Below are 144,179 nucleotides of genomic sequence, written 5' to 3'. Positions count from 1 at the left end.
TCTACCTCTCTATTATAAAGTGCCATCATATCTACTATATAGTGTCTTTTGCATCTATCTATTGATTATATAGTGCCTTTATATCTGCCTATCTATCTATCGGTTATAGAGTGCCTTTCATATCTATCTATCCATCTATTTGTCTGTTATATAGTGCCTTTCATATCCCTCTATCTGTCTGCTATATAGTGCCTTTCATATCTATCTGTCTGTTATATAGTACCTTTCATATCTACAGTATATGTCTTTGTTATACAGTATGTCATTTGGTATGGTATTCATAAAAGTAGTTGTAAGGTTTGTGATGCACCGTCTGTTGGAGTGACAAGTGCAATGCATATGTCTCTGTTAAATTCCATTTGGCACAGTATTCGTAAAACCAGTGGTAATATTTGTGATGCGCCATCTGTTGGAAAGGAAAATGCAACGCATATGTCTCTGTTATATGCCATTTGGTATGGTTTTTGTAAAAGCAGTGGTAATATTAGTGATGCTCCATCTGTTAGAATGACATATGCAATGCATATGTCTCTGTTACATACCCTTTAGCATGGTATTCATAAAAGCAGTGGTAATGTTTGTGAGGCACCATTTGTTGGAATGACAAAGTCAAGGCATATGTTGCTGTTATATGCCACTTGGTATGGCATTCTTAAAAGCAATGTTAATGTCTGTGATGCACCATCTGTTGAAATGACAAATGCAATGCATATATCTCTGTTATATGTCATATGCTCTGAGTTCATAAAAGCAATGTAAATGTTTGTCATGCACCATCTGTTGGAATGACAACGGCAAGGCATATGTCTCTGTTATATGCCATTTGCTATGGGTTCATTAAAGCAGTGTTAATGTTTGTTTGGCCCCATCTGTTGGAATGACAGAAACATAGCTACTGGATGGACACACAGATACACAGACACACTGACACTTTTCCTTTTGTTAAAGGGTGGCGCAGTGGTAGCGCTGCAGCCTCACAACAAAGAGACCAGGAGTTTGCAGATTCTCCCCGTGTCTGGGTGGGTTTCCTCTGGGTGCTCCGCTTTTCTCCCCCAGTCTAAAGGCATTCAGGTTAGGTGGGTTAGTGATTCTTTCCCTGGTATGTTTGTGTGTTCACCCTGTGAATGACTTGCACCCTGTCCAGAGTTCGCTCCTGCCTTGTGCCCAGTGGGTTAAGCAGATGTGACAATGCTGTATTTTGTTAGAATGTCTTTTCTTTATTTCTTTCTTTCAGTGCAGTGCTGAAAGAAAGGAAACGCGTTATTTATAAACCTTTACTAAGCTCAGCACGGCAGTCACCTCAGATTAGTCAAGTGGCTGATGACTGGAAAGTCGCCAGTGTGGCTGCAGTTCACCAGAAGGAAGAGAAAACGGACCTGAGGAGTTACGGACTAATAAGCCTCAACTCTGGATAGTGTAAAATTAAAGAAGCGATCATCAGAGATAAATTAGAATAGTAAATATATGACAATAAATATGCTAAATAGCAGCTAGCATAGACGTCTGGGTGGAAGCTCCTGTCAAACCAATCTGTTAGACTTTCAGAAAATAAGAGGAGTAGACAAAGAAAGCACAAAGACATCAAAGATGGCAGTGACTGATTTGGAACCAGGATTCTGGATCTGTGAAGCAGCAGTCATGCCAACCACTGTGCCACCTGAGAAACATATTACTACTGTATGGGTTGCTGTGTATAATGTAACAAAACAGCAGAATGAGATAATTTGCAAATCAGGTAAACCCTGTATTTAATTAAAAAAAACCACACACACAAAGACAAAATACCAAATGTTAAAACTGAGAAATTGTCTTGTTTTTTGAATTTGGCCAAATGCAACACATTTCAAAAAAGTTGCGACAGGACAACAAAAGACTGGAAAAGTTATGTAATGCTTAAAAAAACACCTGGTGGAACATCTGACCACTAATTAGGCTTAATTAGCAACAGGTCAGTAATGTGATTGGCTACAAAAAGAGCCTCCCGGAGAGGCGGAGCCACAGAGAAGTAAAGATGGTGAGGGTCGGGGACACCACTCTGTAAAAGGCAGCACAGGCAAATAGTGCAACAATTTAAGAATAACACCCTCAATGTCATATTGAAAGCAGTTTGGGGATTTCATCATCTACAGTACATAATGCTGTTAATAAGATTTAGAGAATCTGCAGGAATCTCTGTATGCAAGGGATTAATGGACAGCTGTGATCTTTCAAGTCCTCAGACAGTGCTACAGTTCTCTGGTGGAAATCACTACATGGGCTCAGGAGCCCACTTCATCACTACATCCATGAAGGCAAGTTAGCACTCTGCCATGCAAAGAAGAAACCAAATACTGTATACATCCAAATGTGATCCAGAAACACCGCCCCCTTCTCATGGCCTGAGTTCATTTACGAATTTTGGTCTGATGATTCAAAATTTGAAATTCTTTTTAGAACTGATGGATGCCACGTCCTACGGGCTAAAGAGGAGAGGAACCATCCTGCTTGTTATCTGCACACAGTTCAAAAGCCAGCATCCGTGATGGTATGGGGGTGCACATGGCATGGTTGGCTGGCACATTCATGCTGAATGACACAGACAGGTTTTGGAGAGTTTTTTGTTATGTCAGCGCTTGAAGTACTTTTTATTATGTAGAAATGCCAGCAAACTATACTGATGTTAAAATCAAGGTAATTGTTATATAGTGCCTTTCATAGCAACTCTTGATATTAAAGTCAAGTTCATTTTATGTAGTGCCTTTCATAATGATATGCATGGAGCACTTTATATTATGGGCAGCATGGTGGCGCAGTGGTATCTCTGCTGTCTCACAGTAAGGAGACCTGGGTTCATGGTTTTGCATGTTCTCCCCCTGTCTGTGTCGGTTTCCTCTGGGTGCTCCGGTTTCCTCCCACAGTCCAAAGACATGCAGGTTAGGTGCATTGGTGATCCTAAACTGTCTCTAGTGGGTGTGTGTGCCCTGTGGTGGGCTGGGGCCCTGCCCGGGGATTTGTTCCTGCCTTGTGCTCTGTGCTGGCTGGGATTGGCTCCAGCAGACCCCCATGACCCTGTGTTAGGATATAGCAGGTGGAACAATGACTGACTGACTTTATATTATGCAGAAAAGCCAGTAATTTATACTGATATTAAAATCAAGTTAATCTTTATATAGTGCATTAAATAGCAACAAACATGAAGCATTTTTTATTGTGGAGAAATGCCAGCAACCTCTATTGATATTAAAATCAAGTTGATATTTATATAGTGCCTTTCATAATGGGGCAAAGTGGTGGCTCTGAGGCTTGGGATCTGCGCCAGCAATCAGAAGGTTGCCAGTTTGAATGGCCTAAACACCAGAAATGACTCTTCTCCATTGGGCCCTTGAGTAAAGCCCTTAACCTGCAGTTGCTCCATCCTGAGTGTGACGTTAATCTGCAGCCAGCCCTGCAAGCAGGTCCTCCATCTTACAGGGAAAACGTGGAACCTGGTGGCAGGATTTGCACTCCAGCCTCCATTAAAAACCTCACACTGTTCCAATGTGGTGCTGAGGGGTCACCCACTGCTCTCAGGTCCAGGCTCCCAGCCTCTCTCTCTCTCTCATAGTGATATGCATGGAGCACTTTTTATGATGCAAAAATTCAAGTGAGCTATATTGATACTAAAATTCAGCTAATTCTCATAGAGTGCCTTTCATAGCAATAAACATAGCAAACTTTTGATTATGCAGGACACTAGCAAACTATACAGCTATTAAAATCAAGTTAATTTTTATATGGTGCCTTTCACAGCAACACATATGAAACATTTTTTTATTTTGGAGAAATGCTATTGAACTTTACTGATGTTAAAATCAGGCTAATTTCTTATATAGTGCCTTTCATAAGAATAACCAGGTAACATTTTTTTTTATTAAGCAGAAATGCCAGCAGACTGCGCTAATATAAAAATTAGGCGAATTTTTATACAGTACTTTCATGGCAATAAATATGGAGCTCTTTTCATCATGCAGAAATACTAGTGAGCTCTATTTATAGTAAACTTTGGCTAATTCACATATAGTGCCTTTCATAGAAATAAACAGAGAGTTTTCATTATGCAGGAAAATAGCCAAACATATAGATATTAAAATCGGGCTAATTTTCATATAGTGCCTTTCATAGCAATAAACATAGAGCACTTTTTATCATGCAGAAATACTAGTGAGCTAGTACTATTATTATTATTATTATTATTATATTTATACTGATGCTAAAATTCAGCTAATTCTCATATAGTGCCTTTCATAACAATAAACATAGAATATTTTTTATTATTCAGAAATACTAGTGAACTAGTACTATTATTATTATATTTATATTGATACTAAAATTTAGCTAATTCTCATATAGTGCCTTTCATAGGAATAAACATTGAGTACTTTTCATTATGCAGGATACTAGCTAACTATATAGACATTCAAATCAGGCTCATTATCATATACTGCCTTTCCTAGCCATAGAGTGCTTCTGATTTGGCAGACCTGCTAGTGTAACTGTACTGATATTAAAGTCAGTGAAATTTTCATATGGTGCCTTTCATTCCAAGTATTTTTATTATACAGAAATACTAGTGAGCTAGTACTATAATTATTATTATCATTATATTGATGAGCATCATGGTGGCACAGTGGTAGCGCTGCTGCCTCGCAGTTAGGAGACCCGGGTTCATTTCCCAGGTCCTCCCCGCTTGGAGTTTGCTTGTTCTCCCCATGTTTGCGTGGGTTTCCTCCCACAAACTAAATACATGCAGATTAGATGCATTGGTGATCCTAAACTGTCTCTAGTAGATGTGTGTGCCCTGTGGTGGACTGGGACCCTGCCCGGGTTTGTTTCCTGCCTTGCACCCTGTGTTGGCTGGGATTGGCTCCAGCAGACCCCCGTGACCCTGTAGTTAGGATATAGCGGGTTGGATAATGGATGGATGGATGGATGGATGGATATTGATACTAAAATTTAACTAATTCTCATATAGTGCCTTTCATAGCAATAAACATATAGTACTTTTTATTATGCAGGACACTAGCTAACTATATAGACATTAAAATCAGGCTCATTATTATATAGTGCCTTTCCTAGCCATAGAGTGCTTCTGATTTTGCAGAGCTGCTAGTGTAACTGTACTGATATTAAAGTCAGTGACATTTTCATATGGTGCCTTTCATTGCAAGAAACATGGAATGTGGTGAAACAAGCAAACTCTATTCATATGAAAATCATTAATGTTTTATATAGCACCTTTTACTGAGAGACAAATACATTTACATAGAATTACAAGAAAAACTAGGTTGATATTAAAATCCACATTATTACATGTCATATTGAGAAACTTTATAATATGCAGAAACATAAGAAACAGTACTATTATAAAATGTTCTTGAGTATCCACCACTTGCAGGATTTGGAGCACCTTCTTTTAACTTGCACCTGTCTCTGACAAACACCATCCCAAGGTGCCCTCCAGTCCAATGCATTGTGCCCAGCCAGCTGGAGGACTGGCAGGTCAGAGGTGAGGACTGAACCAGCAGCCTCGAGCCTCAGAGTCCTCGGCTTCATCCAACGTGCCACAATGCCGGTTACTCTTATATTACATTCCTGCATAATCAAACCAAAGAAATGGCACTGCAATCCGTGTTTACTCTGCAGAGTGCGCATTATGGTGCCAAGTGTGCATCGGTTAATGCTGCAGAGATGACACTGAGGGCTTTGTAACTTCCTCTCTGTGGCTTTCGCTCCGTCGCCTTACTTACCCTTCAGATTACACTTCCTGCAAGACGAAGTGACAGAAGTCAGCACTGCACTTTAAGCCCAAAAATATGAACAGCGTGAAGATAATAAAAATCTGTGAATGTTCACCTTAAATCACGGTGTCCTGTTGATGAAGCTTAGTGTGCAATAATTGGATTACACCGGCCAGGCTGACCAAACAATAATGAATTTGTATTTGACTCGTTTTTAAATAATCGGATTACGTCGGTTAAGCTCATTTTAAATGAATTAGGGTTTACTGGCTGTGCTGTGTGAACAAAAATCCCTGCTGTCCTCGTGGTCAGGCAACCATTGCTGTGGAGTCCACCTACTGATGATGTTGACCAGCTGGACTTTTACCTTCTCTTTGAATTGTCACATACTGAGCTGTTCTTGTCTTTTCATGATTAATGCTCTTCACAAGGCACTGCTGTCTCTCTATAGTTCATTTAGAAAGTATTCAGACCCTTTCACTTTTTGCACACTTACTTGTGTTTCAGATTTCATTAAAAACAGATACATTTGCCATTCTTGACCATCAGTCTACACTCACTAACCCATAAGGACAGCAACAAAAGATTTTTGGAAAGGTTTTCAAATTTATTAAAAATCAAAAAACTGAAATCTGTCATTCATCTACAGTGCATCCGGAAAGTATTCACAGCGCATCACTTTTTCCACATTTTGTTATGTTACAGCCTTATTCCAAAATGGATTAAATTCATTTTGTTCCTCAGAATTCTGCACACAACACCCCATAATGGCAACGTGAAAAAAGTTTACTTGAGGTTTTTAGCAAATTTATTAAAAATAAAAAAACTGAGAAATCACATGTACATAAGTAATCACAGCCTTTGCTCAATACATTGTCGATGCACCTTTGGCAGCAATTGCAGCCTCAAGTCTTGTTGAATATGATGCCACAAGCTTGGCACACCTATCCTTGGTCAGTTTCGCCCATTCCTCTTTGCAGCACCACTCAAGCTCCATCAGGTTGGATGGGAAGCGTCGGTGCACAGCCATTTTAAGATCTCTCCAGAGATGTTCAATCAGATTCAAGTCTGGGCTCTGGCTGGGCCACTCAAGGACATTAACAGAGTTGTCCTGAAGCCACTCCTTTGATATCTTGGCTGTGTGCTTAGGGTCGTTGTCCTGCTGAAAGATGAACCGTCGCCCCAGTCTGAGGTCAAGAGCGCTCTGGAGCAGGTTTTCATCCAGGATGTCTCTGTACATTGCTGTAATCATCTTTCCCTTTATCCTGACTAGTCTCCCAGTTCCTGCCACTGAAAATCATCCCCACAGCATGATGCTGCCACCACCATGCTTCACTGTAGGGATGGTGCCAGGTTTCCTCTAAACGTGACGCCTGGCATTCACACCAAAGAGTGCCATACGGGCACAGGCTGCCATGTACCTTTTACTAAGGAGTGGCTTCCGTCTGGCCACTCTACCATACAGGCCTGATTTGTGGATTGCTGCAGAGATGGTTGTCCTTCTGGAAGGTTCTCCTCTCTCCACAGAGGACCTCTGGAGCTCTGAAAGAGTGACCATTGGGTTCTTGGTCACCTCCCTGACTAAGGCCCTTCTCCTCCAATCGTTCAGTTTAGATTGCCGGCCAGCTCTAGGAAGAGTCCTGGTGGTTTCGAACTTCTTCCACTTACAGATGATGGAGGCCACTATGCTCATTGGGACCTTCAAAGCAGCAGAAATTTTTTTGTAACCTTCCCCAGATATGTGCCTCGAGACAATCCTGTCTCGGAGGTCTACAGACAATTCCTTTGACTTCATGCTTGGTTTGTGCTCTGACATGAACTGAATTTACCACAGGTGGACTCCAATTAAGCTGCAGAAACATCTCAAGGATGATCAGGGGAAACAGGATGCACCTGAGCTCAATTTCGAGCTTCACGGCAAAGGCTGTGAATACTTATGTACATGGGATTTCTCAATTTTTTTATTTTTAATAAATTTGCAAAAACCTCAAGTAAACTTTTTTCATGTTGTCATTATGGGGTAAAAAAGGAAATTGAGGAAAAAAATGAATTAAATCCATTTTGGAATAAGGCTGTAACATAACAAAATGTGGAAAAAGTGATGCGCTGTGAATACTTTCCGGATGCACTGTAAGTATTCAGACCCTTCATTCAGTACTTTGTACAAGTAGAAGCCTCTTTGGCAGTCAGATCCTATTCTGTTGGGCCCTGGAGCAAGACACTTAACATGTAATTGCTCCAGGGGCTCTGTACAATGGCTGACCCTGAGCTCTGACCCCAAGGGGTATGCGAAAACTAACAAACTCCTAATACAAGAAATTGTATAAGGCGAAATAAAGAACAAAAAAAAAAAATTCCAGCTTTGAGTCATCTTGGGTAAGTCTCTATAATCTTTGCACACCTTGATTTGGGCGGTTTATCCCATTCCGCCTACCAAGCTCTATTAGATTGGATGGGAAGCGTCTGCAAACTGCCATCTTCAGGTCTCTCCGCACAAGTTCTATGGGCTTTCACCTGATCAGGTGGTGTTGGGGGTGCAGATTGCCACCACAGAAAACCGGAAAAAGAACAGCAGAGAAAGTAGGAGTTAGTACGGAGCCATGATAAAAATGATAATTCAATGCATATACAGAATATCAGGGTTACACTAAGATGAAGCTACGAGAAAGCCATGTTAAACTAAGGGGGTTTAATCGGTTGTTTAAAGTGTTCCACTGCATTAGCCTGGCGAATTTCTATCGGTCAGCTATTCCAGATTTGAGGTGCATAACAGCAGAAGGCCGCCTCACCACTTCTTTTAAGTTTCGCTCTTGGAATTCTAAGCAGACCCTCATTTGAAGATCTAAGGTTACGATTTGGAGTGTAAGGTGACAGGCATTCTGAGATAGAAGATGGAGCAGATTATTGAAAGCTTTGTAAACCATAAGCAGGATTTTAAAGTCAATTCTAAATTGCACCGGTAACCAGTGTAATGACATCAGCACTGGGGTGATGTGCTCGGATTTTCTTTTCCTAGTTAAGATTCTGGCAGCTGCATTCTGCAATCATCTCAATCGATTGATGTCTTTTTTTGGATGGTCCTGAGAGGAGAGCATTATAGTAATCTAGTCGACTAAAAACAAAAACGGGAACTCATTTTTTAGCATCTTGCAAAGTTAAAAGGGATCTTACTTTTTCTATATTTCTTAAATAAAATAAATTAAATAAAAAAAAATTAAATTAAATGCCTGATTGATGGAGGGCTGCAAAGGACTTCTGAATCTCTGTTTGAATGACCATTGGATTCTTGATAACCTCCCAGACCAAGACCCTTCTTGATCAGACACTCAGTTTGCCCGGGTGGCCAACTCTAGGAAGACTCCTGGCGTTTCTGGACTTCCTCCATTTCACAACCATTGAGGCCACTGGGTAGCTCAGGGTTTTAGAAATGGTTTTATACCAACATAGTTCACCATAGTCTGATCACCGAGGGAGATCCTTGGACTTAACGGCTTGGTTTTTGTCCTGACTTACAGTATGAATTGTGGGACCCTCTATTCAAAGTAATCTTATCACACATTTACAGAATGTGGTGATGGCAGAGTAACAAAGCCAAACCTGAGTGCTACGACATTGCATTTAGAGTCACATTAATTTCTATTTTATTCAGGCAGACAAAACTTCTTTCCACGTAGATCCTTTGGTGTTTATTAAAAATAAGTAACTCACTCAGAGAGAGAGAGAGAGAAAACTGGGAAAGCTGAGTGTGCAAACTGGCAGCGGAAAAGAGTGCCAGGCCAACAGGAGACATAAAAACTGAAGGCTGACACACCAAATGGCACTCCTTCATCTAAAGTGTCCAACATGAAGATGGAGCAGCGGAAACAGGAAAAGCCACAGCAAGGCAGGTCAGCCCAAAGGGAAGCGATGGGTGACAAATGTACAAATGTCCTCCTCCCCATATCTCATTGGCTGTTCTGACCAGTAAGGCTATACCTGGGAAACAGAAGAAGAAAACGCAGGCCAATGGAGAGGCTAATCCCACTTCTGACACAAGTCATCTTAGTTATACTGGACAGATAGGCCTAAGAAACCCTCCTTCCTGGTATCTTCTCAGCCAGTCTGGCTGGTGCAGCTACTCTGTCTTACCCCTAAATTCCTGTTCAGGTCACTTACTGTACAGTCGAAGTAAAAAGTATGTGAACCCTTTGGAATTATCTGGTTTACTGCATGAATTGGTCATAAAAAGTGATCTGATCTTCATCTAAGTCACAGGTACTGATATACACAAAGAGCTTAAGCCAATGTCACACAAAAAAGTCTACTCTTTCATGTCTTTATTTTACAAACGTATTCAACGTTCACAGTGGTAGTGGAAAAAGTAAGTGAACCTTGGGATTTAATAAGTGGTTGACTCTCCTTTGGCAGCAATGACTGCAGATCAGACCTGCACATCGTGCGGAGGGAATTTTAGCCCATTCTTCCCTGCAGAACTGCCTTAACTCTTCCATAGCCTTTGGTTGTCTTCTGTGTATGGCTCTCTTCAAGTCTTTCCACAGCATCTCAATAGGATTGAGGTCTGGGCTCTGACTGGACCAGGGGTGGGCAAATTCATTCCCGGAGGGCCGCAGTGGCTGAAGGTTTTTGTTCCAACCCAATTGCTTAATAAGAAGCACTTATTGCTCAAGAAACACTTCTGCTTCATTTTAGTTATCTCCCTCGTTAAGATTATGAACCCTTATTGCTTATTTAAGTCTTAAACAGCTGCATTCTTGGTTTTTAATTGCTCCTTATTAGCAATAAGATGCAAATGACAAAAGAGACCAGCAGTTATCCATTTTGCTTGTTACCCTTTACACCTGTGTGTCTTTATCGTGCACTATTTGGTTTAATTAAATACCTGGAAGGAAAGAGAAGAGAAAAAAGTGAAGGATTGAGAATTACCCATCCGTTTTACACTTCGAAGTATTTGGATGATATCCTTAGAATGGAAAAAAAAATCTAGGATATGAGAATGACTTGACATAGCAGAGTTAAAGCACTAACAAGACATGAAATGTAATTATTGGCAAGGATTGTTTTCTAATTAAGCAACTGGGTTGGAACAAAAACCCGCAGCCACTGCGGCCCTCCAGGAATGAATTTGCCCACCCCTGGACTGGACCACTCCAAAAGGCAGAGTTTGTTCTTCTGAAGGCATTGTGCTGTGGATTTGCTGCGATGTTTGGGGTAACATTGTCCTGTTACATCACCCAGCCTCTTCTGAGCTTAAGTTGACGAACAGACACCCTCACATTATCCTGGAGAATTTGTTGATAAATCTGTGAATTCATTTTCTCCTCAATGATGGCAAGCTGTCCAGGCTCTGATGCAGCAAAGCAGGCCCAAATCATGATGTTCCCTCCACTATACTTTACTGTAGGGATGATGTTTTGATGTTGATATGCGGTGCCCTTTTTACGCCAAATGAAGTTCTGCTTGTTCCTCCCAAATACATGGTTCAATTTTGGTTTCATCACTCCACAAAACATTTTCCCAGTACCGTTGTGGAGTGTCCAAGTGCTCTTTCGCAAACTTCAGGCGTTCAGCAATGTTCTTTTATGATAGCAGTGGCTTCCTTCTTGGTGTCCTGCCATGGACTCCTTTCTTGTTTAATGTTTTGCGTATAGTTGACTCATGACCTGAGATGTTAACCAGTTCTAATGACTTCTTCAAGTCCTTAACTGTCACTCTAAGGTTCTTCTGTACCTCATTGCTGACTTTGCGTTGTGCTCTTGGGGTCATCTTGGCAGGGCGCCCACTTCTAGGCAGAGTAGCCACAATACCAAATTGTCTCCATTTATAGACAACTTGCCTAACGACTGATGAATATCTAAAATCTTTGAGATGACTTTGTAACCCTTTCCAGCCTTATGTAGATTCTCGATCGTAGCTCATCAGACAGCTCTTTTGTGTGAGGCATGATTCCCATCTGGATATGCTTCTTGTCAAAAGCTCAAACTCAAACTTTAGTGTTTTTTATCAAAGTAATTCTCGGCCACACCTCTGAACTCGTTTCATTGAATGGACTCCATGTGTGCTAAATTCGGACTGCAGTGAGCTTTTTAAAAAGTCATTAGCTTAGGGTTCACTTACTTTTTCCAACCTTCAGTTTCACAGTTTGAAGATTAATAATTTATTACATTTATATAGCGCTTTTCTCAGTACTCAAAGCACTATCCACACAGGGAAGAACCGGGAAGCGAACCCACAATCTCCTTACTGCAAAGCAGCAGCACTACCACTGTGCCACCTGTTTCTGAAAATATGTGTATCTTTAGTTATAGGAGACTGTGTTTGTTCATTATTGTGACTGACATGAAGATACAACCATGTTTTATATGGGAATCAGACATAAATATAGAGAATTCCTAGGGGTTCACATACTTTTTACTTTGACTGTATATTGGTATACAACTGAAGAACCATCCCAGTCATTCTGACCAGTACGTCATACCGGGAAACACAAGACAGAAGCTTACAAGTCAGTCTACTTATATTGGACAAGCAGTGATGGAGCTTGACATTTACACCTTACTGATAAACACAGGGCAAAATGTCTTCCCCTTATAGTCAGAGTAATAGTTAAGTTCCCCATACTGGACTAGACAAGGCAGGCAACTCCCTCCCCATATCTTCAGATCTAGTATGACTAGTATAACAATATTGGGAAGCCAAAGAGGAAGCGTCTCCCAGTTACACCCAAATTAATAAGTCATTTCAGCTATACTGGTCAAAGAGAGCAGGAAACTCATTCTGGCTATCTTATTTCAGCCATCTTCTCAGTCAATCTCATTAGAAGGGGAATCGCCACCCAACGACACCATAACTAAGTCAGACCATCCACTCTGGACAGAGCAGGGAGCTCCTTCATGTGATCATTAGGTTCTATCTAACCAGTTCGGATATATTAGAAGACTAGCTGAATACACGTGCTTCGCTACGGGATAGCAACAGGAAAAATGAGTGGCAGTATACGTCCTGTAAAGGTCATAAGGCAAGATTTAGCACATAAATGAAACAAAATAGGTTACTAATTATTTCTTGAAATGGTTTACTCAAATATAAGCTGTTTTAAATATAGAAGACTTAAACCAGGGGTGTCCAGCTCCGGTCCTGGTGGGCCGCAGTGGCTGCAGGTTTTCATTCTAACTGTCTTCTTAATTAGTGAGCCGTTTTTGCTGCTGATTAATTTGTTTTGTTTTAATTGACGTGACTCACACCCCTCACACCATCCAACCTCTGCTCCTCAGGGACAAGCTGGCAGAGATGGGAGTAGATTCATACCTGGTGGCATGGATCGTGGACTATCTTACAGACAGACCTCAGTATGTGCGTCTCGGGAACTGCAGGTCTGACATTTTGGTCAGCAGCACAGGAGCGCCGCAGGGGACTGTACTTTCTCCAGTCCTGTTCAGCCTATATACATCAGACTTCCAATACAACTTGGAGTCCTGCCACGTGCAAAAGATCGCTGACGAAACTGCTATCATGGGCTGCATCAGGAGTGGGCAGGAGGAGGAGTATAGGAACCTAATCAAGGACTTTGTTAAATGGTGCGACTCAAACCACCTACACCTGAACACCAGCAAAACCAAGGAGCTGGTGGTGGATTTTAGGAGGACCAGGCCCCTCACGGACCCCGTGATCATCAGAGGTGACTGTGTGCAGAGGGTACAGACCTATAAATACCTGGGAGTGCAGCTGGATGATAAATTGGACTGGACTGCCAATACTGATGCGCTGTGCAAGAGAGGACAGAGCCGACTATACTTCCTTAGAAGGCTGGCATCCTTCAACATCTGCAATAAGATGCTGCAAAAGTTCTATCAGACGGTTGTGGCGAGCGCCCTCTTCTGCGTGGTGGTGTGCTGGGGAGGCAGCATAAAGAAGAGAGATGCCTCACGCCTGGACAAACTGGTGAGGAAGGCAGAAATTTTGCGCTTGGACCACAAACTTTTTCAAGCTGTTTCTTCACGAGCACCTATGGCCTAAGGGTAACCTACATTCCAAATTTCAAGTCCCAAGTCCTCATGGTTCGGGTGATTTTGTGATGAGTGACTCAGTGGTATTTGGCTTTTATATATTATATATAGATGAAAGGAGCAGCACCTACCCATGGTGGCACAGTGGGTAGCGCTGCTACCTTGCAGTTAGGAGACCTGGGTTTGCTTCCCGTGTCCTCCCTGCGTGGAGTTTGCATGTTCTCCTCGTGTCTGTGTGGGTTTCCTTCCACAGTCCAAAGACATGCAGGTTAGGTGCATTGGAAATCCTAAATTGTGGGTGTGTGTGGGTGTGTGCCCTGCGGTGGGCTGGCGCCTTGCCCGGGGTTTGTTTCCTGTCTTGAGCCCTGTGTTGCCTGGGACTGGTTCCAGCAAACCCCTGTGACCCTGTAGTTAGGATATTGCAGGTTGGATAATAGATGGATGGATGGATGGATGGATGGATGGATGGATGGATGGATGGATGGAGCGATTTCCCATCACTCTCAGACTAACAGTGCAGTGCAGTCATACCGGACACATACAGTAGGATGAGGCATCTAATGGGCAAGAAATCCTTTCACTGCTGCTTGGAAAGATGTTTGCTTGCTTTAGCACTTATTAGGAGCTTAGCCACCCAACCCAGGTTAATGTCGCTAGTTAAATATTGGTGGGATCCCGTCAAATAACAGGGAGTAATCCCCATGGAGTTTCATGGTAGTTGGCAGTGCATTGTAGAGAGAGTAACATCAGCAAGGGGGCACTGCTATCTCAAAGATCTGGAGCTGGAAGCCAGATATCAGAGGCTAAAGACCCAGAAGCCCCCAAGCAGCAACGCCACTGTTTTGGACAATCAAACCATCAAGCACTTTATTGCATTGTGTAACACAACAAAAATACTTTTGCAGGTCAGATTCGGGAGCATGCACTGGTACAGAGTGTTGCCGCACCCACATCACGATGACACTGCTTGGGATCTTCCTGGTTGGCAACCCCCCCAGGGCAGGCATGTAGTCCAGTCCCAACCTCTGGAAATGACCCTCTATCACTATCCATAACCAGGTGTTACGTGGGCATCCCCTTGGCCTGGTCCTCAGCAATGACGATCACCCTCAGGGAATCGTACCACATGGCCATAGTGCCGTAACTGACGCTCCCTCACATCGCAGGTCATGTGCAACCCCAAGGTGCATTTAAAAAGCAAAAGGCAAATAAGTATGAAAAATGATCTCAGACTGAGGAGATACCAAAGTTCAACAAGTTTGTGGCAGTTGAGGAAAAGCTATTTTGAGAATTGATCTGAAGTGCCTGCTTGATAGAAGGACCTTAAACAAGTGATGTCCAGGATGAGGTTTCCAGCCCTTCTCATCCAGCGATGTCCAAGTGATGGCAGTTCAGTACCCACAATGACCTGTGCTGTTCTTACAACCCACTGCAGGGCTTTTTTGGTGGCACTGGTGCAGCTGTTGTACCAGGCTGTCACACAGTTAGCCAAGGTGCTCGCTGCAGTGCATCTGTACAAGCTGACCAAGAGCTTCTGTGGGAGTTCCGCTCTCCTTAGCCTCCTCAGAACACAGAAGTGTTGTTGTGCTGTGTCTACTACCACTGAAGTATTGTCAGCCCAGGAGAGGTCCTCTGTGATAGTCCTCCTCACAGCCTCTGCTGTGATAGTTACTGGACTGAGAGTGCTCTTTTTAGTGGTCCACAACAACTTCTTTGGTCTTTTTGGCATTTCAGACCAAGTTGTTGGTGTCACACCACACTCTCAAGTTCTGAACCTCCTCCTTATATGCAGCTTCATTATTATGAGCCCAATGGCAGTCGTATTTGTCCACCAAATTAACAATAATGTTTGATTTATGGGTGGATTGACAGCCCTGGGTAAAAAGAGCGTAGAGCAGGGAGCTTAGCGCACACCTCTGTGGCACACTAATGCTTAGGGTGAGGGTGGAGGACGTGTGCTTGTCCAACCTGACAGACCAGGAGCGATTGGTGACAAAATCCAGTAACCAGTTACACATGGAGGGAGTTAGTCCGAGTGCATAGAGTTTGTTGATCAGCTGGCTATCTGGTGTTAAAGGCCAAGCTGTAGTCAATGAAGGGCATCCTAACGTAGGTGTCGGGCTACTCCAGGTGCAAGAGGGCAGCATGCAGGGCCACACAGGTGGCATCCTCAGTCAGTCTGTTTGCCAGGTAGGCAAAGTGGTGTTGGTCTAGATCAGCTGGGACAAAGGCTTTGATGGGAGTGATTACCAGTCGCTCAAAACACTTTGTGATGACAGAGGAGAGGGCGACTGGTCGGTAGCCACTAAGGCAGGTTATCAGGGGAACAGACATGATGGTCGTGGATTTCAGGCACGTGGGGACTGTACATAAGGAATGAGAGAAGTTGAATATGTGTGCAGATACTTCCGCTGGTTGGTCAGCACTGGCCTGGAGCACACGTTAATACACTCTGGGCAGCAAATATTTAACTGCTGCAATTTGTAGCGTCTACACCTTAGGCAAGTGGTATTCCTCAAGTTTAACTTTATTGTGGAACAAATACAATGCTCTCAGTCAATCCAAAATTTTATTGACATCAAACCTAAATCTCTAACAAAGAAAATGTGAGTTTTGTCTTTCCCAGTAAGAAAATACTGTAGATGTGTGCACAATTATTAGGCAACTAAATTACGAATCATTTTTCCCCACCCACTTGTTTTACAGTAAGTTAAATGACTTAGTAACATAAAGTGCCATATAGAAATGAAAAAGTAACATTTTTTTAGTCTTGTGAAATTTTTCATTGACCCATGTAGCCACCCTTCTTTTGGAAAGACTAAAGCAGTGCATATGTCTGTGTTATACATCTGTTATGCATCATATTTGGTATGTGATTTGTAAAAGCAGTGTTAATGATTGTGATGCACCATCCGTTCGAATGCAAAATGCAATGCATATGTCTCTGCTATATGCCATTTGCTGTGGGTTCTTAAAAGCAGTGTTAATGTTTGAGATGCACCATTTGTTGGAATGAAAAAAGGCAAGGTATATGTTGCTGTTATATGCCACTTGGTATGGGATTCTGTAATAGCAGTGTTAATGTTAGTGATGCACCATCTGTTGGAATGCAAAATACAGTGCATATGTCTCTGTTATATGCCATTTGCTATGGGTTCATTAAAGCAGTGTTAATGTTTGTGATGCCCCATTTGTTGGAATGACAAAGGCAAGGCACATGTCTCTGTTATATGCCACTTGGTATGGGATTCTGTAAAAGCAGTGTTAATGTTAGTGATGCACCATCTGTTGGAATGCAAAATACAATGCATTTGTCTCTGTTATATGCCATTTGCTATGGGTTCATAAAAGCAGTGGTAATGTTTGTGATGCCCCATTTGTTGGAATGACAAAGTGAAGGCATATGTTGCTGTTATATGCCACTTGGTATGGCATTTGTAAAAGCAATGTTAATGTTTGTGATGCACCATCTGTTGAAATGGCAAATGCAATGCATATATCTCTGTTATATGTCATATGCTCTGAGTTCATAAAAGCAATGTAAATGTTTGTCATACACCATCTGTTGGAATGACAAAGGCAAGGCATATGTCTCTGTTATAAGCCACTTAGTATGGGATTCTGTAAAAGCAGTGTTAATGTTAGTGATGCACATCTGCTGGATTGCCAAATGCAATGCATATGTCTCTGTTATATGCCATTTGGTATAAGATGCATAAAAACAGCATTAATGCTAGTGATACACCATCTGTTGGAATGACAAATGCAATGCATATGTCTCATATGCCATTTGGTGTGGGATTTGTAAAACCAGTGCTAATGTTTGTTATGTGCCATCTGTTGGAATGACAGAGACATACTGTAGCAACCAGATGGAAACACCAATACACAGACACACAGACACTTATCTGAGGTGAATTTGTGTCATTTCAGATTTTTATTCTTCTTCATGAACACTTCCAGGTTGTTGATAGCAACTGCGCTGTTAATAAAGCGCACATACAGCCTTGTGTTTAATTTTTGAAACCAAAAAAGGGCTACATTCACACTGCAGCTCCATTATCATTTTTTCACTCATATGTGATACAGATCTGATGTTTTTGGAGAAGCAAGAAAAGATATGGAATCAAAACTTTTCAGAAGGGATTTGCACTGCTCTCAGAACGACTGTTTTGCATCCAAACCTGCACCATGGCGCTCTCACCAGTCCTGCCTCCAGTCCTTTGGTCCACTTGTTTCTACATACAAAACACTCAAACCAACAGCCGTGATCTTTCGTTTCCTGTTTCTCTTCCATCACAAGTGTATAAATTAGCAGACTGAAACAACATAGCGCAGGATCCATCATCTGTCTGACAACTTTGTTTTATTTATTTTGCACATGTGGCGCACGTTCAGGACAAACATCTGCACTCATGTTGGATTTGGATGAGTCACAAAATTCATTTGAGCAGTCAAAAAAAAATAACAATCAGAGGCAAAATCAAGAGAAGTCACTGCAGTGCGGACATAGCCGTAAAGACTTGCGCTTCTTCAGAACTTGGCTGTTTTATGTTCAACAGCAACATCCAGGAAATGATAAATGTGGAAATATTAAATTGGGGGTCCATTGTAAATGCATTTTTTCATCGAGGGGCACCCACCTTCGATGTTGTAGGGGGTCCGAGCCGTGAGCAAACTTTGATTCAAACTAAGGACACTGGGGCCATAAGGCAGCAGCACTAACCACTGTGCCACCTTACAAGGAAGCAGAGAAGGGCCCATTACCCAGTTAGCCAAGGATACTAAACAAGGGAATCTTCACCTGAAATGATGAGAACATCTGTGGTCCGTGCAGCTAGACAGGAATTAGCAGGCGCCTTTCAATAACTTTTTACCAGTTTGAACAGTTTAGTTCCAGGAGGACCAACACGTCTCCGTTTTATGCGCGCCAGTCTTTCCTGTGCAACTCTCCTGGAAAAACAAAGAGGAAATGTCTTCCAGTTACTTCATTTCCAGCCCAGCTTGCTTGGCTTTACTGTACTAGGAAATAAATCTCAGTTCTTTCTTGACCATTCAGTCCATATCTGACCGGGGGTTTGTACTGCTGTTGGTCTCTCCTGGAGTGATGCAGTTTCTGCAGGTGGACTTGTATTTTCTTGATTTTCTTTCTTTCTTTCTTTCCCCTGGGTGTTCTCCCAAGGCCTGTTCCTTCTTATTTATGGGGTGGACGCCCTGTCTGCATATTGAAGAGACCAATGGGGGTCTGTTTTGAGTTCTGCCCGTGATAAAGCCCTGGAGAATGCCCACCATAAATCTGCAGAGGAGGTTGTGTGATTCCTCCTCTATGCAGACACCAGTTCTTACAATGGGAAGCGCTCCGGGGTCACAGCTGCGTCTGTCTAGTGTTCATCTTGGAGGAGTTCTGTCAGGAGGCAGATGACACCACACAGAAGTTCGGCAGGGGGCCTTCTCTTTTGTTTAGGGTCGGATGTTTGGGATTTGCACTTATGAACCTCGCTGACCTGAGAAAGTTCATTCAATGAGCTGACCCAGTAGGTGTGACTAAGGCTCAGTGCAGCTATCTGGGGGCGTGAGGGGACATCTTGACTGGCCTTTTCAATCTGAGGGGGCTGTAACTTTAAGATCCCGCAAACCAATGATGGCATGGACTAGGTGGCATAGGAGGTCATACTGGCTGTAAGAGCCAATCCTAGAAAGTTAATGCTTTAAGTTAAATTCTTATTAGTGTTTGCTTAGTCATAGCCAGAGACAATGGTATAGGCTTCTACCCCCTGTAAGTTTAGAAGAGGTAGAACTTTCTTGATCTAACTAAGATACGGGGTGTTAATTGAGGCAGTTGTTGTTTAGAACAGGTAGGTCCCAGTGCCAGCAGGGACTAATAGACCCATTTACAGCACAGAAATGGGACGGGCATATGGTTTTCTGAATGTTTGGAAGTGATTTTGTAACATTTACAAATGAAACAAGATTTAAAAGCTTTAAACAGAACTTCGCTTAAACAAGAACTTTTCTTTTTTGCTATATCAATTTTCTCATTTTTTTGTGTGAACTGTTTTACTTTGAATTTTTACTTAGTACGGGATTCTGTAAAAGCAGTGTTAATGTTAGTGATGTACCATCTGCTGGAATGCAAAATACAATGCATATGTCTCTGTTATATGCCATTTGCTATGGGTTCATAAAAGTGGTGTTAATGTTTGTGATGCACCATTTGTTGGAATGACAAAGGTAAGGCATATGTTGCTGTTATAGGCCACTTGGTATGGCATTCGTAAAAGCAATGTTAATGTTTGTGATGCACCATCTGTTGAAATGACAAATGCAATGCATATATCTCTGTTATATGTCATATGCTCTGAGTTCATAAAAGCAATGCAAATGTTTGTCATGCACCATCTGTTGGAATGACAAAGGCAAGGCATATGTCTCTGTTATAAGCCACTTGGTATGGCATTTGTAAAAGCAATGTTAATGTTTGTGATGCACCATCTGTTGAAATGACAAATGCAATGCATATATCTCTGTTATATGTCATATGCTCTGAGTTCATAAAAGCAATGTTAATGCTTGTGATTCACCGTCTGTTGGAATGACATATGCAATGCATATGTCTCATATGCCATTTGGTATGGGATTTGTAAAACCAGTGTTAATGTTTGTGATGTGCCTTCTGTTGGAATGACAAATGCAATGCATTTTATTACAACAAATATTTGTTATATGCCATCTGTTGGAATGACAGAGACATAGCAACCAGATGGAAACACCAATACACAGACACTTATCTTTTATTAAGATGAATTTGTGTTATTTCAGATTTGTATTCTTTTTCATGAACACTTCCAGGTTGTTGATAGCAACTGTGCTGTTAATAAAACGCTCATACAGCCTTGTGTTTGATTTTTGAAACCAAAAAAGGGCTACATTCACACTGCAGCTCCATTATTATTTTTTCACTCATATGTGATACAGATCTGATGTTTTTGGAGAAGCAAGAAAAGATATGGAATCAAAACTTTTCAGAAGGGATTTGCATTGCTCTCAGAACGACTGTTTTGCATCCAAACCTGCGCCATGGCGCTCTCACCAGTCCTGTCTCCAGTCCTTTGGGCCACTTGTTTCTACGTACAGAACACTAAAACCAACAGCTGTGAAGCGGGATCCAGCATTTGTCTGAAAACGTCGTTTTATTAATTTTGCACAGGTGGTGCATGTTCATGGGAAAAATAAAAAATCTCATTTTTTGTGTGAACTGATTTACTTTGAATTTTTACTAAAGTTTTTACAAACGAAGATATTTTGTCTGTGGAATCATTTCAATGCGTCAATCTTTTGCTGAATCCCATCTGCAAACTAGAGCTGCTGAACTTTGGTAATTTTGGGTAAACGCAGCTACACTGGGATTTTTGTGGCTTTCTAGAATTAAAAAATTATGCATCTAATCTGGGATTTCTTACCCTGAAGAATCTGATTCTAATGATTATTTCACTCTAAAAGAAGGTTTATGAGAACTTGCCTATAATTTCAGCTTTTGTTTATCATGGGCACCGTCATTTTCTAGTGTCATTTATAGTGATTGCACCCAGAGTGCTCTGGGGTGGTGCGTATGTGACATCATCAGAGCCACAACATAAAATCCAGCACATACATTCCCACATCATCTGAGTATTGGATAAAATTACTAGATGTAGAGCGTATGAAAGCAGCTAAACATAGGGAGTATGTGACGAGTCATGTCACATGGCAAGAAAATATATAATTATATGTAATTATTATAATTATGTATGTACAAGGGGGAGTCAAGCTAAAGTTCAAAAATGAGATTTATCAGAAAATGGAACGAACCTTATAATGTCATTTCTCAATGTCGTCTCCACCCTTCTCAATGCACTTGCGCCACCTGCCCAGCAGAGTGTAAATCGCAGACCGCAGTACCAGTGAGGTCAGTCATTTAATGCCCCAGCATCACGAAACGCCCTCAATGTCAGTCACGAAACACCCATCGCATTAGACTGTGGTGAACATTAGGGCCCCGTCACACTCTGGTTAAGATTAGGGTTGTGACGGATTGTCTGACTCAAAGGGTGTTTCGTGACTGGCATTGTGGGCACACGTTACCTGCCCTACAGTATGTCCCAGGTATTGAAGGCTGCAGTTAGCCCCTTCTCCACCTGCCTAGAAGTGCCAGGATTCCAGCAGAGTAAAAGGTTTTGTCTTGTCATCGCCGTCACTCGCACACTACTTTCTTCTCGTATGTCATCTGTCTTGAATTGACGACCACCCAGATGTTTTTTTAGACGTCCAAAAAAGGTGGAAATCACACAGCACCAAATCTGGCGAATAAGGAGGACGTGGCAATACCTCAAAGTTAATTTTCTCCAGACAAGCCTTGGTGTTCTTAGCAGTGTGTGTGTGTGTCATTGTGATAAAGTCAATTCTCAACGTAGTCTCCATCCTCCTCAATGCACTTGCACCACCTGCCTGGAAGAATAGATTCCAGCCAGATAAAAGGTTTTGTCTTGTCCTCACCACCACTCGGGCACCGCTTTCTTCTCATCATCATCTGTCTTGAATCGATGACCACCCAGATGTTTATTTAGCGGTCCAAAAAAGGTGGAAATCACACAGCACCAAATCTGGCGAATAAGGAGGACATGGCAATACCTCAAAGTTCAGTTTCTCCAGACAAGCCTTGATGTTCTTAGCAGTGTGTCATTGTGTTGAAGCCAAAGGACTCCTTGAGACAGCAGACCCCGCCACTTGGATCGAATAGCAGGCTTCACAGTGGTCTCCAGCAAGTCATGAATGGCTGCGAGGACGAGACCAAACCTTTAATTCTGCTGGCACTTCCTGGCAGGTGGCACGAGTGCATTGTGAAGGGTGGAGACAACATTGAGAAATGACAGCATCAGTTTGTTCCATTTCTAACTTTAGCTTGACTTCCCCTCGTATTATTATTATAATTATTTTATTTATGTTTATTTATACCTCATTACGTTTGTGTAAATAGGAAGTGACAGTGTCACTTACCTTTAGGTAGAGGAGGAGGTGCAGCGACAGGAAGCTTCGGCAAAGCAGCTGCTGAATGCGAGCACCACGGGGTATACAAAGTGTCAGGGGGCTCATATAGCTTAGGGGGCAGTAAAGGGAAAGGGTTCATTAAATTAAAGAGCCGTAAGAGTTTAAGGTCTGAGTGTAGATATAGAAGAGTTTAAGAAAGTTTATCGGAGGTGTAAGGAGAGATAGAGAGAGACGCATGTTCGTTAGGGGTGGGCATGCACGTGTGCGCACAAGTAGGGGTCTGATTGAAGACCTCCAGGAGGAAGCATTGTGATGTGGGATCCAACATCACATCAAGGGCCTTCATTGGAGGGATGGTGAACTGCATTGGACGGGATTGGGCCTGTAGCCATATAAATTGCAGGGGATACTGATGGGTTGTCTTTCTGAATGAGGCTGCTAGCTGGAAAAAACCCGAGCATAGCGTTAATCGCACGCGAGTGGGGAAAGGCTGTGAAGAGGCGGGTTCTGCTGCATTCTCCCATTTGGCTCCTGGGAGCTCTTGAACCCGACACCGTCGGTAATGTAACCGGATGAGCTGGACAGTGAAGACATCAACAACGAAGCAAGGGGATGGTGCAAAAAAGTGCTTTTATTTAAAAGCAAAGTGTTCAAATAAATAGTGCAGTGCATAAAGTTCAATAAATAAATAAATAATAATCCATTAAAAACAAGCGAAAAATGTGGAGGTTAAAATCACATACATAGATCCTTTTAAAACGAGGTTAAAACAATGGCTGGATGCAGTCCTTTTAAAAACAAAGCCCGGTGCCATCTTTCTACTGGTGACTCCCCCGCTTCTCCCATCCAGGCTATGCACCAGGGGAGCCACCCTACCTGCGGCGGACCTTCTCTGCCTTCTGCTGGTCTGGTGACCTCCCGATCCTTGACTTCATTCAGCCCCTCCACCAGACTGTGATTTGGCTTCCACCAACGGCCGGGACGCTCACGCTGTGGTTCCACTCCAAATCTCCGACTCCCGCTGCCTTCTCAGCCAACCTTCTCCCGGTCACACCTGCTCCACACAAGCGACCACCACTGTCGGCCCCCAGGTGCCAGCCAAAACACCCTGCTAGGGCTCGCCTCTCCCAGCTGCCTGCAAACACCAGTGAGTGTGCTCTCGTTTGCTTGCCATCTCTTCCGTCCAGCGTTTCTCTCCCTTAACCTCCGTTCACTTTTTTTTTTTGTCTCTGTCCTCTTTTACCCCCCCCCCCCCCCCCCCCTTATATTACGGGAACGTGGCTCAAGTGTGGCGATTTGCAGCTCCCGGCTTCAATTACGGATGCGGACGATTCCTCACCTGTGCACTAAGCAAGGAAACGCCCACCTCACACAGTGTCCAGGAACCACTCCGGCCACACTATCTCACAATGGCAGCGATTATCTATTTAAAAACTGGCCTTTCATCTGAACCGTGGACCTGCTATACCTTGGGTTGCCAGACGTCCCTTATATACGGGACACGTCCCATATTTGATCGTTTTGTCCCCTGTCCCATACTGACCTTTCAGGGACACCCAAATGTCCCGTATTTAGTTCATTTTAAAATTTTGTAATAAAAATATTTTTTTTTCTACCTTCTTACTGTACTTAGTTGTAACTTTATAAGTAACTAGACAAAGAGCCCGCTTCGACAACGTAAGATGAAACAGGCATGAGTTTGTGTCAGCAGTGTATGAAGAACAAATGATAAGTGACGAAGAAGTTGTTTTGTAATGATTGTAGTCCGCTTTACTCATTACTGTACAGGCTTGTACTGTTAGTTGATGAATTTTCCAGGCCTATAGTATAATATTGAATGATGAATGTTCCAGTACAATATGGAATAGTAATAAGTATAAGCACCACAATCCTGATATAGGTGTATTGAATGAATGGGTAAAAGAATCAGAATGCGTAATTAGGCCTCAAGCTGTAGTCGAAATCGCCTTTCAGGCCTCTAGAGCTTTAATCGAAGTCGCCTTTCTCTTTGAATTTTTGCGGCCGTAAATCCGTCGCCTGCCGCGATGTTGGGGTTGGATGTCGGTCTCGTAAGGTTTTTCGGGCAGCTGTGCAGAAGGCGACTGCACATTCGGCTTCGGACGTGCGTAGAAGGCAACTGCACATTCGGCTTCGGATGGATGTGAATGAGTGAGTGAGTGAGGAGGCAGGCGAATTATGTATTAAGATTATACTTTCTTTTCTCAGATTCACTTGATGAAAATAACCCAAATGTCACAAGGAAATGAGTGTTTGCTGCATGTTTACAGCTTGTTCAGTTGCTGTGGTTGGCTGAGGGCTCTTACCGTTTTGCTCTCCAGCCGCGCTGCTGTGCAGTTCTGGATCAGCATTGCAACATCCAGTGACTGTCAACAAAGTGTGTTCTTACTACTTGCCATGGCCACATTTCTTCTAACTGCCTGTATTAAATAATAATAATATTTCTCTGTTGTCTGTATTAAATAAATATTTTCAAATGATTTCATGGGCGGCACGGTGGTGCAGTGGGTAGCGCTGCTGCCTTGCAGTTAGGAGACCCGGGTTCGCTTCCCAGGTTCTCCCTGCGTGGAGTTTGCATGTTCTCCCCGTGTCTGCGTGGGTTTTCTCCGGGCGCTCTGGTTTCCTCCCACAGTCCAAAGACATGCAGGTTAAGTGGATTGGCGATTCTAAATTGGCCCTAGTGTATGCTTGGTGTGTGTGTGTGTGTCCTGCGGTGGGTTGGCACCCTGCCCGGGATTGGTTCCTGCTTTGTGCCCTGTGTTGGCTGGGATTGGCTCCAGCAGACCCCCGTGACCCTGTGTTCGGATTCAGCGGGTTGGAAAATGGATGGATGATTTCACTTTTACAGATTTTTTTTAGCTTGTATTAAATAATTTTCAAAAAATTTTACTTTTGTTTTCCTCATAACCCATTAAAATCATTGCTTTATGTTTTAACTTAGGTCTCTACTTTTAAATAATACCAGTAACAGCACACTGCACGATAACATGCAGTGAATCCACTTGACTTGAACATTCCTAGTTTTCCTCCTCTTTCTCTGTACGTTTATCATTCATTTGCTCAGCAGTTGATGCGCTTGCTGTTTCCTGAGTAGCTCTTCTTTACTCCACCCTAGCGGCCCGCTTCTTCTCTTCTTTCATCGGCATCTTTTCACGTTAAAACTGATTAAGTTAGTTTTTGTGTTGCAATTACTTAGTACGTTTTCTTTAATTTTTCACTTAATCTGGTACTTAAGTCTTCAATCTGTCTCCAGAATGATTAGCGAAAGTGATAGGGAATGATAACGGTGCCCGTTCGCATGCGCCGCACGGCCGCCCTGCTGTGCGCTGCCGAGAGTTGATTCTACAATAAGATAAAATAAAAATAAAAAGAGTAATAAAATCATCACCCCGAAAGTGGATAGTAGACGTCACGTAGTATATGTGTACCAAATTTCAAGTCAATAGGTGGAACGGTTTGCGAGCTACAGGTGATTTAAAATCCTGGACAGACAAACGAACAGCCATGGTAGCGTATTATATCAGAAGATATTGGTCTGGGTGTGTAGGGGGCATGTAAAAATTTAAATACATAGTAATAAAGAGAGAGATTTTAAGAGTGTCCCGTATTTCTAATTTTCTAATCTAGCAACCAAAGCTATACTACAGGGGTGTAAAACTCCAGTCCTGGAGGGCTGCAGTGGCTGCAGGTTTTCATTCTAACCATCTTCTTAATTAGTGACCAGTTTTCACAGCTGATTTCTTTTGCCTTAGTTTTAATTCATTTGACTCAGGCCCTTTAGTTGTCTCTTTTTCCTTAATTAGCAGCCAAACAATAATGAGACACAAAACAATCCACCACATGAGCAGCTCACCTGTGCCCATCATATAATATAATAATAATAATAATAATAATTCTTTAATAATAATAATTCTTTGCATTTACATAGTGCTTTTCTCACTACTGGAAGTACTCAGCAATTGCAGGTTAAGGGCCCAACAGAGTAGAGTCCCTATTGGCATTTAAGGGATTCGAAATATCTGAAAATAAAGGAAGATTAGGGTCTCAGTAAGGCTGATCTGCTCAGGTCACCAAAACATTTTGATGGTGTTCCTATAAATAAAAACATATAATTAACAGTTTTGCAAATGTCTATTGTGGCAGAATGAGAGCAGCAACAGAGTATGGAATTAAATGTCGGGTTTAATTAACAGCAAGAATCAGCTTCTCATTAAGAAACTGGTTAGAGTGAAATTGGTTGGTGTTTGGAGCCCCAGTTTAGCTGGTCATCTGTCGGCTCTTTTCACGTCTCATTTCTGTTTGGCTGCCATTTAATGAAGAAAAGAATCAATTCAGAGGACTGAATCCTTAAAAACAGGGCGATTAAAATGAAAGGAAAAGAAGTTAATTAGCAGTGAAACCTGATTACCGATTAGGAAAAGGGTTAGAATGAAAACCTGCAGCCACTGCGGCCCTCCAGGCCCGGCGTTAGACACTCCTGCTATACCATAAAGGCCCAAGAGTATTAAAAAAGTGGGGTCACTCAGTACTGTGTGTGTGTAAAAAGTTTAAATTCCCTTATTTGTTTTGATTAGCTTGGAAGGAAGGAATAAGAAAGTTTTTTTTTTGGATGTTTATTTCCCTTTTGGATAACAGAGAGAGTGTCATTGGGAGTTTGATTTTCTTTTTAGGATTATTTTTAATGACGCATCACTGATTTTGTTTTCTCCTTTTTCGCATGGTAAATAAAGAAGTGCCATTTCTGCACTGTTTTTTATTTTTTCTGGCTGTGTCTTGTTACGCATCACCACTGATCTCGGCACCATGATCTACGATGATCTACTACTACTAGGACATGCGGTGCATTGTTAGGCACGGGGTATTATACCATATGAGAGCAACCATTAAGAAAGATATTAGGGAAGCTAAAGGGCAGTTGGAGAGAAATATTTCAGCTAAGGGGAAAGACGACCCAAAGAGATTCTTTCAGTATTTTAGTAGTAAAAGAACAGTCAAGGAGGAGGTGAAGTGCATCAGGAATAGTAAAAGAGAATTTAAAAATACAGACAGTGAAATAGCAGCTGCTCTAAATTCACTTTTGTCTGAGGTCTTCACGAGGGAGGAAGTGGATAACCTCCCACCGGTAATCACTGAGTGATTTGGAAATTGTAGAGGGAGAAGAGCTGCTGAGGTTAAACAGGCTGAAACCAAACAAACCACCAGGGCCAGATCATATTTACTCTCAAGGTCTTAAGGAAGTTAGCGGGTACAGATATAAACCCTTGAAGTGTATTTTTAGGAAGTCACTATGCATCGAGGGAAATTCCAAAGGACTGAAAAATGATAAATATTATTCTGTTATATAAAAAGGGTGACTGGGCACATCCAAGCAACTGTAGGCTAGTAAGCTTAACATGTATCACAGGAAAATTAATGGATGGAATTATGAAGGAAAAGATGGAGCAACACCTTGCAAGAACAGGAGTTTTACTGAACAGTCAGCATGAGGTCAGAAGAGGGAGGTCGTGTTTGACTAACATGGTAGAATTCTATGATGAAGCAACAAAAGGATACAATCACAGTGACGCACATTAGATTATTGACCTTGACTTTCAGAAAGCATCTGATGAGGTGCCATATGAGACGGTGGGCATCAAACTAAAAGAAGTGAAAGGTCAGGGTGTTGTGTGTAGACGGGTGCAGAATTGGCTAAAACATATGAAGCAGAGGGAGATGGTGTGGGGAACCTTAAGAGATTTGGCTGATGTTAAGAGTGGTGACCAGCAGGGGTCAGTGTTGGAGCCACTGCTATTTTTAATATATATAAACCAATAATGGCACACTGCACGATAACGTGCAATGAATCCACTTGACTTGAGCATTCCTAGTTTTCATTCTCTTTCTCTGTACGTTTATCATTCATTTGCTCAGAGGTTGATGCACTTGCTGCTTCTTGAGCAGCTCTTATTCTCCACCCTAATGGCCCGCTTCTTCTTCTCTTTCGTCAGCATCTTTTCGTATTAAAACTGATTAAGTCCATTTTTGTATTGCAATTACTTAGAACGTTTTTTTCTTAATTTTTCACTTAAGCTGCCACTTAAGTCTTCAATCTGCCTCAAAAATTATTTAAGAAATGAAGAAGTAGGGGAGGTGACAGCAAAGGTGGTAGGGATGAGAATGGAACCCATACACATGCACCACATGGCCACCCTGCCGAGAGTTGATTCTACAATAAAACAAAATAAAAATAAAAAGAGGAATAACCTTGGTGGTCAATCATCACCCAGAAAGTTCATAGTTGACGTCACGTAGTATATGTGTACCAAATTTCAGGTCAATAAGTCAAACGGTTTGTAAACTATAGGTGATTTAAAATCCTGGACAGACAAACAGACAGCCACGGTAGCGTATTATATATAAAGATAAGTAACAAGCTGGTTACGTTTGCAGATGATACCAAGCTAGGTGGATTAGGAGATCTCAAATCTGTGGAATCATTACAAAGGGACTCGGACAGCAGGCAGTCTTGGGCAGAGTTAATCCCAAGGGGAAATTCACATACTCCAGCAACAGCATACTGATAAAAACAATATTAATTAAAGAGTGATAAAAACACAGTGCAAGTTAAAAAGTGCAAGGTGGAGAGTGTGCGGCAGGTATGACAGACAATATCTTTGTATAATGTTAACGTTTACCCCCCCCCCGAGTGGAATTGAAGAGTCGCATAGTGTGAGGGAGGAACAATCTCCTCAGTCTGTCAGTGGAGCAGGACGGTGTGTACGGAGAAATGGACCACACCTTCAAGATGTTTACTTCAAAACATAAAATAAATACTGAATGAATATTGATTACCATCATTAATTGCATATCCAGTACAATACATTTCATCGTTAAATGTATTTTGTAATGCATTTTATTTGTGCATTGAATGTTGTTTTGTCTTGGTAGAATAATGTATTACTCTACTTTCTCTTTTTCTATTATTAATATGTAGCCTTTGTCAGAATGCCTCAAATCTCACAGACTTATCACTGTTTATTAGGTATTGTACCATATAACTTCTCCCCACCTTCCCTTCTACATCTATAACCTCAGGCAATTAGGTGTAGTAAAAGACAAGCAGGACTTAAGTTACAATTTAAATAATGTATTATTGATAATATTCATAAATAATAAGCAATATGCAAAGTAGATTGAATATTGGCAACCATACAGCCTGATAAATGGTGATGTGCAGTTTCAGGCGGCACACAGACTTGTTAGTTACTTAAAAATGTCTCCAGTTAAGGCATTAATTTAAGGTTAAGGTTCTTCAGAAGAGGCCGCATGCCTGTCTCAATATGGCTGCTGAGTTGTGCTCTTCATTGTGTTGTCGTTTTCAGTTCATGATGTGTGATGGTCTTTCATCAGTTTGGTAAGAGAGAGAGGGTGAGGTAAAGCAAGCAAATTTATAAGTTTTCTGTCCAACCCCTAGAGCCAATAGGGTGTCATGGTACTTAAAGGTTTCTAACACAAGCCAATTCCAAACAGCCATACTTCAGACCAATGGGGCACAGAATACCTTCACACCTGCCCTCCAAACCATTAAGGTAAAGTTTGTCAGTTAGGCAGCCTGGCTTTCCTGTGGGGGTTGACTGAGAGACTTCAGCAGAGAAATATTAGCCAAACTTGTTTGAGGCACTTCTCCCATCCCTGTCATAAAGTTACAAAGAGACTCATTCCTAAAAGGGGGAAAGGGGTCCTTAAACCATCAAACCATTGCTGTTATCATCAATAATGTAACACTAATATTACATTGCTTTGTCTAAGTTACAAATAAAGACATCCATCCATCCATTTTCCAACCCGCTGAATCTGAACACAGGGTCACGGGGGTCTGCTGGAGCCAATCCCAGCCAACACAGGGCACAAGGCAGGAACCAATCCTGGGCAGGGTGCCAACCCACCGCAGAACACACACAAACACACCAAGCACACACTAGGGCCAATTTAGAATCGCCAATCCACCTAACCTGCATGTCTTTGGACTGTGGGAGGAAACCGGAGCGCCCGGAGGAAACCCACGCAAACACGGGGAGAACATGCAAACTCCACACAGGGAGGACCCGGGAAGCGAACCCAGGTCCCCAGGTCACCCAACTGCGAGGCAGCAGCGCTACCCACTTTGCCACCGTGCCGCCCCCAAATAAAGAGATACAATATATTTATCAACTTGTATGCAAAATTTCACATCACAACAAACCAACTGAAAATTTCCCGTTTCCCTGCACCACCCTGTATTACCAATTCCCTTTTTATTTTAATTTTCTGAAATGAAGTAACTTTGACCCCTTGTATCCCATTAGAATTAGATTAATGACTCAGGCTTTATTTTTCTACTTTTATTTCTACTTTTATTTTTCTCTTTTTTTGTGAATTTCCCCTTGGGATTAATAAAGTATCTATCTATCTATCTATCTATCTATCTATCTATCTATCTATCTATCTATCTATCTATCTATCTATCTATCTATCTATCTATCTATCTATCTATCTATCTAGAAGGTTAACTCCCTGGGGTTGGATTGATGTGGCCTGCACAACTTCAAGTCCTTCTGATCTTATCTTTTTTTGCTGAAGACACCTATTGATTTATTTCTCATCATAAGGGTGTAATTCCCTGCACAAAATATGGTCCCAAATGGGCCTAACAATGAAGGTTTTATGGGCCTTCTTTTCTTCTTCTTCTTCTTCTTCTTTTAGCTGCTCCCGTTAGGGGTTGCCACAGCGGATCATCTTCTTCCATATCTTCCTGTCCTCGTCATCTTGTTCTGTCACCCCCCCCATCACCTGCATGCCCTCTCTCACCACATCCATAAACCTTCTCTTAGGCCTTTCTCTTCCCCTTACCTGGCAGCTCTATCATTAACATCCTTCTCTCAATATAGCCATACCAATGTCCAAACCAACGCAATCTCGCCTCTCTGACTTTGTCTCCCAACCTGAGCTGACCCTCTAATGTCCTCATTTCTAATTCTGTCCATCCTCGTCACACCCAATGCAAACCTTAGTATCTTTAACTCTGCCACCTCCAGCTCTGTCTCCTGCTTTCTGGTCAGTGCCACCATCTCCTGCCCATATAACATAGCTGGCCTCACTACCGTCCTGTAGACCTTCTCTTTCTCTCTCGCTGATACCCGTCTGTCACAAATCACTCCTGACACTCTTCTCCACCCATTCCACCCTGCCTAAACTCTCTTCTACACTTCTCTTCCACAATCCCCATTACTCTGTACTGTTGATCCCAAGTGTTTAAACTCATCCACCTTCACCAACTCTACTCCCTGCATCCTCACCATTCCTCTGACTTCCCTCTCTCTTTCTCTCCCTCCCAATGGTTTTTTGGGCCTAAAGGGACAAAAATAAGGAGAACTCTGAGAAGTGCAATGGCTTACATATCTAGACATCAAGACAAGTCGAATGGTTTATTACCCGTGTGGGTGTTCTCATGAGTCAGAAGGCGCAGGAGAGCAAACCCCAAAGTGCTTTCAGACTGCTCGTAAATATATCTTATGAACACAAAAACAGATTCATATAACCTCATATTCATTTATTTCTCACTCATTCTTCCTGGGGGGCTTTAACTCACCGTTTTATCCACCTGGCCTATATTATGACTTATATCTGCCCATCCCCTCCCCCAAGGCACTCGCTCCAGCAGAATCTTCCCCAGGTTATCAGCAATCCTAGAACATGGAGATATGGTGCCCAGGGCCATTATTTACCAGACAAGTGAAGATTGCAGCTCTGCGATGTGTCATCTGTGAGGCAGATAAAAAAAAAAAGGAGAGGGACGTCTGTGCCCCACCCCTCTAAGTCAGCCTCAGGGGGGGTGTAATGGATGAGCTACCTTGGATCACAAACAGCTAACGAGATGTCACAGCCCAAATGTGACAAGAGTTTGCCTGGGGGTGCTGGGTGGACCAGAAATGAGTCAATGACCAAACACTCATGATGGGCCAAACTTTCAGCCGAGCCCTCTGGCTTAATGAGACACTCCAATTATGACATAAGCATGATGATGATGAATTATTGACAGCCCATAGCTGATGTCATTCCAGATTACTCAGGCCTTCAAGGCAGGAAGTCCTGAAAGCTGTTAGAAATATGAATAAATCGAGTCACGTCAATCTGTCCGCCCATTTTTAAATACCTTCAGTCCAGCTGAGGTTTCATGGGGGCCAAAGCTCGTCCCGGCAGGAATCAACCTTGGATGGACTGGTACCATTCCAGCAGTCACCAGTTCATTGCTGCGATGAAAAGCATTAACCCCTTGATATTTTTCATATTTTATTATTAGACAGCATTGAATGACAGTGGATTTAATTGGGCTTTATGATCAACAGATCAACCATGAAAATCGATCACTGCAAAGTCAGAATGTAGAAGGTGGCAGCCATGCCAATCCTTTGGTCTGTGTGCTCAGGCCACTCTTTCTCCGTCAGCGTTACCTATCTGGACTCTGCCATTTTTCTTCATTTTCCTCCACAAAACTGCTCAAGCAGTGTCAGGCGCCATGGTGGTCCTGAGTGAACAGCCTTTGTCAAGTCCAGCCACAAATTCTCAGTTGGATTGAGGTTTGGACTCCAAGACATCCATATTGTCATTTTGAGGCCTTTCCTGTGTAACTCTGGTTTTATGCTTGGGGTCATTGTCTTGCTGGAAAACAAATAAAACAAATCTTCTCCTAGGGTACAAATTTCATACAGACCTCACCAGGTTTTCCCTATATTTTGCTGCATTCATTTTGACCCTCAGAAGCCTGCGAAGTCCTGCTGCAGAGAAGCCACATCTGATGCTGCCGTGGTGGGGATAAGTCAGGTCAGGTTGGGAAGTCTGCACCGGCACAGCTTGTTGCCACACCCACCACAAAAACAAAACAGCTCAAGGTTCCTGGTTGGCACCCTCCCAAGCCAAGGTCCAGTTCCTGCCTCCTGAAATGACCCTCTAGCTGCTGCAACCAGGTGTTATGTGGGTGTCCCCTTAGCCTGATCCTGCCACTTGGGCCCTCAACAATGAGAATCCTGCAAGCCGGATCATCCTTGGGGAATCGCACCACATGGCCGTAGTGCCATAACTGACTCTCCCTCACAATGCAGGTAATGTGACTCATTCAGGACTCCATGAGCACCACAAAGTTAAATCAGTGGTGCCCAAGAACTCTTTGAAGAGACACAGTACTGAAAGAGTCCCGTCTTCATCTCAAGTCACTGGATAGCGTCCATGTCTTACAGTCATATAGCAAGACAGGAAGCGGCAGGACTCTAAAGACTTGGACCTTCGTCCTTTTGCATCGATATCAGGAGCGCCACACACCCCTTTCCAGCGACATCATGACCCCCAGTGCTCTCCCAATCTGCCTACTGACTTCATAGGAAGAGTCACCAGAGACAAGAATGTCACTGCTGAGGTAAATAAACCTCTCGACGTGGTCAACACTCTCTCCGAAGACAGACACACTGCTGATGGCTGTGCCTAAGAGGTCATTAAAGGCCTGGATGTTGGTTAGTGTATTTCATAATTCACATGGTATTTAGTCTGATGGCCACAAAGCTCAATTTTGGTCACATCAGAGCACAGAGCTTTCTTTAAGCTGACTTCAGAGTCTCCCATGTGTCTTCTGCCAAGATGCCCTCTGTGTTTTTTCTCTTTGCCACTCTCCCATAAAGCAGCAACTGATGAATCACCTGACCATAGTTGTCTGCACAGCTTTATCAACTGTAGCTTGTCACTCCTTCAGTGTTCTCATAGCTCTCTTGGTGGTCTCCCTCACTTGTCTTCTTCATTTCTTTTGGATGGTTGGCTCTACAGCTGTGCCATATTCTTTCCATTTCTTTATGGCCGATTTAACTGGATATTCAGTGATTCTGGATATTTTGTTGACTCCAATTCCTGATTTGTACTTTTCGATTCCCTTTTCACAGAGTTTCTTGGAGTGTTCCTTGCTCTTCATTGTGTAGGTTACTCCAGCATACTGACTTAACCACAATCAGGTGCATTTATACGAAAATCAAGTGAGACCTCAGAGAGGTGGTCTCCATTGAACTAATTCTGTTTCTTCTAAAACCAACGGGCTGGGCAAGAAAGGATTTAGGGGTCTCACATTAAAGATAGGTGGTGGTGTTATGATGTGCGGAATATTTTCTTGGCAAACTTCGGGCCCATTAAAACCAATCATTCATCACTTAGATGCCTCGGCCTATTTGAGTTTGACTGTGTGCATCCCTTCGTGGCCACTATTTGCCTATCTTCTAATGGTTGCTTCAGTGCACAATGGCACAAGGCAAAGGTCACCTTAAATTGGTTTCACTTGTCTATGTTCTTCAATGGCCTTCCCAGTCACTGGACCTGAATCCAACAGAACACCTTTGGGATGTGGTGGAATGGGAGATTCGCAGCATGAATGTCCAGCTGGCAAATCTGCAGAAAGAGCAGTCATGTCAACATAGACCAGAATATGAAGGGAATATCTCTAACATCTTGAGGAATCCATGCCATGAAGAATCGAGGCTTTTTTGAGACCCTACCTGGTACTATTTTAGAGATCCCAGGACTTTACCCAGTGAGTGTATATAACAGGTAAGTCAATTTTCTGTGAAGAGCTGGCATCACATCCAAAGTTACTTCCTGCCATGTGCCCACAGCTGCTAGGATAGGCTATAACCCCCCTGAAAAACCCACTGACCCTTATCTGGATTAAGCAGCTTGTTATGTTAAACTGATACAAGTACACAACAATTGGGGTGTCGGGATAGCTGGCACTGATGTTAGACGCACATCCCTAGTTCAGGCCCGATCTCCAAAGCTTGATGTGTACAGTTTTTATGTCTCCTCCAGGGTCTGCATATGCTTCATCTGCTGTGGTTATAACATCATTTCAGTTCAAAGACTTATTATAAGTGTCTCAAAATGATTCTCATGTGTGTTTGTTTGAACCCTGCTTTGACCCAGCATCTGCCTTGTGCCGTCTGCTGAATGTCATACCGCTGATCTGGAATGTTAAGAAACAAATTCTCTACTAATTATTACCAGTCTTTAAATATTAATGAGGGAGAGGGGGTGGTGACACTCACTGTGGTAAATGCTGCTTCCTCACAGATCGAGGCACTGGAGTTTGCATGTTCTCCTTGTGCATGTGGGTTTTCTCTGGGAACTCTACTTTCCACCTCTGTCCCAAAGACATTAGTGTTCAGTTAAGTGGTAACTGTACGATGACCCAATGTGAGTAATGATGTGTGTGTGTGTGTGTGTGTGTGTGCGTGACAGCCAGCTGGGATTTCTGCCCTACAATTTCAGTTCCTGCAATGGGCACAAGGCAGACACCAAGGACATAGGAGCCACCAGATCATTGCACTGAATACAGCAAAGTCCACAAACCTAACAACATGTCTTTGGGGACAAATATGGAGTCCCAAGAGGAGACCATTGTGCAAATATGGAGAGAACACTAAAAACAGTGACAATCAGAATCCTCAGTTGAGAATAACATAAGAGTCAAAGAGCTCTGATTAACACAAAAGAAATTCACACACATACTCTTATAGTGTACAGCATATGCACCAACACCGAAAAGAATACCAGACATTTTTGTTACAATGCCTGAGACATGATTCACCTTTTTAAGTAACTGGTTTGGAAAACAGATTATGGTTTAAAACAAAAAAAAATGTTTTTCAACATTTTTCACCACCTCATACTTAGATATCTATCTATCTATCTATCTATCTATCTATCTATCTATCTATCTATCTATCTATCTATCTATCTATCTATCTGTTATATAGTAACTTTCATATCTATCTATTATAAAGAGCCTTTCATATCTATCTATTATATAGTGCCTTCCATATCTATCTATCTATCTATCTATCTATCTATCTATCTATCTATCTATCTATCTATCTATCTATCTATCTATCTATCTATCTATCTATCTATCTATCTATCTATCTATCTATCTATCTATCTATCTGTTATATATCCATCCATCCATCCATCCATCCTCTTCCGCTTATCAGAGATCGGGTCGCGGGGGCAGCAGCTTGAGCAGAGATGCCCAGACTTCCCTCTCCCCGGCCACTTCTAGCTCTTCCGGGAGAATCCCAAGGCGTTCCCAGGCCAGTTGAGAGACATAGTCCCTCCAGCGTGTCCTGGGTCTTCCCCGGGGCCTCCTCCCGGTTGGACGTGCCCGGAACACCTCACCAGGGAGGCGTCCAGGAGGCATCCTGATCAGATGCCCGAGCCACCTCATCTGACTCCTCTCGATGCGGAGGAGCAGCGGCTGTACTCTGATCCCCTCCCGGATGACTGAGCTTCTCACCCTATCTTTAAGGGAAAGCCCAGACACCCTGCGGAGGAAACTCATTTCAGCCGCTTGTATTCGCGATCTCGTTCTTTCGGTCACTACCCATAGCTCATGACCATAGGTGAGGGTAGGAACATAGATCGACCGGTAAATTGAGAGCTTCGCCTTGCGGCTCAGCTCCTTTTTCACCACGACAGACCGATGCAGCGCCCGCATTACTGCGGATGCCGCATCGATCCACCTGTCGATCTCACGCTCCATTCTTCCCTCACTCGTGAACAAGACCCCGAGATACTTGAACTCCTCCACTTGGGGCAGGATCTCGCTACCAACCCTGAGAGGGCACTCCACCCTTTTCCGGATGAGGACCATGGTCTCGGATTTGGAGGTGCTGATTCTCATCCCAGCCACTTCACACTCAGCTGCGAACCGATCCAGAGAGAGCTGAAGATCACGGCCTGATGAAGCAAACAGGACAACATCATCTGCTAAAAGCAGTGACCCAATCCTGAGCCCACCAAACCAGACCCCCTCAACACCCTGGCTGCGCCTAGAAATTCTGTCCATAAAAGTTATGAACAGAATCGGTGACAAAGGGCAGCCCTGGCGGAGTCCAACTCTCACTGGAAACGGGTTTGACTTACTGCCGGCAATGCGGACCAAACTCTGGCACCGATCGTACAGGGACTGAACAGCCCTTATCAGGGGGGCCGGTACCCCATACTCTCGGAGTACCCCCCACAGGATTCCCAGAGGGACACGGTCGAATGCCTTTTCCAAGTCCACAAAACACATGTAGACTGGTTGGGCAAATTCCCATGCACCCTCCAGGACCCTGCTAAGGGTATAGAGCTGGTCCACTGTTCCACGACCAGGACGAAAACCACACTGTTCCTCCTGAATCCAAGGCTCGACTATCCGATGGACCCTCCTCTCCAGGACCCCTGAATAGACTTTTCCAGGGTAGCTGAGGAGTGTGATCCCTCTGAAGTTGGAACACACCCTCCGATCCCCCTTCTTAAAGAGGGGGACCACCACCCCGGTCTGCCAATCCAGAGGCACTGTCCCTGATGTCCATGCGATGTTGCAGAGGCATGTCAACCAAGACAGTCCTACAACATCCAGAGTCTTGAGGAACTCCGGGCGTATCTCATCCACCCCCGGGGCCCTGCCACCAAGGAGTTTTTTGACCACCTCGATGACCTCAGTCCCAGAGATGGGGGAGCTCACCTCTGAGTCCCCAGGCTCTGCTTCCTCATTGGAAGGCATGTTAATGGGATTGAGGAGGTCTTCGAAGTACTCCCCCCACCGAACCACAATGTCCCAAGTCGAGGTCAGCAGCGCACCATCCCCACCATATACAGTGTTGACACTGCACTGCTTCCCCTTCCTGAGACGCCGGATGGTGAACCAGAATCTCCTCGAAGCCGTCCGAAAGTCGTTCTCCATGGCCTCCCCAAACTCCTCCCACGCCCGAGTTTTTGCCTCAGCAACCACCAAAGCTGCATTCCGCTTGGCCTGCTGGTATCTATCAGCTGCCTCCAGGGTCCCACAGGACAAAAGGGTCCTGTAGGACTCCTTCTTCAGCTTGACGGCATCCTTCACCGCCGGTGTCCACCAACGGGTTCGGGGATTGCCGCCACGACAGGCACCGACCACCTTACGGCCACAGCTCCGGTCAGCTGCCTCAACAATAGAGGCACGGAACATGGCCCATTCGGACTCAATGTCCCCCACCTCCCTCGGGATGTGGTCGAAGTTCTGCCGGAGGTGGGAGTTGAAGCTGCTTCTGACAGGGGGCTCTGCCAGACGTTCCCAGCAGACCCTCACAACACGTTTGAGCCTACCACGCCTGACCGGCATCCTCCCCCCACCATCGAAGCCAACTCACCACCAGGTGGTGATCAGTTGACAGCTCCGCCCCTCTCTTCACCCGAGTGTCCAAGACATGTGGCCGCAAGTCCGACGACACGACCACAAAGTCGATCATCGAACTGAGGCCCTAGGTGTCCTGGTGCCAAGTGCACATATGAACACCCCTATGCTTGAACATGTTGTTCATTATGGACAATCCGTGACGAGCACAGAAGTCCAATAACAAAACACCGCTCGGGTTCAGATCGGGGGGGCCATTCCTCCCAATCACGCCCTTCCAGGTCTCACTGTCATTGCCCACGTGAACATTGAAGTCTCCCAGCAGAACGAGGGAGTCCCCAGATGGTATGCCCTCTAGCACCCCCTCCAGGGACTCCAAAAAGGATGGGTACTCCGAACTGCTGTTCGGTGCATACGCACAAACAACAGTTAGGACCCGTCCCCCCCACCCGAAGGCGAAGGGAGGCTACCCTCTCGTCCACCGGGGTAAACCCCAATGTACAGGCTCCAAGTTGGGGGGCAATAAGTATACCCACACCCGCTCGGCGCTTCTCACCGGGGGCAACTCCAGAGTGGTACAGAGTCCAGCCCCTCTCAAGGAGATTAGTTCCAGAGTCCAAGCTGTGCGTCGAGGTGAGTCCGACTATATCTAGCCGGAACCTCTCAACTTCGCGCACTAGCTCAGGCTCCTTCCCCTTCAGAGAGGTGACATTCCACGTCCCAAGAGCCAGCTTCTGTAGCCGAGGATCGGACCGCCAAGGTCCCCGCCTTCGGCCACCACCCAACTCACACTGCACCCGACCTCCTTGGCCCCTCCCATAGGTGGTGAGCCCATCTGTTATATAGTAACTTTCATATCCATCTATTTATCTGTTATATAGTAACTTTCATATCCATCTATTTATCTGTTATATAGTAACTTTCATATCTATGTATTATATAGTGCCTTCCATATCTATCTGTCTATCTATCTATCTATCTATCTATCTATCTATCTATCTATCTATCTATCTATCTATCTATCTATCTATCTATCTATCTATCTATCAATTGAAGAGGTTAATCATATCAGGAACAGTAAAGGGGAGTTAAAACACAGACAGAGAAATAGTAGACATTCTAAACTTGCATTTTTCTGAGGTTTCTACATGTGAGGAAGTGGATAAACTCTAGAAGTAACAGGGACTACTAAGGAGTTACTGAAGGACTGGGAAATAGAGAAGTGCTGCATAGATTAAATAGGCTGAAAGCTAGTATATCACCAAGACCAGATTGCATTTATCCTCAAGTGCATAAAGAGATTAGTGAGTACACTTATAAGCCCTTGACACATATTTTTAGAAAGTCACTGTGTGCTGGTGTGTTGCATGTCAGCCAGGGTTCCTCCCCTGGTTGGAGTTCAAGGTCTCTTTTTGTCTTTTTTGTTCATTTTTGAGTCATTGAGGTATGCCAATGTTATTTTTGTTCATTGCCTGCTTTGTCTTCTATGCCTATGCCTATGTTTCATGTGTTCTGTGTGTGGCCCCACAAGAAGTTGGGGTCAGCTGTCAATCACCACCAGGAACTGCTCTTCATCCTAAAAGTCTGGAGGATCTTCCAGAGTTCCTAGAAGTTTTTTTGTGTTTGGGAGTTTTTGGTGAGTTATTGTGTTTCTATTCTGCTGAATGTTATATATTTGCTATCTATCTATCTATCTATCTATCTATCTATCTATCTATCTATCTATCTATCTATCTATCTATCTATCTATCTATCTATCTATCTATCTATCTATCTATCTATCTATCTATCTATCTGTCTGTTATATAGCAACTTTCATATCTATCTATTATAAAGAGCCTTTCATATCTATGTATTATATAGTGCCTTCTATATCTATCTATCTATCTATCTATCTATCTATCTATCTATCTATCTATCTATCTATCTATCTATCTATCTATCTATCTATAAAGCCAGATTTGTTTAAACAGTTACAGGTGATTTGAAGCTGATTAATACCCATGGAGCCAGGCCATATCTATCCCTTATTTCATTGTTAATCTGATTTCACCCTATGTGGATTTTCCACTTTGCCCACTTCTTTTTTTTTTCTCCACGTTTTCCTTCCACATCACATAGATGTCCGGCAGGCTATTCTCAATTGGCGTGGAGGGTTCTTGAGTGGATTGTGCAGTACACTGGTGTCCAGTTCAACGCTGAATTCTTCTTTGCGCCCATAAAATACAGTAACACAGCTTCAGTAAGCACACCAATGGATTGTTTCCTTTTCCTTTGTCCCTTTTGTCCTCCACATTACCTTGAAAATCCTTTTTGCTGCGTTCCATTGGCTTTTTTTTTTTTTTCCACAATCTGAGTGCTAACAGATGCCTAGCTTGTTAGACGGGACCCCTTATTTGAAGAGGGAAGCCTGAATAAATATCCATCTTTCCCTTTTGTATCCACCAGGGCTTCAGCCACAAGTACTGTACAAAATGACTGCCATGCCTGCCAGGTTCTCCAAATGTGCCCTTGATGGATTCTTACACATCAAGGAGCAAAGTGCACTGACAGCCCCCCCAGACCAGCCCCCCCCCCAAAACTGACACACACACACACACTCACCCTGCAAGTCGAGTGCTTTATCTTCTGACAGAGGGTTAAAAATGGAAACAAGATTCTTTTTTTTTTTTTTTTTTTTTTTGTGGTTGCCTTGAAGAAAAACGCAACGATCCAAATAAGGAGATTGGCTGCGGGCAGCAGGGAATCCAGTCCAAGCCATTCCTTAGAAAGGCTTTAAATGAAAGATGTAGGGGGGCCACCAGGGACCTGGGCCGTCTCCAAAACCTCCAGTCAGGTTTTGTAGGAGGTTAAAGCTATTAGAAGCTGCCTCGGGTCTCAGACTTCACTCGCCCTCCCTCCCTCTCTCACTCTCACGCTCAGCGTCTGCTCTCGTCCTTCCTGACCGTCGCCTCCTTGGGCTGACCAGTTGGAGCATCTTGACTTGAGAAGCCACCTCGTTTGTTTTGTTTCCTTATTTTCTCTGGGAGCTCTACCTGCCACCAACCACCAGCCATGGAAGCCATCAAGAAGAAGATGCAGATGCTCAAGCTGGACAAGGAGAACGCCATCGACCGGGCTGAGCAGGCCGAGTCTGACAAGAAGGCTGCAGAGGACAAGTGCAAGCAGGTGAGTCTGGCCAGGCTGAAGAAGAGAGCTGGGGGTCAGGGCACTAAAAGATGAGGAGTGAGATAGGGCTTAACAGTGGCATACAAGTTAATGTGAGGTGTTGTGTAATTTTTAGTAGGGTCCATTCATCCCTTCATTATGTTAGGGCAATATGAGACACAAGGCAAGACCCAGTCTGAAATGGGATGCCAGCTTATTGCGGGGCACCCTAATGGACCAATGCATTATGATCAGTTAACTTAATATGCCCCATCTGCGGTTGGTTACTAATTTGTGCCCAATGATGCCAGGATGGGTACCAGCTCCAGTGATCCTGATCTAGTTAAGCAGGTTTGAAAAAGGAAAGAGGTGTCCCTCAAATTCTTCAATTGATCAAATTTTATGTTATGTACCAAGCCTGAATGGGATGCCACCTTATTGCAGGTCATACTAATGCATAATGTAATAACGCATACGTACATTCACAGGTGCCCCATCTGGAGCTGGTTCTTGCCTTTAAGACTTTAAGATTGTGGATCAACTTTACTGTTATATAGTCCCTTTGTATGGCAGAAACCAGCCCTGGATAGGATGCCACCTTATGCACAATGTAAGGTCGACAAATAGCTTGGAAATGAAGGAGCCATCCATCTATTCGTCAATTATTCAACCTTTATTCAGTGTTGTCCCTTTCTATGGCAGGAACCAAAGCTGGATGGGATGCCACAATGTGGAGTCGTCAAATAACCTGGCATGCATACATCCATGGGTGTCCAATTTGGGGTTGTGCCCAGTGCTGTTAAATGGGATACTAGCGCATTGCAGAGCAATGCATTATGATCAGTAACTTAATGTGCCCCATCTAGGGTTGGTTGCTAATTTATGCCCAATGATGCCAGGATGGGTACCAGCTCCAGTGATCCTGATCTAGCTAAGCAGGTTGGAAAAAGGAAAGAGGTGTCCCTCAAATTCTTCAACTGATCAAATTTTATGTTATGTACCAATCCTGATTGGGATGTCACCTTATTGCAGGTCATACTAATGCATAATGTAAGGCCATCAAATAACTATGCATATGTACATTCACAGGTGCCCCATCTGGTTCCTGCCTTGTGCTCAGTGGTATCTGGATGATGAGCTCCATCCTCTTTGTAACCCTGAGCTAGCTAGTTAAGCAGGTTGAAAAAATGAAGGAGGCATCCATCTTTTCATGAATGCATCAACTTTACTGTTATGTAGTCCCCTTTGTATGGCAGAAACCAGCCCTGGATGGGTGTCCCTTCTGGGCTTGGTTTCTAACCCTTGTGCCCAGTGCTGACAGGGTGAGCACCATCCTCTCTGTGACCCTGAGCTTGTTACATAGTCTGGAAAAATGAAGAAGGCGTCCATCTATTTATCAGTCAGTCAACTTTTAATCAGTGTAATCCCTTTCTACGTCAGGAACCGATACTGGATGGGATGCCATCTTAGGCACAATGTAGGGTCGTCAGATAACTTCAAAATGGAAGAGAGATGTCCATCTCTTCATCAATCATGCAACGTTTGTTTAATGTAGTCCCTTTGTACGGCAGGAACCAATGCCGGATGGGATTGCCACAATGTAAGGTCGTCAAATAACCTAGCATGAATACATCCGTGGGTGCCCCATCTGGAAATGGTTCATCCCTTGTGCCCACTGCTGTCTGGATGAGCGCCATCCTCTCTGTGACCCTGATTTAGTTACATAGGTTGGAACATTGAAGGAAGCGTCCATCTATTTATCAATCAGTCAACTGTTATCCAATGTAGTCCCTTTCTATGTCAGGAACCAACGCCGGATGGGATGCCACCTTAGGCACAACGTAGGGTCAGTAAATAGCTTGAAAACGAAGAAGATGTCCATTTTTTATCAATCAGTCAACTTTTATTTAATGCAGTCCCTTTCCATGGCAGGAACCAACACTAAACGGGATGCCATTTTATGCAAAACATAGGGCCATCAAATAAGCTTACATGTATATATCCATGGGTGTCCCATCTGGGGTTGGTTCCTACCTTGTGCCCAGTGCTGTCAGGATGGGCGCCATCCTCTCTGTGACCCTGAGCTTGTTAAGTAGGTGGGAAAAATGAAGGTGGTGTAAATTTTTCATCTCTCAATCGATCAACTTTTATCTCACTCAGCATGGGATGCCACCTTATTGTAGGGCACACCAATGTGCAGTGGACCAACATAAGGTGGTCAATCAATCTCACTTGCATGCATCGTGCCCCATCTACAGCTGCTTGCCCTATAATGCCTAAATCTGCCAGTTGGGCACCAGGCCCCTGTGAACCGGAGCTGGTTTAAACAGTTTGGAGGCAAACATCTATTCATCAATCAATCGTGTTTTATTTTATATTGTGCCCTTGTACCAAAAAGTGCCATCCCAATGTACAGATCTATATATTTCTTCCATTTGGAGCTTAGGCAGCTTAAGTGCCTTGCTCAGGGTCAACCAGTAAGTCAGGAACAGAATTTTGGTTTACAGTTCAGTCCCTTAGTTACTCCAAGACTTTGCCCGCATGTATCCGTTCATTTTCTTAAACTTTTTAATCAAGTCGGAGTTGTGGGGATCCAGTACTGCACCCAACCATCACCAGACATACTCTCTCATTATAGACCAGTTTAAAATAACCAGTTAACATAACCTGCTGAGATATGGGAAGGAGTACCTGGAGATAAAAAACACACGGACAGAGGTAGGAAAAGTAAACACCATATAGAAATACACAATAGAAGGTCTTAAACGTGAAAGTGAGAAGGACCTGAGTGTGGGTGGACTGATCACTATACACATCTAGACCGGGTATGGAGGCCATTAAGGAGGCTGATGGGATGTGAGGCTATGCAGCCCCCTGGATGTGAGGAGTACAAGTCAAGGAAAGTTATACTTAAGTTATAAAACACACTAGTGAGGCCTCACCTGGAGTCCCGTGTACAGTTTTGGTCTCCGTATTACAAAAAAGACGTATCAGTGCTGGAGAAAGTCCAGAGGAGAGCGACTAGGCTGGTTGTGAGGTGGTATGAGTTATGAAGAGAGACTGAAAGAGCTGAACTTTTTTAGTTTAAGCAAGCGGCGATTAAGAGGTGACATGATGGAAACTGTTAAAATCATGAAAGGAACTAGTCCAGTGGACCCCATCTGTTACCTTAAAATGAGTTCACAAGAACACACAGTCACAGCTGAAAACTTTTTCAGGGCAGATTTCGCACAAATGTCAGAACGTTTTTCATCACACAGAGAAGCAGAGACGCAGCGAATAAATCAGTAGAGAGTAGGATGTTAGGAACCTTCGAAACTCAACTTGGTGTCATTTTGGAGAAATTAGGTGGATAGGAATGGTGAGCTTTGTTGGGCTGTTGTCATCTGGATTGTTCTATCGTTCTTTATAACAAGTGCCTGGGCCAAAACTGGAACCCAACTCACCGGAGTGTTGAAGTAGCAATCCTAACCATTGAGCTACCCATCATGAACGGCTGATCCATTTTCCAACCTGCATAATCTGATTAGAGTGATCCCATCCCAGCAGCATCAGGTGTACGGTAGGCACCAGCCTCAGATGAGATGGTAAGATTATGAAAAGTGCTAAATGAAATAAAACCAATCAAGAAACCCTTGTCAGCATCATAAAGGCGACGTTTCTTAGTCCAGAGATGGCACGCGTTGGTCATTTTTAGGAGCTGTAAATTCTAAAATAGGATGGCAGGGGCTGAAATCCCTGAAACAAAATGCAGTGGTGTATCTGGTGTTCCACCAGCCATGGTGGGCACATGTCACTCATCTTTAAGTAGTAGCACACATTAAGTTCAAAACCCTGACTCTTATTTACAGAGTAGTCGATGGGTCAGCCAATTATATACAAGGGGGGACCCAAAAATAATTTTACGAGAATTTCTTTGCGGAGTAAACGACCCGAATTGTGGCGATCAGGCGAGTGGCTCCCCCACCCCAACACAGTATTGACCGTGTGCAGTTTCTCATGAAAAACAGGATAACAATGGTTTCCAACTTCCCCTCACTCCCTGGACCTTGCACCCTTGTGAATTTTTTCTTATTTCCAAGAACAAAGAGGAACCTTAAAGGAAAGCATTTTCAGGATGTAGAGGAGGTTAAGAAGCAAATGACAGCTCTCACAGTTTTGAAGAATGGAAAATAGTGAGCGGACAAGTGTATTGCATCTCATGGAGAGTATTTTGAGGGTGATTCCATTTTGGAAATGTTTTTCAGAAATATACCATTTTTTAAAAAAAAAAAGGGTTATTTTTTTGCCCCCGCCCCCCCCCCCCCCCCCCCCCCCCCCCCCTCAAATATGAAGACACTTGTGAGGTCCTCTGCTCCTTCTCAACTACCACTCAAGTCTGCCGATGAACAGTGTCTGGTGATGCCACATCAAATCTCGGTCCAGACTCTTTTTATGAGTGGCTCCTAGCTGGCGGAACGAAATGGACCACTCCATTCGAACCCCTGACTCCCGCAATGTGTTTTGAAAAGCGTTTAAGAGACACTCTGGTTCTGTCTGTCTATGAATTTTATAACCTAGGATTTGTAAGTTGCTTGAGCTCTTTACTTGTGATGATCCACTTCGTCTCCTTGTCCTGTCACATTTATTCCCAAACAGTCCCCCTAGACTGATGTGTTAGTATGTTGACCTCTTCTCCAATCTGCTTTGGATATAAATCGGTTCAGAAAAGGGTACCGGACCATAATAAAGTAGCAAGGCCTGCCATTTGTCGAATAATTATTATAAAGTCAGATTTCAGTAACACTTAACCCCATGTCTGGCTACATTGCAGCAGCTACCCTTGATTTTTGTTTAAACTTGTTAACTAAATGATAAGTGACAGGACTGAAATATCCCAGCTTACTCGTTAGGGTGCAGAAGGGTGGCAGAGTCTATCTATTTGAGTGCCTCTGTTTTCTTATTTTCTGTAATGTGCAAAACGCCAACAGCACCTGTCAGGCGAGTCCATCCATCCATCCATTTTCCAACCCGCTCATTAAACGAAATGACAACTAGAACTATTCTGAAAGGCCCATTGAGTGTGCCATAGCATTGCTTGTCCTGTCCATCCATCCACCTATCATCAAACTCACTTGATCCAGTTCAGAGAGACAGGAGAGACTGGAGCTGGTCCCTGTACTATTGGGGGTAAAACAGGAACCGAGCCTGTTTGGGACATCAGCGCACAGCATGGCAGACACACACATACACACTCTTAATGGGGCCAGTTTACAGCTGCCAGGTAATAAAACCTACACAACTTTGGGCTGTGGTGTGTCAGTTAAAAAAAGGACCATAATAGTAACATCTATAATCTGAATGTGAGCAAATCGCCTCCGGTGGGAATGAGATCTGATTAACGGGGGCTTGGGTTACTTGATACATTAGTCAGACTGTCCAAAGAACAAATGTCCGACTCTCTCTGATGTTTAAGTCTTCACTCGGCAGCCTCTGGGCAGATTAAAAAGTGAAGCAGGTGAGGTTTGATCGAGAAGAAGCTTCAGTATTCAGACATCGATCTGCTCAGTGGACTTGACACCCCAGCCCATCTGCAGATACACGTCGTTCAGAAACATAAGAAAGGAGCTCATTCATACAAGCAAAATATAAAGTATGTAAAATACAGCAGGATTTCAGAAGAACAAAGTCTTTAAATTCACAAACCTCTGTACATACTGGAATATCATTAGGCTGAAATTAGGTTAATTATGGACCGTGCTGAGGGTGAGGGTGTATGTGTGTGTGTGTGTAAGGTTCACTCCTGCTTTACACCTGTTGATCCTAGAATAGGGAACACTAGAAAAAACAAAATCAGAAAATGGATGGCTATAAAAAGCACATGTATGACTATGTATAGCAGGGCCAGATTAATGCCAAGTGATGCCCTTGGGACAGCCCAGTAATGGCACCTCCTCTGCCCTTCCAATGCTTAACTGACAAGACATTAAGACTTAATAAGTGCTGAAGGCAAAATAAGTGATGCTTGTTTGAAAAAGTAATAACAGAATAAAGAGCTTAATAGTCTGTTACACAAATCACTTAATGGGTTAAACGCTAGCCAGACCCAGGCAGCTATGTGAACATTCAACAGAAGTGAAGCTGGGGCAGAAGCAAATGAGATACCTGATGACACCTTCAAATGAAACTTTTAAACTTTAGTCTCTCACCATGCCAAAGAAAGCAATGTTTTAACAATGTAGATTAAAGTCAAACATGGCAGATAAGGACAATTACCAAAAAAAAAAAGAAAATTCTCTTCAACTCGAGTATGGCATTGAAAAGAGTTGAGGGCATGACAGCTAAGAGGAAAAAAACTCTGTGGTGCCCCCCTACTCACCCCCCCCCCCCCCCTACCTTCCCTTGGTGCCATAAGCATGTGCTTATTCTGCTTAATGGTTAATCCAGGGCTCTGGTGACAGACAGAAAGAGAGACAGATGTGAAAAGGCCCTGTGTGATAGATAGATAGATAGATAGATAGATAGATAGATAGATAGATAGATAGATAGATAGATAGATAGATGTGAAAGGCACTATATGATAGATAGATAGATAGATAGATAGATAGATAGATAGATAGATAGATAGATAGATAGATAGATAGATAGATAGATAGATATGAAAGGCACTATATAAAAAATGAATAGATAGATATGAAAGGCACTATATAATAGATAGATAGATAGATAGATAGATAGATAGATAGATAGATAGATAGATAGATAGATAGATGTGAAAGGCACTATATGATAGATAGATAGATAGATAGATAGATAGATAGATAGATAGATAGATAGATAGATAGATAGATAGATAGATAGATAGATGTGAAAGGCACTATATGATAGATAGATAGATAGATAGATAGATAGATAGATAGATAGATAGATAGATAGATAGATAGATAGATGTGAAAGGCACTATATGATAGATAGATAGATAGATAGATAGATAGATAGATAGATAGATAGATAGATAGATAGATAGATAGATGTGAAAGGCACTATATGATAGATAGATAGATAGATAGATAGATAGATAGATAGATAGATAGATAGATAGATAGATAGATAGATAGATAGATGTGAAAGGCACTATATAATAGATAGATAGATAGATAGATAGATAGATAGATAGATAGATAGATAGATAGATAGATAGATAGATAGATAGATAGATATGACAGGCACTGGATGATAAATAGATGTGAAAGGCACTATATAATAGATAGATAGATAGATAGATAGATAGATAGATAGATAGATAGATAGATAGATAGATAGATAGATATGAAAGGCACTACATGATAAATAGATGTGAAAGGCACTATATAATAGATAGATAGATAGATAGATAGATAGATAGATAGATAGATAGATAGATAGATAGATAGATAGATAGCAGGCGATGTGGCTTTGGACTTGAAGCCCTGAGGTTGTGAGTACACTACTGGCACTGGTGTCACCCTGAGCAAGTCAATTCACCTGCCTGTGCTCCAATTGGAAAACAAAAGAAACTGAACCAATTGTATCTCTTAAATGTTGTAAGTGGCCTTGGATGAAGATGTCAGCCAAATAATAAGTAATAATGATAGATAAACTAAAAGGAGGAGAGGAGGTTAGGAGCACATGCTGATACAGCGCATTGCCGCACCCGCTACATGACAAACCAACTCTGGAAACAAGATTAGGACCCGAGTGCAGCTATGCAAGGGGTGACACTTCAGCACCACACTAGTTCAGGTGGAGTGGAACACTGGGAGGTTTTTTATGGTGGCTGGAGTGCCAATTCTGCCACCAACCCCCAAGTTTTTCCCTGCAGGTTGGAAGGCCTACCTGCAGGGATGGATGCAGATTAACGTCATACCCAGGACAGAGCAATTGCAGGTTAAGGGGAGGGAGCCTTTTATTTGTGTTTTTGCAATAAAATTATCCCCATACAGCAAGTGAATTTAGGACATTATGAGGGCTAGTGGGGGACCATCTATTCGATAGATAGATAGATAGATAGATAGATAGATAGATAGATAGATAGATAGATAGATAGATAGATAGATAGATAGATAGATAGATAGATAGATAGATAGATAGATAGATAGATAGATAGAAGAATGTTGTAATGGTTAAAGCTTTGAATTTCAAAGTTCAAACCCTAAGGTTACGTATACCTGTACAATAATTTAAAGAGTCCTTTGTTTAACTGATAAATAAATAGACACGTTTAGCTGTCACAAATACAGTATTTAACGCTGACTCTAGAGTGCATCTAAGCAGAAGAGCGCGTGAGGGTGAAGCTGGTGCCTATCCCGGCCGTCCCACATTTGAGCGTAAAGCAGGACCAAACCCCGAACAGGTCGTCAGCCCTTAGCAGGGTGAAGACGCACAGCGTTCTAAGAGTGAAGACGTCATCGCGGTGGAATTTTCACGCTTTCTCCATATTATAGTTTGGGGGTCTGTGAGCGTGTGTGTATGTGTATGTGCGTGTAAGTGTATTCGGCGTACTGACATCCCCCAACCTAAAATGGGGTTGTTCTAGCTTAGCAAATCAAATCAAATTTCATCTGCACAGACTGTACAAATCATACATGCAGTACAATATACAGTGAAATGTCTTGGTACGTAAGTACATGGATTGATGTCATTATACGTTTTATTTATGCACGAGACGTAAAGAACATACCACCGTTTAGCTGAACGGAATATTTTTTTATCATCATCATTATTATTAAAGATGACTGTAAACCGATACCACTGATATGGTTTTAATATTCATTTTTTGCTTCGAGTTCCATCACGATCTTATCACAAATGTTACTTTAATAAGTCAGAAGGATGCTGGTCTCTCATCAATCAGCCCGTACACTTATCAGTGGTTCCCAAAGGACCACACAAATATTTACATTGTCTTCGGCAGGTATGGCAGGAATGTAAACTGCTATTTTAGTTTATCGATAAAAAAAATCCCATTCTAACTGATAGAGCACGTCGTTCTATCGTTCTGGACTTCTGGACTGGCATAACAAATTGTCATGAGGGTGGTTCCAAAGCGGAAAAAATATTCAGTTTCTGCGAATCGTGTAAATACAAGAGGAGGATGTTTTTATGCATACTGCGTTATGAATGTGTTAAGAACGATTTCGTTATATTTCTTCATTTGCATATAGATGAACACATTTTCAGGTCCTTATTCATATCCCTTTTGAATACGTAACTAAGCTAAGATACTAATATTTTTTAAAAGTGATTTCATACGTGTAATAAAACACACTTAAGTGGAGCTCTGAAGCGAGTCCTCAGTTTGGGCGATAAACTACGAATGCAGTAACCTGCAAGTGCAGACAAGTCCATATAAGGAGCTGCGGAGCAGAGGAATACCTACTGACGTCACGAACGATGGCGTCACTATCAAGAAGCGCAGAGAGTTAAGTGCTGGGCGACTGAAGATTAGTCACCAAATACCTTTAGTGATTCTGAAGAATTTAACACATTATGGGCGTGCGAGTGAGTGTGTGTGTGGACTGACGATCTGTCCTGGGACTGTTCTTGCCTTTTGTCTGATGATTCCAGACATAGGCTCCAGCTTCCACGCGAAGATGCGGGTTAAGAAAATAAATGGATGGTTAGACTTTTCTGGCATTTGATTTGTTTCAGTTTCTTTTTCTTTTGCACCATTCACAGTAGATCGGGTGAGAGAGCTGCACGTATTGCAAACACTATTTGCTAAATAGAACAAGAGAAATAATAAAGCAGAAAAGTATTTAATAATGACGATGTGTTAATATTTAACTATCCGTTTCATATACAGAGAAAAGCCAAGCAAAATGACACCTTTTATTGGCTAACTAAAAAGATAATATGCAAGCTTTCGAGGCAACTCAGGCCCCTTCTTCAGGCAAGATGTAATACAGAAACTGGAGTTCCTTGTGTTTATATACACACTCTAGGACAAGAAACAACATTGGTAAATCTTTAAATGAAAAATCTTAAATGTAAAAAATTAATAGATTCATTCAGGCTAAGATTAATTTAACAAGGGAGAGAAGAACAATGTATGGTCAAGATCTTTGGATAAGATAAATGTCCAACAAAGTCCTTTGAAGTTTGGGATGAGTTTTTCAAAACAATATGGGTCTGTAGTCAGGTTGTCTGTGTCAGTCTGAGAGATGCAAACAATCCTCATACCTGGCCATAAAACTCTTGTCTCTATTCAAGCCATGTTGTAATGTATTACATATTAACACGAGTTGAACTTCCCATTCTTTTCTCTCTTGCTGTGTTCTGAAGTTGCCCATAAGCACTGTCACTTTAAAGTCCCTCTCGCAGTGTCCATGGCTGTTGAAGTGGGCCGCTACAGGAACATCTGTGTTGCCATGTTTAATGTAGAACCTGTGGAAATTCATTCTGTGGCGGAGTGTTTGTCCAGTTTCTCCCACATAGAGTGCAGTGTCAGGACATTTCATGCAGAGAATTAGGTAGACCACATTAGAAAAACTGAAGTGTAAACTGAAACTTACAGAAGCTCTGAACCTCACAGTGAACAAAATTATGGTATTTTATTTTATATTGAGATACTTTCACGTACATACGAGAGAGATAGTTTTACATGCACACAAGATGTTTTCACATATGTACAAGATAAACATTAAAATATTACAAACGTGAGCTTCGGGGCTACCTAATTACGTCCTTACAAAGGCCACGGTGCTTCAGTTTGATGTCACTTCCAACTCTTGTAGCGCAGTGATATAAAAAAGCAGACGGCTGGGCTTTTATTTATTAAAGGAATGTGAGATGGTTGGAGATAGGTTTAACAGCAGCCTGCAACACCTATGATGTGCATCAGGTAATGCCCAGAACGTCAGTCACGAAATGCCCATCACATACCCCGTTACACTATACTGTAGTTAAGACTAGGCTTGTGGGAGGGTAAGAGTTACAGGTATTCATCTGCACACTCGTACGGAGCACCTGAGGAGATAAGGTTTTTTTTTCCTTCCTGGGAAACAATTTGGTGCGTACAACTTACTATCTCATGCCCATCATGTATATATCACGTGCCCACCACTTACCATAGCCTGCACACCAGCTACTTTAAGGTCGTACCGACAAATACTGTGTGTGCGCCGCATACATTCAGATGAGCACTGTTTTGTCTTGGTAGAGTAATATGTTGCTCTACTTTCCCCTATTGTATTATTAATATGTAGACTTAGAATGCCTAATCTCACAGACTTACCACTGTTTATAAGGTATTATTGTATATAACTTAAACCCCACCTTCCCTTCTATATCTATAACCTCAGGCAATTAGATGTAGTAAAAAGACAAGCAGAAGTTATGTTACACATTAAATAATGTATTACTGATAAAATTCATAAATAATAACAAAATGCAAAGTATATTTGAATATTGGCAACCATACAACCTGATTAAATGGTGATATTTAGTTCAGGTGGCACACAGACTTGTAGTTATTTAAATGTCTCTAGTTAAGGCATCATTGGTGCTCAGCTTTCTGCCACATGTCTGTTCAAAATGGCTGCTAAACTGTGCTCTTCATTGTGTTGTCTTCATCGTCACAGGTTAGCAAGAGAGAGATACTTCTTCATCATATGTTGGTTGGTAAGAGAGAGAGATTATGAGGTTAAGCACGTATATTTACAGTATAAATGTTCTGTCCAACCCCTAGAGCCAATAGATAGATAGATAGATAGATAGATAGATAGATAGATAGATAGATAGATAGATAGATAGATAGATAGATAGATACTTTATTAATAGGACATCATGGCAATTAAAAGCTTCTTATCCAAGCCAATTCCAAACAGCCATACCTCAGACCAATGGGGGAATACAATATCTTAAAACCTGCCACCTCCAAGACCATGTGTGTTTATGGCTTTCTTGTGGGGGGGGGGGGGGGGTTGAAAAACTTTAGCAGAGAAATACTTGCCAAACTGGCTTAAAGCACATCCTCTCCCAACTGTCGTGGTGCACTGGTATCCTGAAGGTTGCCGGTTCGAATCCCCGTCACTGCCAAAAGAGATCCTACTCTGCTGGGCCCTTGAGCAAGACCCTTAACCTGTAATTGCTCCAGGGGCGCTGTACAATGGCTGACCCTGCGCTCTGACCCCAAGGGGTATGCGAAAACTAACAAATTTCTAATACGAGAAATCGTATAAGACGAAATAAAGAACAAAAAAAAAAAAAAAAAAAAATTCAAAAACAGTCGTAAAAGGGATGGGGGTAAACACTAAATGACATTGCTTTACCTAAATTACAAATAAAGACATACAAAATATTTATCAAGTTATATGTAAAATCTCACATCACAGCAAGCACCAAATACCATCACATGCTATTGCACATCATTTTCTGGAAACAGGACATATCACTGAACAGTCTGATGTTTTCCTCACACAGTTCCAGTCCACAGAAATGGATATTGGCAAGTTTATAAAAGCATGCTATAAAAGCAAAAAGTATCCCATACGTACAAGATATTTTCACGTACGTATAGGAGATAAGGGTTATCCCGTAATTTTTTTTCACTGTGCAGTTCAGAGCTTCTGTAGAAATTAGGGCCTAACAACACTAAAATCTGTTAACTACAGGTTTGGTTTCACGCCTATTTGAAAAATGATGTCACCTGCCTTAGTCACAAGTTTAAAAATATAGATGACATTGGCACATCATTTTGACCAAGTGCAGTGACTGTATTTTATGTGAAGATGAACATTTCTGTATCTGATATTTACTCGGTATTAGGTTAGATTAGATTCAGTTTTATTGTCATTGAACACAAAGCAAGTACCATGATAACAATATGCAGTATAGAAATTTAGAATAGAAGTTAGTTGCAATTAATCAGCTAAAGATAAATATATAGAGCAGTGAGGGATTTGTACAGGATGAAGTAAGTCGAGTATATATACAGAGGGATTAGTTAGAATTAAACTATGTAAATATGAATAAAACATGAAGATGAAGTGTCCAAGGGTGTGCATGTATGGTTTTAAGGTGAGGTGGCCTAGCACTTGGATTTTGAGTTTAGCAGGGGAATGGCTGTAGGGTAGAGGTTGTTCCTGAACATGCTGGTGCTGGTGTGTAGGTTCATGTATGCCACCTAGAAGGTAAAAGACTTTGGCTGGGGTGAAAGGAGTCACCAAGGATGCTACATGCCCTTCATAGGCACTGTTTGAGCTGGAGGTCCTCAATCACAGGTACCAATGATGTGCTGGTCAGTTTTCCTGACCCGCTGTACAGACATCCAGACTGAGAGCATGCAGTTTCTATACCATATTGAGATACAGTTGGTCAGAATGCTTTCAATGATGCAGTGACAGAAGATTATTAGAGTCTGATGAGACAGCTGGACATTCCTCAGACTCCTCAGAAGGTAATGATGCTTCTTGACCAGAGTGGAGGTGTTGAGAGACCATGAAAGATCCTTGGAAATGTGAACACCTAGAGTTATTAGAGATGTGCCCAATCACAGTCCCACTGAGGAAGGTGCGGGTGTGCCCACAGCCTTTCGACTACCTGTAGTTCACAATGAGCTCCTTGGTCTTTGTGATGTTCAAGGCCAAGGTTATTGTTGGAACACCACGTTGTTGGGTGCTGAACCTCTTCTCTGTATGCAATGTGCATAGGGAGGCATTTGCATGGATGCTAGCACTGGCAGACAACGGGTAAAGGTTTGTAAAGATGCAAACACAGATACTGCCGATCAGCCTGGGGTGGTCTATGTACAAGAAAAAAGAAATCAAAGATCTCATTGGATATAATCAAATTGTGACAATCAAAGAGACTGCAGCAGATACTAAGAACCGATGAGGCTGTTCGGCCAGCAGTGCATCCCTCTTTATAAAGGACGGGAATGGAGATCTACCGGAAGGGGATTTTCATGGTTCCAGAACAGTGAGAAAAAAATGCATCTCTTGGGATGGGAAGTGAAATAACAGCTGTAGACATTTCCCTTTCAAATTTGTATTGCCCTGTAAAATAATACACTCATTTTGTTTACTTACAGCCCTTGTACAGTAGCATCAGTCAGTCAGTCATTTTTCCAACCCACTATATCCTAACACAGGGTCACAGGGGTCTGCTGGAGCCAATCCCAGCCAGCACAGGGCACAAGGTAGGAACAAACCCCGGGCACACACACTCAACACACACCCACTAGGGACAATTTAGGATCGCCAATACACCTGACCTGCATGTCTTTGGACTGTGGGAGGAAACCCACACAGACACGGGGAGAACATGCAAACTCCACGCAGGGAGGACCCAGGAAGCGAACCCAGGTCTCCATACTGCGAGGCAGCAGCGCTACCACTGCGCCACTTGTACGGTATAATAACTTATTTTTAATATGCGTTCACTCGTTTGTTTGAACACACTTAATCCCAAGCATGGACCTGGTGTAAGGCAGTTAGCAGTCCTGGATGGGATGTCAGTCTATCACAGGGCACCCTCACTCTAACAATCCAAAGTCATTAATTCACCAAATACAAAGTTTGTTGAGATGTGGCAGGAAAAGCAAGGACCCTCCAGAAAATATATACACAAACCATTGGAGAACGCACAGACTCCAAATTGTGCCATTCTACATTTCTAATAAATTTTAACTTATTAACAACATTATATACCAGCATTTAATTGTATTCGCATAATGTGATGATTGCCAGCTTCTTGGAAAATGCCAGCTGTCCCTATCCCAGCTGCCAGAAGTGCTTAAGCACTTAGAGTAAGTTAAGCAGGGTCCCCATGGAGGACAGGTGTCGTGCCTTGAAGTTCCTGACTGATCCGTCAGCTCATTAATATAAACCCTCAGAGACAGAGAGAAGCCCCCCCCCCCCCCCACCCACCGTCTCACCTCCCGTCACCTTCATGAGTACACTGATCCCAAATCTCAACTGACTTCTCAGGGTGCTGATGGACCTCCACACTATATATAAACATGTTCTGCAGTCCAGGCTCTACAGGCCACTTGAGTGTGAATTTGGTGGCCATGGAAACACCTTAAACTCTTAAACATGTTAGTCGAACCGTTACCAAACGGCTTGTCCAGTGTCATAGGGTGTATAACCCACACTAAGATGCCACTACCATCAGGGAATACTGATACCAAGAAGGGGTGTACCTGGTCTGCAGTGATGTTTAGCTAGGTCACACACATCAAATTAGTGTCCATATGAATTCCCGGACCCTGGTTTTTGCACCAGAACATTACCCAAAGCATTAAACTCCCTCCACCACAGTGCATTTGAGGCCAGCTCTTCTGTAGGTACAATAACACACACCTACCCAGCCGTCCACATGATGCCAGAGAAAACAGGATGGCATTAGACCAAGAGAACTTCTTCCATTGATCTAAGGTCCAGTTCCGACACATGCATGCCCATTGTGGGTGCTTTCAATAATGGGCAAGGGTAAAACATGGGCACTATGACTGGCCTGTATCTACACAGTCCCATGCACAGCAGGGGTTGATGAACTGGGTGTCGTGACACATTACTCCTACAACCATCATTAAAATTACCTGGGATCTGTGCCACAGTAGCCCTTCTGCTGGTTCATACTAAAAGGGATAGCCTTCATTGAGATGTCACATTGATGAATCTTGGCCTCCCAACATCCTGTTGATGGCTTGTGGTTTTTCCTTCCTTCCTTGGACCACTGTCATGGCTGACCAGGAGCACCCCACAAGCCCTGATGTTTTGGTCTGTCCATAATGATGTGTCCCTTAACAAAGTCACTCAGGTCTTTAACCTTGCCCATAATTTCTGGATTGAAAACATCAATTACAAGTAACCAATGTCAGCTTTCCTTCTAACATATCTATAACCCTGACATGTGCCATTTTTACGAGATAAGACAACATCATTCAATTCAGATTAACTTCAGAATGTTTTGGCTCATCAGTGTACATTTTGGACTTCATTGTGGGTTACCACCCCAGTGGTTTTTATGCTGTAACGTATTCACGAGTCCCAGAATGCACTGCAGGCAGCTTTGGCTTTGTCCTAAGACTTGTCCATCACTGGAAATGGGTAGCTCTCCCCTGTTCTTCGCCTGAAGACAGCAACACATTTACTCAAACCAAAATGCGCTTAGGAAAATAACATGCCTCTGTGTCACGTAGTCAGATGTCCAGACTTATCATAACTGATTCACATGTAATCAATCTGCTGGATATGCAAAGCCTCTCACCTAGTGAATTAAGCAATAGTCAAATTCAAGGTGGTGGCAGAGTGGTGGGTCTGAAGGTAGAGATCTACGCCAGCAATCAGAAGGTTGCCAATTCGATTCCCATAAACACCAGAAGTAACTCTACACTGTTGGGCCCTTGAGCCCTCCGTCGTGGGTATGACGCTAATCTACAAGCAGGTGCTCCAACTTACAGGGAAAATTTAGGGGTTGGTGGAAGGATTGTCACTCCAGCCACTGCAAAAAACACCTGACACTGTTCAGTGTGGTGCGGAGGTGTCGCGCGGCTGAACTTGGATCTCAACCTGGATGGTTTGCCGTGTGGTGACGTGCTGTAATCGGCGCATGCTCTCAAATTCAAGGGAGCCTCACGGCACACTCGTAGGAAACATCGTCTCCTATAAACAACTTGGGATCATTGGAGCTGTCAGCTAACACCTACACTGTAAAAAATGTCCATAAATGTAACAGTAAAAATACTGTGAATGGTGAAAGTAGAATACCGTCTCTGAAAAAAGGAAAGTTACCTTATGTTCTACTGAAAATTACCTGTATATCTTAAACAATACATTTAATTATTTTTTAGTTCTGTAAAAATCAATATTTTTCTACCTTCAGAATATGCCAGATACTGTTTACTTACACATTACACTTAAAAAAATGGCTGTTAATTTTACAATGTAAAACTGTTAAATAGCGAAGGTAAACAACTGTAAAATGTAAAACGGTAAAGCGCTGTTTTAGTAATACCAAAGTTATATTTATTTGCATAAGGACACGCCCCCTTTTACCATATTGTTCCTGGTGAACTGGATACCTTTACACAGCGGGGAAAAAAAACTTAACCAAAGTTAGCAGTCTTATTTCTTTTTCTTATTTTTTATCAATTTTATTGATTTCATTGTAATCACACAACATTCCATACAAATAGATCAATTTTAACAAAGATAGGATTGAAAACAAATCAACCCCCACCCCTGAGAAAGACAGCATGGCCAGAAGAATAAAATTTAAAGTGAATAAAAATAAGTAGATAGATGAATTAATAAGTGAATAAAGATAAATGGAGAAGAAAAATAAATGGGGAGAGAATCTGCTTCCTCAATTTAAAAGCTTATTCTATAATGTTATTGATGAGATCCTGCCAGGTTTTGAAAAAGTTCTGCACAGATCCTCTAAGTGAGAATTTTCCAATTTCAAATAACATAAAACACCAGTTACACACCGACTTAAAATAGGATTCTTCCAGTTGATCAAGGTAAGTCTATGTGCCAATAGTGAAGTAAAGGCCATTCCAGTTTGTTTGTCCTTCTCCTCTTTAAGCCCCTCTGTGAGCCCACCAAACACAGCTGTTAGTGGATTAGGAAGGATTGTGACACCAAGGCTGTCTGATAGGCATTTAAAGATTTTGGTCCAACATGATGTTAATTTGGTGCAGGCCCAGAACATGTGGCCCAGTGAGGCTGGAGCTCGATTACAACGTTCATAGGTTGGATTTTGCCCCTTGAAACATTTTGGACAATTTTAAACAAGACAGATGTGCTCGATTATATAATTTTGACTTGAATAATTCTATGCTTCTATTGTACTATTCTATTGTATTGAGAATTACTTGTGTTCTGTTCTGTGTATTGTATTGTAATGACCCCCTTTTATGTGACACCCACTGCATGCCCAGCCTACCTGGAAAGGGGTCTCTCTTTGAACTGCCTTTCCCAAGTATATTTGGGAGTTTTTCCTCGTCTTCTTAGAGAGTCAAGGCTGGGGGGCTGTCAAGAGGCAGGGCCTGTTTTTGTGTGATTTTGGGCTACACAAAAATAAATTGTATTGTATTGTATTGTATTTTTCCCCACACACTGAAGGTTTTTTGAGGTTATGGAAGCTGATTTATGGTGGGTGGTGGTGTAGGACATCATACACCACAAAGGCAAACTTTACATCTCCACCAGACAACGTGCCATAACTTCCTTAAACATTGAATTGTTCTTCAATCTACAAAATTAAATGATACAGCATGTTTGCTATTGGTTGTTGTTACTTTACTGTTGCAAACTGTGCACTGGCAGTTGAGCCTAAGAAAAGTTTCTGATGATTTAGCGATTGATAAATTTATAACAGGGCATGGATTTCAGGTCCTGGTTAAACGTTCACTTCTATTGTAATGTGTTGTAAAGAAAAAACAGTTATTTACTATAAAGTTATACAGTAAACCTAAAAATAGTGTCACTTTCTTTTTTATGGTAAAATTCTGGCAACGACAAGCTGCCAGTTTTTTATCGTAAATGTAACATTTTTTTACAGTGTACATTACTAAAGACCATTCAAACAACCTTGCAACTATATTCAATCAGTCCATTTATATTTTATATTAGCTAAGTTAAAAGGAGAAAACATAACAAGAGTCTGACACTGTGTCAACATGTCTGTTCTGAAGAGAAAGCAGGATTCTTTACATTATATAATCAAGCAGTTTATCCATCCATCCATCCATTTTCCAACCCGCTGAATCCGAACACAGGGTCACGGGGGTCCGCTGGAGCCAATCCCAGCCAACACAGGGCACAAGGCAGGAACCAATCCCGAGCAGGGTGCCAACCCACCGCAGGACACACACAAACACACCAAGCACACACTAGGGCCAATTTAGAATCGCCAATCCACCTAACCTGCATGTCTTTGGACCGTGGGAGGAAACCGGAGCGCCAGGAGGAAACCCACGCAGACACGGGGAGAACATGCAAACTCCACGCAGGGAGGACCCGGGAAGCGAACCCAGGTCCCAAGGTCTCCCAACTGCGAGGCAGCAGCACTACCCACTGTGCCACTGTGCCGCCAGCAGTTTATTAAAAGCTCAATTTAAGAGAATATTAAAAAGCATTATTAGACAGTTTCCTAATACAGCCTCTGCATCGAACAAATAAACCCGATTTTTACTTTATACCAGGGGTGTCCAGCGTCGGTCCTAGTGGGCCGCAGTGGCTGCAGGTTTTCATTCTAACTCTTTTCCTAATCAGTGACCCATTTTCACAGCTAGTTAACTCCTTTTCCCTTCATTGTAATAGCCCTGCTTTTAAGGATTCGGTCCACTGAATTGATTTGTTTCTTTATTAAATGGCAGCCAAACAGAAAGGAGATGTGAAAAGAACCAGCAGATGACCCGCTAAACTGGAACATCAAAACTCCAGCCAATTTTACTCCAGTTTCATAATGAGAAGCCAATTCTTGCTGTTAATTAAAGCAGTTATTGAATATCACGACTTGTTGCTGCTCTCGTTCTGCCACAGTAGACTGTTCGAGATGTTTTGGTGACCTGAGTTAGCTGCTCATTAAGAAAAAAGAAAAAACTAATTGGTGTGAGTCTTGTCAATTAAAACAAATGCAAAACAAGTTAATCAGCAGCAAAAATGACTCACTAATTAAGAAGATGGTTAGAATGAAAACCTGCAGCCACTGCGGCACACCAGGACCGGAGTTGGACACCCCAGCTCTATACTCATGAGAACAATTGTGGAGTTTTTCAACACACGTTAAAAGCAACAACAACAAAAAAATACTGGTAAATCATCATCAAGAACTTACCTCAGTTTCTGTCAGATTTTGTAAAATTCAAAGTATGTCTTCTTTAGAGCTGTCCTGTGCTCTTGACTTCCACGCAGATCTGAAGAACAGAGGCAGTCCAACTAGAGAAAGGCTTCTAACCTTAGTGAAGACTTTTATCACCGTCAGAAGTGAGAGTTGTGCATTGGCACATTTCATCCAGCATTTCTTTCATTTAAATTTGTAAGAAAGTGTGTTTTATGTGCAAAAAAATAATCCCCAAAACTCAAATGCTACTAGGTGAATTCAGGATTATATGAGGGCCAATGAGGAACCGACTCCATATAAGGCTGACAGACCAAATTAGGCAGTCACTGCATTAGATAGTGAGAATTAAAATATACTAAGATAGATAGATAGATAGATAGATAGATAGATAGATAGATAGATAGATAGATAGATAGATAGATAGATAGATAGATAGATAGATAGACTAGATAGATAGATAGATAGATAGATATGGAAGGCACTATATAAGACATAGATATGAAAGGCACTTTATAACAGACAGATATGAAAGTTACTATATAATAGATAGATAGATAGATAGATAGATAGATAGATAGATAGATAGATAGATAGATAGATAGATAGATAGATAGATACTAATTTTAGTATAGATAGATAGATAGAAGAAGAAATGTATTAAAAAATATAGTCAATATATATATTAAATAAAATGACATTTCCGATATATATTTTTTAAATTTTTTCTAGTAAATTTCATAAAACAGACCATTATTCCATTGTGCATAATTCCTACTTTACAGACAAAAAATCTAAGCCTCTATAAGGCACTTCATTGACGTATGTAAGGCACTATATTGACCTATTCATAAATTTAAAATGTCATATATTTGATGGATAGATGGAGATGAGTGAGGGTCTATTTCAAAGCTGTTCTAGCAGAACAAATAATTCTTTAAATTACCAGCCAAAAAAGCCAAGCAGGGTGCAACACCACAGGAACGGCAAATGTCACTGCTAAAATAATTATGTGGACGTGTACATGTTAGTATACTTTGCAGTTTCCCATCTGTCTCTCATGTTTTAACTTTCTGATCTTATTGAACTTTACATTTGCTTATCTTATCTTATTTCTGTTTCTTTCTCTCGGTTCTGCCTCTCTAGCTAGAGGATGAGCTTATGGGATTGCAGAAGAAACTCAAAGGAACAGAAGATGAGCTGGACAAATACTCTGAAGCACTGAAGGATGCTCAGGAGAAGCTTGAGCTGTCTGAGAAGAAGGCCACCGATGTGAGTATATTGGGGTTGCAGTACTCTGGATGTCAGGAGTCCCAGTGAAGAAGTTTTAATAATTGGCCTGAAATGTGGCCCCAGACTCCTTGTTTTGAGTATTGGCCTAAACCGCAGGTTTGGTGTCCTGCCTTTAAGCCCTGTCCTAAATGCAGATGTTCAGCCTTATGTAGATAATAATAATCATAATAATAATTATTATGATGATGATGATTATTATGTGGCTTTGCCTTTTACCTGAGAACCTGTCATATCACCCTGCACCTGCACTCACTAAAGAGTGCTATACAAAAATAAACTCAGATGAATTGAATGTGGTTAGAGATCCAGGAATCGGAGTAATTTTTAATATCTTGATTCAAGAGCCTTGACCAGCAGACTTGCTGTTTTATGCCCCGGTCAGCTTTTTTATAAACTGTACCTTCTACAAACTCATAGCCAGGACTTTTGATTCATGAGTCTTATTTGAAGGTCATATTTGATAGCCTTGTCTACTCTTGTAATTCTATTTTTTCAGCAACAAAAACTTAAGTTTATACTGTATGGCAGTGATGGGCAACATCGGTCCTGGAGGGCCGCAGTGGCTGCAGGTTTTCATTCCAACCCAGTTGCTTAACTAGAAACCAATCCTTGCCAATCTCAGACCTAATTTAATTTTATGGCTTGCTAGTCTGCAATGTTGGGTTCTTGTTTTCCTTTCTAAGGATATCATCTAAATGATCTGAACCCTAAAACAGACAATTTTCAGTCTGTCATATAACTTGTAAATGGAAACAAGTTATATGGAGAACTGCTGGCGCCTTTGTCATTTACATCTGATTGCTAATAAGGAGCCAGTGAATGCAGCTGTTTAAAACTGAAATAAGCAGTTAAGGGTGGGGAACCCTAACAAGTGAGACCACTAAAATGAAGCTTCAAAATGTCACTTGAGCAGTAAGTGCTTCATTAGCAATAATTGTCATCTCATTAAGAAACTGGGTTGGAACAAAAGCCCCTGCGACCCTCCAGGACCAACATTGCCCATTCCTGATGTATGGTCTCTACCAATATGCACAAGAAATGTACCATCTGGTTACTGTGAGTTGTTTTATTCTGGGAAGTACTTTGCTTAGTGTGAATTGGCTCATTATAAGTGATCATGGATGATGTGTGTGTGTGTGTTTATGTGTGTGAAGAATTGGAACCTTGACCACAGTATATTCATCTAGTAACCAATGAAGACATTATGCTTATCTTAACAGCAACCTATGATAAAGAAATGCCCCGTTACCTGAAGAGAATGGTCACTTGTTTTTATGTGGCATGGGAGGGTGTGGAGCAGAATGCAGAAACTTTATGGCTCAATGTGCACATCATCAGCAGATACTGTATAAAATGAACCAATCACAACACTATATCTCTTTATTATAGAAAAAAAATCCTGGAACGAGACGAGACTTTTTAGCCTGGGACAAGACAAGACTTTTTCAGAGAGATAATTTCATGTCCCGCGAGACGAGACTTTGTGCCAAGAGATTTAACCAAGCCCGGCGCTGGAAATAAAATACAAAGAGTAGCTGACAAAGTAGAATGTCGTAAAGAGGTTCAAAAACGTTGGCACAATACGCATGCAGAACAGGTTAGAGATAATGAAAGAATTAAAATCTGAAAGTGTCAAGAAACTGATAGTAAAGATTGCAATAGCGCTAACAAACGGAAATTATTACTCGGTGCAATAACGGAATAGCGAAAAGAGATCAACTATATGGACACAGGTGATATGACAGAAGTATGTAGTCATTGTTCGGATTTAAACTTTAAGTTTCTTCCCAATGAAGAAGCCTATCCACGAGAATTAAACGTTTTGTTGTTTGGTGAAAGTGAAATCCGCTCAGGCCGCGGGGTTGGAGAGCGAAGCGATGAGGGAGCTAAGCCCCCTAGTCTTTTTAAATTAAATATTTAAATTAAACCAAAAAAAACGATTGCAGTTCACTTTTCTCCATTCCAGTCCATCAGCATGGAGGCGGAAGTGAGACAATGACAGAAGACGGCAGTAGAAGATACTGTATGTAGCCAAGTAGTCACAACAACTTAAAGGAATACCTCACCCAAAAATATTTTTTAGTGTTACCCATTCCATGTGGTTTGTAGTGATGGCAAAGAAAAATTTACATCTCATGTGTTCATGCAGAGAACAGATCAAAAAGTTTCTGATAAAACAAAAATCTATTGGGACCAACTTTGGACAACAGCAAACAAAAACAAAATGTCCATGGAAAAATTTCACATTACTCGTGGCACAAAATCCAGTTGTATGCTCAGAGCATCCCAAACAAATGGATTTTTACTAATATATTGTTAATAAAATAAAATAAAATGCTTCCATGAACAGAAATGGGACACAAACTAACATCTGAGTTGCTAAACCACAACAGTCGCATTTCATACTGTAGTAACAAAACATGCAAGGAGTAACTTTGGTTATTAACAAGTGGCCATCACATACAAAATGATGTGAGCAGCAGGATATAAAGAGTAATCTAGGTTGTTAAAACGTATTGGGATAAATTTTAGACTGTTTTATACTATCACTAGCTGTGTAAACCTGTGCTGTTAAAAGCCTAGGCTCCTAGAAACCATGGATTCTGGCACTTCAATCAAAATCACATTGGTTGTGCATTAGCGGCTAAGCAAGCTTTTCTTTTCTCTGCAGTTTCACTTTGGCGACAGACTCGATTTCTTTGAGCTTCATGCTGTAGCCTCGCACTTCCGGGCTGGACAGGCAGGCACACACACTTCCACGAGGAGACATTTATATATAAGATGATTCTCTTGCCTTTTTTGTAGTGTATTATTGCAAAAGTTATATTTTATCTATTACCAGTAACGGCACACTGCACGATAACATACAGTGAATACGCTTGACTTGAACATTCCTGGTTTTCATCCTCTTTCTCTATACGTTTATCATTCGTTTGCTCAGAGGTTGATGCGCTTGTCCTTCCTGAGCAGCTCTTCTTTTCTCCACCTTAGCGGCCCGCTTCTTCTCTTCTTTCGTCGGCATCTTTTCACGTTAAAACTGATTAAGTCGGTGTTTGTGTTGCAATTACTTAATACGTTTTCCTTAATTTTTCACTTAAGCTGGCACTTATGTCTTCAATCTGCCTTTAGAATGATTTAAGATATGAAGAGGTAGAGGAAGTGACGGCGAAGGTGGTAGGGATGAGAATGGCACCCATACACATGCACCGCATGGTTGCTGCCAAGAGTTTATTCTACAATAAAATAAAATAAAAAGAGGAATAACCTTGGAGGTCAATCAGCACCCCAAAAGTAGATAGCAGACGTCAAATTTCAGGTCAATAGTTCAAACAGTTTGCGAGCAACAGGTGATTTAAAATCCTGGACAGACAATCGAACAGACACGTTAGAGTATTATAGAAGAAGATTTTATTCTTATAGTGTTGCCATTTTGTTTTGTTTGTTTGTTTGTTTGTTTGTTTTTGATGTAGACACCACCATTTTGTGGACCTGGGCGTGGTCATATTATTTTTAGTTACCAAGGCCATTCCTGATCACATGATCTAGAATTCACGTGTCGTATCACATGATCATCCACCAACCTGCCTATAAAAGATGGTGGCATGGGGCAGGCAGGCTGTATCCTAGATTTGAGATAAATAACGATTGACTCTTTACTTATGATTATTTTGCTTTTTTGGTTTCAACCGCTTTTTGTAATGTTTTGACTTTGATTTTTATAGCATTTACATGATCATTTGGTCATTTTCTGGGTAATTATTTATGACTGGATTTTACCACTCTTCTGTTTTATTCATCTCCTGGTCACTTTTTCATTTGTCCTTTTCTGGGCTCCCTCAAGGCACAATAATGAGTGGGATGCAAGAAATAACAAGCCAGTAGCCAGCTGTTTTAATAATAAACATCCTGTGACTATCTTCTGTACCCAAGTGATATGCTGCATAAGCCATAACAGCAATAGTCTACCAAATCACAAATCACTGCAAACATGTCAGTCAGTCAGTCAGTCTCCAACCCGCTATATATCCTAACACAGGGTCATGGGGGTCTGCTAGAGCCAATTCCAACCAGCACAGGGTGCAAGGCAGGAAGAAACCCCAGACAGGGTGCCAGCCCACCACAGGGCACACACCCACACACCAAGCACACACTAGGGACAATTTAGGATTGCCAATCCACCTAACCTGCATGTCTTTGGACTGTGGGAGGAAACCAGAGCACCAGGAGGAAACCCACACAGACACGGGGAGAACATGCAAACTCCACGCAGGGAGGACCCGGGAACAAACCCAGGATGCAAACATGTTGACTGTCTAATTTACTATCACATGTTTTGCTAGTCTGGACACATAAAGAAAGGACATCATCATCATCATCATGCACAGTCACCTTGTATTCTACCCAGGTTCTTCCTGACATCCATTAATTAATTAAAACATATTTTCACAAAGCCCATTCATTCCAAGGTACTTTACAAATCATTTAAGAACACAGTTCTATGCAATAAAATGACGTCCATCTATTCATCTTCATCTGTGGTGGTTTTTAAATGCTGGTGTGTGTCATGGTAGCCTTGTCCCATCTCCTTTTTTCTTCACTCTGTACAGCTCAACAACAACAACAACAACATTTATTTATATAGCACATTTTCATACAAAAAGTAGCTCAAAGTGCTTTACATAATGAAGAAAAGAAGAATAAAAGACAAATAAGAAATTAAAATAAGACAACATTAGTTAACATAGACCATAAATATAACACCAGGTCATGTCACCTGATGAAATTCTTAGATGATTTTGCACTAATGGGGTGTATTGACAAGGAGGGTGAGACAGAGGAGGGGAGTCAAGGGAAGAACTTTAAAGAATTGTCTTCAGCTTAACATCAGCAAAACCAAGGAAATGCCTATTGATGTTCGCCATACCAAGCAGCCTCTGTGTCTGGTCACTGGATGTAGAGGTGGTCCACTTAAGCAAGCATATGACGGTTGACATCAATGATAAGTTGGACTGAACTAATAACACACAGTAACTATATAAGAAAGGGCATAGCAGGCCCATTTTGCATAGGGTACCCTAATGAGGGTAATGACATCCTTTACATAAAGCAGATATGAGAAGACTGATAAATAATAAGTAAGGCTATGTGGCAAATACAGAAGAACGTATTGCTTGCCTGTCCTTAACCCCAACCTCCTTCAGACGTGAGGAGCCATCTTGTCAAGCGTCACATTCTCAAGAGAAAGTGTGCATGAGGTTTAAACCCATTACAGCGACCACACAATAAGGCCTCATTGACAGGACATGAAAAACACGGCACCACTTCGATCACAAGCTCACTGGAATGAGTGCAGCAGTTCAGAACGAGTGCAACTGCGGAATTTTATGGACAATCCCACAGCCATACAGACCTTTGAGCGGCTCTCCTTGAAAAATTGTTTTTTTCTCTTAATCTTTAGCACTTGAAGAAATAAATCACATGGCAAGAGGAGCAGAAACCTACAATACAGCCTTGGGCTTTACGCTATTTTGTTTCTTTAAGGGTTTGTCTGCACCAGCTACGGCTGAGCAGCTCAGTTCAACTTCTGGCCAGATCTTTTGTTAAACATTAACAGTCAGAGCTCTGCTCAGCATCCTGGCGTGGAGCTGATGTCATAAATTCCCTTCTAGCCCCCCAGCCCAGGTTACCATTTGACCTGCAATGTTTACGGTGTCAGCGGGCTGATTTCATAAAGCTCCATTCGGGAACTCAGAGCAGGTTTACTGCTTTGTCTAATTTCAGTAGGTATTCCAGTTAAAGAAAATAAGCTTCTATGTGTGAATTATTGTCTTTTTTATTATTGAATGTATTAAAAAGTTCAACAAGTAATATGCTGGGGTCCAAGAATGGTTCACTGGACAGCACATACCATTGTGATAGATAGATAGATAGATAGATAGATAGATAGATAGATAGATAGATAGATAGATAGATAGATAGATAGATACTAATAGATAGATAGATAGATAGATAGATAGATAGATAGATAGATAGATAGATAGATAGATAGATAAATAGAAGAAGAAATGTATTTAAAAAATATAGTCAATATCTATATTAAATAAAATGACATTTCCAATATATATTTTTTAAATTTTTTGATATGATTTTTTTATGATAGATAGATACAGTGCATCCGGAAAGTATTCACAGCGCATCACTTTTTCCACATTTTGTTATGTTACAGCCTTATTCCAAAATGGATTAAATTCATTTTTTTCCTCAGAATTGTACACACAACACCCCATAATGACAATGTGAAAAAAGTTTACTTGAGGTTTTTGCAAATTTATTAAAAATAAAAAAACTGAGAAATCCCGTGTCCATAAGTATTCACAGCCTTTGCTCAATACTTTGTCAATGCACCTTTGGCAGCAATTACAGCCTCGTCTTTTTGAATATGATGCCACAAGCTTGGCACACCTATCCTTGGCCAGTTTCGCCCATTCCTCTTTGCAGCACCTGTCAAACTCCACCAGGTTGGATGGGAAGCGTCGGTGCACAGCCATTTTAAGATCTCTCCAGAGATGTTCAATCGATTCAAGTCTGGGCTCTGGCTGAGCCACTCAAGGACATTCACAGAGTTGTCCTGAAGCCACTCCTTTGATATCTTGGCTGTGTGCTTAGGGTCGTTGTCCTGCTGAAAGATGAACCGTCGCCTCAGTCTGACGTCAAGAGCGCTCTGGAGCAGGTTTTCATCCAGGATGTCTCTGTACATTGCTGCAGTCATCTTTCCCTTTATCCTGACTAGTCTCCCAGTTCCTGCCGCTGAAAAACATCCCCACAGCATGATGCTGCCACCACCATACTTCACTGTAGGGATGGTGCCAGGTTTCCTCCAAACGTGATGCCTGGCATTCACACCAAAGAGTTCAATCTTTGTCTCATCAGACCAGAGAATTTTCTTTCTCATGGTCTGAGAGTCCTTCAGGTGCCTTTTGGCAAACTCCAGACGGGTTGCCATGTGCCTTTGACTAAGGACTGGCTTCTGTCTGGCCACTCTACCATACAGGCCTGATTGGTGGATTGCTGCAGAGATGGTTGTCCTTCTGGAAGGTTCTCCTCTCTCCACAGAGGACCTCTGGAGCTCTGACAGAGTGACCATCGGGTTCTTGGTCACCTCCCTGACTAAGGCCCTTCTCCCCCGATCGCTCAGTTTAGATGGCCGGCCAGCTCTAGGAAGAGTCCTGGTGGTTTTGAAACTTCTTCCACTTACGGATGATGGAGGCCACTGTGCTCATTGGGACCTTCAAAGCAGCAGAATTTTTTCTGTAAGCTTCCCCAGATTTGTGCCTCGAGACAATCCTGTCTCGGAGGTCTACAGACAATTCCTTTGACTTCATGCTTGGTTTGTGCTCTGACATGAACTGTCAACTGTGGGACCTTCTATAGACAGGTGTGTGCCTTTCCAAATCATGTCCAGTCAACTGAATTTACCACAGGTGGACTCCAATTAAGCTACAGAAACATCTCAAGGATGATCAGGGGAAACAGGATGCACCTGAGCTCAATTTCGAGCTTCACGGCAAAGGCTGTGAATACTTATGTACATGTGCTTTCTCAATTTTTTTATTTTTAATAAATTTGCAAAAATCTCAAGTAAACTTTTTTCACATTGTCATTATGGGGTGTTGTGTGTACAATTCTGAGGAAAAAAATGAATTTAATCCATTTTGGAATAAGGCTGTAACATAACAAAATGTGGAAAAAGTGATGCGCTGTGAATACTTTCCGGATGCACTGTAGATAGATAGATAGATAGATAGATAGATAGATAGATAGATAGATAGATAGATAGATAGATAGATAGATAGTCACCAGTCCTCCAGACAGGCTTGTCCATCTCCTACCAACTCTGGCCCCTCGAAAGGAGTGAGGCAGCTCCTTTTATTCAGCACCTGGGAGTGGTCCAGGTGGCTTATCATGATTCGCTGGAACCACTTCCAGTTGTGGTGGAAGTCAAGTATGGGGCTCTGCAGCTCTTCCTGGTGGCCCCCACGAAACCCAACGGGGCTGCACCAAACTTCAGCAGCCAGCATGCCCTGCAAGAATCCATGGTGCCACAGCGACCCAGGGGGGCTGGCCCCTAGCGTCCCAGGTGAGGTAGTGCCTCGCAGGTGCTCTCTCCCTGGTCCTTCCATCCAGTTGGCGTCCTGGCCAGGTAATGGCTGAGGCTGCCCATCACAACAGATAGATAGATAGATAGATGTGATAGGTGCTATATAATAGATAGATAGATAGATAGATAGATAGATAGATAGATAGATAGATAGATAGATAGATAGATAGATAGATAGATAGATAGATAGATAGATAGATAGATAGATAGATAGATAGATAGATAGATAGATAGATAGATAGATAGATAGATAGATAGATAGATAGATACTTTAATTGTCTCAAGGGATAAATTTATCATTTTACAAAAGCTTGTCAAATAGATTTTACAACATAAAATAACAACAACCCTCAAATGCACAGCAAAATTGCTTACAAAGAGGGAAAAAACTTTTCATTTGACTAACGATAACAAGAGCAGTCCCCATCCCACACTATAAAGGTGTATTGTTGCAGGTATGAAGGAGACCATGGCTGGTAATTGACGTATAACATGAAAGTGCAATGACCAGACAATGGCAGACATTTCAAAGTATTTTGGACTCATGAGTTAGGGATATTGTTGTAAGAACTGAGAGACGTTACCAGTGTACAAGATCTATCTGTCTGTCTGTCTGTCTGTCTGTCTGTCTGTCTGTCCGTCCGTCCGTCCGTCCGTCCGTCCGTCCGTCCGTCCACCCACCCACGCATCTTCTACTTGCCTGGGTCACAGGAGCAGATGTTTAATCAAAGCTGCCCAGATGTTTTTTTCCCTACCACCTCCTCCAACTCCGATGCCAAGACATTCCATTATAAGGTGGTCGTACCAGCCACAGGAGGTGCCATACGGGTCTGGTGGATTGTGGCTTGGGCACCAGTCAAATGCAAGTGCCTTGGCGAACTGATCCCAAATTATACAGCACTATAAAGCAATAATTCATCAATACATTTTCTATCTCATTTATGTAGATCATTGTTATGGGGAGCCAGTACCATCCCCAGCATCCTCTGGCACAAGACAGTAATCTCGTGAATTTCTGATCGGGTGCCAGTCTATCACACAGTACATTGAGATGTATATACACATTCAGTTATGCTTGGTCAGTTTAGTGTTAGCAAGTAACTCAACATACATTTCTTTGGAATGTGGGAAGACAAACCAGAGTTACCAGTGAAAAACCCTCCCATTGCCAATGAAAGAATGTGTAATCTCCACATTAAAAGTGACCAGGCTAAAATTTCAAAATAGTTGTCTCTGTCTCTGTCTCTGTACTGCACCACTATACCACCGTACTATCCATCTATCCATCCATTATCCAACCCGCTATATTCTAACAGAGGGTCACGGGGGTCTGCTGGAGCCAATCCCAGCCAGCACAGGGTGCAAGGCAGGAACAAAGCCCACAGCAGGACACACACACACACACACCAAACACACACTAGGGACAATTTAGGATCGCCAATGCACCTAACCTGCATGTCTTTGGACTGTGGGAGGAAACCCACACAGACACGGGGAGAACATCCAAACTCCATGCAGGGAGGACCCATGAGAAAGCAGCACTACTACTGCGCCACCGTGCCACCCCAACACCGTACTAAACAATGCATATTTACTATGTATGACACATTTTACGCCTTAAACCATGTCCAAATATTTCACATTTGTGGTTCCAATCATTTTAGAGAGTCCTATTTTTACATGTGCAGCTTGAGAAGGTTAAGTGACTTGTTCGGGGTCACTAAAAGTGTGGTGGAATTAAAACCAGCTGTATATCCCCGAGTCATTCTGTCTGCTGCATTGCCAGGTTTTTTGTTTTTTTTGGATTGCTTTCTAAATTGATTTGTGATAGAGCTGCCCACATGAGGAACCATGTAAAAAGATTGACTGTTTGATAAATCACAGCTGAATTAATTTAATTCTTTAAATGCCAACTCTGAATTGGCCCGGTAGGAATGAGTGTACACAAGGATGTCTTTTAATTGACTGGCACCCTGCTCAGAGTTGGCTGTTGCCAGGGTAGGTCCTGATTGCCTGCTATGAGATTTTGAAAATGGATGAATGGACAAAGATAAACTTAATGAGTCCAAAGTACCAGCAACTACCATATATGCTCACATTTAAGTTTTCCCGCGAGTAAGTCTGAGCTTGATTTTACCATATAATTTCCAGTATTTTATAATGTCGGTTGTATAAGTCAAATGGAGAAAACTCACGCTATTGGTCCAAGAGAATACGATATGCAAAGCCCACCTGAGAGAGTAACCACGGAGCACACGGCCTTTTCTTTCCTATGTATTGTGCCTACGTGACCACACGGTAATACCTGAACTATTCTGAAGTGACGTTTGAACTGTTCTCTGTTTTTTTATCTCACACCCTCATACACCTTTATCGTAAGAGAATCTCTTATTTACAATGGAGCGTTCAATCAGAAGAAAATATGTAGCTGGTTTTAAATTAAAAGTCGTTGAAGTAGTGAAAGAAATTGGAAACTGCGCTGCTGCAACAAAATTTGATGTGTCTGAGAAACTGATGAGAGATTGGAGGAAGCAAGACGATCTTAAAAAAATAATAATAATTAGCGTATTTTTGAACGGCGTATAAGTCGTTTCCGATTTTATGATCGATTTTTCGGGTTTCAAGACCCGACTTATATGCGAATATATATAGTATTTGGCTTAAAGTCCATTGCGTTAGCCACAGTACATGCTTGGTGGAGAAAATCAAAAAGACCACCTAATTTAAGTATCAGCTGTCTTTCACCAGCAGCCTGGAAAATGTCAAATCTGCCATTTTACATTTATGATCTGTGTGAAGTCCTCCATTTATTAACAAACTAGTGGAGTTTCCATGTGGGTGAAAAAGTGGAAATGTAAAAACGTGATTATGTCTGGTGCATTCAGGAAGTATTCAGACCCCTTCATTTTTCATATTTTTTGTTTATGAGAATTACTTATGAATGCTTTGAAATCACTTTGTTTTTTTGTTTTTTTTTTTGTCCTGCACCTCCTGACTACCGGTATGAGAAAATCCCCACATGTGATATAACATTTGACTCGTCTTTATGTCTATGTATGCAAGACATCAAAGTTTTTGAGGTTCCTCCTTCTTTTTGGCCATCTAGATCCAAAAAACAGTAATTTTCAGGCCATTCTGTGTAGAAAATTGCACCCTTATTAATCAGAAGGACTTGAAGTTGTGCAGGCCACATCAACTAACTACAGGGGTTCTCCTCCTAATGGGATACGAGGAGTCAAAGTTACTCCTTTTCGAAAAACTTTGAGAATATGGAGATCAGTAAAATAGGCATGTGGAGTGTCATTTTATGTTATTTCGAGGTTGCTTATCATGAATATGATCATATTTTGATATTTAATCCTGTAACGGTGGTCCTAGCCCTCTAAGCACTACTCCGAGAAGGTTAAAAATTACAAAATTGAAAAATGAGCATATAGGGTATAATTTTAATAATAATTCATTACATTTATGCACTTTTCTCAGTACTCAAAGCGCTATCCACACAAGGAGGAACCAGGAAGCGAACCCACAATCTTCCACAGTCTCCTTATTGCAAAGCAGCAGCACTACCACTGCGCCACCTGTGGGGACAACTTTACTCTATTTCTAGGTCAGTGATTATGAATATGATCCATCCATCCATTTTCCAACCCACTGAATCTGAACACAGGGTCACGGGGGTCTGCTGGAGCCAATCCCAGCCAACACAGGGCACAAGGCAGGAAACAATCCTGGGCAGGGTGCCAACCCACCACAGGACACACACAAACACACCCACACATCAAGCACACACTAGGGCCAATTTAGAAACATCCATCCATCCATTTTCCAACCCGCTGAATCCGAACACAGGGTCACGGGGGTCTGCTGGAGCCAATCCCAGCCAACACAGGGCACAAGGCAGGAACCAATCCCGGGCAGGGTGCCAACCCACCGCAGGACACACACAAACACACCCACACACCAAGCACACACTAGGGCCAATTTAGAATCGCCAATCCACCTAACCTGCATGTCTTTGGAATGTGGGAGGAAACCGGAGCTCCCGGAGGAAACCCACGCAGACACGGGGAGAACATGCAAACTCCACGCAGGGAGGACCCGGGAATCGAACCCAGGTCCCCAGATCTCCCAACTGCGAGGCAGCAGCGCTACCCACTGCGCCACCGTGTCGCCTATGAATATGATGTTATTTTTTATTTTTTTCTATCACAATTATGAATATTTAGACTTACTGAAGCACACATCTTAATATTTCAAATGTCTGAGGCAATTATGCCTGTTTATTATGTACTGCTACCTCATGAACTAAATTATTACATTTCTGATGAATACCCTATATTTAGGTGACTTGTGCTAATTCAGACTCTTTATTTATATTGCAACTTTATGCTAAAATTGTTTAAAACATTTTTTACCTAATCATCAACACTCAATCAATACTCTAGAACTAGGGTGGGCAATGTCGGTCCTAGAGAGCCGCAGTGGCTGCAGGTTTTCATTCCAACCCAATTGGTTAATTAGTAACCAATCCTTGCCAATCTCAGACCTAATTTAGTTTTATGGCTTGTTAGTCTGCAATGTAAGGTTCTTATGTCGTAGATTTTTGTCCTTTCCAAGGATATCATCCAAGTCATTTGAAGCCTAAAAAGGATCATTTTCAGTCTGTTACATTTTCTATTAAGTGTTTTATTAAATCAAGCAGTGTACCGATTGGCTAGACAGAGGGACCGAGCTGGGAAAGATGTGCAACAGGTTAGGGTGATAAAGGATAAAGATGGAAACGTACTCACAAGCGAGGAGAGTGTGTTGAGCAGATGGAAAGAGTACTTTGAGAGGCTGATGAATGAAGAGAACGAGAGAGAGAAGAGGTTGGATGATGTGGAGATAGTGAATCAGGAAGTGCAACGGATTAGCAAGGAGGAAGTAAGGACAGCTATGAAGAGGATGAAGAATGGAAAAGCCGTTGGTCCAGATGACATACCTATGGAAGCATGGAGGTGTTTAGGAGAGATGGCAGTAGAGTTTTTAACCAGATTGTTTAATGGAATCTTGGAAAGTGAGAGGATGTCTGAGGAGTAGAGAAGAAGTGTACTGGTGCCGATATGTAAGAATAAGGGGGATGTGCAGGACTGCAGTAACTACAGGGGAATAAAATTGATAAGCCACAGCATGAAGTTATGGGAAAGAGTAGTGGAAGCTCGGTTAAGAAGTGAGGTGATGATTAGTGAGCAGCAGTATGGTTTCATGCCAAGAAAGAGCACCACAGATGCAATGTTTGCTCTGAGGATATTGATGGAGAAGTTTAGAGAAGGCCAGAAGGAGTTGCATTGCGTCTTTATGGACCTGGAGAAAGCATATGACAGGGTGCCTCGAGAGAAGCTGTGGTATTGTATGAGGAAGTCGGGAGTGGCAGGGAAGTACGTAAGAGTTGTACAGGATATGTACGAGGGAAGTGTGACAGTGGTAAGGTCTGCAGTAGGAGTGACGGATCCATTCAAGTTGTAATTTTTATATCAGGGATCAGCTCTGAGCCCTTTCTTATTTGCAATGGTGATGGACAGGTTGACAGACGAGATTAGACAGGAGTGCCCGTAGACTATGATGTTTGCTGATGACACTGAGATCTATAGCGATAGTAGGGAGCAGGTTGATGAGACCCTGGAGAGGTGGAGATCTGCTCTAGAGAGGAGAGGAATGAAGGTCAGTAGGATCAAGACAGAATACATGTGTGTAAATGAGAGGGAGGTCAGTGGAATGGTGAAGATGGTGGGAGTAGAGCTGGTGAAGGTGGATGAGTTTGAATACTTGGGATCAACAGTACAGAGTAATGGGGGGAGTGTGGAAGAGGTAATTTGTGACAGATGGTTATCAGAAAGAGTGAAAGGAAAGGTCTACAGGACGGTAGTGAGACCAGCTATGTTATATGGGTTGGAGATGGTGGCACTGACCAGAAAGCAGGAGACAGAGCTGGAGGTGGCAGAGTTAAAGATGCTAAAATTTGCATTGGGTGTGACGAGGATGGACAGGATTAGAAATGAGAACATCAGAGGGTCAACTCAAGTTTGACGGTTGGGAGACAAAGTCAGAGAGGCAAGATTGCGTTGGTTTGGACATGTGCAGAGGAAAGATGTTGGGTATATTGCGAGTATGATGCTAAGGATAGAGCTGCCAGGGAACAGGAAAAGAGGAAGGCCTAAGCGAAGATTTATGGATGTGATGAGAGAGGACATGCAGGTGATGGGTGTAACAGAACAAGATGCAGAGGACAGAAAGATATGGAAGAGGATGATCCGCTGTGGCAACCTCTAATGGGAGCAGCCGAAAGAAGAAGAAGATTAAATCAAACAGTGCATGATGAACACACACAGATGTAAGTGGAAACAAGCTAGATGGGGAACTGCTGTCTGTTTTGTCATCTTATTGCTAATAATGAGCCATTAAAACAGTGAATGTAGCTGTTTAAGATTGAAATAAGCAATTAAGGGTGGGGAACCTTAGCAAGCGAGACCACTAAAATGAAGCATCAAAATGTCACTTGAGCAATAAGTGCTTCATCAGCAATAATTGACTTCTCATTAAGAAACTGAGTTGGAACAAAAACCTGCAGCCACTGTGGCTCTCCAAGAGCAACATTGCCCAGCCCTGCTCTAGAATAATATTAAGTGAAGACAGGATTTTAGAAATTTTTTTTTTTTAAATTTATTAAAAATAAAAAAACGGAACTATCACATTGACCCCTCCTTTAACCGCCACCTTATCGTGGTGGAGGGGTTTGCGTGTCCCAATGATCCTAGGAGCTCTGTTGTCCGGGGCTTTATGCCCCTGGTAGGGCCACCCAAGGCAAACTGGTCCTAGGTGAGGGATGAGACAAAGAGCGGTTCAAACCTTCTATGATGAATGAAAACTTTGGACGCCGTTTTCCCTTGCCCGGACGCGGGTCACCGGGGCCCCACTCTGGAGCCAGGCCTGGAGGTGGGGCTCGATGGCAAGCGCCTGGTGGCCGGGCCTGCACCCATGGGGCTCGGCCGGGCACAGCCCGAAGAGGCAACGTGGGTCCCCCTTCCCATGGGCTCACCACCTATGGGAGGGGCCAAGGAGGTCGGGTGCAGTGTGAGTTGGGTGGTGGCCGAAGGCGGGGACCTTGGCGGTCCGATCCTCGGCTACAGAAGCTGGCTCTTGGGACGTGGAATGTCACCTCTCTGAAGGGGAAGGAGCCTGAGCTAGTGTGCGAAGTTGAGAGGTTCCGGCTAGATATAGTCGGACTCACCTCGACGCACAGCTTGCACTCTGGAACCAATCTCCTTGAGAGGGGCTGGACTCTGTACCACTCTGGAGTTGCCCCCGGTGAGAGGCGCCGAGCGGGTGTGGGTATACTTATTGCCCCCCGACTTGGAGCCTGTACATTGGGGTTTACCCCGGTGGACGAGAGGGTAGCCTCCCTTCGCCTTCGGGTGGGGGGACGGGTCCTAACTGTTGTTTGTGCGTATGCACCGAACAGCAGTTCGGAGTACCCACCCTTTTTGGAGTCCCTGGAGGGGGTGCTAGAGGGCATACCTTCTGGGGACTCCCTCATTCTGCTGGGAGACTTCAATGCTCACGTGGGCAATGACAGTGAGACCTGGAAGGGCGTGATTGAGAGGAATGGCCCCCCCGATCTAAACCCGAGCGGTGTTTTGTTATTGGACTTCTGTGCTCGTCACGGATTGTCCATAACGAACACCATGTTCAAGCATAGGGGTGTTCATATGTGCACTTGGCACCAGGACACCCTAGGCCTGAGTTCGATGATCGACTTTGTGGTCGTGTCGTCTGACTTGCGGCCACATGTCTTGGACACTCGGGTGAAGAGAGGGGCGGAGCTGTCAACTGATCACCACCTGGTGGTGAGTTGGCTTCGATGGTGGGGGAGGATGCCGGTCAGGCGTGGTAGGCACAAACGTGTTGTGAGGGTCTGCTGGGAACGTCTGGCACAGCCCACTGTCAGAAGTAGCTTCAACTCCCACCTCCGGCAGAACTTCGACCATGTCCCGAGGGAGGTGGGGGACATCGAGTCCGAATGGGCCATGTTCCGTGCCTCTATTGTTGAGGCGGCTGACCGGAGCTGTGGCCGTAAGGTGGTCGGTGCCTGTCGTGGCGGCAATCCCCGAACCCGTTGGTGGACACCGGTGGTGAAGGATGCCGTCAAGCTGAAGAAGGAGTCCTACAGGACCCTTTTGTCCTGTGGGACCCTGGAGGCAGCTGATAGGTACCGGCAGGCCAAGCGGAATGCGGCTTTGGTGGTTGCTGAGGCAAAAACTCGGGCGTGGGAGGAGTTTGGGGAGGCCATGGAGAACGACTTTCGGACGGCTTCGAGGAGATTCTGGTCCACCATCCGGCGTCTCAGGAAGGGGAAGCAGTGCAGTGTCAACACTGTATATGGTGGGGATGGTGCGCTGCTGACCTCGACTCGGGACGTTGTGGGTCGGTGGGGGGAGTACTTCGAAGACCTCCTCAATCCCATTAACATGCCTTCCAATGAGGAAGCAGAGCCTGGGGACTCAGAGGTGGGCTCCCCCATCTCTGGGACTGAGGTCACCGAGGTGGTCAAAAAACTCCTTGGTGGCAGGGCCCCGGGGGTGGATGAGATACGCCCGGAGTTCCTCAAGGCTCTGGATGTTGTAGGACTGTCTTGGTTGACACGCATCTGCAACATCGCATGGACATCAGGGACAGTGCCTCTGGATTGGCAGACTGGGGTGGTGGTCCCCCTCTTTAAGAAGGGGGACCGGAGGGTGTGTTCCAACTACAGAGGGATCACACTCCTCAGCCTCCCTGGAAAAGTTTATTCAGGGGTCCTGGAGAGGAGGGTCCGTCGGATAGTCGAGCCTCGGATTCAGGAGGAACAGTGTGGTTTTCGTCCTGGTCGCGGAACAGTGGACCAGCTCTATACCCTTAGCAGGGTCCTGGAGGGTGCATGGGAGTTTGCCCAACCAGTCTACATGTGTTTTGTGGACTTGGAAAAGGCATTCGACCGTGTCCCTCGGGGAATCCTGTGGGGGGTACTCCGAGAGTATGGGGTACCGGCCCCCCTGATAAGGGCTGTTCGGTCCCTGTACGATCGGTCCCAGAGCTTGGTCCGCATTGCCGGCAGTAAGTCGAACCCGTTTCCAGTGAGAGTTGGACTCCGCCAGGGCTGCCCTTTGTCACCGATTCTGTTCATAACTTTTATGGACAGAATTTCTAGGCGCAGCCAGGGCGTTGAGGGGGTCCGGTTTGGTGGGCTCAGGATTGGGTCACTGCTTTTTGCAGATGATGTTGTCCTGTTTGCTTCATCAGGCCGTGATCTTGAGCTCTCTCTGGATCGGTTCGCAGCCGAGTGTGAAGCGGCTGGAATGAGAATCAGCACCTCCAAATCCGAGACCATGGTCCTCAGCCGGAAAAGGGTGGAGTGCCCTCTCAGGGTTGGTAGCGAGATCCTGCTTCAAGTGGAGGAGTTCAAGTATCTCGGGATCTTGTTCACGAGTGAGGGAAGAATGGAGCGTGAGATCGACAGGCGGATCGGTGCGGCATCCGCAGTAATGCGGGCGCTGCATCGGTCTGTCGTGGTGAAAAAGGAGCTGAGCCGCAAGGCGAAGCTCTCAATTTACCAGTCAATCTATGTTCCTACCCTCACCTATGGTCATGAACTATGGGTAGTGACCGAAAGAACGAGATCGCGAATACAAGCGGCTGAAATGAGTTTCCTCCGCAGGGTGTCTGGGCTTTCCCTTAAAGATAGGGTGAGAAGCTCAGTCATCCGGGAGGGGCTCAGAGTAGAGCCGCTGCTCCTCCGCATCGAGAGGAGTCAGATGAGGTGGCTCGGGCATCTGATCAGGATGCCTCCTGGACGCCTCCCTGGTGAGGTGTTCCGGGCACGTCCAACCGGGAGGAGGCCCCGGGGAAGACCCAGGACACGCTGGAGGGACTATGTCTCTCGACTGGCCTGGGAACGCCTTGGGATTCTCCCGGAAGAGCTAGAAGAAGTGGCCGGGGAGAGGGAAGTCTGGGCATCTCTGCTCAAGCTGCTGCCCCCGCGACCCGACCTCGGATAAGCGGGAGACAATGGATGGATGGATGGACTATCACATTGATATCAGTGTCCACGCCTCTTTACTTAGTACTTCATTGAAGCTCATTTGGCAGCAGTTCCAGCCTGGAGTCTTCTTGGTTTGATGTGATTAGCTTCATACTCGTAGGTTTGGGGATTTTCTGTCATTCGTCTCTGCAGTTCATCTCAAGTTCTGCAGGTTCAATGGACAACACACTGTTTTCAGGTCTCTCTAGTGATGTTCAGTTAGGTTCAAGTCTGGGCTCTTGCTGGGCCACTCAAGGAAATCTCCAGAATTCTCCATAAGCCCCTCTTTTGTTGTCTTTGTTTGTGCTTATTGTCCTGTTAGAAAGTAAACCTTCAGCCCAGTCTGAGGTCCAGATTGCTCTGGAGAGGGTGTGCATTGAGGATATCTCTATACTTTGCTCCATTCAGCTTTTCCTTGTGCTTGACTAGTCTCCCAGTCCCTCCTGCTGAAAAACTATCTCACAGTATGATGCTGCAACTACAGGCTTCACTGTTAGAACTTTGTTGCACAGGTGATTAGCAATGCCTGGTTTCCCCCAAGACATGATTGTTAGAATTGAAGCCAAACAGTTCAATCTTGGTTTCATCAGAATAGAGAATCTTGTTTCTCACAGTCAGTCTGAGAGTCCATTAGGTGCCATTTTACAAATCCCCAGCAGGCTTTTGTGTATGTTTTACTGGGGAGAGGCTTCTGTCTACGCACACTGCTCATATCGGTGTAGCATTACAATTATATACTTCTGGAGGTTTTTGCCATCTCCACACAATTTCTCTGAAACTCACCCAGAGTACCATTGGGTACTGGGTCATCATCCTTACTAAGGTCCTTCTCCCCAGGATGCTAATTTTGGCCAGACAATATAGGACAATATAGGAAGAGTCATGTTTGTTTCTAAGTTCTTCCATTAAAGAACTATGGAGGTCACTGTGCTCTTGAGAAGCTTCAGCACTGCAGAAATCTTCTTCCAGCCTTCCCCAGATCTGTGACTCAACACAATCCTGTCTCTAAGCTCGGCAGGCATTCCTTCAACCTTACGGCTAGGTTTCTGTCAATTATGGAACCTTCTGTAGACAGGTGTGTGCCTTAACTAATCATGTCAAATCAATTAAACTGAACAACGGAGGATTCGGATTCCAAACATTGAAGCAACCATTGATAGAATGGGATGCACATGCAGATGTCAAGTATATCCTAGTAAAAGCTCTGAATATTAGTGTCAATGTGAGATTTCATTTTTTTATTTTTAATAAATTTGCAATAGTAATAATAATAATTATATATATTTATATAGAGCTTTTTGTGGTACACCAGCTTTTTGGTGGCTGACCAGAGGGCTACACAGAAGGTCATTAAAATGGGCCCAGAAAATCATAAATACATACCTGCCTGCACTGGAGGTCTTTTATACTGCCCGGTGTCTCCACCAGACGATGAACATAAGGACTCATCCCATTCAGGCCATCATCTTTTTAAACTGCTGCCTTCTGGAAGATGCTACAGGTCTGTTAAGACCAACACCTCCAGGGTCCTGAATTGCTTTTACCCCAGTGCCAATAAAACATTGAACTCTGCTTTGTGGAGATCTTGAGTCTTCTAATACCCTCCAATACATAAAGACATAAATGTATGCACGCTCACACACACACACGCACTCATACTGTTTCCACTATTCTTACGTTAAAGTCCATTGATGGCCACTGTGGGCTAGAATACGGACTACGTGCAATAGTAACATGTGCAATGATCACAATAACAACAGCCTGTGTGATATTGACAATAACGTTTTTGTAGTATTTCTTTCTTTATTTCTTAGCTGTATTCTCTAGTTTACTACTTTATTCTTTACCTGTTAGTATTATTTGTCTATTAGCATCACTGAAGATGGCATCTAAATTTCATTGTACTGTTGTACAATGACAATAAAGTTTCCAATCAAATCAAGTATCAGTGTGCCAAACTGTATGTTGTAAATTCAAAGTGTGAATGAGTTCACTAAATAAATTAGTTGTAATGGTAGTAGTAGTAGTAGTACTAGTAATGTAACAGTAAAATAATGACTTGTAAGATATGATTCACAGAAAGTAACTAGTTTTCTAAACAGGCAGTGTCTCCCCCTACTGGCCAATGCATGATTACTACACAACTCTAGCTCAGCTATGAGTACTTTACCATTTGTAGATGGAGGAAATGTACACTCTATTTGTAAAGAACCTTAGAATGCTGATTAATATGGAAAATTTCTTTATAAAACCAATTTCACGTCACACGGTATACTCCATTTTCCAGATACGCCATTTTTCCTCCTCTTTAACTCCCACACTGGATGCAAAGCTGGACCCAGTCCTGAAGTGGGTGACAGTTTACCGCAGTACACATACAAACCTAATCAGTTTAGGGTCACCACTCAGTCTTCCACACACATCTTCAGGACATGGGATGAAACCGCAGTACCCTAAGGAAAAAAACACACTGATATAAGAAGAATGTATAACGTGTGGCACAGAAACAATGATCAGGTACAAGATTATAAAGGCATGAAACTGAATTTATGAAGAAGCATTGCTAATCAGCAGCCATACCACATGCACGTTAGAACAGGTCATCCACCAGTATGTTCGGGCCCGACCAGTGCATCGATGGGAGACCAACCAGGAAAAGCTTGGGTTGCTGTTGGAAGAGGTGTCAGTGAAGCCAGCAGAAGCCACTTACCGCGTGGTCTGAATGTGGATCCCAATGGCCCAGTGCAGTGATGGGGACATTGTGCTGTAAAAATCGTGTTGTCCTGTCTGTGGTCATAAAAGATCCCTGGGCATCCTTCATAAAGAGTAGGGTGTATCATAATGTCCTGGCTAAATTGCCCGCCTCACCCTAGTCATTCTGGCCCCCTAACTGTCTCTCACCACTTCACCACCTAACAGCTCATGTGTGGTGAACGTATTGGCACAAATAAATGGCTGCCATCGCATCATCCAGGTAGATGCTGCACGTTAGTGGTGGTTGAAGTGGCTCCCACTCACTATGTAAAGTGCTTTAAGCAGTGAGAAAAGCTCTATATAAATGTAAAGAATTATTATTATCATTATTATCACTGTGCAATTGTGTAGACTGGTTTTTACGTTTGTCTCTTTATCATGTTTCTTTATCAATCCAAAAAAACCCAAAAATAACATCTACTATATAATAAAACACTAAGGTCTGTGTGTCCAGTCCCTCAGAGCAATCTGATTGGTCAGTTTGGCTTTGGTGATGTGAAGAAATAGGAAGTGCAAGAGTGAGACACATGAGAGAGTCGACTACAAAGACAGAAAAGTGTAAAAGCGAACAGGAGGCGAGAAAGGTTGGGAGGATGCGCTGATACAGCACATTGTCACACCCGCCACACTACGAACCACCTCAGGCTACCAAATTCGGAGAGAAAGGCGACTCAAAAATAAGTCTGAGAAGCAGGATTTATGGGTGACGTGCTCAAGAAATGGAGCTTTGGTGAAGAGAGGTTCAGACAAACCAAATACAGAGGAAAGGTGCAGAAAGTACACATAGAGCAAGAGATAAGTATTTTAAAATTATTCTGTTACCTGTCTTTGACAGGTACCTTGACTAATACACTATACATTAATAAAACATTACTAGCACTGCAAAAAACAAAACAAAGACCTTCACATTTAACTAGAAGGCTATTAAATTGGGGCAGCATGGTGGGTTCGCTCCCCGGGTCCTCCTTGCGTGGCGTTTGCATGTTCTCCCCATGTCTGGGTGGGTTTCCTCTGGGTGCTCCGGTTTCCTCCCACAGTCCAAAGACATGCACGTTAGGTGCATTGGCGATTCTAAATTGGTGTGTGGGTGTGTGTGTGTGTGTTCCCTGCGGTGGGCTGGCGCCCTGCCCGGGGTTTGTTTCCTGCCTTGAGCCCTGTGTTGGCAGGGATTGGCTCCAGCAGACCCCGTGACCCTGTAGTTAGGATATAGCGGGTTGGATAATGGATGGATGGATGGCTATTAAATTGGTGCCGCGCCTTGCCCCACAGTGCTTGCACCATTACAGTCTGAGCAGAGGTTTTCTGTGTGACATTTTCATGTGCTGCCCATGTTTGCACCAAGGCAATTCCAAATATATTTGGCCGCCCCCGTGATCCTGGCTATGAAAAAGTGGGTCGGACCCTCTTATACACTCACACTGGGCAAATTTAGAGTCCACAGTTTGCCTAATCAGCACATTTTTCAGTTATGGGAGGAAAAACCCACACAGACATGGAACACCAAAATTGCAGCATAACCAGGATGATGAGAAAGATGTGTTCTGCACCAGCCAGTCTCTGTGGTGACCACTGGTGCACTTAAAAAATGGACCATCCAGGTTTGCCCCTTCCACCTGGTGAGGCTCTCGTACCCTCAGGGCCTCTGAATTGGGTCAAACCGGTTTGAGAATGATCTGTTATGTTATGAAAACACGGGAAGATGACTAATGTTTTTACAAGGTTGTACTTAAAAAGAATATATACAAAAAACAAGAGGACACGTCATTCTTTCTTCAAGGTTTACCTGCACAAAACTGGGTCATTTGAATTTAACCAAAATTTACAAAAACACTGCTTTAGTAGTCAAACTGCATTTATTTTAGATCCACTACTTGCTTCCTATTATGCCTGTGCTTCTATGTAATTACATAACATGCTTTTTACTAACCTGCATAATCAAATGTCCTGTCTCAGACAGAGTTCCTCCCCTGGCTGGGGTTCAAATTCATGTGTTGTGTCCCTTTTGTTTATTTTCCATTCTTTTATTTATGTTGGTTATGTACATCATAAATACATGTCCTGTGTATTATGTAGGTGGTTCCCGAAGAGGCAGGGCCACCTGCCAATCGCCACCAGGGACTGCCCTTCACCCTATAAATCCAGGGAGTCTTCCACAGTTCCTGGTGGTTCATGTTGCTTCGTGAATATAAGTTGAAGAGTTTACTTGTGTTTATAGTGAATTCTGTTTCAATTATCTGCTCTGTGGCATTTCGACTTTCTGCTTTGTTTTTTGACCTTGCCTTTAGTATCTGTTTTGGGACTTCTTTGGTTTGGATTGCTTGACGTTTCAGGCAATTCCATTTTGCCTTTGTGCTCAGTGGAGTGAATGCAATACTTTGTGAAAAAATAAATCGGTGCTTGACCTTATTTTTAGCTGGGGTTTGATGGTGATATCCCCCTCTAGAGGGTATTATTGGAAGTTTATTTGTAACTCTTTAGCGCTTGGGACTTCTAGTCCATAATATCAGCTTTACAGCTGGTGGGTGGTGGGGTGGGGGTCTGGGACCACTTGGGTGTAAAACAGGAAACAGCCCTTGCATGGGGTGCCAGACTAATTGAAAAATAAACACACACACTCACTCAATACGGAATCTTATTCCCACCTCTCATAAAAAAATTTTGCATGGCATTACTTTGCAATAATTAGTATGTTATTTTGCACAAGTATTGCGTTATTTCACAAAGATACTGCCTCATGCTATGGTAATATTCTGAGATAGCTATTGAGGGAAAGATTAAGAAAACACATAGTGAGTAATCAAGCGACAAGAAGTGAACAAAAGTTATAGGTTGGGAACATACATTGAAACAGCATGTTGCCACACCACCCGAAGACCTCAGGATCCCATATTAGGACCCAAGTGCAGCCGTGTAACAGATGACACCTCAGCACCACACTAGTTCAAATGGAGTGGAACAGTGTGAGGTTTTTTTTTATAATGGCTGGAGTGACCATCTTTCCACCAATCCCCAAGTTTTCCCTACAAATTGGTGGACCTGCTTGCAGGTCTGGCTGCAGATTAACATCATAACCAGGACGGAGCAATTGCAGGTTAAGGGCCCAACGGAGTGGAATCACATCTGGCATTTGCAGGATTCGAACCGCCAACCATCCAATTGCCAGTGCAGATCCCTAGCCCCAGAGCCACCATTCCACCTCAAACGTTATAGGTACACATTTAATTTTAATCAAGTTAAAGTTTAGTATGTTTAGTACAGATATGTTCACATAGACAGAGTGGTAGCGCAGAGCTGTCATTTCTACCTTACAGCACCAGGGTCTGCAGGGAGTTTGCATGTTCTCCCTATTTAATTACAGATTGATTGGTATCAGTGTGTTTATGATTATTTGTTTTAACTGAGTACTGGAATGTGTCATTAATACTTGTCAATTAACAAAATAAGTTTAATCCTTAATGTGCTGTAAAGCAAATAACATGTCCATCCCCTTTCTCAATCCCTAACCAGAGCTCTTGAAGATGCAAGATACGAAGATCAAACTGTTTCAATACATCTACAGCAAATAACTGCTTTAAAACTAAATAGATACTTTAGTTATAGGTTTCTCTGCAGTGCCATTGTTAGGAGGGCTTCAGTCCCAATCTATGACAGCTTTCCCCCTAAACCGTCTGTTGGAGTTTCTAGCCCCTGATCTTCGAAAAATGGTCAATAACAGGACCAAACTTTTCCATCCAACATATATCTTAAAGTTGTGGCATTATCAGAGGAGGGGCTAAGCCCCAACAAAGTGCTGAAGCTGGCGCCACACCCCTGGTTATATACACAGCACACTCTTTTTCTTATTGGCTCTGCGATTGAGCCCAGAAAGGACCAACCTACCATCCACCAAATTTTTATTTCTTGCCCTAAACCCAGTGCTGCTATAATAATCACTGTCTTCCTATCACCCTAAACTGAACAGATTACATTTACCCCTAAACACGAGTAGAATTAAATGTATACAAATATAATATCTGTTCAATTCCTGCAATTAATTTGCACCGTATGCACGTACCTGACCTATTTGGCAAAAAAATGCCATGATTATTCTGAAATAATGCAATACTGTAGTTTTGCAAAATAACGAAATAATTATTGTAAAATATTGCAGTACTTGTGCGAAATAATACTGTGAGTGGCAGGAGTAAGCTTCTCTACACTCTCACTGGGAAAATTACCAATAATATTATTATTAGTAATAAGAAGAAGAAGAAAGGGCAGCATGGTGGCGCAGTGGTAGCGCTGCTTTCTCACAGTAAGGCGACCTGGGTTCGCTTCCCGGGTCCTCCCTCCGTGGAGTTTGCATGTTCTCCCCGTGTCTGTGTGGGTTTCCTCCGGGTGCTCCGGTTTCCTCCCACATTCCAAAGACATACAGGTTAGGTGCACTCATGATCCTAAATTGTCCCTAGTGTGTACTTGGTGTGTGTGTGTGTGTGTGTGTGTGTGTGTGTGTGTGTGTGTGTGTGTGTGTGTGTCCTGCGGTGGGCTGGCACCCTGTCCGGGATTTGTTCCTGCCTTGTGCCCTGTGTTGGCTGGGATTGGCTCCAGCAGACCCCGTGACCCTGTGCTAGGATATAGCGGGTTGAACGATGACTGACTGACTGACTAATAATAATAATAAGAAAATAATAATAATAAGAGTAATTTAAGTTATTATTATTATTAACCACTATTATTATTATCATTGAGGAATTTAACATTAATATTAATAATAATAATAAGAAGAAGAAAATAATATTAACTTAAGTTATTATTATTATTATATAGTAAATATTATTATTATTATTATAATTACCGGTGCTGTTCCTGAGATGCTTCCAGGGATACTCTCTACCTTCCCCGCGCCCCTGATAAAAAATGGATGAATGGGTGCATAGATTATTATTATTATCCATCCATCCATCCATTTTCCAACCCGCTGAATCCGAACACAGGGTCACGGGGGTCTGCTGGAGCCAATCCCAGCCAACACAGGGCACAAGGCAGGAACCAATCCCAGGCAGGGTGCCAACCCACCGCAGATTATTATTATTATTATTATTATTATTATTATTATTACAGAAATACAGTTTATTTGCAAAGGGATGTTACAAGTACCGGTCCATGTTTACCTGTATTAAAGCATAGATGTGCTGATCTTATTTTCCGTTATCAGAGGTTCCCAATTCCCACAAATGCAGAATCCGCCGCAGAGGGATCGGCCTGGCACCGCGCGAGGCGGTGGGCTGTCGTTTTCAACTCTGAGGACTGTCTGCCTTTTTTTTTTCTTTATTGCGCTCGCGTAGATGGTTTTTGTTAATGCCTTGCCCGAAGCTGAGCTCTTCGATCGACTTCACGCAGCACAGACTGCGGGTGGGCGTGCGAGCGGTGCGTGTGCTAGACCTCGACGTATATCTCAATCATTGTGGCAGCTTAGGAATTCCAGCAATGCGTCTAAAGCAAACAGTTCTCCCTGACTTTCGGAAACTCCTGAAATTAGAGGGTTTTTTTCCTTTTCCTGTAGGCAATGTGAAACGCCAGCATACTTGCATACTTCTCTCTGCCTTTCCACTGGAAAAATTACTTCGGCGTAGATTTGGCAAAACTCAGCCGAGCGCGCTAAAACAGGCAACTTGCTTTAATAACTTTATCATTTTTAATGTAACCTGTGATCGTGCTGTTTGAAAAAAATGTTGTATTAAACTATGTCTGATCCACTGACAACACCCCCAAATATTTGCCCTTTTCGGCATTCATGCATTCATCTTAGCAAGCGAACTCGTGTCTGGATCTGAAAATCCCGCTGAGCTAGGGCTGCATAAAATTGGAATCGTTTCCCGTTTGAAAAACGCTCGACAGTAACATACCATAATGGTGGGGAAAGCACTGATATACCGTAAAACATTTTCTCACAATTTAACAATTAAATGGCTGGCAGATGAGTTATCAAACCGTCAAAAATTCATAAGTTTAGACTGTTGTGCTATTTCTATCAGTAAAATTAACGCAGAAAGCAAATCAAATGTTATTACGATTAATAGTTTGTATGTAAAATGCATTTCACAATTAACTAAATGAGTTCAATCAAAATTTTTGACACTTTCATATCGTATACGCTATTTTTTTATGAACATTCAGTTCTTTAGTACTGCATCATTGCAAGTTTATGTCAATACAAAAATAATCTATGAAAAACATTCTATCACATTGAAACAATTAATTAATTAAGCACTGCTTAAAGGAGAATATCCATGCATTTCTTATCATTCTGGCGTGTACACTCTCATAAATAAAGGCACCAGAGTGGTTCTGCAGAGCGATGCCATAGGGGAACCATTTTTGGTTCCCAAAAGATCCATCCAGGTGAAGGTTCCAGAAATAAACTTTTTATTTAGTTCCATAACAAGCTTCTTAAATAATCAAGAGTAATGATAACAGATTTGTGAAATATCAGTGGGTCCTGATTTTAAATGGACTCGCACTGCATACAGTAACACAGGCTATAGTCCAGGTTTTCTTACTCTGTCCTGCTACCGATACATTTGTAAAAATTCAGAATTTTTTTTTAGAAGGAACCACACAACCCAATAAAGTGCCATTAAAAAACAGATTTTTAGGAGTGTATTTGAGGGGGAGCTGTTATCCATTATAATGTTTATTTCTTCTGCTAACAGCTAATTTCTCCATTTGAACAAATAAAGTACTATCTATCTATCTATCTATCTATCTATCTATCTATCTATCTATCTATCTATCTATCTATCTATCTATCTATCTATCTATTATATAGTGTCTTTAACATCTATCTATCTATCTATCTATCTATCTATCTATCTATTATATAGTGTCTTTAACATCTATCTATCTATCTATCTATCTATTATATAGTGTCTTTAACATCTATCTATCTATCAACATTTTAGCAATTAACTTTATTACAGTTTTTTACTGGTAAAATTGTGGTTAATTGAATGTATTTCCATGAGAATTTTTTACAGTGCAGCACAGGGGTGCAAGTTGTGGTGCTTCTGTTAAGTCGTTTATAATGTTCAACACCGAACACTGCGTAGAATTTCTTTTTTTATTTGTTTATTACATCACGGATGAGTTACTGTCAGGATAGACTTCAGTGCCCTACAACTATGCATTGCATTTAACAGTGTAAGAAAATAAGCAGGGATAAGGTGACGTGTTGGGGACCACCCTGGTACCCCATCTAATACATAAGGCAAAAGAGAAGAAAGTTTATCAGAAAACAACAGAAGAACAAAATGCATCAAGTGAATGCTTCTAAGATTTAAAGAGAATTTGCAAGGGGAGTTCCGTCCTCCTTTGGCATGGGTTCAAGACTGACTTCCAGGCCGATGATCTCTTAAATTGAACTATAGTAGTGGGCCGCCTCTGGGAAAATGACGTCAGAGTTGTGTCGGATCTTTTGATTTTCGAATCGATACCAGCTTTCGGACCTCTGTACCGGCACTAAAAGAACTCCGAAGCAAAAAACGGATAACTCTAAATACCACAGCCTCCCTGGTGCGCTGCACTATACTCTCCACTTTCCTCCTGATAGCCTGGAACCAAAGCAATAAAGGAGTAGGGGGTTAGACTCCCTTGAAGTCCCGATCACGCCGCAGCAATAGCAGGGGCAGCTCCCCCCGTGAAGTCTCGATCGCGTCAAAGCCTTTGGTTTCGTTTCGTGAAGCATACAAAACGGATGTTTTTTTTAAATAAATCCACTAGCGATACAAGAGGGAATGGTGGGGTCTGTGGGGTGGTGGGTTGTAGGGGTCCGACAGCCGGTGTTTACTTTCAACGCAGAAAATACCGAACTGCTAGTATTGTACCGCTTTAAAATGTGGGTTTTTTTTGGTTCTGTTCTAGTACTGGTGCACCGTGCAACCCTATGTCAGAGATCTTCTCATGATTCATCCTCCAGTCTGTGGATGAAAGAGAAGTTAACGACATTGCAACCGCACCCTGAGTCAATGGAAGTCGCTCTTACCTCATTAAAGCCCTGAAGGTATTCCCAGTGAGCTCGTGTGCAAGAAGGATTAATCTGTGATGGATGGATGGATGGATGGTGGAATGGACTTTGGCAATTTACCTTTAGTCCCAATCCCTCCACCACCATCTCTATTTTATCCAGGGTGTTTTTAATCATGTCACATTTTATTCTCCATGAAACAAGCAAACTTCATTTTATATAGCACCTTTTACACTGAGAGCCTGTGTACCCAAAAAAATAAAAATAAACAGCAGCATAGCTCTAGTCCATGTAAATGGGGATATCTAGACAGGACAATTAAAAAACACCAATGGAAGTGTAGAATAGGCATGGCCGCTGTCAGTATTGCTTACGCCAGCTATCAAGAAACCAACACTCATGTTACTAAAGAAAGGAATCATGCTATACATTATTTGTATGGTTTGAAAATATTTAAACTGCATGGGTAGGTGAGGTGGTGTCTGATCTTTTATAGTATAATTAGCTGTGTAAGCCCGTGCTGTAAAAAGCCCAGGGTCCTAGAAACTATTGAAATCGTCAATTGTGCGGACGCGCTGGCTTCCCTTGTGTATCCTCGGAGGTGGAGCCCTTACCCTGACTCTTCTCACTTCCAGGCTGGACAGACAGACACACAACCTTCCACACGTAGACACTTCATTGAAGAGCAATCCCTGAAATTAATAAAATATACTTTCAACATATCTGGTGTAAATAGATATATCAATTCTCCCTTTTCCAAGTCATTTTTAGGGTCAAGTTATCCTGAGCTTATCCTGGTAGCACTGGGCGCAACACAAGGCATCAGTCCATCAAACCCATTCTCACGTTGGCACAATTAAGAAATACCAACCAGATTAGTTATAAGCAGCCCATGTAAACACAGGGAGAATGTGCAAACTCCACATTGACATTAATCCACCTGGGATGTGAACCCAGGACCCTGGAGCTGTGAGATAGTATAATAAATGACTGTATCACTGTGTTGCTCTTTACTTTAAATGATAAGGACTGAAGATGTTTCAATGATTTATCAAGAAGATTTGCATCCTTACAGTTTAGTGTGTACCATCAATATGCTAGTATCACAATTTGATTCCCAGGTGTGGTGCCTTCTAGAATGTAAATGCTGTGACCAGGATGGTGTGGCCTTCCTCCCACAGTCCAAATGAAGGCTTTTGAGCTGATTAGCCTCTCTATATTAGGCCTCTTAGTGGGATGGACTGTAAGCTTCCTGCCTTTTGACCTCTCTTCCTTGATAGGCTTCAGCTGCTAGCGACCCTAAAAAAGGGAAAAAGTAGATATAGAAACTGGATGGACCGATGATTCATAATGTAGGAATCTGCAGCAAGTAATCAAAGTCAGAATAAAAGCACTAAGGGACAAATTGTTCTTTTAAATAAGTGACTCAGTATCTCAATTTAATATGAAACATTTAATGAAAGTTGAGCTCCAGGTCAGGTCAGTGGCAGTTGTAGTGGGCTATAGAATGTTGAGCCAGTCTCCAAAAGTGAAAATTGTCAAAAAAATGATTGGAAAAACAAAATAAATTAAAATGTACTTTTTATATGTTTTTCATTGTTAACACCTTCTATGGCAAGTGGCTATATAGTAGTGGCTTTGGTATAGCAGCATCTTCAGGATTTTGCCAGGCCTGACTGCTGCAGTCCCTTTCTGTTTCACCCTTCTTTGACACTTTCTGTCTAAAATAAGAATCGCTGGTAATGATTCAGCACTCTTGATTTATCAGTCCATCTATGTCCCTACCCTCACCTATGGTCATGCGCTTTGGGTAATGATCAAAAGAATGAGATTGCGGGTACAAGTGGCCCAAATGAGCTTTCTCCACAGGTTGACTGGGCTCTCCCTTAGAGTTAGGGTGAGAAGCGCAGATGTCCAGGAGAAGATCAGAGTAGAGCCGCTGACCCTCCACATCGAGAGGAGTCACTTAAGGTGGTTTGGGCATCTGATACAGATGCCTCCCTATGGAGGTTTTCTGGACCCGACCAGCTGGGAGGAGACCCTGGGGATGACACAGGGCTCAGTGGGAGGATGGTATCTCCCAGATGGCCTGGGAACATCTTGCGATCCCACAGTATGAGTTGGCAAATGTGGCTGAGGAAAGGGAAGTATGGGCCTCACTGCTAAGACTGTTGCTCCCATGATTTGGTTTCAGATAAGCAGTGGGAAATGAATGAAAGAATGGTAATGCACAGCTGTAACTGTACACATGTCATGAAGCAAACTTCACAGTACATGTTTATAACTGAACAACATGGATGGGACACCTGGTAGATTTGAAAGGTGGTATATTCCCCCTTTCCCAAAAGACAGCATCATCTTAGCTTAACTTAGCCAACAGAAGAAAACCAACAAGAAAAGAAATTTGGAAGACTGAGAAGAGAGGGTGTGAATGGAATATCCCTTCACTGCATAGAGAGTACAGACTAAGTAGCAGATGCAGAATTCAGAAATTATGAAAACAGTGCCTAAACACTGCACCAAAGAAAAAGGGCATATTCAAATAAACAACAGTACACCCTAAACCCTAAATTCTGGTATCAGAGAGTCCTGGCTTAAGTTTGTGTGGAGTTTGAATGTCGATCCCATGCTTGCGAGAAACTCTAGTCCAGTGTTTCTTAAAGTTTTTCGTTTTTGCAACCCAATCATGCCCTTCTTAGTGTCTTCGAGACCCAGTCCATGATGGCCATCAGACCATGGGTGCTATAGCGAGTCTGTCATTGGAGAATCGCTGACAGCCATCACATGGAGGGGGGGTCCCACCTTAGAGAATAGCAGAAGACTATCATACTGGAAAATTGCCAGGGGCAATCGAGCAATGTGGGACCCATGGCGACCAAATGTGAGACACTTCGCAAACCATACACAATGCTTTCCAATTTAATACAACGGTGAGTCCCAACAAGGGAGGCAACCCGCGTCCCAAAGGACCATACTTTAAGAAACTATGCTCTAGTCTTCCTTCTAATTGACAAAGTCATGTTTATTAGGTTAACTGAGGACTCCCAACTGGGCCCCAGCGAGTGCTTGAGGGTGCCCTGTGGTGATCCAGCACCCAGTCCATAGTGATTCTCACCTTTCACCCATTGCTGCCTAGAAAGGCATGAGCTTCCATGTGGCTCCAAACTGGATAAAAGGGACAAAGAATGGATGAATGGGTTGTCATTAAGAGCATGAACTATCAGAGGTTGACTTACAAGATTATATAACAATATCAGAATTAACAATTGAACAATCAATAAATAAATAAATAAGGAATAACACACATATAGCATAGTGTCTATGATAAAATGCTCATCTGCTAAACACGAGGATGTCTAACAGCATGAGCCAAAGTTGATTTACAAGATTGAATAACAATATCAGAATTAACAATTGAACAATGAGTAAATAAATAAATAAGGAACAACGCATATAGCATACTGTATATGACAAAATGCTCCTCTGTTAAAAACCAGAAGGCCTTTCACAGCAAAATCACCAGTGTTAAATTATCTATAGTGCTCAAGTAATCCTTAACAGAATATAAATGGAAAGCATGCTTCTATATATACACTTTAAATGTTAATATAACACTAAAGGATTCTGCCGTATTGTATATCTGACAGGTTCGACACAGTAAGTGTTAAAGGGAGCTCTAATAATCCAGAAGGGCTGTGGTACAGGGTATATAATGAGAATCAAGGTAACATGAGGATACCCCGATAATACACAACTTAAGAAATAAAACTACAAAACAAGCTGGAAAGTTGTAGAACAGGGTAAGTTAAAAAAAAAAATGAACCTAAGCTTTCAAGGCTAGCAGATCACGTTAATATTATACAGTGGGTCAGTGAAAGTAAATTAATGGCAGTGTCCTTGTAATCTTTGGATTAAAAATTATTAAAGTGTCATCATTTTTTCTCCAGTATTAGTTTAACTCTAAAATGACCCAGTAAGAGTGTGTGCATTCATCCAGTGTTGGTTCCCTCCTACCCCTAAATGCTGCCAGGAAAGACACCAACTAACTATTCACTACTCAGCACAGGAAATCAAGGTTTAAAAATGGATTTTTAGAAGTCATTTATTCTGCCTGTTTAAATTCCAAATTCAGTGTTGCAGAGAGCTGAGAGTATATATTGACTGTCTCAGGTGGAAGGAAAGAACAAACTGTAGACGGGGATACTAGTCCATTAAAGGGGACGCATCAGGCCCACATCCACCCTCACACCTGAACTATTTACAATCATAAATTTCCTTGGGACTGGGAAGGAAGGAGTACCCAGAGAAAAATGCAGACAAACACTGGGAGAACATACAGTCTCCTCACAGACACAGAAAGGCAGCCGTGCAAACTACTGTAGTAATGTATCACTCCGGTGTAAATACAATAACTTTTTTGTAACATCTGTAAATACTTCACAGTGTTTATTTTCTTGTAACTTCCCATGCATTTTATTTAATGTTTATTGCACTTTGTTTGCTTTTTGCTCTGAATTGTACTCTAGTGTACTATACAGTGCCCCTTTACTTGTTGCATTGTGAGAGGTACTGTATACAATAAAGGTAAATTAAACATCTAGAATGTGGCCTGGTGGTGTAATGCTTAGCCTTGCTACTCCAGACAGCTGGGTTCAAGCCATGGCTCACTGTATATGTAGAGTTTAAACATTCTCCACCTCCTTAAGGTAATTCGGATACCTCCCATGTTCAGATCAACTTATTCTTATTAAACACCCACGTATGATTCCAGCATGCTATACAATAATTACAAATATAATTTAAAAAAGTGTCGGTAGGCTTTGTGCCCTAGGAACCAAGTTGCCTGAACTATTCTATAACATTTCAGTAAATATTTAATGCTCTGATGCTAATCTTTCTGATCATAAAATAGGTCAATTGACGAGAAGAATTCATAATTCATTGCAGAATTACGGTATTTGACGGCTCTTCTAGAATGCCTCTTTCTCTTGTGCGATTTGGCTCAAAAACTAATCAGCACATTGTTATCTCATAACAGGCTTTAAGTTTCAAGTTTGGTATTTTTCCGTTTGGCCATTTTAGTTCTAGACCATCCTCAAGAAAATGTGACTCACAGACACAAACAGACAGACATACACCCATTATCGAGATAGCATTGTTTTTGGTATCAGGGGACCCTAAAACATCGAGATCCATTGAAAACTGGAGATGGAACTTTTTGACGAATCTAAAGCTTTTGCTCCTACCCCATAGACGATAGGTTATGGCGGGTACAAAGTAAAAATATTAAATAGGACTGATATGCAAAAGATTAATGTCTTTGGTTAATTGGTAACGTAAAGCTGTCCTGTATGAGAGAATGTGAAAGTGCGTGTGAGCCTTGCAGGGGACCTGCATCCTACCCTGAGGTTCCACTGAGAGAGGATCCAGTTCAGTTGATCCTGTAATGGAAAGAATGGGAATCACAAATGAATGTCTGAAAATCAACATGATTCCACAAGGCTACCTTATCTGCTAACAAAGCCTCAAGCTCTACTTACATGTCAGTTAGACCCAGCTCTTCATGAAAATCACTCCTGGATGCCCACTAGCTCACTGCACGTTTCAATGGCATGTGCATTTGGATGAATGCAAACCTCCTTCAACCAAATGCTAACAAGACAGGGTTGAATGCTGTAAGGGCTTAGCACAACTGTGGAAGATTGACTCCTTCATGAATGTCGGATATTGTTAAGTCATCCCATTATCCTCTGTTATTGCCCAAGCATGTCTTAGGAAAACTCATGGATGGGTTTTGTAAACTCCAAGTAGAAGGTATCCATCAAAAGCAACATATATTGCTGTAGTACATTTTCATATACGGCATGTACTGTAGCTCAAAGTGCTTTACTCAAAGTCCTCACAGGTGGCGCAGTGGTAGTGCTGCTGCTTTGCAGTAAGGAGACTGTGGAAGATTGTGGGTTCGCTTCCCGGTTCCTCCCTGTGTGGATAGCGCTTTGAGTACTGAGAAAAGCGCTATATATAAATATAATGAACAATTACAAGATGTCAAAGAAATTATTGCAAGAAAAGAAAAGCAAATTCAAAATAGAGTATAATAACAATTAATATCCGGTTTCCTCCCACATTCCAAAGACATGCAGGTTAGGTGGATTGGTGATTCTAAATTGGCCTTAGTGTGTGCTTGGTGTGTGGGTGTGTTTGTGTGTGTCCTGCGGTGGGTTGGCACCTTGCCCAGGATTGTTTCCTGCCTTGTGCCCTGTGTTGGCTGGGATTGGCTCCAGCAGACCCCCGTGACCCTGTGTTCGGATTCAGCGGGTTGGAAAATGGATGGATGGATGGATGGATAACAATTAATAAATAATATACAAAATGTAACATAAAAATAAATCAATATGCACTGTGGCAAGCGGCTGGGGGGGGCAGTACCCAGCCGGGACGCCTGGAAGGACCGGAAGAGGGACTACACCTCCTCCAGACCATGAGAGGGCAGCCGCCCTGGTTGGTATGGGGACCACGGGAACAGAGCATGGAAGCTCAACCCTATAGGGGCCCGTGGTCACCGCCAGGGGTCGCCCAAATACCTGAAAAGCCCTGGACGTCAGCACTTCCGCCACACCCGGAGGTGCTGGTGAAATGAAAACCAGGGACATCCAGAGTGTTTCCGGCTGCTCGTGCGGCACTTCCGCCACACCAGGAAGTGCCGCAGGAAGCTCATCTGGAGGCACCTGGAGCACATCCGGGTGGACATAAAAGGGGCCGCCTCCCTCCATTCATCAGCTGGTGTCGGGAGGAAGAGGACAGAGCTCGGAGGAGAGGAGTGGAGGCGGTGAAGAGAGAGGCATTGGAGAAGGCCCGGACTTGAGGCTGTGTGGTGCAGGGGCACTGGGTTGTGCATGGTACTTTGTATATAGTGTGTGGCTTTGAATCTTCGGTGTCTGCCTGTCTGTGTCTGGGCTGGTTCCCACAGCACAACATGATAAGAGTCAAATGCTGGTTCACAGACCTTCTGTTTTGCACCTTTTAATAGTCAACCTCATACAAATACACTTTATAGAGACAATAAACCTGCTTTTATAAACTTCAAAACCTAACAGCTTAAGTGACCCACTCAGCAATTCATTAATCACGGGAAAGCCACACTTTCTGCGTCTTTTCAGGAGTGATTAAAAAAAGAAAAGAATAGTTTGCAAGTCTAGCTTCCTAAGTATATCCTCAGTTCTTGTGTGACCAATATCATATTGTTTTACAAAGGGCATCACAAGACAGTAGATAGCATTGTAAATTTTACTGAACTATATAATAAAATACTCCACCACAGAGTCGTTTTACTGTGTCTTTATGTTTAAACATTACATAATTTGTAATTTGTAAAGTTTGCAATTGCATATATCTATAAAGTTATTACAGCACACTGAGCCTACACTCAGTGCAGAGTGCTATACAAAAATAAACAGAGTTGAACAGAATTATAAATAAAACTATTTTTCAACAGATAATTTCAGCAGCACAAAGTCTAAACTCTTCCTCACATCCTACCCACTAAAAACTGGCAGCTTACAGAAGTGAAAGTTGGCTGGCAAAAAACAAAATGAAATGGTATCTCATCCCTTCCCCCACCCCAACCCGTCACACAGATTTTAAGAAGCAAGCTGTTTTGTAACTCCTCACATGCCTCCCGGACAAATCTGCTAAGTGTATTGATTACGTGTTGCCTGGAATGAGACCACAGAAACCCGTACAGGTGGTATTATCTTCCCTTTGGGGTTTCAGCTCTTTATGTGTCAGCCTTCTTTTTGTCTGCCCACTGACCTAGACCCCCCCAACCCTCACGGGCAAAGATAGGAAAAAAAATTAACATGCCAACAACTTTTGTCTAGTCATCTTTTCTAGGAGTATATTTTTCCCATACCTGTACTTTTGCACATGGTTACAGCCACCTAGGCAGCCATTTCAGGGTTGACAAACATATACACACATCATACAGGCACCCTTTATTATTATTATTTTAAAAAATTACATTTATATAACACTTTTCTAACTTACTCTACAGCACCTTTGCATAGACAGTAGGGAACCACTTCAACTACCATTAGTGTGTAACTTCCACCTGGATGATGCAATGGCAACTATTCTTGCACCAGTATGCTCACCACACATTAGCTATTAGGTAGTGAATGACTGAAACAGATAGTTAACTAATGAGAAACATGAGGATATATAGACCATGGTGGGCAATTTAGCCAGGACATCAGGAAATACCCAAATCTTTTTAAAGGAGGCCCAGGGAAGTTTTATGACCACAGAGATTTGGGTCCTTGGTTTTACGTCTCAGTGAGGGATTGGAGCAACTTTTACATCACAGACATTGGGATCCACACACAGACCAAAGGGTAACTGGCCCCTGCTGGCCGCACCAGAACTCTTTCTAGGAGCAACCCAAACTTTTCCTAGATGGTCTCCCACCCAAGTACTGACCAGCTCCAAACATGCTTAGCTTCAGGTGGACTGCCTATTCTGAACTGTAGGTGGTATGTCTGCTGGCTAAATCTCAAATCAATTTAACTTGATAGTTTTTCATTAACCACGACCCTCATGAGGGGTTTCGTAAGATGAGAGGAGATAAGATGAGCTTTTCATTGCAAGAGAATGTGGGCTGATCCAGATAGAATTCCCCCCCCCCCCCCCCCCACAGGAAGATAATAATTTATATGTATATCATATCTACTTTATAAAGTGCTCTGAGTAAAAAGTGTTATGAAAAATCAAAGTTTAAGAGTTCACAGTTATTATCATGCATAGTACCAGTATATACAGTTGTGCTTGAAAGTTTGTGAACCCTTTAGAATTTTCTATATTTCTGCATAAATATGACCTAAAACATCATCAGATTTTCACACAAGTCCTAAAATTAGATAAAGAGAACCCAGTTAAACAAATGAGACAAATATATTATACTTGGTCATTTATTTATTGAGGAAAATGATCGAATATTACATATTTGTGAGTGGCAAAAGTATGTGAACCTCTAGGATTAGCAGTTAGTTTCAAGGTGAAATTCGAGTCAGGTGTTTTCAATCAATCAGGTGTGAGTGGGCACCCTGTGTTATTTAAAGAACAGGGATCTATCAAAGTCTGCTCTTCACAACACGTTTGTGGATGTGTATCATAGCACGAACAAAGGAGATTTCTGAGGACCTCAGAAAGAGAGTTGTTGATGCTCATCAGGCTGGAAAAGGTCACAAAACCATCCCTAAAGACTTTGGACTCCACCAATCCACAGTCAGACAGATTGTGTTCAAATGGAGGAAATTCAAGACCATTGTTACCCTCCCCAAGAGTGGTTGACCAACAAAGATCACTCTAAGAGCAAGGCGTGTAATAGTCGGCGAGGTGACAAAGGACCCCAGGGTAACTTCTAAACAACTGAAGGCCTCTCTCACATTGGCTAATGTTCATGTTCATGAGTCCACCATCAGGAGAACACTGAACAACAATGGTGTGCATGGCAGGGTTGCAAGGAGAAAGCCACTGCTCTCCAAAAAAAACATTGCTGCTCGTTTGCAGTTTGCTAAAGATCACGTGGACAAACCAGAAGGCTATTGGAAGAATGTTTTGTGGACGGATGAGACCAAAATAGAATTTTTTGGTTTAAATGAAAAGCGTTATGTTTGGAGAAAGGAAAACACTGCATTCCAGCATAAGAACCTTATCCCATCTGTGAAACATGGTGGTGGTAGTATCATGGTTTGGGCCTGTTTTGCTGCATCTGGGACAGGACGGCTTGCCTTCATTGATGGAACAATGAATTCTGAATTATATCAGAGAATTGTAAAGGAAAATGTCAGGACATCTGTCCATGAACTGAATCTCAAGAGAAGGTGTGTCATGCAGCAAGACAACGACCCTAAACACACAAGTTGTTCTACCAAAGAATGGTTAAAGAAGAATAAAGTTAATGTTTTGGAATGACCAAGTCAAAGTCCTGACCTTAATCCAATCGAAATGTTGTGGAAGGACCTGAAGGGAGCAGCTAATGTGAGGAAACCCATCAACATCCCAGAGTTGAAGCTGTTCTGTACAGAGGAATGGGCTAAAATTCCTCCAAGCAGGTGTGCAGGACTGATCAACAGTTACTGGAAACGTTTAGTTGCAGTTATTGCTGCAAAGGGGGTTCACACCAGATACTGAAAGCAAAGGTTCACATACTTTTGCCACTCACAAATATGTAATATTCAATCATTTTCCTTAATAAATAAATGACCAAGTATAATATTTTTGTCTCATTTGTTTAACTGGTTTCTCTTTATCTACTTTTAGGACTTGAGTGAAAATCTGATGATGTGTATGTCATATTTATGCAGAAATACAGAAAATTTTAAAGGGTTCACAAACTTTCAAGCACAACTGTAAGGTACAACTCATCATAGATAGATAGATAGATAGATAGATAGATAGATAGATAGATAGATAAGGAAATATTTAATAAAATCATATTTAAATATATCGAAGCATATTTACAGTACCAACTGACATGCATCACTGTACGTTCTGCAGATTGATAGATCGATACACAGGTAACAAAGAAAGGCACTGTATTAAATACGGAATATAAATGTATAAGAAGAAATGCAGACTTTCAGTTGCGATTGCAATATTACATTCAAAAGGGCTTCACTAAACCGTACCTCTCGCTATCCTTAGCGGACCCGTCCCGACTCTACCAGTTTCCAGGAAAGTAGAAGCTTTTCGTGTACGCTCGACCCCGCCCTCCAGGAAAGGCCTCACCTCCGCGTAGCCACGCCCTCGTGACATCATCGGCGGGAAGTCGGGATTGGAAGCCGCGCTCATCAAGCACGCAGCATTCCAGCGGAGAGCAAAGGCGTCTGTCGCGCATACGCCAAGTAAAGGAGGAGGACGAAGAGGCAGAAAAGAAGATTCTTCGTATTTTTTTTTTATTACCTCCCGTAACATTATTTTTGCACTTTAGAATCTGTTTGCACACTTGAATCTTTTTTTTTTTTTTTACGTCGGACTATATTTCACATTCCAGCGTTTGTAGGCATTCATATTTTGTACTGAGGCTAAACATTTTTTTAGTGTCGACCTTTTAATTAACGTTGAAGAATAATGGCTAGTGTGAACTCCTTGGAAGCTGTAAAGAGAAAAATTCAGAGTTTGCAACAGCAGGCTGATGAAGCGGAGGACCGAGCCCAGATTTTACAGCGGGAGCTGGACAACGAACGGGAGCTAAGGGAGAAAGTGAGAAAATATCTGTATATGTAAAAACTTTTTACTGTGTCCTTCAGACTTTTCTTAAACTTTTGTCACTTTTCTCCTTGTCCTCTTCCTGTCTTTTTTTCCTCCTCCTCCTCCTCTACATCTTCAGACGGAGCCACGTAAATTCATTCATTGACTGCCGTTAAACGCGGTGCTGCCTTAATCATACAATAGAAGGCGTTGGCTCTTGGAAGCAGGGTCGCCGAATCAACTGGATGTCCCGCGCGGGTCCTAAAGCTTGCCGTTTTGTCTTCCACACGTTTTTCTTTCTGGCCTATTTTAAGTCAATCTGAACTTTTTTTTTCTGAACTTGCATTTTCTTTTATGTGGTCACAGAAGGTTGAAATCAATATTGACTGAACTGACTCTATCAGCCCATCCCAGGGCACACACCCAGGAACGTGCATAATGGGCCAGACTCAGTCAAACAAAATGCATTTAAATTATTTGAGGATTCCTCATTCGAATATAAGAATATGCATACTGCATACATGAGTCACTCCAGCCAGAAGTAATTTTATATAGTTCATTTAACAGTATATATACATTAGTAGAATGCCTTTTTTTTGCAATTTAAAAATAAGGATGCAACACTTTTAGTATTCTTGTGGTTTAACTTCTTGGTTATTTGGACTTTGTGGTTTCTCATTTTTATGACTGTTTAAAAGGATGAGTGAGAGAAATGTTTCTTTTCATATATTTTTTCATTTGTGAAGGAATCCATCCATTAACTTCAAGTTAATCCTTTTTTATGGACCATTGCAATCCAGGTCCCTAATACAGTATAGTAGGGTTTAGTAATGGTGACCGAACATAGCTGCAGTTTTTTCATTCCAACTGATTTCTTAGTCTGTAGTAGTCATTTTTGGTTTCTTGCCAGTGCTGTAAGCCTGTAGTTAGAGATAAAATCATGGGACCAGCTGTTTTACTTCTCTGAACAAAATTGGTTTTTTTTTTTAGGGGTGGGGCCTAGCTTTTACTCCATGCTAGTCTATTTTTATTCATGTGCTTAAGATTTTTTTTTGCTTGCTTAGCAGCTACAGCTCGTTGTCACTAAGCAAGCACTGATGCAGTAGCCAGTTTGATACCTCCAGTATTCATGTAATTACAGTCGTGAAAGCCATTTCCGTCACATACTTAGGTAGTTATTGCTAATAATTTTAATGTTTCCTTTTGTGTCTGTTTTTGTGTGGATTTTACATTCTTTTTTTTTTTATCTAAAATTATTCATGACAGTCACTTAATGATGTAGTTGCACAGTGGCGTAAATATTAGTGTCTCCACCTTTGGTAAACCTATTTTTTGCACCTTGTATAAGCTCTTTGAAAACATTTTTTAATGAAACAGTTACGGTATAAAGCATTTTACTGCATGTATCATTTCAATGCACTCTGTAGAATGAACATTTATAATAAATGGGTTTTGAATCTTGAGTGAATTAAATGAAGACTCCTCAGAGATAAAACACATTCAGTTAACATTCTGCAACTAGAAGCCTATGGCATCAGCATTGACTTAAGGTTGTAAGGTGGTTAATGATCAGGTACCAGTACATAAAGGAGAAAAAAAATCCATTGTTTGAGATTCCTTCATGTTTCGTGGTAAGATCATTTTTCTAGTTTAATGTATTTTAATACCATAGATCAAATATCATGAGCTACTTAGGATTTACACCTGATATAAAACTTGGAAGGTTATAAAATACTGAATCAACTGCAAAAATCAGAAATAGCCTAAATCTTCAACAAGGCATTAACACCTGCAAAATGTAATTTTAGATTTGGCAAGTTCAGAGTTTAGGGTGTATAGAGCAGCATAGGCAATGTGTAGACAGAAATAAAAAGGCAAATATGAGGTGTCAGTTTGAGTTATTTTTTTCCTTTTGAACTATCCCCATCCATGTCCCAAAATTAACAGCAACATAAGATATACAGAGAAGTGGTCTAGCATATTGGTGGAAATTAAGGGAATGTGTACTTTAGACAGAAACCTGAAATTGCATAATCATGCAAAGAGTTATGGGAACCTGGGACAAAATCCAAATCATGCTATGAAGACGATGTTGGCTCTTTTCATTTATATGTACATAAAAAAGAGCCTACAATATAAAAGCAGAATGTGATCTCATGTTTGTACAAGTGAAGTGACCAAACAAAGTTAGTTGACCAAATGTTGATTTTTTTTTTTTTTTTTTTTTTTTTTCCTTTTTCTTATACACTGTGGGCACGATTGGATTAATGACCTTCAGTGTTCTCATTTCTTTCTCAGTATTGCATGAGTGAAGCTGTGGTACTATATATGCATCCATTTTCCAACCCGCTGAATCCGAACACAGGGTCACGGGGGTCTGCTGGAGCCAATCCCAGCCAACACAGGGCACAAGGCAGGAACCAATCCCGGGCAGGGTGCCAACCCACCGCAGGACACACACACAAACACACCCACACACCAAGCACACACTAGGGCCAATTTAGAATCGCCGGTGCTAATTTGCTGTGAGAGCATTTCCACTGTTAGCTGCTTTTTTGCATGTGTGCCCAGCTCATATTTAATGGGCTGCTGTCTTTTTAATTTCTTGTTAAGACTTTAAACTTTTAATGTATTACTGCAAAAATTTTGTGGAATGCAACATTCAATACCCCAGACAAGTAAAACTTGCGATTGGTAAAATATTTAGACTTACAGAAAGGAACATCCATTTAATTAAAAATAGAGGGAACGCTCATAAAACATTTTATAGGATGAGAAACACTACCATAATGACAGTGCTGGATGTGATGAAAAGTACAGATTCAAGTTCTTATTGTGTTTCTCTTCTTAGAAGAGTGGTTAATTCACAGAAGTGATTAGTAAATCCATCTTTTTTTTGTCAGTCTGCTTTATCAAGTTCTTGGTTGTTAGTAACCTGAATTTATTCAGGCTGCAGTGTGGGTTGCCAGCAGAAACCTACCAGAGATAAAATGCCAGCCTATTACAGTCTAGCATACACATTCACTTTAGGTCAACTGAGTTAACAGTCCATGATGTAATATGTTCTAGGACTGTTTGAGACCTTGAGTAAGCCCATAAACAGACAATATCATCTTGAACCTTCAAAGCTCATATTTAGATTATTGTGGACACATTAGTTGAATAGGAATACCTTATACAAGTTTTAGACTGATGCCACCCCAGCTTAACAAGTGTCTGAGCTCCAATTTGACAAAGTTATTTGCTTTATCAACATGCCACACCATTGAAACTTAAAAGCTGTGCTTTTTTTTTTCAATAATTTGTACTTTAAAGATGTTTTAATCTGACTCATGAAGTGCTGCCTAACCCTTAATGAGCTATTGGAGTACAGATATGTTAAAACCAAGATGCCTGTTAAGGTAGAACAAATATATTTGACACTCTTAAATCCAATTGAATATTGCATGAGTCGAGAACCAGTTCCAGAAACATTGAGGGCCAAGAAAGGAACAACCCTGGACAGAGCAAAAGTCCATTGCACAGTCTGTTCACACTCATACACAGGCTATTTTGGGCTTTCCAATTTACCTATGAGTTGAAAACAATGCACTGGTATAGGAAAATTTATACACATGTACATATGGAGAGCTGCCCAGAAGAAATATAATTTATTAATTGAAAGCATTAACAGTAATGCAAAACAGAAATATGGTGGTAAAAAGCAATGGTAAAAGTATTTCATCACCATCCTTCTCTACATTCAAAAGGGTCATGATGAGCAAAAGCTTATTCATGTCTTTCTTCTTAAATAAGGTAATACTTAGTCAGTACCTCATGACCCTGAACAGAGTTAGGCAAATTCAAACATTGGTCCAAGGAATTCAAATTTAATTCAGTTTATTTCAACTTTTGTGTGGTTAACCATACCTGACATAAGATTTTTTTTCCTACCATTAGTTTGTGGTAGAAAACTAGAGTTTTAAATTGAAGAGAAAAAACTCCTGTACTGAAACTCAGGAGTTAGACATTTGGCATAATATTTTCTTTATTTAAATTCTGATGAGTATTCGCTTTTGAATATGCTCAACAAATAATGTATTGCTTATCTAAATATGACTTAGATGTACTTAAACAAATGGATGAACTTAACACCAATAATGGGATTATAACAACAAAGCTGGTGTATTTACTTTAAAGCTCTTTCTCTGCTTTTTTTTGAACATATCTCACTATATCATAGCCAGTATATGACACCTCATGAAAATATGTAGAGTACTATAAACAAAGATGACTGACAGTTTGCAACCTCTGCCTGTTCTCACTGGGTCAGTTTAATGCTGCCATTTAAAACACTTTTACAAATGTGTTTTAGACTTTTATGCATTGCATTATTATATACTTAAAAAAGAGAAACATTCATCTTGACACAGCTGGTTATGTTGCTGCCTTGGCAGCATTTGAGTCCAAATAGTGGCACCCTCTTGGGGAGTTTGCCAGTTCCTCTGTGCTGTATTGTGATCTGTGAAGCTGTATGAGAATGCTTCTTGAAGTGGACTGAGATCTCTATTAGGGTTGCACCTAATGTTGCCATGTTTGATTTTGGTGTCTCATCCCTTTTACTGAAAAATTGATATATAAAAGTGTTGCTTCAGTGGAGCAAGTTCCCATTTTTTTCATAAAGCATTGTAGATAAACCATTTCTGTGTATTTTAGTGTAAAGTTAAAAGCATTATTTATTGTCGTTCAGTGTTATCATGAAGTGGGTTATTTTTTAACTAAGTACTAGAGTATAACTGCATTTCAGAAACAGTTGATTGATGAATATAATAATTACAAAGTATATAAAATTCAGTAACTGTTTTCTAACAGGTGTGACTATTTCTTCCCTTCACTGTTTAAACCTTCATCCTTATATTAACATGAATTGGTATTAAAAAAATTTAAAGTGTTTTATGTATTGCATGGAGCTAGTCAAGCTCATGTTAACATTTTATCCAAAGTGACTTGCAAATCACAAGTTCATTGCACAATTTACACATTTTTATAGCTGGAGCCTAATCAGGGAAATATAATTGCTCTGTGTTATGCATTGATTTTAGTGTTGATAGTAGAATTGGCAGCCTCCTAGTTAGCAATCCATTGATTTTGCTGCCTAGGCCATACTGCATATAAATTGAGAAAGAAGCTTGCATTCCAAGACTAGAGAAATTCCATAAAGCAGGTTTTTGTTCCAGACATTTATCTAGTTAGAAGTCAGACCTTGCTGATAATAAAACTTGGTGTTTAATTATATGATTTGTTACTGCTTCTATTCTTTCAAGGCAAGTCTTTATCACACTGTAGATTTTCTTTTTTTGGCGTTGTCCACATGTTTAGTGGACTAGAACAGATTTATACTTCTCGGTCCTTCTCTTTTCTCTTGTTTATTTACAAACATTTAACACAGATAAATCGTGACACATATAAACACGTTTTAAATGGCATCAAGTTAGCGAACAGGTTGTTCCTTTATTATTTGTATCCTGACTTGTTGCAAAAAAAAAAATTAATTTAAAATCTAAATGCAGCTGTTTACAAAGCCAAAAACACATTGCTTTAGCACCAATTAAATGGCTTCTAATTAAGTAATTGGTTGAAATGAAAACCTTCAGCCACTGTGCCTCCAGCCCAGGACTTTGAGGACCTCTGCCATTAGGCTTCATCTCACATTGCCTTTGTCAACTGCAAACAAGCAGTATCTAGTGTGATGCACACCATTGGTTTACTTTCATCTACTGATTTCTCATATGACCCTGAACATGTCATATAGCCTGCCAGTGGTCAGTTTGTAGAAACAGGTAAAAATCACTTTGGGTGAAAGTATCCTCTTAATAAAGGGCGGGGACATACTGTAAATATAAATAAACAAGCTGGGAAGTGATGATCCATAGTTCTCTGTAATAGGCTGGTTTTATTAATGTAGATTTTCTTAAAAGGCGTCTTTCAAAATTCATGTCATGATTTTGAGAATAACCATCTTTTTTTCTTTTTAGCACTACCTTACTTTTATTTACACACTTAACTTTTTTGAAGAGGCAGTTCTGCTTATTCTCATTACTTTACATTATCACATCCTTCCTGTGGCTGTTCAGTCTGATTTCCAGGTTGTTGGGCTCTGACAAGTACAAGGAGAGACTCATCTTTTAAACAGATTGGAGTGATGGTAGGTTTTATGACGCAAGAGTGAATCTCCGTCTGCCATCCTTGTCTGGACCCCTCAGGGCTTTTTGTATAGTTCTAAGAAACCTGATGGGGAACGACTTTTGGGAATTTAAATGCAAAATCCTTGAGGGCGGACAGAATGCACTGAAGCCCCACCCTCTTAGACAACAACTGCCAGACTGTATTCAGGAGATAAGAGGAAATCTTGTATGGATGTGTGGAATGTTTCACATTCCTGTGGATTCCAGTTTGGTGAAGATGTGGCCATGATGCTACAAGGCCCTTGGGCAGACATTTCAAAGTGCACTTAAGCTTTATACTTTTTGTTGTCTTAATCAAATGTTCTGCCTACACCTCCCCAATTGTTTCTGTTAGCAGAGGGGTTCATGTTTCAGAGTGATTCATTATAAATTTGCTTAAAGCAAGGTCCTGCACTTGCTTTGGTTTCAAAGTAATCTTTTTCGATATCAAAAGGAAGAAAACTCCAGCGTCTTACTCTAACTAGACTTTAAAAGGAAATAATTTAAAGTTTTTATTTTAACAAATTGGAAACGGATGCGTTTTTCTGCATATTCATATTTCTCTTCCTTGAGGGAATCGGCTGGAAAAGGAAAGCAAGAATGAAACTGTCCATGTAATTAAACTCGGCTGTTGAAATTAACAGATGACTGTCCCCAGAGACTGCTATAGTACATAATTGGTTTTGTAGGGTTTCCCATTCAGTTTGCCATTGGGTGGTGGTGTTATAATTAATGAAAGCCTTCCGGAATCATGTTTGTAAATCTGATGTATTTTATGGGGAGTGTAAGGAAGGATTCTGCTTGGTCATCCAGAATTCCTGTGAACTCTGAGGGGAATGCCTTTGCCGCTTGTTCCATTCCCACGGAAAGGAATGGTTTATCTGTTTACTTTCCTGTGGTTTAGTTGCAACTTCCACAAAAGGAGCTTTTACTTTTTGGTGATCTGTCAAGGGTGGACTTTTTAGTGCACTGTTAAATTGTCACATTAAGCCATCTTTCCATTAAACTGATCACAGTTTGGTCTAACCTGGAACTTTATCTGTATGGAGTCTGATCCTTTTAAATAGTATATATCAATGCTACTGTATAGCATGATCCTGATAGACATTATTCTGGTCCACAGCTTTATTTCTTTTAAGCCTCATACTTTGGAAGTCCTGCTTTAATTTAGCATATTTTTTTAATAGTTTTGTTTTGGGAGGCTCGACTTTATTCATTCCTAAGGAGGTTCAATCTTAATGGCCTGTTACTATAGCTCCAAACTGCAGGCATTCTTAGTTTACAGCTTTACTTTATTTCAAAGACTTATCATGAAGCAGTATCATTAATTTTTCCATGTGGCATGGCACCACTTCAAAGTCTGATTATTTCAAAATGTTGCTATCTTGTATTTCTTCCTCTGTGTTTGATCCCACAAGACCTTCTTTTCCATAACTTTAAATGATACATAAATACTACCTTAATCTCAGAAAAGATAATCCTGTTGGACATTGTGCTCTGTAAAATTTCATTCATCCATTTCCTGAGCCATTTTACACAATTTGATGGCTGCTGGCAGCTAGAGACGATCCTTAGAGCATTATGCACAATGGTAGGATCAGCTTTATATAAGAAACCAGTCCATCTGTGTGCATACTTGCACAAACAAGCACTCTTGGTCATTATGTATCAACTGAGAAATAACTGTTTTAATAACCTGCATGTCTTTGATAACTGGGAAGGAAAATCTGTACGAGTACCACTTTTTGTGCTCCAAATACTGCTGTTTAAAAGCGTAAATGTATAGTTCTTGGAGAGCCCAGAAGTCTGTTGGCCACCTGTTTTATACGGCACATTTCTTTTAGAAAATCAAGTTTACATAATTCATGATTTTTAAGAAAGCATAAATTAGGAATGTTGCATTGACAGATTGAAAGGCTGGTCTTTTCCAAACTCCTAAGTGAAGTACATATTAAAATGAAGCTATAAAGTAAAATAAAAAGCTGTAGTATAATAATGTATAGTCCATTGCAGACAGAAAATTCCAGAATGGAAATTAAGAGTTTAAGTTTCAAACTGGTTTAAATCATTTGATGAAACCTCACTAGAGACTTAGAAAGTGAACTAGTGGTCATGCAAAGAGGTCTATTTGAAATGAATAAGGGAATGGAAGTAGTTATGGGTCCCAGATGGCGATTTCTGTGTGGGAGTGTACTGTTGAAAGAAGGCACCGGTTGTATTTAGTAGTCATCCATCATTTTGGTCCTTTCATGTTGTCATTCTACCATTTATGGAGTGCATTAGAACACGTCTGAAGAGAACAGGCCATTCAGCCCAACACAACTGGTCAATCCTATCCACCTAATTTCTCTAAAATAAGTCAAGTTTTGAAGGACCCTAAAGTCCAATTATCAGCCTCCCTACATGGCAATCTATTGTATGTGTCTAAGTTTGCCTATATCCTTTTTGAAAAGCGTATTTCAAAGTAACTGCCAGAGTCCACTATACTAATTCCTTCCATAAGTTTAAAAGCTTCAATCGTCGCATCCTGCTCTTTGCTGAAGAGGTTACACTCCTTCAGTTTTTCCTCATAACTCCTACATGACAAACCTGAAATCAAAATAGTCGCTCTTCTCTGGACTTTACTAGTTTTTTTTTTTTTTTTTTGTTAGCATGAAGACCAGTACTCTAGGTAAGATCTCACTAGTACATTATATGGCCTTAGCATGACCTACTTTGACTTGTACTTTACACATTGTGTTATTTAACCTAACATCCAGTTAACTTTAATAGCTTCTGTATGCTGTCTTGAAGTAGACGGTGACAAGTTGACTGTGACAGACCTCCTATTGTGTATTCAAATCTAACACGTTTATTTCCTTTTTGTAATATCTCGCATTCATTAAACCATCTGCCCAAGCTTATATTCTGTCCATGTCCCTTAGTAATAATTTGGTTGTTTCTAGGTTATCTGATATTCTACCTAGTTAGTCATCCTCTTCAAACTTAACCAGCTTTATGTTCCTTTCCAGATTGTTTATACATAATTCTGATGTGCCTTACACCATAACACTCCGTTAGCTGTTTTTTCACTCTTCTGTATCCTACTCCCTGAATTCCTACTTCTTTAAGTTTGAAGACTGGCTTTTCATTTGGTTAACTATCAAACTTTATGAAAATTAAAATAACTATGATCAGAGAGGGGCATATGATTCTGTTGCTTGCTCGTAGAACTGCAGCATTTTAGTAAAGCATGGCCTACCTGTCTGAAGATACTGTATGTTAGATATTCACCAATACAATTGTTCTTGCAATATGATTCTCATTATTTTTTCCCCCAAGATAATTTCTTCCATTTATTTCGCCATAATACATGTTATGAATTCTGACTTGTTGTTACTTGGATCTGCCCATTCTCCTTTTTACATAAAGGGGCAATATTTGCTATCTTATAAGCTCTTATAAGCCCAAATGGTATGTACTGAAGTTGTTAGTCTTATTTGTATTATTTTTTTCCTCTTTAGAGCAGTTTTTCTAATCTCCTTATATACAGTAATCCTGAATGGATTTCTTTAATTTCTTACTGTTTCTAACTTTTGGGATGAACTTGTGTTGCATTAGTCGCAAAACCTTTTATACCTGCTTCTCTTTGTTTTTTCGGGAGAGAGAGAAAAATTATTTGCCTGTTTTATTTACTTTTTATTTATTTTATATATATATATAATATATATATAATTTATTTTTTTTCACCTCGAGCCCACTTAATTCAGGGTCACGAGGGCAAAAATATATATTGCCAGCTGGGTGCCCTTACAAATGTATAACACAGAGGCCACTAGGAGCCACTACACACTTTGAGCATGCTTTTTAACTGAAAAAGGGAAAGTAGAAAGGGTTGCTGGCATGGAGGAGAGAGATGCTAGGGGTGGCCATCTAGTTTTTGAAAGAGACAACTAATCGTTTCCTTAGGATAAGGCCAAGTAAAATACCACAGGTGGCAAAACCTCCTGGTTGCTAAAGGGCATATGTCTCTTCTGTATCAAAAGTAAACCTCATCTGGGGATTTAAAGCTGGCTTACTGCCAAAGACCATATTAGTGAACATTTTGGAGGAGAGAGGAGTACAGGTATTCAGTTAACAGGACTTAGAGGCAGTTTGCGAGAGATGAAAGATAAAGGCATTTTTTAATTTTTTGAGGTTTTTTTTGGTTTGGGGATACTAGGCCAGTGTGTGTTTTTTTTTTTTTTTTTTTTTTTTTTTTTTTTTTCAGTAGTGAACTCCATCAGGTTTGATGTCAGTTTTTGCAGTACTGCTAGGAAATAGTACAGAGTTGTTATAAAGAGCCTAGTTTACATTTCTTTTGTGTTTCTGATGTTATTGCAACATTCCAAAAGTTGCAGGTAAGGCCTAGCCAACCAATAGCAGCTTATCTTTCATCCTGATCTCATCCTGTGTTCACTCCCACTGTAGCCCCCAACCGAGTTTAGTGTTTAAACTGCAGTTAGTGAGCTGATGTTTGAGTCTGTGATTTGAATTTAAGTTTCTTTGTAAAGTACAGGCCAGGAAGAAGTCTTTATATTTCTGTATTATAATTACTGATGCTCTTTGGTACATTTCATACCGGATAACTCGGTTGGGGAGACACTGTTTAGGCTAAAAGCCATCATATAAAGGGAATGTGAAGGTTCTGAGATTGTCTCTTCTACAGTTTTAAGATGGCTAACAAATCCTTTTGGAAATATGTTTTCTGTGTAAATTGTACCATAGACAAATGGAATGAGCTATCAAGTAGTGTAAATCTAAAACTCTTTTTTGCAACTTCAAGTAAAATAGGGATTGGTGGCTCTGTTACTATGATTGAATGGCTTGTTCTTGTCTACACTTTTTAAGTCCCTTTTTATACAGTATAAGCTATTCGTTTGTCTGTTGTACTGCTGTAGGTTCAATTTATTTCAGTTTGCATTTCCCCAGGATGATATACCAGTTGTGTGACATCTAACAGTTAATGTTTTTGTTTTCTACTAAGACTTTCGTTTCTTAAATAAAGAGAGCTATCTCTACCTACCTAACATGCCAGCAGAATTTTGTTCCAAAACTGTAACACTTCCATTCTGGTTGAAGATGATTTCTGGTTTCTCTCATGTACTCCCCACCATCACTTTCCACCATTGGATACAAATGTAACTGTTGCTTGATTTAAAAAAAAAAAAAAAAAAAAAAAAAAAAAAAAAAAGCCACCTTTCCTAATGTCTTACTGATTTTTGAAAAGCAGCATTTTACCTCTTTCCTCAAGGCTGAAGAGAGCACAGCGTTCAGTAGTTCTGCATGAACCTAGTTTCCAACATATAAAAAAATTGCATACTGTCTGACCAGAATTGCACACAATACTAAAATACTATCTCACTAGTACTTTGTAGAGTGTGAGGGGATCCAATGTTTGACTGAAAACAAATTCTGTTTGTCCTTTTAATTGCCTTTTCTTTACTGGCAGGGTGGACATATTTTACCTCTCAACCCTTTTAAAAAATTTGTTTTTCATACTTATGTGACTTTCACTTTGGTTTTATATTTTCTGAAAGTAGCACTTTCAGCCAAGCTAAACTGTATCATATAAATGTAGTCTAGGCTAAACCTTTTGTGTATGTGTGCTTACACTGCCATATGTCTGTAAAAAAGAAACAAAAATTAAAATGAATTTCCCCATAAACTCATCCTTTTTTTGTCTAGTAAACGGTCTGTCGTGGTGAAAAAGGAGCTGAGCCGCAAGGCGAAGCTCTCAATTTACCAGTCAATCTATGTTCCTACCCTCACCTATGGTCATGAACTATGGGTAGTGACCGAAAGAACGAGATCGCGAATACAAGCGGCTGAAATGAGTTTCCTCCGCAGGGTGTCTGGGTTTTCCCTTAAAGATAGGGTGAGAAGCTCAGTCATCCGGGAGGGGCTCAGAGTAGAGCCGCTGCTCCTCCGCATCGAGAGGAGTCAGATGAGGTGGCTTGGGCATCTGATCAGGATGCCTCCTGGACGCCTCCCTGGTGAGGTGTTCCGGGCACGTCCAACCGGGAGGAGGCCCCAGGGAAGACCCAGGACACGTTGGAGGGACTATGTCTCTCGACTGGCCTGGGAACGCCTTGGGATTCTCCCGGAAGAGCTAGAAGAAGTGGCCAAGCTGCTGCCCCCGCGACCCGACCTCGGATAAGCGGGAGACAATGGATGGATGGATGGATGGATGGAAACATTTAGATTTTCTGTTTTGTTTGAATTACACACTTTATTTTTTCTTTGACCTATTCTTATCAAATTGAAAATGATCTTAGTCCACACTGATGTTTTCGCATCGTTTACAAAAGAATCCTTATCCATACTGAAATGGATTTCCCATTGGGATTAATAAAGTATCTATCCGTCTATCCATCGATCCATACATACATACATACATACATACATATGACAGCAACTTTTGCCTACACTGGGCATGCTCAGATTGGAGGCAAACTCTTTGCAGGAACTATATACAGTGCATCCGGAAAGTATTCACAGCGCATCACTTTTTCCACATTTTGTTATGTTACAGCCTTATTCCAAAATGGATTAAATTCATTTTTTTCCTCAGAATTCTACACACAACACCCCATAATGACAACATGAAAAAAGTTTACTTGAGGTTTTTGCAAATTTATTAAAAATAAAAAATCTGAGAGAGCACATGTACATAAGTATTCACAGCCTTTGCCATGAAGCTCAAAATTGAGCTCAGGTGCATCCTGTTTCCCCTGATCATCCTTGAGATGTTTCTGTAGCTTAATTGGAGTCCACCTGTGGTAAATTCAGTTGATTGGACATGATTTGGAAAGGCACACACCGGTCTATAGAAGGTCCCACAGTTGACAGTTCATGTCGGAGCACAAACCAAGCATGAAGTCAAAGGAATTGCCTGTAGACCTCCGAGACAGGATTGTCTCAAGGCACAAATCTGGGGAAGGTTACAGAAAAATTTCTGCTGCTTTGAAGGTCCCAATGAGCACAGTGGCCTCCATCATCCGTAAGTGGAAGAAGTTTGAAACCACCAGGACTCTACCTAGAGCCATCTAAACTGAGTGATCGGGAGAGAAGGGCCTTAGTCAGGGAGGTGACCAAGAACCCGATGGTCACTCTGTCAGAGCTCCAGAGGTCCTCTGTGGAGAGAGGAGAACTTTCCAGAAGGACAACCATCTCTGCAGCAATCCACCAATCAGGCTTGTATGGTAGAGTGGCCAGACGGAAGCCACTCCTTAGTAAAAGGTACATGGCAGCCTGCCTGGAGTTTGCCAAAAGGCACCTGAAGGACTCTCAGACCATGAGAAACAAAATTCTCTGGTCTGATGAGACAAAGATTGAATTCTTTGGTGTGAATGCCAGGCGTCACATTTGGGGGAAACCTGGCACCATCCCTGCAGTGAAGTATGGTAGTGGCAGCGTCATGCTGTGGGGATGGTTTTCAGCGGCAGGAACTGGGAGACTAGTCAGGATAAAGGGAAGGATGACTGCAGCAATGTACAGAGACATCCTGGATGAAAACCTGCTCCAGAGCGCTGTTGACCTCAGACTGGGGCAACGGTTCATCTTTCAGCAGGACAACGACCCTAAGCACACCGCCAAGATATCAAAGGAGTGGCTTCAGGACAACCCTGTGAATGTCCTTGAGTGGCTCAGCCAGAGCCCAGACTTGAATCCAATTGAACATCTCTGGAGAGATCTTAAAAAGGCTGTGCACCGACGCTTCCCATCCAACCTGATGGAGCTTGAGAGGTGCTGCAAAGAGGAATGGGCGAACTCGCCAAGGATAGGTGTGCCAAGCTTGTGGCATCATATTCAAAAAGACTTGAGGCTGGAATTGCTGCCAAAGGTGCATCGACAAAGTATTGAGTAAAGGCTGTGAATACTTATGTACATGGGATTTCTCAGTTTTTTTTTTTTGTTTTTTTTTTAATAAATTTTCAAAAATCTCAGGTAAACGTTTTTCACGTTGTCATTATGGGGTGTTGTGTATAGAATTCTGAGGAAAAAAATGAATTTAATCCATTTTGGAATAAGGCTGTAACATAACAAAATGTGGAAAAAGTGATGCGTTGTGAATACTTTCCGGATGCACTGTAGTAAAAACGTCAGAGCCTAATGAAAAATCAAATTAAAGTGTGCTTTCAGCACTTACAGGACTCTGTTAGTGAGATCACAGCTTAGAGCCATAGCAGATTGCCTCAGTGTTGCATTAATGTGCTGATTACAGTTGAAAATAAGTCTTCAGAAGTGACATTTAAAAGTTTTTAGCTCAATGTTCAATCTTGAGATGATTAATTATAAGCAGTCCACAGCAATCCAAGCACATCTACCAAATAACTACTCAATTTGAGAAAGTGTATGTGTGTCTGTATCTTCGCTTTACTGCATTGTGCTTTCATGTCTCTGTCTTGTAATACTGCTAGCTTGGTTACGTTCTATACTCATGCACTTCATTATGCACCTTTTCATTAAGTGATTAATTGAAGAGTTTCCGTTTAAGTAATACACTTTGATAAGCTGCTGTCAAGTTATTTACAGTCTGATTTTCACAAGGTTCTGTATTTTTCATTACGGTGATAATGCTACCAGCCACTGTATTCATCACAAAACTGTAGCGATTGGTAAAATGTTTACTTTTTACACATTTATGCAGCATTTAAACTTTACAAACTGTAAGTTAGATGCTTAAAAGTAAGCTGCACAATAAGTGCTATGGAAAGCAACTCTTTTACGTCTGCTATGTTGGAAAATGTTTTTCTTCTGTAAGGGTGACCATTTGGGAAGTGAACCATTGTAACAAGCAGGGTCCAATCAGGGAAGGGCCACACAATAAGCACAGACCAATTAGAGCATCATTTTTAGAAAACTTAATTTTTGCTTGTGCAGACCAAAATGCCAACAGCACATTTTCAAAAGTATATGGCTATGGAAAGCTTTTGTTTTTCAGGGGTCAAAATGATGAGGATGTGTGGACAGAAGGTGAACATTTTGACAAATGCATTTGTTTTTAAATGAAAACATAGCAGTGTGGAAGAGGCCCATTTGAGGTGTCATTTTCAAAGTACCTAATTAGTTTGTACATCTGTGTTTAGTGTAGGTTAAAATGAGATTGATTTATAAAGGCTTAAAGCACATACGTCACACATGTCAACCTACTAACCCGAATACGTATTTCTCCATCTTAAAGGGTGGTGTCGTTTGTAGCAGGGTTTGAAAATTTCATTGCTCCATTCATTTCTTCAATAAGAGAGAGCAACTATACCAATTCAAATGACTCCGTAACTCCACTACTGTCCTTCAGTAACACTGAATATTCTTTTACATGAGCTTGGTTTTATTCCTGTTAAACAGGAATGAGTTCAACTTTGTTTTTTTGTGTGTGTGTGTCTTCTGGGTGGAATAGTGTCAAATGCCTGTTATATGATTAACTTTTGTGTACAGTCTGTCAGGTGTCCAACGTGTCATGCAGGATCAGTATTTCACCCTGTGCCTCAGCACACAATCCTGCTGGGCTGTCTTTAGCTAAATACTTAGTTTTATACAAGCCATTATTTATGGTGGATTGGAGGAATAGGCACCTATATGTGTGTAATGTGTACATTTGAAGCCACCCAGTAAAAGGTGCTATCTTTCCCATCGGTATTTGCTAGCAGAAATTTGAGTTGGACTGAGAATACATCTTTAAGCATAACTTAAAATGTAGTTCAGTGGCCTTGTTCTAAATGTTTATTAAAAATGGCTGCCTCTTCTATTTAATCTTGTCTTCCGTAATTTTTTTTTTTTTTTTTTTTTTTTATAAACTGGATATTTTGTTACACAATTGTGTAATTTGTTTTGAGTATATTGTATGTATGCATTTGTTTTTAAATATACACACACAATCTCATACTTGTGTATATAACGATATTCATGCTGGTTTAGAGAAATGGTATATAATAGTAATAATAGATGATTTAGTTTTTATCAGGTTAATTTGAGAATAATTTTTTTTGTCCTCCCTTTTCACCCTGCTTCCATAAACCCAAAACCAGTTAGTTGCTTCAGTTCCTCTGTTGCTAGCTATAAACAGCTGGTTTCATTTAGGGGTGGGTGTTTTTTTTTTTGGTTTTTTTTTGAGTGATTACTCTTTGGCTCTTGTGTCTCGCTGCCATTTTACCACAGACATTCTCTCCAGTCCGTTTTTACCATATAAGGAAAGTGACTTTTGTGATCCTCGGAAGACTTGAAGGAAGAGGGAGGAGGAGTCCAGCAGACAGGATCTGTGACCCTGAAATGTTAAGAGACTGCATTCCCTTCTGCCCACAGGATGCTGGCTACAAATACAGGCCTATATCCTGCTAGTTTATTTTATCTTTCTGACATGTGTGTACATATGTTTGTGTGCACTGTACTTAATAATGGGTGCGTAAGGAAATGTGCATGCAGTCTGTCTCTCTATTTGTGTATATAAAGTATAATCTCCTAAAGAATGGGAAAGCCTTTTTTTTATTTAAAACTTATGACTCTTACAAAGAAAGCACTTTTTTTTGTTAATAGGCTTTGGAAAGTGGGATGGTTGAATCAGAAAACACTGAATCCTACTTAAAGAAGCACATTTTCTCATTCCAAAATCATGTCTTAAACACAAATAAAAACACAAATGTGGTGCAGGCAAAATGACATTCAAACTTTTGCTCCCTCTTTTTTGAAATATGCTAGACCAGCTTTGTTTGGGTTAGTGTGGCGGAAGCTTTGCCCACTTGCATTTTTTGAGAAAAGGTCAGAAGTTTCCATTGATTGCACCCCATGCCTGTTGCTCTTGTTCGTCTATATAAGCAATTCAGTTTTTCTGTACCATAGTGCTTACAAGTTAATGGCTGGGGAAGGCATACTGTAAGCATCATGCTAATGGCAGGTTTTGCTTCAGACTGTTCCTTGGAAAGTAATGCCCTGCTACTGTGGGGTTTTTTTCTTTCTCCATTAGCCACGTTTGCTGTATTTTTGTGTGCGTAACTGAAAGCTGTGCAAACAACTGTCAACATCTTTTTCCAGATGAAAACAGCACTGTCTTCAATATTTTATTAACTAATATGTTTAGATTATGAGGGAATGGAATATTCATCTACAGTCCAAATATTTCTCTGTGCAGTTTTTTTTAACCATTTGGTTAAACCAACTTAGCTCTCATGTTGGTGTATAGTGTTTTAAACACTGCAGGATGTCTGTGACGTGCTCTGAGATGTTTGGTGGGGTGAGGTGGGTGGTGACAGAGGGAGGGAGCATTTGTTTGCTTTCCTGTATCTTCTAGGAAGTGGCTTGCCTTCTGGCAGATTTGATGAGCCACAACCTGAATATGATTCAGGCCAGTGTACTACTGGGTTGTTTGGTGCAGGTTGGAACCCTGCTGCATAGTTTATTGTGCTTTTAGTTGCTTGTGGGATTTTCTGTAGTTTGGGCTACAGTTCTGTACTCTAGACTTTGTCATTAATAAGCATCACTTGCAGAATAAGCTACTATGGTGTGAAATTTAAAGTTATTTTGTGACATTTGTAAGTAGGTTCTTCCTAATGGGATGCAGTTCTTTTTGTAAGCAGCTATGAAGGAAATAGAATTATGCTTTTTTTCTTCACATTTTTTTTTAAAGATGTAAGTGAAATGCTAATTTGCTTATTCAGAGTCCCCAGTTGGCAATGTAATGTGTTGCACATGTAGTTTTACTATACAGTGCCGTGAACCCCCAGACCTCCATTTCATATGTTGCTGTAAATTTTTGATACTAAATGTGTCAGGTTTTCAACAAAAAATATTTAACCAAAGTCGCCTGAGTGAACAAATAAAGCATTTTTAAACTTCTGAATTTATTGAATGAAGAAAGTTATCCAACCACCCACTGGTACTATGTGAAAAGTAATTCCTACCCTTACACTTAACTGGTTACACCATATTCAACTTCAATGCCCCCTATAATTCAGTATCGGTCCTTCATCACTTGATGATTTTAAAGTGTTTTTCTTTCAGCTGGGTGTCTTTTATCCAATATTTGATTTTGGTTAAAGGCTTGAAAGCATTAAGAAAAAAAAAAAAATTAATAAAAGAGGATATCGAGCAGGAGGCAAATACTTATTCCACAGCACTGTGTGTATGTATAGACCAATATTTTTGAAGTTTAGAAATAAAAATAAGTTGGATAGCACTCTAAGAAAATTAACTCGACTCTATTGGGCATTTAGCTCTTTCATTTGACCAATGGGTGACTGATGTGTGCAAAGCATCAAAACCATGAGATCATATTTTGGTTGTGCCTGTTTCCCCCACACTAGAGCCCACACCTCCCTTTTTGTTGGGGAAAAATTAATCTAGTAAATGCCTTTCAAATGCTGTACAAAACAGGTTATTTTACGTGGCTCTGTACTCTATTCTGTGGTGAAATCTTCCAGTTCTCCCTAATTCCAAACCTTGCCTTTGTCTCGACGCTCACAGGCTGAGGGAGATGTTGCAGGTCTCAACCGTCGTATCCAGTTAGTGGAAGAGGAGCTTGACCGAGCCCAGGAGCGACTTGCAACTGCCCTACAAAAACTGGAGGAGGCAGAGAAGGCAGCCGATGAGAGTGAGAGGTGAGTGCAAACCAACTAAAGGGATTCTACTTTAATGAAGTGCAGTGTTTGTGTAAGTAAATATGATATAAGGGGATTATTTACATCCTATACAAAGTTAATCTGAATTTGTGACAGCACGGTGTAATTGGTTTTGTGGTGTTCATTGCAGAGGCATGAAGGTGATTGAGAACCGAGCAATGAAAGATGAGGAGAAGATGGAAATCCAGGAATTGCAGCTCAAAGAAGCAAAGCACATCGCTGAAGAGGCTGACCGTAAATATGAGGAGGTGAGGGAAAGAAGCAGGGAGAAAACAGTATAGTGTGGTAGTATTTACCGCCATGTGTATTTTTTGTGCTCAAGAATTGCAGTGAAGAGCCTGAATCCTGGAGTGTGGTGTTCGGCATAATCAGTAGAAGGTGCAAAAGATGCTGCGGAGTATTTGCAAGCTTAAGTAGACGTATAATAACATTTTAGCACTTTTAACAAAAGTTGTATGCCTGCTTATTATTAAGAATAAACACACTATATTTTCTGTTTCCATAGATTAAGATGTAGACTGTCTATTGACTGTGCAGTTTCCTTTTTCTTTTCACTTTATGGCAATGATGTGCCTTGACTCCTATGGGTCTGTTAGTTTGTATCATAAATCATTGTAATCTAATCCAAGGTCACTTGGAAGCTAGCAGGAGTTCATCTCAGGTCCTGCTTTGTAGAGCATTGTAACACACAAAGCAGCTCATTCACACAAAATACATTTTAAATTTTTTCAGTTTACACAGCACACACATTTTTGGACTTGGGGAGTAAAAGCAAAGTAAATGTAAAAATTGACTTTTGAGTGACGTTAGTATTGAGCAACCAGGAGGTGTGTTTTAATCATTCTTGCACTGTATTTTTGGACATTATGTGAAAACTGTTTTGGTTCTTTCAGGTTGCACGTAAGCTGGTTATCCTGGAGGGAGAGTTGGAGAGAGCAGAGGAGCGTGCAGAAGTTGCAGAATTGTAAGTTTATTGCCAATATAAATATAGATCACTCCTACCTCTTCAACGTAATACTCATTTACTGTAGTTTTATTTTTCCTTTGCAGTTTAATATAATTAATTGGGTATGGATGAGAAATCAAAACACTACATTGTAATGTGTTAATACTGTTTTGTTTTTTGTTTTTTTAGTATTGCTTAATGACACTAGGCCACATCAGGCTATTTGCATGTTTCCATAAATCTTCAAGTGAACACAACCTCAGCATGGTATAAATGCAGTACATATTTCAGCACATTTACAGCACAAATTTAGCATTTATTTGCTGGAATTAGCATTTAAAAAATGAGATTATTATAAGTGGAAGGTTTTGTGGACTATTGAGTCAATAATTACTAACACCTTTTGCAGAGGTCACTTTTAAAATATTTCCAGTAGCTAATTGAGAATCTGTCTGTTCTTAGGGGTTTTATCCACTTTTTTTCCAGAACGTTCTAGCTCAAAAGTTTTTGGTCTTTCTTGCACTGCAAATTTGAGTTTTCCCATCAGATTTTTCAGTAATAATCTAGTTTAATCACTGCCTTGGTAAAAGTCTATTCTGTTTTTTAGTTTTGAATTCATCAAAAACTCCAGACATTAGCTGAAGTTCAATAATTCTTAATTTCACATGTATGCTGTTTTCTCTGTCAGTTACTACCGTGCAGCTCTAAAGCAGTATATCTGATCAAATCAAATTTTATTTGTCATCATACAATATGTAATGAAATGCTTAGATGCTATACTCCTAAGACTGCATTAGAAGAAACAGTAAAAAAAAAAATAACAAAATAATAAAAATCAAAATGTACAATGAGAGAATAAATAATGTAAGAGCATTAGCATTCGAGTGTCATGTGCTTCTAAGCACTGTTCCTCATTTAAGATGTGGATGGACTGTGGAAAGGAGCTCCTCCACAATCTTTCTGATTTGGTCTTTTGGCAGCGATAGCGTTTGCCTAACTGCATCACAGAGAAGAGGCCAGTGTTTGGATGGCTAGTAATAATATCCACCTCAGATAATGTTTTACGTCTGTTTGAACAGATGTCAGTTATGCAGACAAAATAAAGCAAATATGACTAATGGCACTTCATTTGGTTCCATCCATCCACAATGCTTTGCTCAAACAGTGCCCTTGGTAATCCTATGTGTTATACATGCTTCAAACTTTTTGATGTGTTTCTGAAATGATCTAAGCAATGCTCTGCTGTGGGCCATTAGTTGAGTATTAGTTACACATTTCTGCAAATCCTTTGCAGTGACATCTGCGTTTTGCTTTGTATGTATGTAAAGTTTTATAAGCAGTTTCTCTTTACTTCTGTTTCTGAAAGTGTTTTAAAAATCTTCCTAGAGCTTTTTCTTTAAATGTCCAGTATCATTATGCACTTAACTACTTAATGGACTCCATGGTCGTTGAGACTTTGCAAAACATCCAGAGAGCTTAGAAAGATAACAATACTTGTTCAACTTGAGTATTTTTCACCAGACTTGATTTAAGTCAGTCAAGTTTTGAGACATAAAGTATATAGCAGAATATAGCAGAGCCCCTTTTGTTTACTTTCTTAAATTCAGCAAATAAGAAGTAATAGTGCCTTAAATGTGTAGAAAGGTTTCATGTTGATGTTTTTACCCTGCACAGATTGTGTTTAGCATTAATTTCTGGGAAATATGCAATTTTGCCCACAGTCTCGCATTTATTTGTAAACAATGTAAATGGTATAATATCTAGATTTGCATGAGACATTTTTAAAGTATTGGTGTCTCACTAAAGCTGACCAAATTATTCACTGACAGAGATCAAAATCTGTAGTCAGAAAATTCGCTTATGTCTTTGTGAGCTGATATGCATATGAGACACATGATCGAGTCCAATGAGCAGTTGAAGCTTTGGATATCTCATCCGAAAACACATGCTAGAACATTGTCTCCTTAAGTAAGATGTTAGTATAACTTGGTTGTGTTGCTATCATTCTAAAATTACTATTATCGTTTACAAGCTTGGAAAATATGTTCAGTTTCAAATCTGAAGCAGCACATTCATTCATTGTCTGCCCTAATGAAAGGCAACCTACTTTACACTGCTTATAGCAGTCAGGTTTATGGCATTGCAATGCAAGCTATTCAGCGTGGCTAAAGACAGATACTCAGTGAAGTGTAATAGCCTTTTAGAGTTTTTTATTTAAAACTGAATTTTGATGAAAATACAAAACTCAATATATGCTCATTAATTTTCAATGTTTTCCTGGTTAAGGTAAAAGTGGCAACATGCCAAACTGGGCACACCGGGCCATCCTGTCCTTAGAAACTTCTTCCAAGCTTCTCCTGGTTAAATCCCAGATGCCCTAGGCCTTTGGAAATTGGGGGGGGATCTATCCAGTGTATATTGAGTCTGTACCCAGCTCATTTTCTAGTGGAATGTTCCCAGAAGGCATCTGAACTACATGTCTAAACCTTTCAATCCATAGTAACAGCAGCAGCTGTAATCTGAGGTTCTTGATCCTCTCCCGTTGTTGAGCTCCACCTCACTGTGTCAGTTTGGTAAGCTTAGCCACCCTACCCAGAACACTTGTCACCACAAACTTTCAGTAACTACTTTGTAGCTGTTAGATATCTGAGTTTGAGTTGACTAACCGGATGATGGGTTTCAATTTACCAAAGATTTGGCTCCCCTGTTGCCACCATAGTCTGGTACAACCTCACCAAAATTGCTGCATTAAACTGTGGATCAGTGTCACATTTGCGTATACCCTTACATGTGAACAAGACCCCGAGTTATTTGAGCTGCGTCAGGTAAAGGAGTACTCCTTACATTGGCTATAGTGAACAAACAACTTTTTTTTTCTGGGTGAGGACCACACCCTCAAAATTCAAATTTTTATCCCAAATGCACTCCACTGTGAACTACTCTAGTACATACCAGTAGTCCTAGAGTGATGTGCACAGAAGAATAACATCTACAGACAGACTTGTATCATCCCTTTCATTCACAAACTGAAAAAAAAATTAAAACCTGTAAACCTGCAATACAAATTGATATCCTGCCCAAGGGAAATCCTTTTACACAGGAAGAGACAAAATACTTCATACAGAATCCAAGTGGAACACAACTGCCCTAGAACCCCATACTGTTACACGTTCCACATTATACAGTGGAGAAAACAGTCAAGTTTGTTGACAAACCATATCTCCTTCTCCTTCATTCCACAAAACACATGTTTATAGAAATTACATGAATAGCTCTCAATATTTTGATCTATTACAACAAGCTTAAATATTTTGAGTATATGACCATATTGGTCATTGATCAATATGTGCATTTGTTTTAGTGTTGTATATGAGAGAAAAAGGGTACTTCTCTAAACTGTTGTGACTGTTTTATGATATGCACATATTAATTCTTGTTGAGAGGACTACCATCACCTTTCCTTCCTGCAGACTTTTCTCCCATCACTGCAGGGCACAATGTTATCACTTAGATCAGCTTCCTTTGAAGAAAAAGTATGACACAAGTTTATAAAAAAAGCTAGCAAGTTTTAGTGGAATACCCCAAGGCATCCAACAGTTGGCTAGACAGCAGAACACCATAAAGCAGATTGGTTTAAGGACCTGAGTTGGAGGAATATCGTAGACACTGGGAGCTATGGAATGGTAGGGTGTATGTAGGCTGCTTATAAAATTAATATCAATTTGAGCATTTTTTTTTTTGATGCATTTCAAAAAATCCCTATCATTAGTGGGTTTTTTTTTTTTTTTTTTAATATATATATATATATATATATATATATATATATATATATATGTATATATATATATATGTATATATATATGTATAAAGTTTTGATCTTTTTCCTGTAGGAAATGCAGTGACCTGGAGGAAGAACTGAAGAATGTCACCAACAACCTGAAATCCCTGGAAGCCCAATCTGAGAAAGTAAGAGCACACTGGAATGGTGGAAGACATCGTAGAAGTTTCTGTTGATGTAATCACTAGTGCAGCTAGTATTAAGCCAGCACCAGTTTTAACAGTACATGTGTTTCTTCACTTTCCTTGCAGTACTCTGAAAAAGAAGACAAGTATGAAGAGGAGATAAAAGTCCTCAGTGACAAACTAAAAGAGGTGCGTCAGCTATGTGATAAAGCTTTCTGAGAATCCTGCATAATACCTTTTTAAGAGAGCATTAAAAATCTTGTTAAATCACCTTGCAGGCTGAGACCCGCGCTGAGTTTGCAGAAAGGACAGTAGCCAAACTGGAAAAGACTATTGATGACCTGGAAGGTATGAGACACTTTTTTTTTTTTTTTTAATTTATTTTTTTGCTGAGCTTGTGCTACTTGGTCCATCTCTAGAGTGTTTATCATATATCCAACAACTGCTAAATTGTTGTAATTTATATATGGTCTTTATATCGCCTAATTGAAAAACATATACTTATCACTATATCTTGTGAAGATTTATTTGTAGTAGTTTTGTTTGTAAAGCTTCTTTCAAGAGCCACGAGTGGCTCTCCAGTACTTTAAGGTAAATTAAAGTTGTGAAGATGTTGGTGACCATGCACAAGAATTGAGATTATTTCCAAAAAATTCCTATCCCTTGTGCATTATTTATATTGACTGAAAGGATTTGGTTTGGTACTTACAGTAGTGTCAGACTGATGCTTATTTAAAAGTGTCAAAGGAAGAATCTGAACAGGTTAGCTTTACAGTGTAGTTTTGAATGGGGTTCTGAACAGATTCTTTCATACCTCTTTAACCTGTCTCTGTTTCTCTCCTCTTGTTTCTTCTTCTTGCTTAATTTCTGCCTTCCTCACTGATGTGTTCTTCTGTCATTTCGCTGTTCCTGCTTCCTGTTGAACATTTCCCTTCAAATTTCAAGATGAATTATACGCTCAGAAGCTGAAGTACAAGGCGATCAGCGAGGAGCTGGATCACGCCCTCAATGACATGACTTCCTTGTAAAGGCTCTTCATCTATCGGTCTCTGCCTCTCTCTCATACCCTGTGAAGCTCTTCTCTAAGTTCCCAATTCTGCCAGAGCTCTGGCTGTTCACCGTTGTGCCTTTTTCCTCTTTGGCTCACTTTTCTGTCTCTGTTTAAAAGAAAAAAAAAACTGATAATTATATTTTAAGGAAAAATAAAGTACTAATTTGTTCCATTGTAGCTTTCCTTACTGTGTCTTATTATAAATTCAGTTAAATATTGTATGGTCAAACCATTTTCTCTTGTATTCAAGTGACCTTTTAATTAACAGTTCAGTTGGTGTGGGTGTGCGAGACACTGCACCTTGCAACACACGTGTCATGAACAGGGCAAAATATCTCTAATACAGGCTTCCTCCAAGGTTTGTAAATGGTGGATAGATGGCTGTGTTTTTTAAAGAGCAAATAATGACCCTCCAGTATTCAGATCTTTGATTGTGTGGGTAGGAAAGTGGATGCTTAGTTACATATGCACGAGGCTTCATCAAACCAGTAGTGTTTGTCAAAGTTGTTTTTGTTTTGAACACCACAATGCTAAAGTAGTTGACTTTATGGTTGGTGCCAGTATTTTTGAACAATATGATCTATTGCATTAATTTGAAGGTATTTTATTTACATGTCTAACTGTATAAATATGCATTAACTATACCATAAAATACATTTGATGCTTAAGGTACTTGTTCATTAATGCATAATATTTTAGTAAACTGGGTTATTACGGAAGATTTATATATTTGAGTGTTGGAGTTTCATGTTCAGCTCCAGTCTGTGGTATTCAAAATGTTACATTTACACAATCTAACCGTGCTTAAAGCTTTTGACAAAGGACGTCCAAAGATAATGCTATTAGCTCAATTGACCATGTAGTTATCCCATTGTGAGTGCAAGTGTGTCCCTTTGTGTCTGTCCTAGATTTCATTGGTAGTTCGTCCTGGGTGGGTGTATACCTTGTATACATTTTTTGAAATGGGTTGGGGCTCCCTGTCTGGGTGAGTTGAATAAATTAATAAACTGGTGGGAGTGTGTGTGTTATAAATGAAGCTAAATCAAAAGTAAAAACTTTTATTATTTATTTTTATTATTATTATTACAAAACAGACTTCCAAAATATTTACAATTCTTCAGCATAGCTTGTTTGTTCAACTGCTTCTCATATTATGGTGACAAAATATTTTTTATTAATTAGATGTGTGCTGCATCAGTCATATCTGCTAAATTGTACAAATGAAACCATGTGTTCTGTTTGTTGACCTTTCTACCCTAATTCACCTTTAGTCATGTGTGCTATTATTATTCTGTGAATTTGAAATGGTTTGGCCCCATTTCTCCTTTAATAGCACAAACAAGAGTAAGTTTTCTTTAAAGAGCATTGCAGCCTGAATGTTAAGATATCAGAATGGTACATCGGTCCAGTAGTATCATAACTTTGGGAAGGTTTCCTGCCACTTTAATTTCCCCACATTTTTGTGAATGTTTGAGCTTTTATATTAAATGTGCATTTACATGCAGATACAGTGCATACTGTACATACACAATGTAAAACAAAATCAGTTTTAAGACTGATATGGAAAGGGATGCACAGCTCAGACCGGAGTTGCAAAACTGGTTTACGTTGTGAAACTGTTGTATTTTGTGCTTTTATTTGCATGGAAAGTAAGAGATGAATATAATTGCAGGTACAGGATTGTCACAACAACCTTATCACTGTTTTTTATTTTTCTAAGTCTGTGCTTATTTATGTGTGTTCTAAGATTCTTAATCTTCTGCGTCCATCTTTATTTTGAAAAATAAGAAATGCACATGGAAATTTGGAATCATTAAAGGTTCTCCCGCATTAAAAAAATAAATAAATAAATAAAGGTGCAAATAGAAAACAGTGGAGTAAGTCTTAGTGGAAAGGGTCATCTGTAGTTGAAATAATGGTTACATGGCATTTGCTTGTAATTTTGACAAGAGTGCCTTTAAACTGCTGGGATAGAAGTGTCTTAAGTGGGAATATTTGTTCCACCTGCTCCTCTATATTCCATGTGTTGCTGAAGTATACATACTGTATGTAGCCGGTGGATACCATCGACAGTGAGAGTATAAATTTTAATGTTTAAGTAAGGTAATCTGTATGTCAGAAGCGTCCAGTTTATTACTGTCATATTTCCTTGAGTTTGCAACCATATAGAAAAGAAAGTCCTCATGCATCAAACTGAAGTTCACAGTATTTGAAAATAAGGCCACTATTGAAAGGTACAAAGTAAAGTCATGTCCGTAAAGATGAGTAATATTAAGAATGTTTAACTAAAAATTTCACTGTGGTATTTTGCAGCCTTACAATATACAGCAAGTGATGTTTTCCATTTTAGAAATGAAAAGTAACTCCTACAACTGCTTCATCAAGCATATAAATATTGCACCTCAGTGTGACTTGTATCCCACAGCAGTTTATTATAAGATGTTAAGTAATTGAGTATCCAGAAATGCATGTGCTGTTACAAGCCCAAAAGTAGAAGAAAGAACACTTCAAAAACTAAAGGTTAAGTTCAAACGTGACAATGCGCCTAGATAAATCTTGCAACCAGTTGATGCTCTAAAAACACAAGTGTGTGTCTGTACATTTTACATTTTTCTCATGTTTTAAGATATTGGTGACCCCAAGTGGTAGTATATTTGTTGAATTGGGTTTAATTTGCCTGCTCCCCTTTTACATTACATTTCCGTATTCCTAAATCTCTTTCAAATCCTGCCCGCTTCCTTAGGTTTAAAGAAAATTGCTTGTTCATGCATTGCATGATTCTTGTGAAAATGTCCAGCATATTGCAGTACCCAATCTGAACTTTCAAACCAACCCACAGACTCAAGCAGATTCATGCACTGTTTGCTCTTCTATTAAGTGGTCACCGCTGAGCTAGACAAAGCTCAGAAGCTTTTTTTTTTTCCCCAACTTTCAATTCCTGCCCACAACTGCAGCTTTGCAAAGGATAGAAATTGAAACAAATGTCTATTTCGGTGACTAATAGTTAATTGCAGACTAAAACCCGAGAGCTAATCACGAATGGTTCTACCATCAAAAAGGAAAGGGCGGACATTGGTCATGGGTGAGGAGAGGAAAGTGAGTGACAGACTGCCCTGTGGCTAGGATTGCTGACTCATTAACCAATTCCTTGGCTCTCCAGCACTATTTCAGTTGTACTCCTATTTTTGGCCTTCATTCGTGAAGAGACTAGTCTGCAAGTAACTGTTTCTCAATGTTGTATCCACATGTATATAAAATCGACAATATGATAGGCGCAGCCATAAAATTTGAGACATTCAGCCAGCTCCAGGTTAGGTTCATATGTGTCTGGAAGGTGCGACGTGGTTGAGCTGATGGAAAATCCAGCCGGTGGTAACTTGAAAGTTATAAATAGAGGGCTTTGGCTCAATTTGGTCAATGTATTCTGTTCAGGTTGATTATAGGTTATGTGTTTAGTTTTTTGTGTTGTTTTTTGCCCCCTACTAACACAATACACCCTTCTAGCTTACTTAATTTACAATTGTTTGCTACCTGTGGGTACATTAACATTTATATTGCCAGTCTTCATGCACATCAGAACAGGTAATCTACCTGAAGTTAAACTTATTTGGGCCTGATCAGTATTTGAATGGGATACAAACAAGAAAAAGCTGCTGGAAGAGGTGTTTGGAAAGGCCAGCGGGGGGATGCTTACCCTGTGGTCTGTGTGTGGATTTTATTGTCTCAGTGCAGTGATGGAAACGATCTGCTGTATTAAAAAAAAAAAAAAAAAAAAATACACAAACAAAAAAATGTTGCTGTCCTTCGGATGAGACATAAGGTCCTGACTCTTTGTGGTCATGAAAGATCTTTGGTTATTCTTTGAAAAGAGTAAGGTACTTCCTAATGTTCTGGCTAAATTGCCTACCATGGATGGTCAGTCTGTCCCTTATTGACCAATTCTCTTTCATCCCTTCACTGCTTAACTGCTAATGGGTGGTGAACATATGTGGGCATAAATGGCTGCTGTCATATCATCCAGGTAGAATGCCACATAATTCTAAAGTACTTTTGAGAACAGTAGAAATGTGTTATGTAAATGAAATTATTATTGCAAACATTTTATAATAAACTGATGAAACCCACAAATAAAACTTTCCTGAGTTCTCATATCCGTACAGTTCTGGTATCTTTTACAGAATTCTGACGTTCACAAGATTCTCAGCCTGTTAGTAATGTACATGGCAGTACTCAACATGATGCTTCTTGGTAACTCATATATAGCATCCAAACTCTGTTGGGTTGATGAAAACAAATCTTTTGCATTGCACAAATGTTCAGAGTGCTACCCAGATCTTTCAACATTTAAGAAAAAAACAAAAAAGTAAACACTTAGAATGTATATGAGTGTAATGAAAAATCTGCAATCTGCAAGCCAATCAGAGGGCTTCACATTCCTGTTTAGTGACCACTGTATAGTCTATCACTGCAGAGCTTTTGAAATTATACTGTGGCCACACTTAAATAACATAATATGAAGATGGCCATTGACTTTTTTCCAAATTACAATTCAAGGCAGTTACAGCATCAGCAGAATTTTTGGTATTCCAGTAGAGTAAGCATTGTCAACCATTACCACACAACATGATGATCCTATTTCAGTAACATATGAAATGTATGTAAGTTATGTACAGGAGGAAAATACTGCGAATAGCATAATCTGTGATAAATGTTGAAAAAGGATACATTTGTAAATGACGACAATTCAAGGAAAGGTTTCTTTAGCTCATCCGGTATGGTGTTTAATTCCTAGAACTTAAAAGCTGTAAGCTTGCAACATGGCACAAAAACATCTGGCACAAAACAACTGCCAACCCAGATATTAAAGAGGGCAGTGGCTAGTGTATTTAAATACAATCCATCAAGATTTAATGTGTCTGGAATTAATTTTGTTTGGCCAAGAAAGAAACATCTGATAGGGTTTTATGAGTCATAAAGGAGCCTTTGAACTCACCAGGGCAGTTTTATTTACTGTAACATGCTTTACAGTAGTACTTTTTAAAAAAAAAAAATCATGCTTTGAGAAAGATGCATTTTGTGAAGAACTGTAATTGAAGATGGGAGATTTAAAATCTATTAATATACACCACATAGCTTATGATGAATGTTTGAGTGGCACAAGAAGCAGCACATTCATAAAACCTTTTTATACATTCATAGTACATCTTTCATGATACCTGATAATTTATACAATGTCATGTGAAATTATTGCCTTCCCATGATCAAGATGCAAAATACAATCTGTTTGCTGTCTTTGAAGTTGCTGTCAATTTTAATTGGTATGAAGTCTGTCATATTGTTTTTATTTTGCAGTTGCAAAGCAGCATGTGACTAACCAACAAGAATGCATTTTGTAAAAATGTTGCTGTTTCTTGTTTCACAACAGAAAAATTATCAAGTGCCAAAGAGGAGAACTTGGGGATGCATCAAGTCCTGGACCAGACACTACAAGAACTCAATAGCTTATAAACCAAAACCAAACAAATGGTCAACATTCCAGGGATATTTCCATTTATTCCACACCAGGGAGCCTCTCGTTCCTGTAACCACAACAGGCGGTGGGGTGAAGGAACCTGCAATTTTGCTGGGTTTTTTTTTTTTTTTTTTTTTTTTTGCCTGCCACTGCAACATTTTAAGAAAGTCACGCTCTGTTTCTGCCACCCTCCTGTGCTCTCACCATTTTCTTTTACCCCCTTATTTGCCCCATTGTATTCCCTTCATTTTGTGAAATTTAAACACATTTTGATGCATGAAAGAGTCATTTGAGCAGTGGGTGGGTAAAGTCTGGCATTTTCTTGTAAAGGTCTAAATACAGATGCAACTGTACATTATAGTTGAAGATCAGTATTTGTAACTTTTTTTTTTTTTTTTTTTAAAGGGGTTGTTAGAGGAAAGCCTGTTGTAATTGACTTTGCTTTACATTTGAATGAAGTTTATATCTTCCATGGTTCCAAAATTATTTTTTTCGTGTTTGGAAACCCAAAAGTGGTGATCAATTTTGATTACATTTTATGTTTCCAGTTGCTAGTTGGCTCATTCAGAATTTTGTCATTTCAACTGTGCAGGCCTTCACGGAGAGATGTCGTCAAATAATTTGGGCGGGAAAAAAAAAAAAACTATCCTTGTGGTTCTTTAACCTGTTGGTTTGTAGTTGTGGCAGGCCCTCGTTTTTCATCAGCTCAAAATTGGGGAGACTAGCTTCAAAACCAAAGTCTACATTGATATTGTTCATCTGTGTCATTCTGTGAGTTTGTCAGACAGTCTCATGCCTGTATTCCTTAAAATTTATATTTTTAAAAATGACTTCACCTTTCTTAGCTTTCTATCTAATAAATTTTTACAAAAAAATTGTGTTTTTTTTTTGTTTGTTTGTTTTTTTTTTGCTTCTGCTTCCAGTCCAGTGTTTGGTTTGTTATTCAAGATAATTGATTAATTATTAGTGGTGGTTCTTGAATCTGGTCTCTGCTTTTTTTTTATCTTTAATCTGGAGTGCATTTCTGTTCCCAACTCTGGACATTACTTTTTTTTTTTTTTTCCCCCAAAAGTGGTTTTATCCAAAGCAGCTTATAGTTTATATGTGCATGAACAGAAAGTGTGAATGTATATGGAAACAAACCCAACAAGCTTTTCATTGGTCAACATTGTTTACATTTGCTTGATTCGTTAGACGACTTGGACAGTCAGTGTTCTGCCATTCAAAGTCATTTACTCGTGTAATTAACTGCATACTTAGATTCACTTGACATGTTGGAACTGAGAATATTCTGTCTACAACAATCGAATTATAGTACAGTAATCCCTCGCTATATCGCGCTTCGCCTTTCGCGGCTTCACTCCATCGCGGATTTTATATGTAAGCATATTTAAATATATATCGCGGATTTTTCACTGCTTCGCGGGTTTCTGCGGACAATGGGTCTTTTAATTTCTGGTACATGCTTCCTCAGTTGGTTTGCCCAGTTGATTTCATACAACAGACGCTATTGGCAGATGGCTGAGAAGCTACCCAACTTACTTTTCTTTCTCTCTCTCTTGCGCTGACTATCTGTGATCCTGACGTAGGGGGTGTGAGCAGGGGGGCTGTTCGCACACCTAGACGATACGGACGCTCGTCTAAAAATGCTGAAAGATTATCTTCACGTTGCTACCTTCTGTGTGCAGCTTTTAAGTATGCTGCATGGTGCTTCGCATACTTAAAAGCTCAAAGGGCACGTATTGATTTTTTTCTCTGTCTCTCTCTCTCTCTCTCTCTGCTCCTGACGGAGGGGGTGTGAGCTGCCACCTTCAACAGCTTTGTGCCGCGGTGCTTCGCATACTTAAAAGCCAAACAGCCCTATTGATTTGTTTGCTCCTTTGAAGAGGAAGATATGTTTGCATTCTTTTAATTGTGAGACTGAACTGTCATCTCTGTCTTGTCATGGAGCACAGTTTAAACTTTTGAAAAACAGACAAATGTTTGTTTGCAGTGTTTGGATAATGTTCCTGTCTCTCTACAACCTCCTGTGTTTCTGCGCAAATCTGTGACCCAAGCATGACAATATAAAAATGACCACATAAACATATGGTTTCTACTTCGCGGATTTTCTTATTTCGCGGGTGGCTCTGGAACGCAACCCCCGCAATGGAGGAGGGATTACTGTACTTTATTTTCCACTTGTTTTACCTTTTGCTTTTTGGTACATTTATAGCTTTTTCTGTACAATAAAGACAAGGAGTAGAGATTTGAATTTGACTAGTAGTTATGGAGGGCGACACAGTTCAGGCCAAGACTGTGATCTTGGGCAATTGTAGACAATTCTTGACGGGAATTGGGGTGTAAGATGTCTTAGATTGCCCACTGGCAGAACAAATGTGTACAACCCTGCTAATGTAGATGGGCTGCCACAAGTAGTGGTCTGTACTAAGAGCCCCAGATATAGATAATAAAATTTCCCCAAAAGCACAGGTAATTATAAAGATAATGTGTCTCCATGCTACCTGTTGTTGTGGTTGGGACGGTTAAATTGCCCCTTTAAAGGTTGCAAGAATGCAGAAGTACAGGGCTGCTCTTGGTGTAGTGTCAGGAGATCAAGCACAAGGACTTACACACACCAAAGTCCTGACTCTGAGGAGTTAAGTGTGGCGATCAGCTGGATGAATGACTGCAGAAGGGAGAAAAGTACAAAAGGTGTGGTATGTGTTGGATTATTATGTGCACTTGGAACCCCACCCAAGGACAAATGGCCATGCTAGTTAGGCTATGTTGTGCAGCCAGGGGTTTTATACCTTCCTTATGTTCTTGTGAATAAAACACTGTTTAATGATAGATACTTTATTAATCCCAAGGGGAAATTCACATGCTCCAGCAGCAGCATACTGATAAAGAAAATATTAAAGAGTGATAACAATGCAGGTATAACGGACAATAACTTTGTATAATGTTAACGTTTACCCCCCTGGGTGGAACTGAAGTGTCGCATAGTGTGGAGGAGGAACGATAATGTGTGTATGTATACAGTATATAGACACACGTATATACAGTGGTGTGAAAAACTATTTGCCCCCTTCCTGATTTCTTATTCTTTTGCATGTTTGTCACACAAAATGTTTCTGATCATCAAACACATTTAACCATTAGTCAAATATAACACAAGTAAACACAAAATGCAGTTTTTAAATGATGGTTTTTATTATTTAGGGAGAAAAAAAATCCAAACCTACATGGCCCTGTGTGAAAAAGTAATTGCCCCCTTGTTAAAAAATAACCTAACTGTGGTGTATCACACCTGAGTTCAATTTCCGTAGCCACCCCCAGGCCTGATTACTGCCACACCTGTTTCAGTCAAGAAATCACTTAAATAGGAGCTGCCTGACACAGAGAAGTAGACCAAAAGCACCTCAAAAGCTAGACATCATGCCAAGATCCAAAGAAATTCAGGAACAAATGAGAACAGAAGTAATTGAGATCTATCAGTCTGGTAAAGGTTATAAAGCCATTTCTAAAGCTTTGGGACTCCAGCGAACCACAATGAGAGCCATTATCCACAAATGGCAAAAACATGGAACAGTGGTGAACCTTCCCAGGAGTGGCCGGCCGACCAAAATTACCCCAAGAGCGCAGAGACGACTCATCCGAGAGGTCACAAAAGACCCCAGGACAACGTCTAAAGAACTGCAGGCCTCACTTGCCTCAATTAAGGTCAGTGTTCACGACTCCACCATAAGAAAGAGACTGGGCAAAAACGGCCTGCATGGCAGATTTCCAAGACGCAAACCACTGTTAAGCAAAAAGAACATTCGGGCTCGTCTCAATTTTGCTAAGAAACATCTCAATGATTGCCAAGACTTTTGGGAAAATACCTTGTGGACTGATGAGTCAAAAGTTGAACTTTTTGGAAGGCAAATGTCACGTTACATCTGGCGTAAAAGGAACACAGCATTTCAGAAAAAGAACATACCAACAGTAAAATATGGTGGTGGTAGTGTGATGGTCTGGGGTTGTTTTGCTGCTTCAGGACCTGGAAGGCTTGCTGTGATAGATGGAACCATGAATTCTACTGTCTACCAAAAAATCCTGAAGGAGAATGTCAGGCCATCTGTTCGTCAACTCAAGCTGAAGCGATCTTGGGTGCTTCAACAGGACAATGACCCAAAACACACCATCTACCTCTGAATGGCTGAAGAAAAACAAAATGAAGACTTTGCAGTGGCCTAGTCAAAGTCCTGACCTGAATCCAATTGAGATGCTATGGCATGACCTTAAAAAGGCGGTTCATGCTAGAAAACCCTCAAATAAAGCTGAATTACAACAATTTTGCAAAGATGAGTGGGCCAAAATTCCTCCAGAGCGCTGTAAAAGACTCATTGCAAGTTATCACAAACGCTTGATTGCAGTTATTGCTGCTAAGGGTGGCCCAACCAGTTATTAGGTTCAGGGGGCAATTACTTTTTCACACAGGGCCATGTAGGTTTGGATTTTTTTTCTCCCTAAATAATAAAAACCACCATTTACAAACTGCATTTTGTGTTTACTTGTGTTATATTTGACTAATGGTTACATGTGTTTGATGATCAGAAACATTTTGTGTGACAAACATGCAAAAGAATAAGAAATCAGGAAGGGGGCAAATAGTTTTTCACACCACTGTATGTATGGGATAGTCAGAGAGATGCAGAAAGTAGACAAGAGTACAAGGAGATAAGGCGTAAGGTGAAGAGAGAGGTGGTGAAGGCTAAAGAAAAGGCGTATGATGAGTTGTATGAGAGGTTGGACACTAAGGAGGGAGAAAAGGACCGGTGGGCTAGACAGAGGGACCGAGCTGGGAAAGATGTGCAGCAGGTTAGGGTGATAAAGGATAAAGATGGAAACGTACTCACAAGCAAGGAGAGAGTGTTGAGCAGATGGAAAGAGTACTTTGAGAGGCTGATGAATGAAGAGAACGAGAGAGGGAGAAGAGGTTGGATGATGTAGAGATATTGAATAAGGAAGTGCAACAAATTAGCAAGGAGGAAGTGAGGACAGCTATGAAGAGGAAGAAGAATTGGAAGGCTGTTGGTCCAGATGACAGCATGGTGGTGGTGTTTAGGAGAGATGGTAATGGAGTTTTTAACCAGATTGTTTAATGCAAACCCTTAAAAATGAGAGGTTGCCCGAGGAGTGGAGAAGAAGTGCACTGGTACTGATTTTGAAGAATAAGGGGGATGTGCAGGACTGCAGTAACTACAGGTGGATAAAATTGATGAGCCACATCATGAAGTTATGGGAAAGAGTAGTGGAAGCTCGGTTATGAAGTGAGGTGATGATTAGCAAGCAGCAGTTTGGTTTCATGCCAAGAAAGAGTACCACAGATGTGATGTTGGCTCTGAGGATGTTGATGGAGAAGTTTAGAGAAGGCCAGAAGGAGTTGCATTGCGTCTTTGTGGACCTGGAGAAAGAATATGACAGGGTGACAAGAGAGGAGCTGTGGTATTGTATGAGGAAGTCGGGAGTGGCAGAGAAGTACGTAAGAGTTGTACAGGATATGTACGAGGGAAGTGTGACAGTGATGAGGTCTGCGGTTGGAATGATGCTGGAGATGGGATTACATCAGGAATCGGCTCTGAGCCCTTTGTTATTTGCAATGGTGATGGACAGATTGACAGATGAGTTGAGATGGGAGTCCCCATGGACTATGATGTTTGCTGATGACATTATGATCTGTAGCGATAGTAGGGAGCAGGAGCAGACCCTGGAGAGGTGGAGATATGCTCTAGAGAGCAGAGGAATGAAAGTCAGTAGGACCACTAAGACAGAATGCATGTGTGTGAATGAGAGGGAGGTCAGTGGAATGGTGAGGATGCAGGGAGTAGAGTTGGTGAAGATGGAGTACAGTACAGAGTAATGGGGATTGTGGAAGAGAGGTGATAAGAGTGCAGGCAGGGTGGAGTGGGTGGAGAAGAGTGTCAGGAGTGATTTGTGACAGACGGGTATCAGCAGGAGTGAAAAGGAAGGTCTACAGGATGGTAGTGAGCCCAGCTATGCTATATGGGTTGGAGACTGTGGCACTGACCAGAAAGCAGGAGACAGAGCTGGAGGTGGCAGAGTTAAAGATGCTAAGATTTGCATTGGGTGTGACGAGGATGGACAGGATTAGAAATTAGGACATTAGAGGGTCAGCTCAGGTGGGATGGTTTGGAAACAAAGTCAGAGAGGCGAGATTATGTTGGTTTGGACATGTGCAGAGGAGAGATGCTGGGTATACTGGGAGAAGGATGCTAAGGATAGAGCTGACAGGTAAGGGGAAAAGAGGAAGGCCTAATAGAAGGCTTATGGATGTGATGAGAGAGGACATGCAGGTGATGGGGGGTGACAGAACAAGATGCAGAGGACAGAAAGATAAGGAAAAAGATGACCCGCTGTGGCGACCTCTAATGGGAGCAGCCAGAAGAAGAAGAAGATTAGACGGTCAGCTCGGGTAGGACGGTTGGGAGGCAAAGTCAGAGAGGCGAGATTGCGTTGGTTTGGACATGTACAGAGGAGAGATGCTAAGGATAGAGCTGACACGTAAGGGGAAGAGAGGAAGGCCTAAGAGAAGGTTTATGGATGTGGTGATGGGTGTGACAGAGCAAGATGACAAGGACAGGAAGATATGGAAAAAAAAATGATCTGCTGAGACGACCCCTAATGGGAGCAGCTGGAAGATGAAGAAGAAAAGGATGGATTACTTCACCAGATTAGGTAATGATTTTATCTTTCTTCCGTGCTCATGTATATTTTGTTTTTTATCCCGCTATAACTGCACTTTCTTCCTTATTGTGTTGACAGGAAAATGCATGTTAGTTTGTGAGGGCTGCCATAAAATTCATGTAGGAGATCATACTGTATGTTTGCTGTCTGTTTTTTCTGTTTGGTTCATTTTAATACATTGGCAGATAATCATAGCCTAGCAAAGCTGGATTTGCTTCAAGAAGGTAAAAGCTCACCCCTAATGGACTTCCCTTCAGAACAGGTCATCCACCTGAAACTAAGTGTGTTCAGGCCCGGCCATTACTTGGATGGGAAGCCATCTAGCTGCTGGAAGAGGAGTTGTTGAGGCCAGCAGGGGTGCTAACCCTATCTGTGTGAGGATCCCAATGCTCCAGTGCAGTGATAAGGACACTGTTCCGTAAAAATGGCACCATCCTTCAGATGAGACATAAAACTGAGGTCCTGACTCTTTGTGGTCATTAAACATCCCTGGGCATCCTTCACAAAGAGCAGGGTGTATCCTGATGTCCTGGCTAAATTTCCCACCTAGGCCTAGTCATTATGGCCCTCTAATCATCCCCAGCCTCTAATTGGCTAACTGTCTCAACACTTCACCACCTGACAGCTGATGTGTGGTGAGTGTACTGGTGCAAAAATGGCTGTCATCGCATCATCCCAGTGGATGCTACACATTAGTGGTGGTTAAAGTGGCTCCCCGCTCACTGAAGGCTTTGATTTACGAGGAAAGCACTATACCAATGTAAAGAATAAATTATTACTGTATGGCACAGTTACAAACACACACACAGTATTGCTAATTAATCTATCATGGCATTAGGAAGGAACTCTTAAAAGCAAAATCGGAACATGGCATTGCATCCCAGCCAGGATTTGAAACTGGGGCCCATAATGCCATTCGTTGTACTGTGGACACACTTTTATAAATTAAATGATACTCTCACTCTTAAATCTGATCAATCCAATTCAGGGTTGGTGGAGAGCTGGGGACTTTCCTGTCAGCATTGGGTACAAGGTAGGAAATCAGCCTTGAACAGGGCACTGGTCCAACACAGGGCTCAATCGTGGACACGCTTACACCTGAATGGAGCTATTATGGAATCTCCAGTTAATCTAACATGTATATTATTACACATGAGGGAGAAAAGCCTATGCAGACTGCACACATGTAATGGGCAAATGCAGGATTTGAATCTAAGATAAGGCTAAAATAATCAGATCCCTTAACTGTTAACTGAGTGTTGCTAACAGTTTAGGATTGAACAAATTTGAAAATTACATTTTAAGTGCAAGGTGATGGGGACCTCTGGTGGCCACAATATAGTAATGCAACTGTCCTACTGAGTATCAGTTAACCTCAGATTTCCTGGTAGTTGGTTCCATCACAAGGTTAATGAGAGAGCCAGCTGGCCATGGAACTAAATTAACAGGTCTAACAAGAATCGGATTCTAATTAGGAAACGATGAAACAAAATTGGTTGTAATTTCTTAATTAGAAACACATTCTTGTTGTTCATTAAACCCATTATTTAATTCCATGGTCTCATTCCACCACAGTACACTTCTCCAGAACAGTTGTTGTTCCTTCTCCCAAGAGCACCATCCAAATATTTCGAGGGCCTGAGCAGATCAATATAACCAAGACCCTCACCTTTCTTTATTTTCAGATATTGTGTGATGGATGCAGGTTAGCTGGTCATGTGTGGCTTGTTTTATTTCATCGTTGGCCTGCTAATTAAGTAATAAAGAAACAATGAAGGCGTCCAAGTCTTAAATGGCAAGTTAGTTACAATTAAGGCAAAAGAGTCCATTAGCAGCAAAAATGGGTCACTAATTAAGAAATGGGTTAGAATGGAAACCCGCAGCTACAGCGGCATTCCAGGACCGGAGTTGGTGACCCCTGAAGTTCAGTTCACCTATTCTCGACTGTGCACTTCAGTAACTGTACTCAGTAGCGATAAACTTGTATGTTTTTTAGAACTGAAAGAAAACTTCCAGCTGGCAGGCAAGTCAAAGTGTGCAATGCTGGAAAAAAGACAGCAATTCTTTAGGCAGGGCAAGCAAATAATGATGTACGTTTACACAAAATAAAGAATTCTGTGACTGCAGATCAAACCATTTTTGTAAATATTCCTGATATCAGAATAATGACAATTAGGGTCTTGAAACAACACCAAATTGGAATGAAGCAGATCTGCAGAGCAGTCCATGAGAGAAACGGTGTTAAGGAAGTGAGGTGCAATATATGAACAAAAGTATGTGGACACCCCTCCAAATGATTACATGTGTTTCATTGTTAACAGGTGCATAAACTCGAGCGCTTATCCATACAATCTCCGTTGACAAATATCAGCATATCATTGTCATAGGATGCCACTTTTGCCATAAGTCAGTAAGCGTAAGATCTGCCCCTGTCAAGTGTGACTGCTATCAGTGTTTTTCGTATACAAGTATGGGAATCGTGAAAAGATGATTTTGAAGATTTTGATGAATCCCAACGTTTTAGACCTTCTTGAGCCCAAAAATGCCATTTTTGGAATTATGTTTCTGTGTGTGTATGTGTGTATATATGTAAATATGATAACTTGAGTACGCTTTCACTTAGGTCAACCAAATTTTGCATACAAGTATTAGGTGCAAAACATAGATCTCTATCAACTTGTGGGCTGTTTCCATTAACCGGAAGTGGAACTTTACCTTTTACTCATCTAGCTGCAGAGTCCGATTTACTGTATTCAACTTTACTTTTAGAATAACTGTTCAATATATTAATTTGATTTAATGTTGTTGATGGTTCTTTAATGTACATAATATAAAAATCTAATAATTGTCTTGTGGTTTACTCCTTAAATATCCATCCCCATTTCTGAGTATACGAGAACGTCGAGGGGAGACCACTCTCGATTTATTGAAATTCAGACTGTCTGTGTATCTGTGTGTAAACACAATAACTCAAAAACGCTTTGACCTGGTCAATGAGATTTTGTACTCCTGCTTTATATCAACAATAAGAAATCCTATCAACATTTGGGCCACTTCTGGCAATCGGAAGTGGTACTTTAACTGAATACTTTTGTGAATGTTCAAGTAAACTATAGTTATAATTACAAATAGATGATTCAAGTTTTGTATAGATGTAATGATAAAAAGCAAACAAATATGGTATTTGGGAAAAATAACTCATTTATTATTTTAACCACCATCTGAATTTTTTGTATAATTGAAATATAAATGTGTACACAATATTAAAAACTGTATTCAATATAACGTGTATTCTTTTAATAACTATTATTTTTATTTTAATATATACATCATCAATAACACGTAAACACTGAACATACCATGCAAATATAAAGATGTAATGGGAACAATAAGCTGCAACGTCCCCGTCATGTTCCGCCGTCATTGTCATAATTAAATGTAGCTAATGCAGTTTTACCTATAGCAATTTATTGCAACAAATATTATATAATACTAGCTGTGTAAGCCTGTGCTATAAAAAGCCCGGGGTCCTAGAAACCATTGCAATTGTCAGAAAAAAAATTGAAATGTAGAGATGTCAGGTAATTGAAAGGAACTACTCTGGGCATCTCTCACTTAGGAGGATTCGT

At 41.2% G+C, this 144,179-nt stretch overlaps 1 protein-coding gene across 4 annotated transcripts; it reads left to right on the top strand.

The window, feature by feature from the left end:
• The first annotated feature begins 41,800 nt into the window (after positions 1 to 41,800).
• tpm4a (tropomyosin 4a) lies at positions 41,801 to 134,531 on the top strand. Of its 4 annotated transcripts, none has more exons than XM_028816516.2 (9): positions 41,801 to 42,167; positions 63,105 to 63,230; positions 122,192 to 122,325; positions 122,477 to 122,594; positions 123,240 to 123,310; positions 127,183 to 127,258; positions 127,382 to 127,444; positions 127,534 to 127,603; positions 133,732 to 134,531. In XM_028816516.2, the coding sequence occupies exons 1-9, from the start codon at positions 42,054 to 42,056 to the stop codon at positions 133,812 to 133,814; spliced, it is 855 nt and encodes a 284-aa protein (XP_028672349.1). In that variant the 5' UTR covers positions 41,801 to 42,053; the 3' UTR covers positions 133,815 to 134,531. The 4 variants fall into 4 exon arrangements, with proteins under 4 accessions (XP_028672349.1, XP_028672350.1, XP_028672351.1 ...); XM_028816517.2 differs by lacking the exon at positions 133,732 to 134,531 and adding an exon at positions 128,201 to 128,483 and having other exon boundaries at positions 41,802 to 42,167; XM_028816518.2 differs by lacking the exons at positions 41,801 to 42,167; positions 63,105 to 63,230 and adding an exon at positions 103,150 to 103,523.
• Positions 134,532 to 144,179: the final 9,648 nt, after the last annotated feature.

Source organism: Erpetoichthys calabaricus, chromosome 12, assembly GCF_900747795.2.
Source record: "Erpetoichthys calabaricus chromosome 12, fErpCal1.3, whole genome shotgun sequence".
NCBI lineage: Eukaryota > Metazoa > Chordata > Cladistia > Polypteriformes > Polypteridae > Erpetoichthys > Erpetoichthys calabaricus.
Note: the sequence above shows the minus strand (reverse complement) of the source record. Positions and strands in the feature narration are given on the sequence as shown.

Bases quoted from the DNA above. Each gene is read 5' to 3' on its own strand.
- tpm4a (XM_028816516.2), top strand. From the start codon at position 42,054: ATGGAAGCCATCAAGAAGAAGATGCAGATGCTCAAGCTGGACAAGGAG. The intron at 42,168-63,104 runs GTGAGTCTGGCC...CTGCCTCTCTAG, and splicing joins CAGAGGACAAGTGCAAGCAG to CTAGAGGATGAGCTTATGGG. The intron at 127,445-127,533 runs GTGCGTCAGCTA...ATCACCTTGCAG, and splicing joins TCAGTGACAAACTAAAAGAG to GCTGAGACCCGCGCTGAGTT.